We start from the raw sequence: 144179 nt of genomic DNA, 5'->3' as shown, positions 1-144179 counted from the left end.
GAAACATAGTTCCCATGGTTTCCCTTATTAGTAATATCTAGTATATGTCTGAGTCAAGTAGAAAAGTTCAGATAAGGTGATGTTAGGGAAATGAACCCTAAGATACGAATTCAAATGATTTTTTCTTTCATGGGATTGTTTCTAACACATTAATAAGATTATTTCTCTGTTGCTTTGTATGTCCCTCTCCCACAGTATACAGTATAATCCCTGCTTTCACTATATTTGATGTTGGTATATTTTTTGGAGGGGAAGGGGAAAAAGAATCGTTTAAATAGGGATACAGGTGGACCCATTGCAACAATGAGTTGTACAAGTGGTTATGTCGAAAACAAACCTCACAGCTTTGGTTCAGGGCGTGGGGGAGGATAGCATAGGGAGGACGGGGGGGGGGGAGGTGGCCGATGGGAAGGGATGGGAAGGGGAAACAAAGGAGGAGGCTACAACGCTTGTTAAGAAATGTACTCATTATCTTGCCCATGTTATTGTAACCCCTCTGTATAGAATTTTCACAATAAAAAAACTAGTCACTCTTAATCTGTTATTTTAAAAAGGCACAAGGATTATTTGAATATATCCTGTTGAAAAGGGGATGGCTTTTTCCACACATAGTGAGGATGGGGACAGAAGACACAGCACTTTCTTGTCACAGATGCAGCGTTCTTCAAAAACATTGTCTACACAGCTCTACCATCACTTCATGGAGAGAAAACAGACTCTCTTGTATTTGCCAAAACGGTGCCAGACAACCTAGTTGCATCTGCTATGAAAGCTTATATAGAAGTTCTGCATGCCTAGAGTAGGGCACCCAAAAGAAAAGCCATTACCTGTGAAGAGAGAAATGCCCTGTGTTGCCCATTGTGCACTCTTGGCTCTTCCATGTAATGAAGAAACATCTGGTGGAGGGCATGGGCCACAGCATACACAGCATTGTAGATGTTGTAACTCTCATCTGACATGGTCATGTCAAAAATGTGCCTCAGCAACCAATGCAGTGTGGCATTGTATGAACAGTGCCCCAAGTCTCTGCAGTCAGACTTAATCAGTAGGCTATAAACAGACTGAATCCATGACCTGAGAAGGGAGTTATTTGCTGAGTTCTTGGTGAAGGTCTCTGTCAGAATAAAATTGGTGAACGCAGCAGTGTTTCTATGATGGTGAGAGAAGATAAGAGGTGCATGGAAAGAGTCAATCAGAAAATGTCTTTTAGCAATAGTCACATCATCATAGGGTGAGTTCAGGACCCAGACTTTGCCTGTAATTAAAAAGTGCCTACATTTAAGAATGAAGCCTAGTAGAAATTTACTGTCCGCATAAATGATAATCACATTGGTTGATAAGTCCATTAGCTGGCGCTGCATCGATAGATCATTTGAGTAATCTGAAAGGACATTGTAAGTGATCATGTTCTCAAAGGCAAAGCAGACTCTACTCTTGCTCATCTCTTCTCTCAATTCTGAGAGGAACCACATACCATTGTTGTCTTCAGTGATGAATAGTCCCACCCAGTTCCAGCTGAAATGAAGCATCAAGGAGACCATGGCCAGGGCTAGACCTGAGTCCTTGGCAGCCATCTGATAGACAGTACCAAACTTTCCATGGTTACTCAGGAGAGGATCAAAAGACCTAAAGGTGAACTACAGGAACAAATGGAAACAGCATCAGGAAGAGGATGGTCATAGGCAAATCTCAGTCCTGATGTGAATGACACAACAACTGGTAGTACAGAGGTGGGAACAAAAGTTTGCTTATCCCATTTGCAAAGTCATCTCCCATGTTCTGAACTCTTTGTAGACATGTACAGATAAGGCTCAGAGCTTTGGGTCATCCTTTCCTCTCAATACCCCTCCTTTTATTTGCAGCAATGAAAATGTGTATGTCCCACCCACTTTTGGAGGCTTCTCCCTGTGAGATTATGCATTTGGAAGGGTTTGTGATACCACCTCCTCTTCAGCCTGTTGAGGACAGTCACTGTGGATATGGCTTCACATCTGCCCACCACTTCCAGCCTCACCTGTGGAAGTTTATAGAGGTCCAGCAGTGTCCCTATTGGGAAGAATGTGCTTGAGATTCCTGTGAGTGCCGCTATAGCTTTGCTGTCTCTTCTGCAGGTGTAATTAGGGATGTTTTTATTCTTCCCAGACAGCCAGGTGAGTGGATCCTCTAACAGATCAGTACCTGAGTAATGCACAGTGTAGATCTCAAACCCCAGAGTCATGTTGGGTAGCAGATGGGGATTCTTGTTGATCTCCTCCACAGCCAGCAGCAGGGTGAGAAGCAATTGGTATTTCTTTAAGTTGATCCTGCACAGAAATCACAAAATTTGGGTAGGTATACAAGTATTACAAATGATTAACTGCAAATCTCATGACTTTGTTGAATCAAATGTTGATTTCTACACACAGTAATATGTATAGATCCAACGGGATGGCATTCTAATTTGTAGTCTAAGAAAAGTTCTTAGAATTGGGAGAGTTCCTGAACAGGCTTGATCAGCATACATGAGATGACTATTCTTCTGAGTTGCAGAGAGAGAGAGGGTGGGGGGAGTGATCCAGCTGGCTTTTCCTCTCTGCACCTTATGGATATGTGAAAAACACTGCTGTCTGCTGTGACATAGGAACAGGCCCAGCTCACATACCAAATCATTTAGTACCTTATATTAGCTGTGCATATGGAAAAACTCTTAAGAAATACAATTCCAGTTGGGAATAGATTGTCCACCTGAGTTCAACCAGTATGAGCAGAGAGGCAGGGCCTGCTGTGTTAGGAGTAAATAGGAAAGCAGGCTGCTTTGTGTCTGTGCTCGCTTGCCACACATTTGCCAATGGTGCATCCTTCTGCAAAGAAGTGAATCTTGTCTTGTGAGGAAAGTAAAGAAATCACAGAACTACAATCAATGGCATGTGATAGAGGCACACTAAGCTGACTCAGAGAATGTCATCATTCTAGGGGATTCCCCAGAACAGAGCAAGATGGCATCCCAGAAAGCTAGAACATAAAGATTGCCTCAGCCAACAAAGAGCAGACGAGAGTCAGGGAGTGTGGACTGGAGGATACTTCTCTAGTAGAACAAACAACAGAAAAGGATGTGTGAAAAAAGGGGGAAGAAGCCATCTCCATGTTTTTCCCCATTATCAGCATTAGTTGCTCATTATGCACAGAAACCCTCCAACATTGCAGGGAGGGAGAGAATTAAAGTTAAATCTCAGCACCATCCCAATACACTCAGACCAGTGCTGGGGAAGTGCTTATAGTTTCTACTTTTGGGTCCAGACCTTAAATTGTGCTTCTGGAACTGGTTTAGGGCAGAGAAGGAAGACGCTGCCACAACCTCCCTCCTCCAATCTTGTGAATGACAGCAGGTATGGGATACAACCTCTTAGTGATCAGGGCAGAAGATTGGGTCAGAGTTTTTCTTAGAACCCTTTGTCAAGCATGTCATGGTTGCACCCATAATCCAGAATAAACTAGAAGCATTGTTTGGTGCAAGCACCACAGCTTCCATTAGAATCTTTCAGGAGGATTTGGAAGGTCACTGAGGCAGAACCAAATGCCATTTCCATCAGTTTTCACCATGGGTGGAGTAGGCTGACACCTGTCTTCTTGCTTAGCCTTGTGAAGCCACTGTGGCTATGTGACTCTGTTGTTATCTGGCTCAGTCCAGTCTCATTGCACAGTGAATTATTTCAGGACCACTGCCCTAGAAGGACAGTGCTCAAGATGGCACCAGGCAGAAACTGAAGTTTCTCTAGGAATCCTGTGTGCATTGGTCTACAGCAGCATAAGCTAGATTGTGGCTTAAGTGTATCCACATGACAGTTTGGGCTTTGGGGATGCTAGATAGCCTGAGTAGATGGTGGTGTTCACCAAGATGGTCCTGGGGCTTGCTTTATTGTTTTTGTTGATTGTGTGGCTTGAACTCTAGGCCTGGGATCTGACCCTAAAATCTTCAGCTTAAGACTAGCTCTCTAGCACTTGAGGCACAGCGCCACTTCTGGCTTTCTTTTGTTTTACTGGAGATAAAAGTCTCACAGACTTTTCTGCCTGGGCTGGCATTGAACCCCGGTCCTCAGATCTCAGCCTCCTAAGTAGCTAGAATTCTAGGTATCAGCCACCCATGCCCAGCTTGTGGCTTCCTTTACAAACCTTACCATGCTTCTGTAGCATTGCATGGTTTTCCATCCCAATTATAATAGGTAAGACAGGGAAGTAAGATGGTGATATTGTCCTACAGCTTAGTGTGGGCTAGATAATAGCAGTAGAACTGTATCATGACCATATTGCCAGGACAGCCTTTGGTAGACTCTGTAATCACCTCAATACCTGAGAAAGTCATCTACCACCAGACAATCTGAATTTTATATTAGCTATCCCTAATTGTATATGGTTGTGGGCATCTTGGCTCATGAGCACACCTCTACCATATTCAACCTGAGTCAATCTTAGTACTCACCCAGTACTGTATTGGTCTTGATCGCAGTAGACTGAGGATGATGTACTCAGGCAGGATAGGAAAATGAGGCCTGGTTAATGCATGCCAGGAATTCAAAAACTCAAGCTTAAAACTTGTCCATCTACTTCCCTTAATGTTAAGGGAATGACGTCATTTAGGGGGAAATGGAGTAGAATAGATTAGTAAAATATGATGTATGGGAAGCTCACAGCAAACAGAGAGCTATTCATCCATCTACATATCTTGAGATTGAGGGACCAGGGCTGGGAAGGTGGCTCAGTGGTAGAGCGCTTGCCCTGCATGCCTGAGGTCCTGGGTTCGACCCCTCAGCACCACATAAGCAAAAAGAAAAAAAGCCAGAAGTGGCGCTGTGGCTCAAGTGGTAGAGCTCTAGCCTTGAGCTGAAGAGCTGAGGGACAGCGCCCAGGCCCAGAGTTCAGGCCCCACGACCGCACCCAAAAAAAAAAAAAAAAAGATTAAGGGACCAAAGTCATTGAACACAAAAAGAAGCTGGATCAATTAAGGAAAAAAATGAGTCCTAGAGAAGGCAACTCAGAAACATGTGATTTCGAAACACAGGGCTACCATCTTTACTTCAAAGAGAGGAAACAGGTTGAATTGCTTCCTGAGAGATGAATTCATCATATGAATTAGCAGTTGTCTTGTAGGGCAAATGCCTTCCCCACAAGACACTCCCCAAAACGTAAGCAACATCCTATGCCAAATATAGACAACAGCACACCTTCCTTCCCTCAAGGATAATCATCTGGAAAGAATGGCCAAAACATACAGAAACTCAGAAAGTGTAACACCAGGAATGATTAGAGCAAAGATGACAAACCTATGTTTGTGTAACTTTTAAGTCAGACCTCCTGCCTTTACCATCTGAATACCCCTGGAAGCCCAAGAGCTGAGTGTCTCTTCTCAATTACAGTGTGTCTTTGCCTTTCTGTTTCTTGTTTGTCTACCTGCTTGTTTCATTGCTTCCTTACTGAGAAAAGCTCTGCCACATTTCCATCCTGTTGTGACTTGTCTAGAATTTCTTCTTCTGGGATCAGAGTCCAGGATCCCAAGTGAAGAGTCCCTACTTTTAGAGTGAAACTTCATTAACCTTCATCTGTTTTGGTGACCCTGCTGTTTGGTATTCCAAGTGTAATAGAGTTCTGGTGGCACAGCTGTGTCTAACGCCAGTTCCAGCACACAGATCTTGCTATTGCTAGGCAGAATCGACGCACAAGGCCATTCCCTGTGGATGAGGCATATGGGACCCCTGTGCACCCAGAAGAAGGCATATTTGGACCCATGACTCATTGGGGTTCTCGTGAGGTTTTTAGAACCACAGAGTATTTGTCACCAAATTAGCCTTTAGTTTTCTCTGGTACTGAAATGGTTTATCACCTCACAGCTGACTTCTCACAGGATCTGGGCTCCATCTAGTGTTGACATTGTGGAAGTCACGACAGACTCAGGAACACTGAAGCCTGCCTGGGATTTCTGGAAAGACAGGCACAAAGCCAGACCAGTCAGACTGGTATAATTTGGAGACATTTCAAAGGCCAGATGGTATCACATGCCAATATGAATGAAGAATGTTCCAGAATGATGAATTCTCCTAGCATTCAATATAATCATTTTAGGGAAATTCTCATAGAGAGAATCTCAACTCTCATGGATGCTTGCTGATGTCATTGTGTACAATGTAACTGAGGCTTTGACATCTAGAATGACAGTAATACTAAATATGAATTGGGAACTGGTGGCTCAGGCCTGCAATTATAACTACTCTGGAGGATGATATAGGAGAATTATGTTTTGTAGTCACTTTGTGCAGGAATGTCTGTGACACTCTTTATGTGCAAGCAACTCCACAGAAACTGGTACAGAGCTGTAGGTCAAGTGGTAGAGTGCCAGCCATGAGAGAAAAAATGCTAAGGGACAGCCATCAAGACTTGAGATGATGCATGTGTACCAGAATGTATGTGAACATGCACACACACACACACACGCACACACACACACACACACACACACACACAGCTCATTAGAGTTTCCAATGCTGGGTTTACACATGAGCCCTATCTTTCTCACTCACTTCCTCACCACATTGATTTGGCTTAAATATCTCTCATAAATCTATCATGGAATAAAGTATTCTTCTCCTGAACAAACCCTATACAGGGTGTTTCCACACAACTTGTCTGAGAAGATTCATCCATGACTTATCTAGTTTACAGAGAATTCTATAGATCTGAAAGTAATGAGCTCACCTGGGTCAAATGCATGAATGAAACTGTGTATAAAAATTATGAAAAAGCCAGGCACCTTTGCTCACGCCTATTATCCTATCTACTCAGGAGGCTGAGATCTGAGGATCAGGGTTCAAAGCCAGCCAGGGCAGAAGTGTCCATCAGACTCTTATCTCCAATAAACCACTAGAAAATTGGAAATGGCACTGTGGCACCAGCAATCGAGCGCTTGTCGTAAGCTGAATAGCACAGGGACAGCATCCAAGCCTAGAGTTCAAGACCCATTACTGACAATATATATGGAAAACACATTAAAATCTAGTTTAGGAAGTTATGAGCAGGGAAAAATAAATAAGCCTGGAAACATTTGGAGAACAAGGAATGGAAACAGAGTTTCTGGGAATGACATAGGAGACAGGCCAAGACATGGATAGCAGGACAGAAGCTTACTTACATTAGTTAAGGGGAAAAAAAATAAAATGTGTCATGCATTTCCCATTACTGATCTGTCCAGCAGCTCCCCATTTCCAGAGTTTTGCTGACATGAATTAACCCCAGAAGCAGAAATTGCATGTCTATCCTAAGAAACATTGCCCTGAAGGCGGTCCAAACATTGGCCCTGTTTTGAAAAGTATAAAAAACAGAATGGATTGAAGGAGACAGGCCAAGACATGGATAGCAGGACAGAAGCTTACTTACATTAGTTAAGGGGAAAAAAAATAAAATGTGTCATGCATTTCCCATTACTGATCTGTCCAGCAGCTCCCCATTTCCAGAGTTTTGCTGACATGAATTAACCCCAGAAGCAGAAACTGCATGTCTATCCTAAGAAACATTGCCCTGAAGGCGGTCCAAACATTGGCCCTGTTTTGAAAAGTATAAAAAACAGAATGGATTGAAGATTCCCTGGCCTTTGCCCTATAGATGGGGACATTGCACTTTAGTGTCTTTGTATGGACTCTTGGTCACCCCAGTAACCCTAACAGTGATGAATGGAGGAGTCACAGTGATGGTGGGGTGGTCCGGACATCTCTGGAAAGGGGAGTAGAATGGAAGACAGACAGAAAACTCTGTACCCTTGGAAGAAAGAAAAATATTCATTAGGAAAACTTGAAATGAAGTAGAGCTGTTGTAGTGAGGGCAGTGTAGAAGATGCAGAGCACATCAGTGATTGTGTCCAAACTTCCCCCACATCTGACTGTAACACAAAGAGAAAATTCAAAATTTAAGAAAATCCAAGAAATCACTTACTGAATGTTCTGTTGCTGCACAATAGGGTCATTCAAGCCTTGACCGACCAATTCCCAAGAATAGAGGGGGTAAAATCCAGCAATGACCACATCTCCCTTGCTGCATGCCACAGATTTCTCTGTCCAAATGCATCTTCCATCTTCAGAGAAAGTGATCAGGAGAGGATGCTGGAGGAGAAGCAGTGTCAGAGCCACAGGGAACATTGCTGCTGCTTTGACATGGAGCTGTGTTTCTGGATGCAGACTGTGCCTGCAGCGTCAGGCAGTTGTCTAAATGGATCTTCAGTTTTTGTGGCTTCTTGTTTCCTGGATGTCCTCCACTGTCCTCGAGGAATACAGAGCCCGTTCTGCCCTCTGGCTCTGCATCTGGCGCCCAGCTTCAAGGTCAAAACAGAAGTTAGAAAACATGTGTACCATCTTCCTCTCCACACCCTCAGGACCATGATTTCATCCAAGACTGTAGGTAATGAAACTCCAGGGATGGATTCCTCTCTTGTTGAGTTGTTCACAAATTTGTGTGAAAGCAAAAAGTTGAAAACAAAAAAGCACAACCAATCAAGGGTCACTAAGGATGATGGGAATGGATGACAGCAGTGGATGCCATGTGAAGGTCAAATGATCATAGAGCACCATGGCCAGCAAAGGCTCAGTCAGAGTTATTGGAGCACCGTCAAAGATGAGGATGGGCAGGCTCACAACCTAGGGAAAAGGGAGACACAGAAGTTTGGTGAAATGACCCATTCAGGTTTTTATACCAACTGCACATGCACAAGAATCCAGAAGAGCTCAATATATTTATTTACTGTTGCAGGTGTTACCAACAGTGTCCTGGAATCCTACCATTACAGATCAATACTTCAAGTTCAATGCATTTATCCAATTAGACATTTGCACTCTGAATCTTGAACTTCTTCAGTGCTTGCATGTTGTTGACCATCAGACTGCACTTATCAATATATGGACAGTCCATTGTTAGACAGAGGTGTTCTATGATCTATGACTATCTGGGAACATAGCAGGCCTGCACACTGAGGATCCTGGTAGCTGTGGGTGTATGGATGGGTCTTGCTCTGCTGTGTCCACATCATGTCCTGAGTGCTCCGGGAATTCTTTTTCCCACTTGGACAGCTGTATGGTGCCAGCTCTGTCCATGTCTCCCTAGCTGTCTTCTCTACTAGTTTCTCATACTAGAAGTGAAACCAAGGTCACAGCATAGGTTCCTGCTCTGCACAGAGTTCACCATGGTGGCTGGTTCTGTGAACTGGCTGCATATATTTATGAGGAAGGGCTTGGCAAATGTAAGTTGGAAAAGTAAGGATGCAAATGCTATTTGGTGATGGTAGCCGGCAAGACCTTGCAAGAGCATCAGTGCTGGTCCTAGCCTGACTTGGGTTTGGAGGTAGAAATCTTTGTTGCTTCTATACCCAGGATTATCGGTATGAGCCAGCTGTGCCTGGCTCAGAGGACAAACTTTTATCCCATTCTCCTCATCTATTACTCTAACTATTTCTGTTCAGTCTGCCCAAGAGAACAGGCCCTCCCCACTTCTTCTTCACTTGCCTGAAACCAGTAGTCACCTGTTAATCACCTGACTTGGAGTCAGCAAAGGACCCCACAATCTGAGGTCACTTCCTCATCCACGGAGGTCACTTCCTGGACCATCCTGGTCACACCTCTGTAGGACAGTGATAAGTTCCCCAGACTCTGTGGTCACTTCCACATCCGCTGTGGTCCCCTTCTCTCTTTTTATTTTCTTCTTATTCCTTTTCCTCTGTCTTCTCCAGGGGCTTCCATCTCCTGAGGGTGGCCAGTTTGCCTTTTCTGCCTGAACCGTGTATCAGGTTTCCTTGCTGGAGAAGCTAACAATTTCTACTTCATTATCATTGATATCTACTCTAGTACTCTATGCCTTCTTCTCCCTACATTTCAAAAATAAGAGAAAACTTGGGGATCTCTGTTGCCTCTATGGGTGTGCTTTCTTTCTGGTATGTCTGTTTGTTTGTCTGTGTGTATTGTAAATGTGTTGTACAAAAGAGTTACCATTATGTAAATCAGGTAGTGAGTACATTTCTGTTTTTAAAATGTTACCCAGTTTTTCCCTCCCTGCCCCACCGAAAGGTTGTATGCTTCATTGTTCACACGGTGTCCAGTATATACCACTGCTGCATTTGCCAGGGTGATTAACTGAACACGATGTTCTCCACTTCCACCCATATTCTTGACTCAAACATATAATTGCATGCTCAAGACTCCTTGTGTCTGTGTGATTCAATTTACTTTTTCCATTCATGTGTTGATTGGAACAGAGCCTGGTTCTGCAACTCAGCTTCTAAGTAGTGTCATGATAAACACTCACCATATGTAAACATAGACATAACAAACACCAATATTTGTGTGTGTGTAATATGCATGTAATATTATATCTTTTGTCCTATTATGTTACCAAAGGAGTTATAATATTCCTTTTGGCCATATCTCCATTAGTGTCTGTTATTATTAATTTTCTGAATAATCAATCAACTTATTTATTGCTAATTATTTTATAATGAGTTATATTTTATGAAACTTAAGATGTACTCCTCTGCTACTTACTTGAACATTTTGTGGGTATAAAAATTGAATATGGGAAGTGGTGCTGTGACTGAAGTGGTAGAGTGCTAGCCTTGAGCTGAAGAGCTGAGGGACAGTGCCAAGGCCCAGAGTTCAAGCCCCACAACACACCAAAAAAAAAATGAAGACTGTTTTTGCTTCTGAAATCATTTTGTATCCAAATGAAACCAATTTGTTTCATCAATTCCCTTTCTCAAGACTTTCATTTATTAACTTCCCTTGGTCATGAGATTTGAACTCTGGGTCTAGGTGCTGTCCCTCAGTTTTCAGCTCAAGGAGAATGCTCTATCCCTTGAGCCACAGCACTGCTTTTGGTTTTCTGGTGGTTAATTGGAGATAAGTGTTGTATGAAGTTTCATGCCTGGGCTGGCTTTGTACCCTGATCCTCAGATCTCAACCTCCTGAGTAGCTAGGATTACAGGTGTGAATCACTGGCACCTGGATTCCTTACTGAGTTTTTAAAAATTACATGTTTAATTAACTCTTTGAAAACATTTGATCTCAAAATGACATTTTTAAAGATGTAAAGTAGTAATCCTTAGACAAACTGGTTGTAAATTGATATTTCCCATTTGGTTTTAAAGCAGGGAGAACAGGAGAATCACATGTAGACTGACATTGCATGAAGAGTCCAAACTTAACAAACTTGAGGGATCTCAGACCATCTCTTGGTGTTTTCAAAATGCAGCTGATTGCATCACTTTACATATCACTCTTGTAACTTTCTTCAGGTAATATTTGAAGGAAAGCAACTTTTAGTTAAAAACACTCATATATTGGCATTTTGGTGTGTAAAGAATTGAGCAATAATAATAATAATAAAAGAATTGAGCTATAGCTGAGAGCCCATGGCTCAAACCCATAATCCTAGCTACTCAGGAGGCAGAGATTTGAGGATCACGGTTCAAAGCTAGCAGTGGCAAAAAACTTCCTGAGACTCTTATCTCCAATAAACCACTCAGAAAACTAGGAGTGGTGCTGTGGCTCAAGTGGTAGATTGCTTGCCTTGAGCTGAAGAACTGAGGGACAGAGCCTAGGCTCAGAGTTCAAGCCCTATGACCGACCAAAAAAAAAAAAAAAAAAAAGGATCGAGTAACGTAAATTAGGTTTTACATTGAAGTAAATATCTAACCAAAGCCAGGAAAATTTAAATGTAATTTCTACTTTTTTTCTTTGTCCCTTAAAGGAAACCACAATGGGAAAATACGTATGTAGAGCAAACTGCACATTATCTATCTGGCCCATATCTATAAGAAAATAGAAAATCTGAACACACACTGCATGATTGTTTTATCAAAAGAATCCTGGGGGGATGGGGAAAGAAGGCAAATATGAGTTTGGATGAGTTAATTTTGGCAAGAAGTGGCAAAATAAGAGAAGAAAAATAAGAAAACCATAAAACTCAAGGCAATATTCTAAGCTTTGGATGGTCTCAAAGCCAGTTAGAAAATTTCTACCTTCTATCCCTTTGGCTGGTGGAAGCTACCAGTACATTGCCAGAACCTCCTGGGAACATACGCAGAGACTTCCAGATCACAGTACCCAGTCTGGTTGGTCCATGAGCTGTTCACCACCTGTTAGTGCAGGAGTGCGGCTTCTGCCTCTGGGAGTTTCCAGATCCACCCCTACCAGGCCAACCGACCTAGGGTGCAGTCCCCACGGGGTGCATCAAGCGGTCTCCAGACATGACAAGCAGCATGTCTGAGCTGCTTAGCCCCTGCACATGGTTTGGCGCCTCTGGGGAAGATGGGGCTCAGGATCCTGTTCTGGAAGGGGAAGGATACTCCCAGCATGCCCTGGGGCATGGGGCAGTGAGCATCATAGGAAGGAGACCTTGGCCTTGAGCATGAGGGGCTGCATGTGGCTAGGGCCTTGTTCATGTCTGAGGGTTTGTTCAGCAACACCAACTCGAGGCAGATCTGAGCAGCAAGTCTAGGGAGCACGGGTGGGATCCATAGCCTATTCCTGCTATTCTGGCCCCTCTCCGGGTTGAGATGACTCACCTGCAATGTATGGGCATCTCCTTTCATTTTTTTCCTGCTCAGGCAGATTTGGTTGGTTTTCTTTTTTAAAAAAAAATTATGTTTTTTTTTATTGTGAAAATACCGTACAGAGGAGTTGCAATTACATGAGCAAGGTAATGAGTACATTTCTTATCAAGCATTTTTGCCTCCTCCTTTTTATCCCCTTCCCATCCCTGCCCTCCCATCTTCCCACCCTTCATGTCCCTCCTTTGATTGGTTTTTATTTAATATATTGGGTATTTTTTGCTCTCCCCCTTTTTATTTCCTGGTATCTGCTGAGCCTTTGGCATCATTGGCACTGCCCACAGTGGCATCCACAGACCATTGTGAAAAAAGACATCACTTGCTTTAAAAAAATTAAAGACAGGATTGATGGTTTTCAGAGTTGGTTGGTGAGAAGATAAGGGAAAAAATTAATTTATGGAAAAAATCGTGTGTGTGTGTGTGTGTGTGTATGTGTGTGCCAGCCATGGAAATCAGGACCCAAACTCCCTTTCTTGGCTTTGTAATTCACAAGTGGCATTTTACCATTTGAGAAATACCACGCGTCCTGTATTCTTACTTGTAAGTTAAAGATGGAGTCTCATACACTTTGTTGTCCAGGCTAATTTTGAATTGTGATCCTCAGATCCAAGCCTTCTAAAGTAGCCATTGATGTCTGACTTGAAAAAATTGCGTTTATAATATTGAAATTAATAATGAATTTACTAATAGACTTCCAAAAGAATGTGAAAAGTTAATACATATGACTCAATGTTTTAGTGAGTACTTTAAAACAGTAACACTTTTTCTTTATTGAGAGTAATTACATAAATTTCACAGTATTGTGGCATAGTGATACTTAGCTAAAGTCACTAACACACTTTAACCTTCACAATGCATCTTGTCATTGTCTTCATCTACAAAGCTTATGAACTCTACAGAGTTTAACAATAAAATGGTTTCTCCCAAATCGCGTGATATGTACATTTCTTTCCTTTTGCTCAGTATCAGCTGTTTCCTCTTTCTCTCTCTTTCCCTCCCTCCCATCACCAGCCTTGAGTTGCTTAGTTCACTTTCATCAATGACCAATGCCGCTGATGGGCCCCTCTGCTGTATTTTTTCACCCATTTTCCTATAGTTCTTTGCCCTCCTCTTAGTTTCCCTTAGATGTGCATGCTTATACACCATATATGCGGCCAGGATATAGAGTCATTTAGAAACTATATAACAAATTAAGAAGCCAAGCTTTGTTTCTTGTGTCTTGTTTATTTTGTCATATTTCATTGTAAAACAGTAACACATTTATGATGTGTAATTTAGTCCACTTAAGAGGTGATTGAACACCACTGGATCTGAAAAATGTAAGTAGAAAATAAAGCAGTGGAAGAAAGGACACACTATCTTTTGCCAGCATGGCTAAAGAGATCCCCTCAAAAATCTAGTGTTTCTGTTGTTCTCTTTTCTCTTCTTCTTCCATTTCTATTTGGGTGTCCTTAGAGATTTGGACCGATATGATGCACAAATTGACTCATTGTGAGCTCTGGGAATTGATTTTACCAAGGTCCCATGGAAGTCAATGATGAGCCCATCCTTTCTCTCCTTTACTTGAGTGTCTCCTGGAGAGGTATATGTTCCACGCTTCTATCCTCTGAGACAGAGGCTGGCAATGGCCAGCTCCTGGTATGTCAGTCCTGAGGATTGAGGCTGAGCTTTCCTTGGGCTCCAAGCTTGAAAAGATCTTTGGTTCTTTACCCCTTAGTTGTGTCTAACGGTAGATGCAGCTCTACGTAGTAAGTAATGATGTTAATTAAAAGCCTTGGAAATATCACCTCTTAAAACATAAAAACATAATTGCCTTGGGTAGCCAGTAAAAATTATTTCACACTTGTGTTCACAGTTCACTAAGTTTTAAACCTCCTTAGTTGTGTTTGGTTAGCAGAATGGGTAACCAATGTTTTTTTTTCTACCTACACTGTACTGGCTCTGTTTCCTGTTGAAGTCTTCCCCTAACTACAATACATGTATTATTTTAAACTCTTTCTGAGTACTTAAAAGGAACTATTGCAACAGTATTAAAGGCCTGGACCTCAGTTATCAAAACAGCATCAATGGTGGGATACTCGTGGCTTTCGCCTGTAATCCTAGCTACTCACAGGCTGAGATCTGAGGATTGTGATTCAGTGCCAGTCCAGGCAGGAAAGTCTCTGAAACTATTATCTCCAAATAATCACCATAAAACCAGAATTGGTGCTATGGCTTAAGTAGTAGAGCACTCTCCTTGAGCTGAAGAGCTCATGGACAGCACCCAGGCCCAGAGTTCAAGTCCTGAGACTGACAAAACAATACCAGCATCAATGATACTATTCAGAATTTCCTATTTTTGCCAAGCTATGATCTCTTTCTTCTGTGTTGTTCTTTTAATTTCATATGCTTCACCTTTCTGTACTTCACAGTGAATTTCCATCTTGGCCACCTAAAGAAATGAAAATGAGCTGATGTTCTTATGGGTTTTGTTTTTTTGGTGCTGGTTCTGATAGTTGAAGCCAGGGTCTGGGTGTTGTTTCTGAGCATTGTTTTTGTGTAAAGTGAGTGCTCTGCCACTTCAACCATGTATACATTCTGACTTTTGTTGGTACTGGAGATAAAAGACTCATGAACTTTCCTTCCCAGGATGGTTTAGAACCATGAACCTCATATATCAGCTCTCTGAGGAGCTAAGTTTACAGGCCTAAGGCACTGGAACTCAGCTAAGTGTGAGCAATTTTAATGTAACTTGTGACTGTTTAAACACAAACTGTTACAACTGTGTTTGCATTGGGCTCACTGTTTATGGGCAAAAGACATGAGATCAGAATCATTCTGGTACATTGTCCTCTTTGACAAGGTAAACAGTCATTTTATCTTGCTGAGAATCCAGCAACAGGTCCCTTGTACCTTAGCCTCTTTGCTTAGAAATGACTTAATACTAACTTCCTTTACTATTGGAGTATGATGAATGTATAAGGGCAACTACCTATTAATTATTAGCCCCAAAATGTAAGTTTATACTTAATAAAGGGCAAAAAGTTATTGGTTTTGAAGTTTCCTTTTCTCTAGTGGGCACGTGATCAGAGACTTCATAAAGTGTGATGTAGACATTTGACATGGTAGTCTAACACCCATTCACTTTATTTAGTTAGGCTGTTTGGTTCTCCATGAAGCTTTGTAGTACTAAAATTCATCAACTCCCCTGTGTTGAATACATAGTTGTCCAACAAAAACAGCCATTACATAAGCACCTACAGAACAGTGAGCACTCTTTTCTTTGAGTCATTGTAAATGGAATAATCTGTTGGGCTTCCAGACATTTCTATCTCTGTGCAGATACTTTGTGCAGATACTTCCTTGTCACGGATGCAGCGATCCTCAAGAGATTGTCTTCATAGCTCTACAGTCATTTCATGGTCAGCACTATAGGCCCAGTGTCTCTTGTATTTCCCAAAATGGAGCCGGATGACTTAGTACTATCTGCTATGAAACCTTCAATAGAAAGTCTACATGCCAAGAGCAGATCACCCAAAAGCAATACCATTACCTGTGAAGAGAGAAATGCCCTTGGTTGTGCATTGTCCTCTCGTGGCTCTTCCATGTGATGAAGAAATATCTGGTGGACAGCGTGGGCCATGGCATACACAGCATTATAGATGTTGTAACTCTCTTCTGACATGGTCATGTCAAAAATATGCCTCAGAAACCAATGCAGTGTGGCATTGTATGAACAGTGCCCCAAGTCTCTTCAGTCTCTTAATCAGTAGGCTATAAACAGACTGAATCCATGATGTGGGAAGGGAATTATCTCATGAGTTCTTGCACAAGGTCTCTGTCAGAATAAAATTGGTGAACCCAGAGGAGTTTATATGATGGTGAGAGAAGAAGAGAGGAGCAAGGAAAGAATAAAATTTGCATATGAAGAAACTCTCAAGAAACAGAATTTAGTTTGAGAGCAGATTGTCTACCTGAGTTCAACCAATATCAGCAGGGATGCAGGGCCTGCTGTGTTAGGAGTAAATAGGAAAGCAGGCTGCCTTGTGTCTGTGCTTACTTGCCACACTTTTGCCGATGAGGCACGCTTCTGCAAAGAAGTAAATCTTCCCTTCTGAGCAAAGTAAAGAAAACAAAGAAGGTGGCTCACTGGTAAAATGCTTGCCTTGTATGAGGTCCTGGGTTTTATTCTTCAGCACACATAATCAGAAAAAGATGGAATTGGTGCTGTGGCTCAAGTGGTAGAGTGCTATCCTTGAGCTGAAGAGCTGAGAGACAGCAACCAGGCCCAGAGTTCAGGCCCCACAACTAGCAAAAAAAGAAAACAAAGAAATACAATTCATGTCATGTAGTAGAGGCACACTAAGCTGACTCAGAGAATGTCATCATTCAAGAGGATTCCCCAGAAGCAGAGCAAGATGGCAGCTGACAAAGAGAGAATATAAAGATTGCACCACCCAACAAAGAACATATGAGAGTCAAGTGGTGTGGACCGGAGATTATTCTCTATTAGAACAAAACAACAGGAAAGGATGAATGAGAAATGGTGGAAGAAGCCATCTCCATGTTCCTCCCATACAACAGCATTAGTAGCTCATTATGGACAGAAACCCTCCAACATTGCAGGGAGGGAGAGAATTAAAGTTAAATCTCAGCACCATCCCCATACACTGAGACCAGTGCTGGGGAAGTGGTTATAGTCTCTACTCTTGTGTCCCTACCTTTAGATTGTGCCTCTGGAACTGGTTTAGGACAGACAAGGAAGACAGTGCCACAACCTCCCTCCTCCAATCTTGTGAACGACAGCAGGTATGAGGTACAACCTCCTAGTGAAGAGAGCATAAGAGTGGGCCAGGGTTTTTCTTTGAACCCTGTGTCAGGCATGTCATGGTTGGACCAATCATCCAGAATAAACTAGAGGCACTCTTTGGTTCTGGCATCCAAGCTTCCATTGGAATCTTTCAGGAGGTGTTGGAAGGTCGCTGAGGCAGAACCAAATGCCATTTGCATCAGTTTCCACCATGGGTGGAGTAGGCTGACACCTGTCTTCCTGCTTAGCCTTGTAAAATCACTATTTCTGTGTGACTCTGTTAACACCTGGCTCAGTCCCAGTCTTGTTGGGCAGTGAATCATCTCAGGGACCATTGCCCTAGAAGGACTGTGCTCAAGATGGAATCAGTATGAAACTTAGGTTGCTCTAGGAATCCAGTGTGCATTGGTCTACAACAGCACAAGCTAGAGTGAGGCCTCAGTGTATCCACATGACTGTTTGGGCTTTCTGGATGGGATATTAAGCCTGAGTGCATGGCAGTATTCACTAAAAATGCCCTGTGGCTTTTTTGTTGTTGGTTATGTGGCTTGAACTCTAGGCCTGGGCTCTGACCCTGAATCCTTCAGGTGAAGACTAGCTCTTTAACACTTGAGCCACAGTTCCACCACCAGTTTTCTTATGTTTTTGTGGAGATAAAAGACTCACAGACTTTTCTGCCTGGGCTGGCTTTCAACCATAATCCACTGATCTCCGCCTTGTAAGTAGGTAGGATTACAGGTGTCTGCCACCGGTGCAAAGATTGTGGCTTACCTGACAAAACTTTCTATGCAGCTGTGACTCATCCTTGTTCTCCTACGCACTTTTCATGGGTAGGACAGGGAAGCAAGATGGTGATATTGTCCCACAGCTTAGTGTGGCCCAGGTGATAGCACCAGAATTGTGACATGACCCCATAGCCAGAACAGCCCCTGGCAGAGCTCTGTAATCACCTCAGTACCTGGGAAAGTAATCTACCACCAGAGAATCTGAGATCTACTCTAGCTATCACTAATTGCATATGGTTGGGGCAATCTTGGCCCATGAGGCCACCTCTACCACATACACCCTGGGAGGATGGTACTGCTCACCCAGTGCGGTCTGGTCTTTTTTTTATTGTGAAAACACTGTACAGAGTGGTTACAATTACATGGGCAAGATAATGAGTACATTTCTTATCAAGCATTGTAGCCTCCTCTGTTGTTTTCCCTTCCCATCCCTTCCTATCCTCCACCCGATCCCCCAATCCTCCCCCCCCCCCACCAAAGTTGTAAAGTTCGTTTTGGACATAATGAATTGTACCTCTCATTGTTGCAATTGGTCCACCTGTATCCCTATATAAACGATTTGTTTTTCCCCCTTCCCTCCACAAATTATACCAACATCAAATACAGTGAAAGCAGGGGTTATAGCAAGGGGGAGGAGCATACAAAGCAACAAAGAAATAATCTTATAAATGCCTTAGAAACAATCACATGAAAGAAAAAAAGCATTTTAAATACATATCTTAGGGTTCATTTCCCTGACATCAACTTATCTGACCTTTTCTGCTTGACTCAGGCAAATACTGATTATTGCAAATAAGGGAAACCAGGGACATATGTTTCTTTGGCCTGGCTTACTTCTATTAATATAATTTTTTCCAAATCTTTCAATTTCCTAACAAATGGGCAATGTCATTTTTTCTGGTGGATGCATAGAATTCCATTGTGTATATATACCAAATTTTCTTGATCCATTCATCTACTAAGTGGTATCTAGGTTGGTTCCATATGTTAGCTATGGTAAATAATGCTGCAATAAACATAGTTGTGCTGGTAGCTTTAGTGTGGTCTTGTTTGTGAACATTTGGGTTAATGCCCCAAAGTGGGATTGCTGGGTCATAGTGGACCTCTATGTGGAGTCTTTTGAGGAACCTCCATACTGCTTTCCAAAGTGGTTGAACAAGTTTACAGTTCCACCAATAATGCAGTAAGTTTTCCTTCTGTCCACCTTCCCTCTAGCATCTGTTGTAATTAGAGTTCTTGACTGTAGCCATTCTAACTGGGGTGAAGTGGTATCTCAATGATGTTTTGATTTGCATTAGTTGTTTGGTCTTGATTGCAATAGACTGAGGATGCCGTACTGAGGCATGCTAGACTAGGGGGAAATGAGGCCTGGTTAATGGATGCCAGCAATTCAAAAACTCAAGCTTAAAGTTTGTCCATCTACTTCCCTAATTGAAAGGGAATGAAGTCATTTAGGGGAAAATGGAGTAGCATAGATTAGGAAAAAATGGTAAGCTACAGCAAATACAGAGTTATTCATTCATCTACATCCCTTAAGATTATTATTGCTTTTTTATACAGAGATCATGTCATTCTAGTCAGAAATAACCAACTCTGGGCGAGAAATTAGGATGCTGTGACATTGTCAACAATCATTGTACTCACAGTCTGATTTAGGGAACTGTAAGCTTTTTCTATACCTACTCAATAATAACAAAAACTTCAAAAGAAGACAGCGAAACAAATGGACATTCCCACTTTGGTAATGCCTATGGGTCACTCTATCAGAATTTCAAACAAAATCAATCACTGAACATGTGGCTTTGATGGAGAAAACTTGTCAACTTTCACCCTTTGTCCTAGACCTTCTGGAAAATTCCAAAACCTCAGAATGTCACACTCTGCCCCCAATTTCCCTTCCCCCAAAACCAAAACCACTGGTTCTCTGACAGGATTGGTAAATTGGATCTGCTTCAAAAAGGATGCAGCTAAAAGACACACATTACCCTATGTTGAAGTGCTTTCCAGATTGACCACAGTAATGCAATATCATGGACAAGTTCTGATTAGCTTTCATTCCCACCACACAGTTCACACACACATAGGAATCTAATCAAGTGGAGCAGATGCAAGCCTGTAGAAGACTAAAGTGCTGGGGGCAGGGAAGGTGGCTCAGTGGTAGAGTGCTTGTCTTGCATTCATGAGGCCTTGGGTCGATTCCTCACAACACATAAACAGAAAAAGCCGGAAGTGGCACTGTGATCCAAGTAAGTGGTAGAGCGCTAGTCTACAGCTGAAGAGCTGAGGAAAAGCACCCAGGCCCTGAGTTCAGGCCCCTCGACCAACAACAAAAAAATTAAAACTCCAGCTACATCTGCCTAAATAATGAATTATGATAAGTTAGACCTTAACTGCCTCTCTTCAATGAACCATACATAACCTGAATCAGAGATTCAGTCTGAAAATAGATAAACAATAAACTAAGTAGAATCAGAACATTTATGACACCTAGGAATGATTATCTCAAGCAAGACTAAGTTTATTGTGTGTGCCTGTCATGGGGCTTGAACTGAGGGCCTGGGTACTTCCTTTAATTTTATTCCTTCTCTAGGCTAGCACTTTTCCATAGGAGTCACAGCTCCACTTCTGGCTTTTTAGTGCTTAACTGGAGATAAGTGTCACATACACTTCCCTGTCTGGCTTGGCTTTGAACTGAAATCTTCAGATCCCAGCCTCCTAAGTACTTAGCCTTGAGTGATCCACAGGTATGGGACAGTTGTGCTCAGATAATCTTAGGTTTTCAAGCAAGTAGTCCACCTTGACCTATTATTATAATGAGTAACAAGGAGATTTTGAATTTTTTAAATAGGTTTTTTTAATTGTGAAAATACTGGTCAGAGGGGTAACAGTCACATGAGGAAGGTAATGAACACATTTCTTATCAAGTATTTTTGCCTCCTCCTTTGTTTTTCCCCTATCATCCCTTTCCTCCCATCTCCACAACTGTACCCCTCTACTCCCAACGCCCCATAAATTGTAACGTTTGCTTTTCACCATAGTGTTCTACATCTCATTACTGCAAAGGGTCAACCTACATCCCTATTTAAACATTTTGTTTTTACCCTTCCCCTCCGTGAATTATACCAAGTTCAAATACAGTGAAAAAAGGGGTTATAGTGTGGGGGAGGAACACAGAAAGCAACAAAAAAATCACATGATACCTTATAAATATGTTAGAAACAATAGGAAGAAAGAAAAAACCACTTTTGTCCCTATCCTGGAGTTCATTTTGCTTAACATCATCTTATCTTGTCATATGTACATAGCTTTTGATATTTTCTACTTGTCCAAGACCTATACTAGTTATTGCAAATAAGGGAAACTATGGGACATATGTTTCTTTGGGCCTGGTTTACTTCAATTGATATAATTTTTTCCAAGTCTTTCCATTTCCTAAACAAATGGGGCAATGTCATTCTTTCTGATGGAGGCATAGACTTCCATTGTGTATATATACCACATTTTCTTGTTCTATTCATCTACTGAGAGGCATGTGGGTTTGTTCCATGTCTTAGCTATGGTAAATAATGCTGCAAAAAACATACTTGTGCTGGTAGCTTTAGTATTGTCTTGTATGTGATCATTCAGGTAAATGCCCGACAGTAGGATTGCTGGGTCATAGAGGAGCTCTATGTGGAGTCTTTTGAGGAGCCGCTGTACTACTTTCCAAAGTGGTTGAACCAATTTACACTCCCACCAACAATGTAGTAGGGTTCCTTTATATCCACATCCCCTCCAGAATCTGTTGTTATTAGAGTTCTTGATTATAGCCATTCTAACTGTGGTGAGGTAGAATCTCAATGTTGTTTGGATTTGTATTTCTTTTATGGCTAGAGAGGTTGAGCATTTCTTCCTGTGTCTATTGGCATTCTTATTTCCTCTTCAGAGAAGTTTCTCTTTAAGTCTTTGGCCAACTTATTTATCAGGAAGTTGTTTCTTTGAGCATTTGTTGTGGGGAGATGCAGGTTTTGAGTTCCAAGTATATTTTAGATATGATACCCTTGTCCATTGTATGGCTAGTGAAGATATTCTCCCAATCCCTGGGCTTTCTATTGACCTTGCTAGCTATGTCCTTTGCCACGCAGAATTTCATGGGATCCCATTTGTCCAACCTTTCTTTGATTTGTTGTATTTCTGGGTCTCTATTATGAAAATTTCAGCTTGTGCTAAGGAGACCTAGGGTTTCTCCTATTCCATCCTGTAATGTTTTCAGGGTGTCTGCTTTGACTTCGAGTTCTTTGATCCATTTGGAGTTGATTCTGATGCAGGGTGATATATAAGAATATAGCTTTAGTTTTCTGTAGTTGATTAACCAATTTTGCCAGCACCATTTACTTAAGAGGGTGTCTTTCTTCCATTCTATTTTTTTAGCTAACTTATCGAAGTTTAGGTGGCTATAGGTTTGTGAGTTGGTTTCTGAGTTTTCAATTCGATTCCATTGTTCCTCTGGTCATTTCTTGTGCCAGTACCAAGCTGCTTTGATATTATGGATTTGGAGTAGAGTTTGAAATTTGGTATTGATATTCCTCCAGCACTGTTCTTTCTGTTCAGGATCGTTTGTGCTATTCGGGGTCTTTTATTGTTCCATATGAATATTTGGATTGCTTCTTCTATATCCTTGAAGAATGAGGTTGGAATATTGATAGGTATCACAATGAATTTGTAAATAGCCTTGGGAAGTATTGCCTTTTTCAAGATGGTGATCCTTCCAATATCGGAGCATGGGAGGTTTATCCACTTTCTAAGTTCTGCTTTGAATCCTTTTTCAGGTTTTTAGTTTTCATCATAGAGGTCCTTCACTTCTTTAATTAATTCCTAGTCATTTCTTGTGTGTAGGGATATTACAAACGAGTTTCTTTCCTGATTTCAGCCCTACGCTTCTCATTGTTGGCATACAGAAAAGCCATTGATTTTTGAGGGTTAAGTATGTACCCTGCTAGTTTGTCAAAGTTTCAAATCAGCTTGAGTAATTTGGGATTGGAGTCCATGGGATTCTTTAAATACAAGATCATGTCATGTTTTACTTCTTCTTTCCTATTTGGATCCCTTTTATGATTGCATCTTGTCTCATTGCTGTAGCTAGGCATTCTAATACTAAAGTGAAGAGAAATGGAGAGAGTGGCCATCTTTGTCTCCTTCCTAAGTTAAGAGAAAAAGGCTTTAGTTTTTCAGCATTAAGTATAATTCTGGCTGTAGATTTGTTATATACAGCCTTTATTGTATTGAGGAATGTTCCCTGGATTCGTAGTCTTTCCAGAGCCTTCATCATAAAGGGGTATTGGATCTTGTTAAATGCTATTTCTGCGTCTATTGAAATAGCCATGTGGATCTTATCCTTGCTGTTTTTTGTGTGATAGATTACATTAGTTGATTTGCATATATTGAACCATCTTTGCATCCCTGAAATTGATCCTGTTCGATCTCGGTTTATGATCTTATGGATGAATTGTTGAAGTTGATTGGCCAAGTTTTTTTTTTTATTGTGAAAATATTATACAGAGGGTTTACAATTACATGGGTGAGATAATGAGTACATTTCTTATCAATCATTGTAGCCTCCTCCTTTGTTTCCCCTTCCCATCCCTTCCCATCGACCACCCCCCTGTCCTCCCTATCCTATTCTCCTCCCCCCAACCAAAGCTGTGAAGTTCCTTTTCGACATAATGACTTGTATATCTCATTGTTGCAATGGGTCCAACTGTATCTCTATTTAAACGATTGTTTTTCCTTTTCCTCTCCAAAAAATATACCGACATCAAATACAGTGAAAGCAGGGGTTATACTGTGGGGGAGGGACATACAAAGCAACTAAGAAATAATCTTATAAATGCCTTAGAAACAATCACATGAAAAAAAAAACATTTCAATACATATCGTAGGGTTCATTTCCCTAACATCATCTTATCTGACCTTTTCTGCTTGACTCAGATATATACTAGATATTGCAAATAAGGGAAACCATGGAACCAATGTTTCTTTGAGCTTGGCTTACTTCACTTAACATACTTTTATCCAAGACTTTGCATTTCCTAACAAATTGTGCAATGTCATTCTTTCTGATGGAGGCGTAGAATGCCATTGTGTATATATACCACATTTTCTTGATTAATTCATCTACTGAGGGGCATCTGGGTTGGTTCCATATCTTAGCTATAGTAAAAAATGCTGCGATAAACATAGTTGTGCTGGTAGCTTTAGTGTGGTCTTGTTTGTAAACATTTGGGTAAATGCCCCCAAGTGGGATTGCTGGGTCATAGGGGAGCTCTATGTGGAGTCTTTTGAGGAACCTCCATACTATTTTCCAAAGTGGTTGAACAAATTTACACTCCCACCAACAATGCAGTAAGGTTCCCTTCTGTCCACATGCCCTCTAGCATCTGTTGTTATTAGAGTTCTTGATTTTTGCCATTCTCAGTGGGGTGAGGTGGTATCTTAATCTTGTTTTGATTTGCATTTCTTTTATGGCTAGGTAGGTTTAGCATTTCTTCATGTGTCTATTGGCCATCCTTTCCTCTTCAGAGACGTTTCTCTTTAAGTCTTTACCCCCTTATTTATTGGATAGTTGTTTGTTTGAGGATTTGTTGTTGGGGGATTTAATTTTTTGAGTTCGAAGTATATTTTAGATATGAGACACTTGTCGGTTGTATGGCTAGTGAAGATCTCCCAATCCGTGGGCTTTCTATTGATCTTGATAGCTGTGTCGTTTGCCAGGCAGAAGCTCTGCAACTTCATGCAATCCCATTTGTCCAACCCCTCTTTGATTTGTTGTGTTTTTGGGTCTCTATTAAGAATATTTCGTTTGGCCAAGATTTTGTGGAGAAGTTTTGCATCGACGTTCATCAAAAAACGCTTCAATAGTTCTCTTTTTATGATGAGTACCTGCCTGGTTTTGAGATGAGGGTTATGGCTTCATAGAATGTGTTCTGTAGTGAACTTTCTCTTTCAATTTCATTGGAGATTTGAAGGAATATTGGTGTCAGTTCTGCTTTGAAAGCCTTGTATAATTCTGCTGTAAATTTTCCAGTCCTGGGTTTTTCTTTGATGGGAGGTCTCTTATTGCTCTATTTCAAGGCTTGATTTGTGTCTTTTTAGTTGGTTTAACTCATGTTGGTTTGTTTTTGGGCATATCGCGTTTTGCTAAGAAATTGTCCATTTCTTCCAGATTCTCAAAATTATTATCTTAAGGGTTTGAGAAATATTCCCTTATAATGTTCTGAATCTTGGTGGTTTCTGTGGTGATGCTTCCATCCTCATATCTGAGTTTGTTTATTTGGGTGTGTTCTTTTTCTGATAAGATTTCTCAGGGTCTGTCAATTTCTTTTTATTTGTTCAAGGATCGAACTCATTGTTTGTTGATTCCTTCTATGTTTTTCTTGGAATCTAATTAGTTTAATTTGATTTAATTGTAATTATTTCTTCCTGTCTATTGGATTGGGGTTTATCTTGCTGCTCTTTCTCAAGGAAGTTCAGATGTCTCATTAAATTGTTGGTTTCAGATGTCTCCAATTTGTTGATGTAGGAAATCAGAGCTATAAACTTGCTTATGAGTACTTCTTTTGCTGTGTCCCAGAGGAACTATTTGTGTGTTCATTTTTGTTGAATATCATGAACATTTGACTTTCCTTTCTAATCTCTTCAATGATCCACTGGTGATTAAACAGTGTGTTGTTCAGCCTCCATGTGTTACAGGACCTTCTATGGTGGCTTTTGGTGTTGAGTTGTGATTTTATTCCCTTGTCTGAGAGCATGCAGGCCATAACTTCAATGTTTCTGAATTTGTACCAGTTTGTTTTGTGACCTAAAATGTGGTGTATTTTGGAAAATCTTCTGTGTGCTGCTGAGAAGAATGTATAATCTGATGCTGCAGGGTGAAGTATTTGGTAGAAATCTGTTAAATCTAGTTGATCTATGCAGCTGTTTAGATTTGCGGATTCACTTTTGAGATTTGCTGAGTTGATCTAACTAGTGAGGATAGTGGTGTGTTAAAGACCTCAACACTTAATGCCTTTGTATCTATGTGAGATTTGAGAGAAAGTAGTGTTTCTTGGATAAATTAGGGTGCTCTGTTGTTTGGTGAATAGATATTTAGAATTGCTATATCCTCCTGAAGGAGAGATTCTTTAATTAGTATGTAGTGAACTACTTTTTCTCTTCTCACTAATTTTAATTTGAAGTCTATTTTATGTGATATTAGGATCGCTACTCCCACATGTTTATGGGGGCCTTTGCTTGGTAGATTTTATTCCAGCCTTTCACTTTCATAATATGTTTGTTTTAGTTGGGACAGTGTGACACCTGAAAGCAGTATATAGAAGGATCTTCCTTTTTAATCCAAGTAGGCAGTCTATGCTGCTTAATTGAAGAGTTAAGTCCATTAGTGTTGAGACTTAGGACTGAGAGCTGTTTGGTGGTTCTGCCATGTTATCTACCTTCTTAGCATCTGCGACAACTTGGTTCTTCACATAGTTCTTGGATTCTCAGTTTGGGTGCAGTTTCTTGGCCTTTATTGTGGTCTTGTTGGTTTTCTATGTGTAGGACATCTTTAAGTATCTTTTGTAGGGCTGGTTTGGTGGGGATCAATTGTCTGAGTTTTTCTTTGCTATGGAAGGTTTTCATTTGACCTTCATTATGAAGGAGAGTTTAGCTGGGTACAGCATTCTTGGTTGATAGTTGTTTGTCTCTAGGGTGCGGTATACATCATTCTAGCCTCTTCTTGCTTCAATTGTCTCTGCTGAAAAATTTGAGGTGATTCTAATTGTTTTCCCTTTATATGTGATTGATCTTTTCACCTTGAAAGCTTTAAAAATCCTTTCCTTGAGCTGAATCGATCCTGTGCAGATTATAATGTGATGGTGGGATGTCCTGTTCAGGTCTGGTATATTTGGGGTTCTAAAAGCTTCTTGTATCTGAACAGGCCTATCTTTTTGCATGTTTGGGAAGTTCCCGGATGGGATCCTGTTAAATAAATTTCCTAGATCTTTAACTTCTGTCTCTAGTTGCTCCTCTACATCTATTATTCTCAGATTAAGACTTCTGATGGTGTCTACAAATATTGAATCAATCTATCACATTTCTTGAATTTGTCTTGGATAATTGTATGCTCTCTCTCTATAATATCTTGGCTGTCTCCAATCTCTGAGATTCCAACTTCTGCATGGTCTAACCTACTGTCAAGACTTTCTACTTGGTTTTTTAATTTTCTTTCCTTCTAATTGTTTGGCTTTGATGGCTTCAAATTCCTTGTGGGAGCTTTGTTTTAGATATTGTATGAACTTCTTTACTTCCTTAATTTAGTGTTCAGTGTTTATTCTCAAATCACTTAGTTGATTCCTTCTGTCGGGCTCCATTTAGCATTCCCTTTGTGGTCTGTCTGGATTCCTTCAGCTGTCTGTTTATGGATTCCATGTATACCTCTATTGATCTTTGTCTATTCTCATCCTGCTCACACAATTCCTGTCTTACTCTTTGATTAGCTTCCTCATGCTCATACAATTCATGTATTTTTCTTTGACTGTTCTCAGCCTGCTCATGCAATTCCTGTCTTTCTCTTTGGTTGTTCTCAGCCTGCCATCCAATTCCTATAGTAATCTTTGATTAGCTTCCTTATGCTCATGAGATTTCTGTATTAATTTTTGGTTAACCTTATCATGCTCGTGAAGTTCCCATATTAATCTTTGGTTGCCCTCACCTTGCTTCCTATAATGGTCACACTGAATCCTCTACACATTTTCATACCTTTCATTCACCATGTTTACCAGTAGTGTTTGTAGAGCTTTTTGGGAACTCTCTTCTGGATTTTTCATTAAATGTTCTGTCACCTCATTATCATGAATGGGAGTTGAGATACCCGGACTTGCCATTTTTCTTGTCTTTCTCCGGCTTGTTCTGTCCATTTGGTAAGAAAGTAACACCAATTTTGTGCTAGAACACTATTTTAAGGCAAGCATCAACCAGAGTCCTGTAGTTACACATTAAAACGGCTGCCGATACAATCTAGTTCAACAGATACAATCTATTCATCATCAAACAACAATGGATTAATGGGCTTAGGACATCAAAGAAAGATTCAGATGACCAGACCTTAATAGGTTTAGGGAGAATTGTGAGGAAAAATAGGATTAGAAGAATATGGTGAGGTAAAAGGAAAGAGTAAATTTTACCAAATCCTAATCTCAGAGAGGGAATGGATAGGACTTAATGAAAGGAGAGAGAAAAAAAAAGAAATAAGAAAAACAAAAATTTAAATATTGAAATACTTAAAATTATGGAAGAATAAAGAAATGATATTGTTGAAGAAAGGGATAGGATGAGAGGAGGAGAGAGATGAGAAGGAAAAATGAAAAAATAAAAATTTGAAAAATGGAACACCTAAATATTTTATAATTCTAAAGGAATAATACAAGTATTAAAGAAGTTAAGCCTAAGAGATTGTAAATTGATTAGTAAATTCCTGGATTAATTCTGTACACAATGAGGAATAAGGTCTAAGAATAGATGACAGCTATATATTGGGGAATCAGCAGACTAGCAATTAATCACTCAAAACAAGAAAGGAAAAAGGGCTAAATGGTTAAAAGAGATTTCACACACACACCTGAAATAAAAATTATGAAAGAAAAAAATGATAAAAAAACAAACTTTTTCGAAAATTAAAAAAATTAAGTAGAAAAAAGAGTTGTTTGATTTTTTTTTTTGGTGGAGGGGGAGATCTTTTATTTCCCCTCTGTCTGTAACCAGTCTCTTGGTGGAGTCTCTGGTCGGCTTGTGGTGTTTGGTTTTCCTGTGGCTTGATTGGTTTCTTAAGCTTGTTAGAGCAAGCAGAAAGAAGGTGTTCCTCCCCCAGGACTTTGTGATCCTCCTCCCAGTGTAGTTGAGTGGGAGGGAGTTCTGCTTTGAGTATCAGAAAAGCTGGAGATGTCTGTTTCCTCTAACTTGGAGTTGCTGTGCTGAGGCTAGGTTCTGGGTAGGGTTGAGGCCTACAGCAATCAGTAGCTTTTCCCTGAGGGGCTAGCTCCTAAGACACTCTTAAAGCCCAGCCTGGAGCCATTCTCAAGGTTTATGTTTACTGAGTTTTAATTCTTTGTGTTTTACCCCTTCTGCTGACTAGGCTGCAGTGGGAGGGGCAGCCTCTGCCTCTGTTTATCCAGTGAAGAAAGTCACTTCTCCCGAAGTGGAGCTTCCCCTCTCTGAATGGAGCTGAACCTGGCAAGTCAGGTCAGGTTCTTGTGACCTGTTGAATGGCTCCTATGGTTTTCTTTCAATGCCTGAGTTGGAGCTAGCTGCTCTGGCAGGGCATTTGTCAGTAACAAAGATGGAGATATTATCCGGTGGTGGGGGAGGGCCTACCTTCCCACTGCTGCTCCATTAGAAGGATTGAGGTTATCTTGCTTCTACTCATGCCAGACTCTGTTCCTGGGCTGTCTCTGGTCTGCGAATAGCAGGATGAAAATTTCTGCCCTTGTCAGTTCTTACTGTTGGTGAATAGGATCTGCTCACACACCGTGTCTGGTACCTTTGTCCTGGATCGTCTCTGTTGATATGGTGGCAGTGGTAACTGCCGCCACCATTGCCACCGCTACCCCTGATGTGCCTACTGTCAAGTGATCAGATCTGTCTTCTTGATCAAGCTACCTGGATTTTTCCTCTCTGACCAAACTCTCTGTACTGTGATGGCACACTTGGTATGATTCTCCAGCCTAGGACTGTTCACTGGAACAACACTAAAACTGCTTTCAATGAAAGACCTTCTTCAGCCTCCAGCTTCTCCTCAGCCATCTTACTCCAGAGTGATATTTTGGATTTAGACTATTGAAAAGTTGAGAGCTTATATCACACAAAGTGAGCATGAGGACAGGAGACATAGCACTTCCTTATCACAGATGCTGTGTTCTTCAAGTCACATCATGGAGAGAATGGCAGGGCGAGTTTATCTTGTATTTTCCCTAAAGGAGGCAGACTACCTAATTCCATCAGCTATGAAAGATTCTAGAAAGTCACTATGCCTGGAACATATCACCTAACATAAAAGTCATTACTTGTGAGGACAGAAATGCCCCTGGTGGCTCATGGTGTGCTGGTGGCTCTTCTATGTGATGAAGAAGCACCTCGTGGAGGGCGTGGGCCACGGCATACATGGTGTTGTAGATGTTGTAACTTTCTTGTGACACGACCATATCAAAAGTGTGTCCCTGCACCAAGCCACAGTGGCATTGGATGAAGACTGCCCCAATTTTCTATAATCAGACTTAATCAGTATGCACTGAACAGCCCAAATCCATAACCTAGGAAGAGAAATATCTCCTGAGTCCTTGGAATAGTTATCTCTTGGGTCAAAATTGGTGAACCCAGAAATGTCTGTATGGTGGTGAGAGAAGATGAGAGTTGCGTGGAAGGAGTCTAGCAGGAAGTATCTTTTGCTAAGGGTCATGTCATCATAGGGTGAATTCATGACCCAGACTTTCCCTGTAATTAAAAAATCCCCAATTTAAGAATAAAGCTTAGTAGCAATTCAATTTCTCTGTAAATGATTATCACATTTGGTTGAGCATTCCATGATCTGGCGATGTCTTGGTTGATCAGTTGATAAATCTGATGGGCTGTTTGTCAGGATCATATTCGCAAAGGTAAGACAGACTCCATTCTTGTCCATCTCCTCTCTCAATTCTGAGAGGAACCACACACCATAGTTGTCTTTGGTTATGAGCAGTCCCACCCAGGTCCAGCCAAATTGAAGTATCAAGGAGACTATGGCCAGGGCTAGAGCTGAGTCCTTGGCAGCTATCTGATTGACAGCACCAAACTGTCCATGGTCACTCAGGAGAGGATCAAAAGACCCATAGGTTAACTAAAGGGGGAAAAATAATCACAACAGCAGGAAGAGGATGGTCATTGTCAGGGTCACAGTCCTGATGAGCAGCCAACAACCGCTTGCAGTGGTGGGAGTGAAGGTTTGCTTATCCCACTTGTTTTTTTGTCAGTTGTGGGGCTTGAACTCTGGGCCTGGGCACTGTCCTTCACCTCTTAAGCTCAAGGCAAGCGCTCTACCACTTGAGCTTCAGCACCATGTCCAGTTTTCTAGTTGTTTCTTGGAGATATGGGTCTCACTGTCTTTCCTGCCCTGGCTGGCTTTGAACCGCGATCCTCAGATTTCAGCCTCCTGAGTAGCTAGGATTACAGGCATGAGCCACCAGTGCCTGGCTTGCTTAATCCACTTGTAATATCACCTCTCATGCTCCAAGATTTTTGTAAAATTGTATGGATCAGGATCAGAGCCTGGGCTCACTCTTTGCTCTCTTATAAAGTCTCCTTTTATCTCTTCCAACAAACATAATGTGGATGCCCCATCCAATGTGGGGATTTTTTCCTTTGAGGCCGTTCAGTATGTGAGGCTCATAATACCACCTCTTTTTTCCACTTCTTCAAACTATTGAGGACAGGTTCAAGGTGGACTTAGCTTCACATCTGCCCTCCCCTTCCATACTCACCTGTGGAAGCTTGTAGAGGTCCAGAAGTGTCAAGATTGGGTCAGATGTGCTTGAAGTTCTTGTGAGTACTGCTAAATCTTTGCTGTCTCTCCTGCAGGTGCAATTAGGACGATTTTTATTTTTCCCAGACAGCAAGGTTAATGGATTCTCTAACACACCAGTTTCTACATAATGTGAAATATAGATCTCAAACCCTAGTGTCATGTTGGGTAGCAGATTGGGATTGTGTTGATTTCCTCAACTGTGAGGGTCAGGGACAGAACTAATTGGCATTTCCTTAGTTGAACCTGCACAGAGGCCACAGAGATTCAGGTATGTAAACATGTATTACAAAGGATTAAGTTGAAATCTCAATACTTTGTTGAATTGAATGGTTTTCTGTACACACAGTAATATGTTTGGAGCCTGTCTTCAAAGAGGATGGAATTAGAATTTGGATCATTAGGAAGATAATGAGAATTGGGAGAGTTCCTGAACCAGAATTTGATCAAAGAACACTAGATTGCTGTTCTGAGATAGAGAGGGAGTGAGCTGGCTTCTCCTGTCTGTCATTTGTGGATACATGAGAAGCACTTATATCTAGGCCATAGAGCTTCTCTAGTTCCCACACCAAGTTATTGGTTACCTTGAAGTAGGTCTGTGTATGAAATATATGAAGATTAGGTCTGTATCTGAAGTAAATGGAATGTTTGAGATACTAGTTGGCAAAAACAGCAATTAGAGCCGGATGCCTATGGCTAACACTTGTAATTCTAGGTACTCAGGAGGCTGCGATCTAGGGATCATGGTTCAAAGTCAGCTGGAGCAGAAAAGCCCATGAGACTCTAATGTCCAAGAAACCACTAGAGAACCGTAAGTGGCGCTGTGGGTCAAGTGGTAAAGAGCTTGCCTTGAGCTGAAGAGCACAGGGACAGTGCCCAGGACCAGAGTTTAAGCCCCACTACTGACAATAATAATAATAATAATATCATCATTATCATCATCACCAATAAGGACATTATCTGAGGAAAAAGACAGTCTCCCGGAACAAAATGTCTGTCCTGGTGTGGAGGGATCCTGGGGATAAGTGGTCATCCCGATGCCAGTGGAAAACTGCATCCATAAGAGGGATGGTGTCAGATCATAAAGGGAGTCACTTTGTGCTTGTCCTTTCAAAACTAAGCACAGCTGGGAGGTCAAAAGAAAATAGTTGAAAAGTATGTCTATTTGATGCCCATATCTGTTTACCTTCTAACTGGGCAGGAATTTATATGTATTACCTATTATTTTTATGTAAGGTAAGTTTTTGTTTTTAAGGCTATGGTTGTGAAATTGGGGATAGCTTAAAAGTATCCAGAAGGGCAGACTCTACTCTTTGCTCAAGGCTATGTTTGTAGTAAATTTTTGATATGGAAGCAGATACATATATTCAGCCAGTCTGATAAAGAGGGTAAGGCTGGGGTGTTAGTAAATCAAAAGCCTCTTCTCACAAGCCCAAAATAGGATATCTGGTCATTTGGCTCTAATAGAGCTCAAACACAGACGTAAAGCAGTGTTCATATACATTCTAAATATTCTTTCTTGGTATTGTAAAACCCCAATTAATCATGGATCTAAGATCTTGTCCCCATTGAAAGATGTCTGGGAAGCTTCACAGAAAGCTGATATGCACTGTAATGGTCACCACAGTTGAGGTTCTCCAGTCAACCAGGGACATGCTTTTGCACACCAGAGTGCTAAGCAGGCTGTAGTGCTCTGCTCTAGGAAAATGGCTTGACTACCAGCACAACTATGTTTATAGAAGCATTATTCAGCACAGCTAAGATATAGAACCTATCCAGATGCCCCTCAGTAGATGAATGGATCAAGAAAATGTGACACACACACACACACACACACACACACACACGCACACACTGGAATTCTATGCCTCCATCAGGAAGAATGAAGCTGCCCAATTTTCTAGAAAATGGAAAGAACTGGAAAAAATCATATTAAGTAATGTATGCCAGACCCAAAGAAATATAGGTCCCATGGTTTCCCTTAATTGTAATTTTGGTATATGTCTAGGCTAATCTTATCAGATGATCTGAAAAGCTCAAAAGTTATGTACATATGACCATATAAAATGATGCTCAGCAAAATGAACCCCAATGTACAGACACATGAGGTTTTTCTTTGTTGTTGTTTTTAATGTACTATGTGATTTTTTTGTTTCTTATGTATGTTCTTTCTCCTATGGCATATCCCTGTTGTCACTGTATTTGATTTAGGTACCTTGAATCTTGTATATACATTTATCTAATTTGGGGAGGGGAAGTGGGAATAACAAAATTCTGAAAGAAGGACACAGGATGATCCATTGCAACAATGATATTCACAAGACACTATGTTGGAAATGCTCTTTATGTATTTGGGGGAGAGAGGAGTGAGAGAGGTGGGAGAGGGAAGGGATGGTAGGAGAAAAACAAAGGAGGGGTAACAATGTTGGACTAGAAATGTACTCATTACCTTACTGATGTTTCTGTAACCCCTCTGTACAGCATCTTTACAATAAAATAAAAAGATTTAACCACCACCCAAGAATGGCTTGGATCCCTTCTATGCTCAAATTTCTTCAGATCAACTTTTACCTAAATGGAAGTAACCCTGTTCAGTTCTTCTCAGTATTCCCACAGCTGTGAAATTGTCTGTTGTTAACTCTTGGATACACATTTCTAGAATAAAAACTTTATATCTTTATCCCCAATCTCAGGTTTCAGGTTCATGTAGACACGAGGTCTCACAGGACTTCTCTACCTGTAAACCTCTAAAAGACTTGAGATTCCTCTTCAAGATTAATAAAAGGAGAGTTAACCACATTGCCTGAATGTTGTGATCAAGTTTCCAATTTTAAATTTCTGTGGACTCAATTATAAATAGCATTCTTTAGTCTCAGAACAATTGTTAAAGCTCCTTCATTAAGCTTAGGATGTATAAGAAGTCACCTTTTCTAATGACTATTTCCTGGGCTGAATTGGAAAGTAACCCATTTTGACAGTGGGCCCAATTTTATATAAGGGAGGTTATTTCTGGCTAACTTCCACTCTTGGGCAATTGAGCTCAAAGACTTCTCTCTTCTGGAAATAGCACTGTCATACTTATAGTCAATGGGATGGGAAAACCTCTCCTGCAGAACAGGAAGATGTTAGCTATCACTCCTGCAGCCTAAGGAGGAACCTGCCGAACTGTAAAGGTTAAATGCTGTGTGTATATTCCAGACAACTCAAATATCTCCCCAGCCCCTCTGGTTCTACACACTCAAAATGATACTAAGTCTGACTCTGCTCTTAGTTTTAACAAATGCCTTGCTTAATGGTTCTCTGGAACGACTTGTGGGGAAATTTGTTATTTATCTTTATGGCATTAATAGGTGGGGGTGTATTGATCTACTGCACCTTATATAGCTTCTGAGGGTTATTATGATTCAGAATTTCTTGTTTGACTTCCTTTCCAGTTTTTTGTTAAAGAATGCTCCTAATGTTGTCCCAAACTGACAATTGAACAACAGAACTTCCCATGTCACCCATTGATAAGATAGGACAAGACTTGAACTGTCAATGTCCCTGCTCAGCCTGATGCAGTGACAGAAACAGATCTTCACCAATCAATGTCCTTTAAGATTAAGGGACCAAAATCATTTGAGGGGAGTGAGGCAGGATAACCTCGGAAAACTGTGGCAGGGTAAATGATTGACAGTAATTAAAACGCTAGTTGCTAATACAGAAGATTTTTGCCCATCTACATCTTTTATGATTAAGGGAACAAAGTCATTTCAGAGGAAAATGAAAGATAATCCAGGGAAAATGAGGCATGGGTAATGGTTGCCAGACATGACCAAAAACCCCTCAAGCTTAAAGGTAATCCATCCAATTCCCTTAATATTAAAGTAAGAAAGTCATTTTAGGGGAAAATGAGGCAGGAGAAATTGAGGAAACATGGTACATAGAAATACAGAAGCACTATCTTTGCTTCAAAGAGAGACAGCAGGGTGCATTCCTTCCTGTGAGGTGCATATCTTACCCCAAGAATTAATATTTGTCTGGCAGGAAATATTTCTTCCTGAGAAAATGCTCCCCCAAACTTAAGCAACATGACTCCTTTTTTCTTTTCTTTTTTTTATTTTAATGGCTTCCTTTCTTTTTCTTTTCTTTCTTTTTGGTGAAAATATCATACAGAGGGCTTACAATTACATAGGTAAGATAATGAGTACATTTTGTACCAAGAATTGTAGCCTCCTGCTTTGTTTCCCCTACCCATCCCTTCCCATGTCCCGCCTCCCCCCTGTCCCCACCCCTCCCCTGGCAAATTTGTAAAGTTCGTTTTTCTTTTCTTTTTTTTTTATTGTGAAATAATGTCTAGAGGGTTTACAATTACCTGGGCAAGATAATGAGTACATTTCATTTCAAGCATTGTAGCCTCCTTTGTTTCCCCTCCCCATCCCTTGCCATCTTCCCCCGGTCCCTAACCCAACCCTACTCCCCCGCCATTAAAGTTGTAAAGTTAGTTTTTGACATAGCGACATGTGCATCTCATTGTTGCAATGGGTCCACCTGTATCCCTATTTAAATGATTTGTTTTTTCCCTTCTCCTCCACAAATTATACAAACATGAAATACAGTGAAAGCAGGGGTTATACTGTAGGGGAGGGACATACAAAGCTACAAAGAAATAATCTTATAAATATGTAAGAAACAATTGCATGAAAGCAAAAACATTTGAATACTTATCTTCGGGTTCATTTCACCTAACATAAAGTTGTCTGCCCTTTCCGCTTTTCTCAGACATATACTAGTTATTGCACATAAGGGAAACCATGGGACCTATGTTTCTTTGGGCCTGGCTTACTTCACTTAATATAATTTTTACCAAGTCTTTCCATTTCCTAACAAATGGGGCAATGTTATTCTTTCTGATGGAGGCATAGAATTCCATTGTGTATATATACCACATTTTCTTGATCCATTCTTCAACTGAGGGGCATGTAGGTTGGTTCCATGTCTTTGCTATGGTAAATAATGCTGCATTAAACATTGTTGTACTGGTAACTTTAGTATGGTATTGTTTGTGATCATTTGGGTAAATGACCCAAAGTGTGATTGCTGGGTCATAAGGGAGCTCTATGTGGAGTCTTTTGAGGAACCTCCATACTACTTTCCAATGGTTGAACAAGATTACACTCCCACCAACAATGCAGTAAGGTTCCCTTCTGTTCACAATCCCTCCAGCATCTGTTGTTATTAGAATTCTTGATTTTTGTCATTCTAACTGGGGTGAGGTGGTATCTCAATGTTGTTTTGTTTTGCATTTCTTTTATGGCTAGAGAGGGTGAGCATTTCTTCATGTATCTATTGGCCATCCTTCTTTCCTCTGCAGAGAAGTTTCTCTTTAAGTCTTTAGCCCACTTATTTATTGGGCAGTTGTTTCTTTGAGGATTTGTTGTTGGGGGATTTAATTTTTTGAGTTCCAGTTATACTTTTTATATGAGACCTTTGTCTGTTGTGTGGCTAGTGAAGATCCTCTCCCAATCTGTTGGCTTTCTATTGATCTTGGTAGCTTTGCCATCCTTTGCCATACAGAAGCTCTACAATTTCATGCAATCCCATTTGTCCAACCTTTCTTTGATTTGTTGTGTTTCTGGGTTTCTATTACGAAAATTTCGGTCTGTGCCAAGCAGACCTTGGGTTTCTCATATTCCATCCTGTAATATTTTCAGAGTGTCTGCTGTGACTCCGAGGTCTTTGATCCATTTGGAGTTGATTCTGGTGCAGGGTGACATATAAGGATTTACCTTCAGTTTTCTATGTGTAGTTTACCAATTTTGCTATGACCATTTACTGAAGAGGCTGTCTTTCTTCCCTTCTATTTTTTTTTTTAGCTCCCTTATTGAAGATTAGATCGCTATAAGTCTGTAGGTTCATTTCTTGGTTTTCAATTCTATTCCATTGGTCCTGAGGTCTGTTCTTGTGAACGTACCAAGCTGTTTTGATTACTATGGCTTTGTAGTAGAGTTTGAAATTTGGCATTAATATTCCTCCAGCACAGTTCATTCTGTTAAGGACTGTGTTTGCTATTTGGGGTCTTTTATTGTTCCATATGAATGTTTGGATTGCCTCTTCTATTTCCTTGAAGAATGAGGTTGGAATATTTATAGGTATCACATTGAATTTGTAGATAGCTTTGGGAAGTATTGATTTTTTTCTTTTTTGGGGGGAGAAAGGTCCAGTTTGGGGAAATGGACTCTGGGCCTGGGCGCTGTCCCTCAGCTCTTCAGCTCAAGGCTAGTGCTCTACCACTTGAGCCACAGCACCACTTCCGGCTTTTTTCTTTTTGCTTATGTGGTGCTGAGGGGTCGAACCCAGGGCCCCATGGATGCAAGGCAAGCGCTCTACGACTGAGCCACCTTCCCAGCCCCAGTATTTCCATTTTCAGATGTTGATCCTTCCAATCCAGGAACACGGAAGGTGTTTCCACTTTCTAAATTCTGTTTTGATTTCCTTTTTCAGATTTTTAAAGTTTTCATCATAGAGATCCTTCACTTCTTTGGTGAATTCCTAGTTATTTTATTTTTTTGTGGGGCTATTACAAATGAGTTGCTTTCCTGATTTCAGCCATGCTTTTCTGACTGTTGGCATACAGAAAAGCCATTGATTTTTGAGGGTTAATTTTATACCCTGCTACTATCCAATGTTTAAAGTCAGCTCAAATAAATTAGGATTGGAGTCGTTAGATTCTTTTTTTTTATTGTGAAAATACTGTACAGATGGGCAAGATAATTAGTACATTTCTTATCTAACATTGTAGCCTCCTCCTTTGTTTCCCCTTCCCATCCCTTCACCTACCCCATGCCCCCTCTACCAAATCTCTCCCCACCCCTCATGGGATTCTTTAAATAGAAGATAATTTCATCTCCAAAGAGGGAGAGTTTTACTTCATCTTTCCCTATTTGGATCCCTTGTATGTTTGCATCTTGTCTTATTGCTCTAGCTAGGCATTCTAATATTCAATTGAAGAGCAGTGGAGAGTGGACATCTTTGTCTCATTCCTGAATTAAGAGAAAATGGCTTTAGTTTTTCACCATTAATTATAATGCTGGCTGTAGGTTGGTCATATATAGCCTTTATTGTAGTGAGGAATGTTCCCTGGATTCCTAGATTTTCCAGAGCCTTCATCATAAATGGGTGTTGGATCTTATCAAATGCTTTTTCTGCATCTATTGAGATAACCATGTGGATCTTATCCTTGCTCTTGTTGAGATTCCCAATGCTCTTCCTCTGTTTTTTCCCTACAGTATAGACTTTCCTGTTTTTTCTTGTGTTTTTTTATTTTATTTTTGAGCTTGTTCTGGGGCTTGAACTGGGGGCTGGGGTCTGTCCCTGAATTTTTCTGCTCAATACATTCTAACACTTGAACCACAGCTCTACTTTCTTTCCTGTGTATATTGATTCTTCACATTCATATTTTCCAAGTCTTTCCATTTCTTAACAAACAGGGCAATGACATTCGTTCTAATGGAGGCACAGAATTCCATTGTATATATATAATTATTTGTATGTTTATAGTTTAGACTTAAATTCCCAAAACTAGCAAAATCTGTCATACTGTTATATATATAAAACATATTGTTTGTAATAGATATGCAAAGATACAAAATCTCTACTTCAATTTAATTATTCTTCAGTTTGTTCTAATTTCATTCTCCCCTTCAGCATTACAGTGTTAAATCAATCTTTCTAAAGCATTGCTTTGATTTTTGTTATCACCTGATTTTGAAAAGGTAATGATTTTCTACCACCTGAACTTTTCTTTCTTCAGATCTACAGCTTTTCCTCCAGCTTTTTCCTTGCTGTGGTTTGAATGTGTCTTCCCCAATATGACAGTATTAAGAGGTGAGGCCTTTCCAATTTGATTAGGAAATGGAGGGACAAAGTGAACAAATGCAGCAGTAGTGGCAAAGGAACTATATAACTTGTGTGTGGTAAAAGAGGGAGAAACTGGGAAAGAGCAAGGAGAGAGGTGACATTGTCCAAAAAGAAATGTATTTTTACCTGACTTATGTAACTGTAACCCCCCGTATATCCCCTTTATAATAACCATACACATTTTTTAAGTTGACCAAAAGTTATAAATACCTTTTTAGAATTAGTATCAAAGTAAATACCAAACATTCCACTCACCTTCTTAAGCTCTTGCTTCTTGGGGCTACAGAGCCTTGAAAGACTTGGCTCAGTTGTGCCAGATGTTAGTCACACCTAGGGTTCATTATTTCTCATCAGGGATGAGCTATACCTCCCTGCAGAATTCAGGACCTCCTCAATTACCACCTGTCTCTGCCGAACTAAGATCATCTGGCCCTTCTTGGTCTTCTTTAGCTTCTTTCGCCTCTGGATTCCCATTTTTTCCCTTATAGACTTTCCCTTGCACTCTGTCACTAAACGGGCCCTTTTCATTCAGCATGATTGCCAGTAGTGTTTCTAGAGTATTTTGAGAACTATCCTCTAGGTTTTTCATTGAATACTCTGCTGCCAATTCCAAGTGGGATAGAACAAGCCATAGAAACACAAGATAAATGACAAGTGAAGGAGCCTCAACTCCAAACAAGCACGCAACAGATTCTGATTTCTTCAAGGAGTCTTCTGAATGGTTGAACTGTTCCTTCTCTTGTACTGTTTAAAGAACATGGCCATATATTGAGTCTGAGCATGATCTAATGTATTTCCCCTCTTTTGGGATCCTTTTCTTTTCACTATCTATTAATATTGAGGATCCTTAGAGACTGAGGTGACAAGGCTCAGCTCAGACCATAATGCACTCTGTACCTTCAACTTCCCTTGAGGAATAATGACCAATAATCAAACTATTCCTCCAGTGGTTCATCTTAAGTCACGTTGATGCCCTGGCCCTTTTTGCCAGAAAAAAGTACTCATAGAGATTCCCATGGGATACTAGTGCTGCTTAATACCCTGAACTAAATTTCTGAAGTAGATGAAAGAGAGTGAGAGTGAGAGAGAGACAGAGAGACAGAGAGAGAGACAGAGACAGAGACAGAGGTATGGAGGAGGAGAGGGGGAGAGAGAAAGGTACGGAGGGGTGAAGGAGAGAGGGGAGGTATTTCCTAGGAAAATACACTCAGTAATATTGCAGAACAGTAAATATTTGAACAGAAATACACAACTACCTCAGAAAATATACAAAAGTAACTGTAATCAAAGCATGGAAACTTTCACCAAAATGAATGTTCATATATCAGTGAACTGAGCAATATAATAATATTCAAGCAGTGTTATAGCCTGCATATAGGGCAAAGAAGAATCACAGTAGATTTGTAATCAAAAGGACGATTGATAGCATAAAAGGAAGATTACATTGGAGGAAGCAAAGGATATCCAGGAGGAAATACAAATTTAGACAGTCTAGTTGGAATCTTGCTCTAACTCTAACACAACCCGCAAAATGAATGAGTTAAATGGTTCTTAACTGCCCAAATTGTATAGATTTGTCTCAGAACCTCCAAGCATTCTAGACAAAATTTATGTCCATCTTAAGATTTATTTCTTTCAGTCGGTCTCTCCCTAAACCTGTGCAGTGAATTTCTCTCAGGTCTTATCAAGAGGATGTAACACTTGGGGGCAAAGATGCAGCTCAGGAGGCCTCTACTGGAGGCCAAGATGGAGAAGACCTCCACGGCCACCATGACCTTCCCCTTGGTGCTGTGGTAGACAGGCAGGAAGGTGAACCACACACTGCAGAACACCAGCATGCTGAAGGTCAGGAACTTGGCCTCAGTGAAGGTGTCAGGCAGGTTCCTGACCAGAAAAGCCACAGTGAAGCTGGCCAGGGCCAGGGCACCCAGGTATCCCAGGACAGAGTAGAAAGCGGTGAGGGAGCCCATGTTGCACAGGATGATGATGTGGCCATGTTCAGAGTGTGCATCTATGTCCACAAAAGGAGGGGAGATTCCCAGCAAGAGACCACAGAGAGTCACTTGGATGAGGGTGCAGATGGGGATGATGAGGTTAGGAGCCCCGAACAACAGCCACAGTCTCACGCTTCTCCCTGGATCAGTGAGCGTGAAGACCAGAACCACAGTGATGGTCTTGGCCAGGACCGTGGAGACAGCCACGGTGAAGACCACTGCGAATGTGGTGTGCTGCAGGATGCAGGTGGCTGTGTTGGGATGGCCAAGGAAGAGCAAGGAGCAGAGGAAGCAGCAGGTGAGGGAGATGAGCAGGATATAGCTGAGGGCCCGGTTATTGGCCTTGACAATAGGGATGTCTTGATAAATACCCCGAGGACAGCGGCTGTTAGTGCAGAGCAGCAGAGAGCCATTCAGACCAGAGCCAGGCCCAAGGAGTCTTCATAAGCCAGGAAGCTCTCATTTTTCCTGAGGCAGTGGTTTCTCTGGGTGTTGGCAAATTGATGATCTGCACACCTGACACAATGCTCCATGTCTGGTGAGGAGTGAGAATCACTATTTGTCTGGGTTCCATGTTTCTCTTTTCTCACATCCTCCTCTACTCAAGATGCTCATTTTCCCTGATTCACCAGTTGACCTGTATTACTCTCAATACCAACTAGTATAACTCTCTGTATCAAAATATGTTCACGTGAATTCTCTTTCTTTCACACATTTCTTCTTTCCTTCTTCCCTTTCTCTTTTTTCTGTTTATCTCCCTTCCTTCCTTCCCTCCCTCACTCCCTCACATCCCCCCTCGTCTCTCTCTTTCTTTCCTTCTTTCTTTCTTTCTATCTTTCTTTTTTTTCTTTTTCTGTCTGCGTGTCTGTCTGTCTTTCATCCAGTGCTTGAACTCTGCCCCTAGGAATTTTTCCTGAGTATTCATTCTCAAAACTACCACTCTACCACTTGACTCACAGCTCGAATTCCAGCTCTTTTGGTGCTTAATTTTGGAAAAGATTTTTACTGAGTTTCCTGCTCATCATTGCATCGTAGCTCCATCCTCAAATCCCAATTGCCTGAGTCACTTGGATTACAGGTGTAATATATAATTACCTAGCCATCCTGCTACGTTCTTGACAGGTCCTACCACTCTGGCTCTCTGCTACTCATTCAAGAAATAATGGAAAATATAGAATCAGCCCAAGCACTTCAATTTAAAAAGAAGGTTTAATCCTCAACTCAACCTACTACTTACCCCAAACATAAACTTCCTGAGCATTTGGTCTATGGGAGGAGGAATTGGGGAGGTTGGAAGGAAGGGATGGTAAGAGAAAAACAAAGGAGGAGGCAACAATACTCAATAAGAAATGTACTCATTTCCTTACCTATGTAAGTGTAACCCCTCTGTACAGGATTTTAACAATAAAAATGTATTAAAAACAGAACAATGCTCCTCCACTGATATGAGAGGATCTCAGAAAGCTCAGCTTGAGAAGGGAGAAGAGACACGAAATGGAGATGGTGAACTACTTCTGAATCAATGATAATTGAGTAATTGCTAGTCAACCTAGTGCCAGTGTCAGATATGGAGTGATCATAACAAAAAAAACCCAAAAAAGCCCCAAAGCCCCTTGTATTATTAGGTGTGCTAAATAGAAAATAACATTCAATTAGGAAAGAGTTGCAATGAGAATTCACAAATGAAAGTCTGTGTTACATCCACAATTACATTTAGATTTGCATGTCATTTCAAAGATCAACAACTAATCCTTGATATTTTCTTTTTATATACTTTCTTTTAATACAAAAACATATGACTGAGGAGATGGGAACAGGGTCTTGTAATGGAGGGGCAGTGGGTTGTTTCTTCTAAGGAGAAGTATGGTTAACGGTAGTCATAGAAATTTGGGTGAAGGTGCATGTGTGTTCCTGCTGTTTTAGTGTATATCACTCCACTGGTTTGGATGGACTGAAGGTTAACAAGGAGAGATGGGGAATTTCTCTATAAGTCAGAGACTCACCTGTCCCATTAGAAATCTCATTCTCTGGGCAAAGAATGCAGTCAAAACAACAGGTAGCATTTCCCTCCAGAGAGGCCTTCCTGAATCCAGGACCACAGTTCTCAGTGCAGACAGACTGAGGAGTCTGGGAACATTCAGATGAAGGGTAGTGACTATTCATCCTTTTACCTGACATCCCAGACACTCCAGTACTTTAAGGGAAAAGATCATCAAAACACAAAATCTTTAAATACATACAACCAATGAATTGACTGAGCCTTCTTACAGTTTCATGTAACATGACCTGAAGAATATATGGGGCCTAGACATCCAGCCCTTCAGTCTATCAGGAAGTCATGGAGCCTTGAAGAAGTGGATGTTAATTCTAGGAAATTAGGAAATGGGAGTTAACCCTGCATCCCATTCTTGTATCAGGTGATGATGTGTTTTCTCTCATGAGAAGAACATCATTCAGGGAAATTTTAAATCCACACTCTAAAGCACGGCTAAGTTCTTTGAAGGTGCTGCTGTACCAAGGGTTATTCACATCTTACTCTCTTGACTTCCCAGGGTTATTCACATCTTACTCTCTTGACTTCCCAGCTGCCATGAGGTGGGCGAACTTCACTGGCAGATGTTCCTCTCATTACAACCTGTGTCAACACAGATCCAAAAGCAACAATCTACCCAAGCATGGTCTGAAATCTCCAGGCAGAAGCAAAGCAAGCCCTTCTGCCTTCTCATTTGATTCCCTCAGGTATTTGGTCACAGTGTTGGAAAGATGATTCACAGGTGGCATTTAGCTTTTTTGATATTCAATATGCAAACATAGAACAACATATTGATAATGAAATGTTCCCCTATTCCCTCCATGAATCTGTTAGTAAGAAACTTCCAGAAGCAGGAAGGTGAAATGTACACGACTGAACCATAGTTTTATTGAACAACCTTTAAAGAAAGGGTAAGCTTATTGCTTATTTATACATAGATTATGACATTATGCTTAGAAACAACCAACTCTGGGGGAGAAATAGGATGTGGTGGCACTGATAACAAGCATTGTGATTGTAACCTGACTAAGTATATTGCAAGCTCTTTCTACAACTACTTCCTAATAACAATACTTTTTTTTTTTTTAAAGGAGAGAGTACCAAATGTACTAATGACCCACCTTGGTAATTCCTATGGGCCACTCTATCAGATTTTCAAACAAAATCAGTTGTTTACCATGTGGCCTAGATGGAGAAAACTCGCCAACTTTCATCCTTTGTCCCAGACCTTCTGGAAAATTCCAAAAGCTCTTAATGTCATACTCTGCCTCCAATTTCTTTCCTCATTCAAAACCACTTGGTCTCCAACAGGATTGGTAAATTGGATCTTCTTCAAAAAGGGATGCAGCTAAAAGGGAAACATTATAGTATGGTGAAGTGCTTCCCAGTGTTATCACAGAACCCCAGAACAATGGATTACTCTTCATTCCCATCCCCTGATTCAGGCACACCACAGGAATCCAACCAACTGTATCAAATGCAGGCCCACAGCAGACTAAAGTTTTACCAAGCTCTAAAACCTGGGTATCCAGGATGGGATGCAGAAACTCAATTTCAAGGGAATGCAACTCCAGCTACATCTAACAAAATAATGAATTTATCATATGACAGACCTCAAAGACTCTCAATTGCATTCCAATCACTCATTTTATGATTGTGATCAGAGAGTCAGTCTGAAATAAGGTGAATAATATACTAAGTAGGATAGTAAAATATTTATGACAAGTATGAAAGACTACCGTAAGCAAGACAGAGTTCATTGTGGTGTGTGTGTGTGTGTGTCTATCCTGTGACTCAAACTCAGGGCTTAGGCACTCAAATTGAGGTGGTTTTATTTTCTTTTCAAAGTATGCATTCTATCCATTGAGCCACAGCTCCTCTTCTGGCTTTTTGATAGTTAACTGTAGTCAGGAGTGAGCCACAGGTGTGAGCCACTTGTGTCCAGACAATATTAGGTTTTCAAGAATTAGTCACCTTGATCTGTTATTTTAAAAAGTTACAAGGACAATTTGGATATATTGAAAAGGGGATGGCTTTTTCCACACATAGTGAGGATGGGGACAGAAGACACAGCACTTCCTTTTCATGGATGCAGCATTCTTCAAGAACATTGTCTTCACAGCTCTACATTCACTCATGTAGAGTATGACAGGCCCAATGTTTCTTGTATTTTGCAAAATAAAGCCAGATGACCTAGTTGCATCTGCTATGAAAGCTTCTGTAGAAAGACTATGCCTAGAGTAGGTCACCCAAAACCCAAGCCATTACCTGTGAAGAGAGAAATGCCCTTGGTTGACCATTGTGCACTGGTGGCTCTTCCATGTGATGAAAAACATCTGGTGGAGGGCGTGGGCCAAGGCATACACAGCAGTATAGATGTTGTAACTCTCTTCTGATATAGTCATGTCAAAAATATGCCTCAGCAACCAATGGAGTGTGGCATTGTATGAACACTGCCCCAAGTCTCTGCAGTCAGACTTCATCAGTGGGTTATAAACAGACTGAATCCATGACGTGGGAAGGGAATTATTTCCTAAGTTATTTGACAACGTATCTGTCAGAATAAAATTGGTGAAGAGAGAAGTGTTTCTATGATGATGAGAGAAGGTGAGAAATGCATGAAAGGAGTGGATCAGAAAATATCTTTTACCAATGGTGGCGTCATCATAGGGTGAGTTCATGACCCAGGCTTTCCTTGTAATGAAAATGTGCCCAAATTTAACAATAAAGCTTAGTAGAAATTTACTGTCCCCATAAATGATAATCACATTGGTTGATGAGTCCATTAGCTGGCGATACTTCGATAGATCATCTGAGTAATCTGTAAAGGCATTGTAAGGGATCATGTTCTCAAAGGCAAAACAGACTCTACTCTTGCCCATCTCTTCTCTCAATTCTGAGAGGAACCACACACCATAGTTGTCTTCAGTGATGAACAGTCCCACCCAGGTGCAGCCGAAATGAAGCATCAAAGAGACCATGGCCAGGGCTAGATCTGAGTCTTTGGCTGCCATCTGATAGACAGTCCCAAACTTTCCATGATCACTCAGGAGAGGATCAAAATCCCCATAAGTGAACTACAGGGAAAAAATGAACACAACACCAGGAAGAGGATGGTAATAGGCAAGTCTCAGTCCTGATGTGAGCTAACCAACAACTGGCAAATGTGGGAGCAAAAGTTTGCTTATCCCATTTGCAAAGTCATCTCCCATGTTTCAAGCACGCTGCATCCCTGTATGGATAAGGCTCAGATCTTTGGGTCATCCTTTCCTCTCTTAAAACTTCTCCTTTTATTTAGAGCAAAGAAAATGTGTATGTTCCACCCACTTGTGGAGTCTTTTCTCTGTGAGATTATGCATTTGGAAGGGTTGGTGATAATACCTCTTCAGCCTGTCCAGGACAGAGTCCATGTGGACATAGTTTCACATCTGCCCACTTCTCCCAGCCTTACCTGTGGAAGTTTGTAGAGGTCCAGCAGTGTCCCGATTGGAACAGATGTGCTTGAGGTTCCTGTGAGTCCTGCTAAAGCTTTGCTGTCTCTTCTGCAGGTGTAATTGGGGCTGTTTTTATTTTTCCCAGACAGCCAGGTGAGTGGATCCTCTAACAGATCAGTACCTGAGTAATGTGCACTATAAATCTCAAACCCCAGAGTCATGTTGGGTAGCAGATGGGGATTCTTGTTGATCTCTTCCACAGCCAGCAGCAGGGTGAGAAGCAATTGGTATTTCTTTAAGTTGATCCTGCACAAAGGTCACAAATTTTGGGTAGGTATATGCTTATCACAAATGATTAACTGCAAATCTCATGACTTCTTTTTGAATCAAATGCTTATTGATCTAATAATCCAGAATAAACTAGAAGCACTGTTTGATGCTAGCACCCAAGCATCTGCTAGAATAGATTAGTAAAAAATGAGATTTGTGAAGCTCAGAATATATAGAGAGGTATTCATCCATCTACATATCTTAAGATTAAGGGACCATGCAGAAAAAGCATTTGACAAGATCCAACATTCCTTTATGATGAAGGTTCTGGAAAAATTAGGAATCTGTGGAACATTCTTCAATACAATAAAGGCTGTACATGACAAACCTACAGCCAGCATTATACTTAATGGTAAAAAACTAAAGCCATTTCCCCTTAACTCAGGAACAAGGCTGTCCACTCTCTCCACTTCGCTTCAATCTAGTATTAGAATGCCTAGCTACAGCAATAAGACAAGATGCAAAATAAAGGGGATCTAAATAGGGAAAGAAGAAGAAAAACTCTCCCTCTTTGCATATGACATGGTCTTGTATTTAAAGAATCCCATAGACTCCATTCCCAAATTACTCAATCTGATTCACAACTTTGGCAAAGTAGCAGGGTATAAAATTAACCCTCAAAAATCAATGGATTTTCTGTATGCCAACAATGAGAAAAGTGTGGCTGAAACTAGGAAAGCAACTCCACCTGTAATAGCCCCACAAACAATAAAATACCTAGCAATTAACCAAAGAAGTGAAGGACCTCTATGATGAAAACATTAAAAACTAGAAAAAGGAAATCAAAACAGAACTTAGAAAATGGCAAAAACTTTCATGTTACTGGATTTGAAAGATCAACATCATGAAAATGGTAATACTTCCCAAGGCTATCTACAAATTCAATGCGATCCTATCAGAATTTCAACCTCATTCTTCAAGGAAATAGAAGAGGCAATCCAAAAATTCATATGGAACAATAAAAGACCCTGAATAGTAAAAATGATCCTTAACAGAAAGAACACTGCTGGAGGAATATCAATACAAAATTTCAAACTCTACTATAAAGCCATAGTAATCAAAACAGCTAGGTACTCTAACAAGAACAGATCTCAGGACTAATGAAATAGAACTGAAAACCCAGAAATGAACCTACAGATCTATAGCCATCTAATCTTCAATAAGGGAGCTAAAAAGTAGAATGGAAGAAAGACAGCCTCTTCAGTAAATGATGCTGGCAAAATTGGTTAACTACTTGTAGAAAACTAAAGCTAGATCCCTATATATCACCCTGCACCAGAATCTACTCCAAATGAATCAAAGACCTCGGAGTCAAAGCAGACACTCTGAAAACATTACAGGATGGAATATGAGAAACCCTAGGTCTCCTTGGCACAGGCCAAAATTTTTTAGTAGAGGCCCAGAAACACAAAAAATCAAAGAAAGGTTGGACAAATGGGATTGCATGAAATTGCAGAGCTTCTGCATGGCAAAGGACACAGCTAGAAAGATCAATAGAAAGCTCAAGGATTGGGAGAAGATCATCACTAGCCACACAACAGACAAGGGTCTCATATCTAAATTATACCTTGAACTCAAAAAATTAAATCCCCCAACAACAAATCTTTAAAGAAACAACTGCCAAAGAAACAAGTGGGCTAAAGACTCAAAGAGAAACTTCTCTGAAGAGGAAAGAAGGATGGTCAATAGAAACATGAAGACATGCACAACCTCTCTCGCCATAAAAGAAATGTAAATCAAAACAACAATGAGATACCACCTCACTCCAGATAGAATGGGTATAATCAAGAACTCTAATAACAACAGATACTGGAAGGGATGTGGACAGAAGGGAACCTTACTGCATTGTTGGAGGGAGTGTAAACTTATTCAACCACTTTGGAAAGCAGTATGGAGGTTCCTCAAATGACTCCACATAGAGCTCCCCTATGACCCAGCAATTCCACTTTGGGGCATTTACCAAATGCTTACAAACAAGACCATAATAAAGCTACCAGCACGACTATGTTTATTGCAGCATTATTTATTACAGCTAAGATATGGAACCAAGCCAGATGCCCCTTAGTAGATGAATGCATCAAGAAATTGTGGTATATATACATAATGAGATTCTATGCCTCCATCAGAAAGAATGACATTGCTCCAATTTTTAGGAAGTGGAAACGCTTAGAAAAAATTATATTAAGTGAAGTAAGCCAAGCCCAAAGAAACATAGGTCCCAGGGTTTCCCTTATTTGCAATATCTAGTATATGTCTGAGTCAAGCAGAAAAGGTCAGATAAGTTGATGTGAGGGAAATGAACCCTAAGATATGGATTCATGTGTTTTTTTCTTTCATGTGATTGTTCCTAACACATTTATAAGATTATTTCTTTGTTGCTTTGTATGTCCCTCACCCACAGTACAACTCCTTCTTTCACTTTATTTCATAATTTGTGGAGGGGAAGGGGAAAAACAAATCGTTTAAGTAGGGATACAGGTGGACCCATTGCAACAATGAGATGCACAAGTCCTTATGTCGAAAATGGACTTTACAACTTCCGTGCGGGGGTGGAGGAGAATTGGGGGATGGGGGGAGCATAAGAAGGGATGGGAAGTGGAAACAAAGGAGGAGGCTACAATGCTTGATAAGAAATGTACTCATTATCTTGCCCATGTCGTTGTAACCCCTCTGTACAGTATTATCACAATAAATAAAGAAAAGTAAAAAGAAAAAGCCAGAAATAACATTAAAAAAAAAGATTACGGGACCAAAGTCATTGAGCACAAAAAGAAGCTGGATAAATTATGGGAAAAAAATGAGTCCTAGAGAAGGCAACTTAGAAACATATGATTTAGAAACACAGGGCTACTATCTTTACTTCAAAGAGAGACGACAGGTTGCATTGCTTCCTGAGAGATGCATTTCTCATCATATGAAATAGCAGTTGTCTTCTTGTATGTACGCCTTCCTCCAAGATGCTCCCCCAAACTTTAGCAACATCCTACCCCAAATATAGACAACAGCACACCTTCCCTCAAGGATAATCATCTGGAAAGAATGCCCAAAACATACAGAAACTCAGAAAGTGTAACACCAGCAGTGATTAGAACAAAAGTGAGATACCTACGTTTGCATAACTTTGAAGTCAGAACTCCTTCCTTTACCATATGAATACCCCTGGCAGCCCAAGAGCTGTGTGTCTCTCCTCAGTTAGAGTGTTTCTTTGCCTTTCTGCTTCCTATTTTTCTACCTGCTTGCTTGTTTGCTTCCTTACTCAGTAAAGCTCTGCCACATTTTCTTACTGTTGTGATTGTCTAGAATTTTTTTTCTGTGATCAAAGTCCAGGATCCCAAGTGAAGAGTCCCTACTTTTAGAGGGAAACTTCATTAACCTTCATCTGATTTGGTGACCCTGCTGGTTGGTATTCCAGGTGTAATAGAGTTCTGGTGTCCACAGCTCTGACTAAGGCACACAGATGTTGCCACTGCTAGGCAGAATCCACTCACAAGGCCATTCCCTGTGGAGGAGGCATATGTTCCCCCTGTGCACCCAAGAGGAGGCATACTTGGACCCATGACTCATTAAAGTTCTCTAGAAGTTTTTAGAACCACAGAGTATTTGTCACCAAAATTGCCTTTGGTTTTCTCTGGTACTGAAGTGGTTTATCACCTCTCAGCTGATTTCCCTCAAGGCCTGCGCTCCCTCTAGTGGTGCCATTGTGGAAGTCACTACAGACTCAGGAACACTGAAGCCTGCCTGGAATTTCTGGAAAGACAGGCACAAAGCCAGACCACTGGTGTAATTCAGAGACATTTCAAAGGCCAGATAGTATCACATGCCAATATGAATCAAGAATGTTCCAGAACAATGAGTTCTCCTAGCATTCATTGTAATCATTTTGGGGAAATTCTCATAGAATCTCAACTCTCATGGATGTTTGCTGATGTCCTTGTGTACAATTTAACTCTCGGGCTTGACAGCTAGAAGGTCAGTAATACTAAATATGAATTAGGAACTGGTGGCTAAGGCCTGTAATTATAACTACTAAGGAGGCTGATATAGGAGAACTATGTTTTGTAGTCACTTTGGCCAGGAATGTCTGTGACAGTCTTATGTGCAAGCAACTCAAGAGAAGCTGGTGCAGAGCTGTGGGTCAAGTGGTAGAGTGCCAGCCATGACAGAAAAAATGCTAAGGGACAGCCATCAGGACTTGAGATGACGCCTGAGTATCAGAGTATGTGTGAACATGCACACACACACACACACACACACGCATGCACACACACACACACACACACACACAAACCCACAGCCCAATTAGAGAATGGACAGAGAAGAGGATAGCTCTGACATCTCCCACCTCCCATGGGGTACGTTTCTAATGCTGGCTTTACACATGAGCCCCGTCTTTCTCACTCACTTCCTCACCAGGTTCAGTTGGCTTCACTATCCCTCACATATCTCTTATTTAATAAAGTATTCCTCTCCTAAACCAACCTCAAACAGGATGTTTCCACACAACTTGTCTGAGAAGATTCATCCATGACTTCTCTAGTTTACAGAGAATTCTGTAGATCTGAAAGTAGTGAGGTATCCTGGGTCAAATGCATGAATTAATGTGTGTGTAAAACATGAAAAAGTCAGGCACCTTTGCTCACGCCTGTCATTCTAGTTACTCAGGAGGGTGATATCTGAGGATCAGGGTTCAGAGCCAGCCATTAGAGTTCATGAGACTCTTAGCTCTAATAAACCACCAAAACATTGGAAGTGGCACTGTGGCGCAAGCAGTAGAGCACTTGCCTTAAGCTGGATAGCAGAGGGGCAGCATTGAAGGCCAGAGTTGAAGCCCCCCATTACTGCCAATATATATGAAAAAAACATTCAAATATAGTTTAGGAAGTTATGAGCAAGGAAAAATAAAGAAGCCTGGAAAGATGTTGGAGGACAAGGAATGGAAGCAGAGCTTCTGGGAATGACATGGGACACAGGTCAAGACATGAACATCAGGGCAGACGTTTACTTACATTAGTTAAGGGGAAAAAATCAAACATGTCTTGAATCTCTTATTACTGATATGTCCAGCAGCTCCCCACTCCCAGAGCTTTGCTGACATGAAATAATCCCAGAAGCAGAAATTGCATGTCTATCCTAACAAAGGTTACTATGAAGGAGGTCCAAACACTGGTCCTGTTTTGAAAAGTGTAAAGTAGAGAATTGATTGAAGATTCCCTGGCCTTTGCACTATGGATGGGGACATTGCTCTTTAGTGTCTGTATGGACTCTTGGTCACCCCATTGACCCTGAGTAACAGTGATGAGTGGAGGAGACACAGTGATGTGGTGGGGTGGTCGGACATCTCTGGAAAGGGGAGTGGAGAGGAAGACAGACAGAAAACTCTGTACCCTTGGATGAAAAAACGATATTCATTCAGGAAAATCTGAAATGAAGTAGAGCTGTTGTAGTGAGGGCAATGTAGAAGATGCAGAGGACATCAGTGATTGTGTCCAAACTTCCCCCACCTCTGACTGTAACCCAAAGAGAAAATTCACAATTTAAGGAAAGCCAAGAAATCACTTACTGAATGTTCTGTTGCTGCAGGGTAGGGTCATTCAAGCTTTGAATGAACAATGCCCAAGAATAGAGGGGGTAAAATCCAGCAATGACCACATGTCCCCTGCTGCATACCACAGATTTCTCTGTGCAAATCTGTCTGCTGTCTTCAGAGGAACTGACCAGGTGTGGATGCTGGAGAAGCAGTGTCAGAGCCATAGGAAACATTGTTGCTGCTTTTACCTGGAGCTGTGATTCTGGATGCAGACTGTGATTTCTGTGTCAGGCAGGTGTCTAAATGGATCTTCAGTTTTTTGTGGCTTCTTGTTACCTGGATGGCCTCCACTGTCCTAGAGGAATACAGAGCCCATTCTGCCCTCTGTCTCTGCATCTGGGGTCCGGCTTCAAGGTCAAAACAGAAGTAAGAAAACATGTGTACAATCTTCCTCTCCACTCCCTCAGGACCTTGATTTCATCCAAGACTGTAGATAATGAAACTCCAGGAATAGATTCCTTTCTTGTTGAATTGTTCACAAATTTGTTTGAAAGCAAAAAGTTGAACAGAAAAAGCACAACCAATCAAGGGTCACTAGGGATGAGGGGAATGGATAACACCAGAAAATGCCAAGTGAAGTTCAAATGGTCATAGAGCGCCTGGCCAGAAAAGGCCCAATCAGAGTTATTGGAGCACTGTCAAACTTAAGGATGGACAGCCTCACAATCCAGGGCCAAGTGATCCACAGTTTGCTGAAATGAACCATTCAGGTTTCGATACCAACTGCACAGGCATAAGTATCCAGAAGTGGTCAATGCATTTATTTACTGCTGCTGGTGTTACAAACAGTCTCCCTGAATTCAACTATTACAGATCAATACTTCAAGGTCAATACACATATCCAATTGGATATTTGCACTCTGAACTTTGAACTTCTTCAGTGCTTGCATGTCATTGACCATCAGACTGCACCTATCAATATATTGTGGTGGTCCACTGTTGGACAGAGATGTTCTATGATCTGTTACTTTCTGGGAACATAGCAGTCTTGCCCACTGAGAATCCTGGTAGCTGTGGGTGTATGGATGGGTCTTGCTCTGCTGTGTCCCCATCATGTCCAGAGTGCTCTGGTAATTCTTGTTACCACTTGTACAACTATGTGATGCCAGCTCTGTCCATGTCTCCCTACCTGTCTTCTCTATTAGTTCCTCATAATAGAATTGAAACCAAGGTCACAGCCTAGGGTCCTGCTCTGCACAGACTTCACCATGGTGGCCGGTTATGTGATTTGGCTGCATATATTTATGGGGAAGGGCTTGGCAAATGTAAGTTGGAAATGTAAGGATGCAAATGCTATTTGGTGTTGGTAGCCAGCAAGACCTTGCAAGAGCACCATTGCTGGGGCCTAGCCTGACTTGGGTTCTGAGGTAGAAATCTTTGTTGCTTCTATACCCAGGATTACCAGTATGAGCCACCTGTGGCTGGCTCAGAAGAGAAACATTTATCCTGTTCTCTTCATCTATTACTCTATTTCTGTTAAATCTGCCCAAGAGAACAGCCCCTCCCCACATCCCCTTCACCTGCCTGAAACCAGTAATCACCTGTCAGTCACCTGACTGTGATTCAGTAGAGGACCCCACACTCTGTGTTCACTTGTTCATCCACAGAAGTCACTTCCTGTACCACCCTGGTCAAGCCTCCATAGGACAGTGAGAATTTCCCCAGACTCTGTAGTCATTTCCACATCCGCTGTGGTCCTGGCTCAGCACAAGTCCCCTTCTCTCTCTTTCTCTTTTTCTCTTTTTCCTTTTCCTCTGTCTTTTCCATGCTCTTCCATCTCCTGCATGTAGGCAGTTTGCTTTTTCTGCCTGAACCATGTATCAGGTTTTCTTGGTGGCGAAGCTAACAATTTCTACTTCATTGTCACTAATATCTACTCTAGTACTGTAAGCCTTCTTCTCCCTACATTTCAAAAATGAGAGAAAACTTGGGGATCTATGTTGGGTGTTATCCATCTCTCTCTACCTGTCAGTCTCTCTGTCTGTCTGTTTGTCTGTCTGTCTGTTTGTCTGTCTGTCTGTCGGTCTGTCTGTCTGTATTGTCAATATGTTGTACAGAGGTGTTACCATTATGTAAGTCAGGAAATGAGTATGTTTATGTTTTTATAATGTTACTCAGTTTTCCCCTCTCTTCCCCATCCACAAGTTGTAAGCTTCATTTTTCACATGGTGTCCAGTATATACCACTGCTGCATTTGTCAGGGTGATTAACTGAACACGATGATCTCCACTTTCCCGTATTTCTGACTCAAACATATAATTGCATGCTCAAGACACCATTATGTCTGTATTACTCAATTCACTTTTTCCATTCATGTGTTGATTGGAATGGAGTGTGGTTCTGAAACTCAGCTTCTAAGTAGTGTCATGATAAACACTCATCATATATAAACATAAACATAACAAACACCACTATTTGTGTGTGTGTAATGTGCATATAATAAAATATATCTTTTGTCATATTATGTTACCAACGGTGTTATAACATATTTTTTGGCAACATCTTCAATAGCGTCTGCTATTATTAAATTTCTTTTCTTTTTTATATTTTATCTCATTTTTTCTATATTTTTTATTTTAAAACTTTTTTTATTTTGAAAATATCATACAGAGGGGTTACAATTACATGGGTAAGCTACTACCTTCCTTCCTTCCTTCCTTCCTTTCTTCTCTTCTGTCTTCTTCCTCTTTCTTTCTTTCTTTCTTTCTTTCCTTCTTTCCTTCTTTCCTTCTTTCTTTCTTTCTTTCTTTCTTTCTTTCTTTCTTTCTTTCTTTCTTTCTTTCTTTCTTTCTTTCTTTCTTTCTTTCTTTCTTTCTTTCTTTCTTTCTTTCTTTCTTTCTTTCTTTCTTTCCTTCTTTCTTTCCTTCTTTCTTTCTTTTATTTTTTATTGTGAAAATTCCATACAGAGGGGTTACAATTACATGGGCAAGATCTTGAGTACATTTCTTATCAAGCATTGTTGCCTCCTCCTTTGTTTCCCCTTCCCATCCCTTCCCCTTTCCACACCCCCCTACTCCACTGCCAAAGTTGCAAAGTGCGTTTTTCCACATAATGTCTTGTACATCTAATTGTTGCAATGCGTCCACCTGTAACTCTAAGCAATTTGGTTTTTCCTTTACCCTCCACAAATTATACCAACATCAAATACAGTGATATATGCAAAGTAACAAAGATATCATCTTATAAATATGTTGGAAACAATTGCAAGAAAGTAAAAAAACCATTGAATCCTTACCTTGGGGTTAATTTCACCAAACATCAACTTGTCTGACAGTTTCTGTTTGTGTCAGACATGTACTAGTTATTGCAAAGAAGGGAAACCTTGGGACCTATGTCTCTTTGGGCCTGCCTTACTTCACTTAATACAATTTTTCCAAGTCTTTCCATTTCCTAACAAAGGGGGCAATGCCATTTTTTCTGTTGGAGGAATAGAATTCCATTGTGTATGTATACCACAGTTTCTTGATCCATTCATTTACGGAGGAGCATCTGGGTTGGTTCCATATCTTAGCTATGGTAAAAATGCCTCAATAATCATTGTTGTGTTGGTAGCTTTAGTATGGACTTGTTTGTGATCACTTGGGTAAATGCCCCAAACTGGGATTGCTGAGTCTTAGAGGAGCTCTATATGAAGTCTTATGAGGAACCTCCATACTACTTTCCAAAGTGGTTGAACAAGTTTACATTCCCACCAACAATGCAGTAAACTGCCCTTCTGTCCACATCCCCTCCAGCATCTGTTGTTATTAGAGTTCTTGATTATAGCCATTCTAACTGGGGTGAGGTGGTATCTCAATGTTGTTTTGATTTGCATTTCTTTTAGGGCTAGGGAGGCTGAGCATGTGTTCATGTGTCTATTGGCCATCCTTCTTTCCTCTTCAGAGAAGTTTCTCTTTAAGTTTGTAGCCCAGTTATTTATTGGGCTGTTGTTTCTTTGAGGATTTGTTGTTGGGGGATTTAATTTTTTGAGTTCTAGGTATATTTTAGATATGAGACCCTTATCCGTTGTGTGGCTAGTTATGATCTTCTCCCAATCCTTTGGGCTGTCTATTGATCTTTCTAGCTATGTCCTTTGCCATGCAGAAGCTCTGCAATTTCATGCAATCCCAAACCTTTGTTTGATTCATTGTGTTTCTGGGTCTGTATTAAAAAAATTTTGGCCTATACCAAGGAAACCTAGGGTTTCTCCTATTCCATCTTGTAATGTTTTCAGAGTGTCTGCTTTGACTCCGAGGTCTTTGATCCATTTGGAGTTGATTCTGGTGCAGGGTGTTATATAAAGATGTAGCTTTAGTTTTCTACAAGTAGTTAACCAATTTTGCCATGACTATTTACTGAAGAGGCTGTCTTTCTTCCCTTCTATTTTTAGCTCCCTTATTGAAGATTAGATGGCTATATATCTGTAGGTTCATGTATGGGTTTTCAGTCCTATTCCATTGGTCTTGAGGTCTGTTCTTGTGCCAGTACCAAGCTCTTTTGATTACTATGGCTTTATAGTAGAGTTTGAAATTTGGTATTGATATTCCTCCAGCACTGTACTTTCTTTTGAGGATTGTTTTTTGCTATTCGGGGTCTTTTATTGTTCCATATCAATTTTTGGATTGCTTGTTCTATTTCCTTGAAGAATAAGGTTGGAATATTTATAGGTATCGCATTGAATTTGTAGATAGCCTTAGGAAGTATTGCCATTTCCACTATGTTGATCCTTCCAATCCAGGAGCATGAGAGTTTTTGCCACTTTCTAAGTTCTGTTTTGATTTCCTTTTTCAGGTTTTTCAAATTTTTCATCATAAAGGTCCTTCACTTCTTTGGTTAAGTTAATTCCTAGGTTTTTTATTTTTTGTGTGGCTATTTAACTAATGGAGTAGCTTTCCTGATTTCAGCTACACTTTTCTCATTGTTGGAATTCAGGGAAGCCATTGCTTTTTTGAGGGCTAATTTTATACCCTTCTACTTTGCCAAAGTTTTGAATCAGCTTGAGTAATTTGTGAGTGGAGTCCGGGGGTTCTTTAAATATAAAATCATGTTATCTGCAAAGAGGGAGAGTTTTACTTCATCTTTCCCTATTTGGATTCCTTTTATGCTTGCATCTTGTCTTATTGCTGTACCTAGGCATTCTAATACTAAATTTAAGAGAAGTGGAGAGAGTAGCCATCCTTATCTCACTCCTGAGCTAAGAGGAATTGGCTTTAGTTCTCCACCATTAAGTATAATGCTGGCTGTAGATTTGTCATATACAGACTTTATTGTATTGTAGAGGACTGTTCCCAGGATTCCTAATTTTTCATAATCATTATAAAGGGGCGTTGGATCTTCTCAAATGCCTTTTCTGCATCTACTGAGATAACCATGTGGTTCTTATGCTTGCTCTTATTGATGTAATGAATTATATTAACCAGCTTTGTATCCCTGAATGAATCCTGTTTAACCGTGGTGTATGGTTTTTTGGATGAATTGTTGAAGTCTATTGGTCTAAAATTTTTTGAATGTGTTCGGTAGTGAACTTTCTCTTTAAATTTCATTGAAGAGTTGGAGGAGTATAGGTGTGAACTCTGCTTTGAAGGCCTTGTAGAATTCTTCTCTAAACCCATCTGGTCCTTTTCTTTTCTTAGATGGGAGGTCTCTTATTGCTGTTTCTATTTCAATGCTTGATATGGGCCTTTTATGATGGTTTAATTCGTTTTGGTTTAGTTTTGGCATGTCGATATTTGCAAGGAAAAGGACCATTTCTGCTAAGTTCTCAAACTTATTAGCATAAAGTTTTGAGAAGTATTCCATTATAACGTTCTGAATCTTGTTTTTTTTCTGTGGTGGTTTCCATTCTCATGCCTGAGTTTACTTATTTGGTGTGTTCTCTTCTTTTTCTGATAAGATTTGCTAAGGGTTTGTCAATTTTGTTAATTTTTTCAAAGAATCAACACTTTGCTGTGTTGATTCTTTCTTTTTTTTTTAATTCTATTTCATTGAATTCTGATTTAATTTTAATTGTTTCTTTCTGTCTACTTAATTGGGGTTTATCTTGCTGCTCTTATTCAAGGAGGTTTAGATGTTTTATTAAATTGTCGGTTTCAGATCTCTGCAATTTGTTGATGTAGGAACTCAGAGCTATAAACTTGCACTGCCTTGGTTGTGTCCCCAAGGAGCTGGTAATTTATGTATTCATTTTTGTTGAACATCATGAACATTTGAATTTCCTTTCTAATCTCTTCCAATATCCACTGGTGATACAACAGTGTGTTGTTCAGCTTCTATGTGTTACAGGACTTCTTTAGTGGCTTTTGCTGTTGAGTTTTTATTTTATTCCCTTGTGGTCTGAGAGAATGCAAGGTATAACTTCAATGTTTCTGAATTTGGACAAGTTGGCTTTGTGATCTAAAATGTGGTCTATTTTGGAAAATGTTCCATGTGCTGCTGAGAAAAATGTGTATTCTGATGCTGCTGGGTGAAATATTCGGTAGATGTCTGTTAAATCTAATTAATCTATGCAGTTGTTTAGCTCTGCGGTTTCTCTGTTGAGTTTTTGAAAATTGATATTTCTAGTGGGGATAGTGATATGTTAAAGTCCCCAACAATTAAGTCTTTGGATCTATGTGATATTTGAGGGAAAGTAGTGTTTCTTGGATAAATTTGGGTGCTCTCTGTTGTTTGGTGAATAAGCATTTAGAATTGTAATATCCTCCTAAAGGAGAGATCCCTTAATTAATATGTAGCGACCTTCTTTATCTCTTCTTACTAATTTTAATTTGAAGTCTGTTTTATCTGATATTAGGATTGCAACTCCTGCCTGTTTATAGGGGCCATTTGCTTTGTAGATTTTGTTCCAGCCTTTCACCTTTAAAATGTGTCTGTTTTTATGGGCAAGGTGTGACTCCTGAAGGCAGCAGATAGAAGGATCTTGCTTTTTAATCCAGCTAGACAGTCTATGCCGCTTAATTGGAGAGTTAAGTCCTTAATGTTAAGAGATAGAACTGAGAGGTGTTTGGGAGTTCCTGCCATGTTATCCATCTTCTTGGGTGCTGCAGCAACTGGGTTCTTCCTATGGTTCTTGGATTCTCCGTTTGGGTGCCATTTCTTGGCCTTTATTGTGGTCTTGTTGGTTTTCTGTGTGTAGGACATGTTTAAGTATCTTTTGTAGGGCTGGTTTGGTGGAGATACATTGTTTCAGTTTTTCTTTGCTTTGGAAGGTTTTTATTTGATCTTTGGTTATGAAGGAGAGTTTAGCTGGGTACAGTATTCTTGGTTGATAATTGTCTGTCTTTAGGGAGTGGTATATGACATTTTAGGGTCTTCTTGCTTTAGTTGTCTCTGCTGAGAAATCTGAGGTGGTTCTAATTATTTTCCCTATATATGTGATTGTTCTTTTCTCCTTGACTGCTTGAAGGACCTTTTCTTTGGTCTCAATTGATCCTTTGCAGATTATAATGTGACAGGGGTATGTCCTGTTCTGGTGTGGTCTATTTGGGGTTCTAAAAGCTTCTTGTATCTGAATAGGCCTATCTTTTTGCATGTTTGGGAAATTTTCTACTAGGATCCTGTTATCCAAATTTCCTAGACTAGGTGCCTCTAGGTGCTCCTCTACATCCATTATGCTTAGATTAGGCCTTCTGATGGTGTCTTCCAAATGTTGAATAGATCTGTCCTATTGCTTGGATTTGTCTTGGATAGGTGTATGCTCTTTCTCTATAATATGTAGGCTGTCTTCAATCCCCGAGATTCAATTTTCTGCATGGTCTTACCAATTGTCAAGGCTTCATACATTTTTTAAATTTATTTTCGTTCTAATTGATTGGTTTTGATGGCTTCAAATTCTTAGTTGGAAATTTGTTTTAGATCTTGTATGAACTTCTTTACTTTCTTAATTTGGTGTTCAGTGTTTATTCTCAAATCACTTAGTTGAATGGTTATGGTTTCCTTGGACTCCCATTCTCTCTGTTGGGCTCCATTCAGCATTCCCTTTGTGGTCTCCCTGACTTCTTTCAGCTGTCTGTTTATGGATTCCATGAATGTCTCTATTGATCTTTGTCTATTCTCATCCCACTCTTGCAATTCCTGAATTACTCTTTGATTAGCTTCCTCGCGTTCACCCAATGCCTGTAGTTTTCTTTGTTCTCAGCCTGCTCACACAAATCCTTTATTTCTCTTTGAGTGTTCTCAACCTGATCATGCAATTCCTGTATTAATCTTTGAATAGCTTCTTCACACTCATAAGATTCCTCTATTGACCTTTTGTTTGCCTCCTCTTGCTCCCTATCATGCTCACACTGTCTTTTGTAGGTTTTCAATCTTTTCATTCATCATGTTAGCAGTAGTGTTTGTAGAGCTTTTTGGGAACTCTCCTCTGGATTATTCATTATCTGTTCTGTCACCTGATTATCATGAGTGGGATCTGTGATACCTAGACTTGCCGTTTTCCTTGTGTTTGTCTGACTTTTTCTGCCCATTTGGTATGAAAGTAACGCCAATTTTGTGCTAGAACACTATTTTAAGTCAAGCACCACCAACGTCCTGTACTTGCACAGTCAAAAGGCTGCAGATATAATATAGTACAACCGATACAATCTATTCATCATCAAACAACTATGGATAAATGAGCTAAGAACAGCAAAGAAGAATTTTGCTAACCAGAAATTATTAGCTTTAGGGAAAAATGTGGGAAAAATAGGGTTAGAGTGATGTGGAGCGGTAAAGGGAGAGTGAAATTAACCAAGTCCTACTCTCAAAGAGGGAAATGGGTTGGACAGAGTAATAGAAGAGAGAGAGAGAAAAAAGAGAGACAAGAAAAACTGGAAAACAAAATGTCAATTTAAAAAGTGAAACTTAAAATTTATCTAAGTGAAATTGTGAGAAGAAAGGGATAGAATGAGAGGAGTGGAGGGATAGAAAGGAGATATGAACAAGTAAACAATAAAAATTCTTATAAAATTATATAGGGTTAAAGAGATAATACTGCTATTAAAGAATTTAAGGCTAGGAAGTATTGAATTGAGTAATAAATTTCTGGATTAAATATGTACACAATGGGGGATAAGGTCTAATAATCGATGATGGGTATATATCTGAGGATGACCAGAACAACAATTAAGTCACAAAAAAAAATAAGGGAAAAAAAGGAATTATGAAGAAAAAAAAGGACCAAAAGATCAAAAGAGATGAAAAAAAGCACACACACACATATATACCTAACATAAAAATTATAAGAGGAAAAAAGATATTAAAAATATTGTTTATTTTTTAAAAATTAAAAATTTAATAAAAGTTCTGAGAAAGAATTCCTGATTTTTTGGGGGGTGGGGTAATGGGAAGATCCTCTATCTCCTTTGTGTCTGTAACCAGTTTCTTGGTGGAATCTCTGGTCTGCTTGTGGTGTTTGTTTTTCCTATGACTTGATTTTTTTCTTGTCAGTTTGTTTGAGCAGGCAGAAAAATGCTCTGCTTTACCCTGGATTGTGTGATCCTCCTCTCAGTCTAGTTCAGTGGGAGGGAGATCTGCTTTGAGTATCACAAAAGAGGTAGGTGGCTGTTTCCTCTAGTTTGGAGATGCTGTGTTGAGCCTAGGTTCTGGGTAGGGTTGAAGCCTTTGAGCAAACAGTAGCTTTTCCCTGAGGGGAAAACTCACAGAGAAACTCACTGAGCCCATCCTGGAGCCATTCTCATGGTTTATATTTACTGAGTTTCAATTGCTTGTCTAGGCTGCTGTATGGAGGAGCATCCCCTGGCTCTGTTTACTCAGTGAAGAAAGTCACTCCTCTGGGGGTGGAGCGACTTCTGCCTGGGCTGGGTGACTTTTCCCTGGGTGGAGCTGAGCCTGGCAGGTCAGGTCAGTGTTCTGGCACCTGCTAATTGCTCCAATTATTTCCTTCCAAGGCCTGTGTTGAAGCTAGCTGCTCAGCCAGGCCTTTGTCAGTATCAAAGATGGAGAACTCCGGTGGGGTAGGGGAGGGGTGGCCTTCCTGCCTCTGCTCCCTGAGAAGGAATGAGGATGTCAGGATACTACTCACGCCGGAGTGTTGGTTCCTGAGTCGTCTCTGGTTTGCGATCTGCAGGATGAAGATCTGCTCCTTGACAGATCTTGCTGGTGTTGAGTAGAATCCACTCGCCTGCTGCATCTGGCGCCTTTGTCCCGGATGCTGTCTGTTGTAGGTATGGTGGCTGCGGCTAGTGCCGCTTGCTGCAGCTATCAGAAAGTGCTCAGATGTGTCTCCTTGCCTGGATTTTCCCTCTCTGGCCAAACTCTCTGTACTGTGATGGCACACTTGGTGTGATTCTCTGGCCTAGGACTGTTTACTGGAACACTAACACTGCTTTATATGTGAGAGCTTGTTTATCCTCCAGTTTCTCCTCTGCCATCTTCTGTTATTATTAATTTTCTTGATAATCAATCAGCTTACTTATTGCCAATTATTTTATAATAAGATGTATATTATGACACTCAAGATGTACTCATGCCATTTGCTAGTTACTTGAACATCTTGTGGGTATAAAAATTGAAGACAATTTTTGCTGAAATCATTTTTTATACAAATGAAACCAATTTCTTTCATCAATTCCCTTTCTCAAGGCTTTCATTTACTAACTTTCCTCAGTCATGGGACTTGAACTCTGGGCCTGGGTGCTGTCCCTCAGTCTTCAGCTCAAAAAGAGTGCTCTACCACTTGAGCCACAGTACCACTTTTTGTTTTCTGGTGGTTAATTAGAGATAAGAGTCTCATGGAGTTCCTGCATGGGCTGGCTTTGAACCCTTATCCTAAGATCTCAGCCATCAGAGTAGCTAAGATTACAGGTGTGTAATCACTGTCACCTGGATTCCTTATTGAGTTTTTAAAAACTACATGTTTAATTAACTCTTTGAAAACATTCAATCTCAAAATGACATTTTAAAAGATGTAAAGTAGCAATCCTTAGACAAACTGGCTGTAAATTGATATTTCCCATTTGGTTTTAAAGCAGAGAGGACAGGAGAATCACATGTAGACTGACATTGCATGAAGAGTCCAAACTTAACAAACTTGAGGGATCTCAGACCATCTCTTGGTGTTTTCAAAATGCAGCTGATTGCATGACTTTACATATCACTCTTGTAACTTTCTTCAGGTAATATTTGAAGGAAAACAACTTTTAGGTACAAAAACTCATACATTGGATTTTAGTGTGTAAAGAATTGAGCAACAATAATAAAAAATGAATTGAGCAATAGCTGGGAGCTGGTGGCTCAAACTCGTAATCTTAGCAACTCAGGAAGCTGAAATATGAGGATGATTGAAAACCACCTTGTGCAAAAAATTCTGTGAGACTCTTATCTCCAATAAACCACTCAGAAAAACTGAGAATGGTGCTGTGGCTCAAGTGGTAAAGTGCCTGCCTTGAGCTGAAGAACAGAGGGACCGAGCCTAGGCTCAGATTTTAAGTACTGTGACCAACAAAAAAAGAATTGAGTAACATAAATTAGGTTTTACATTGAAGTAAATATCTAACCAAAGCCAGGAAAACTTAAATTAGGTGCTATTTTTTTCTTTGTCCTTTAAAGGAAACCACAATGGTTAAAATATGTATGCAAATTAAATTGCACATTATGCACATCATCTATCTGAAAGATGTCTATAGGAAAATAGAAAATCTGAACACACACTCCACGATTGTTTTATCAAAGGAATCCTGTGGGGAAAAAAGAAGGCAAATATAAGTTTGGATGGGTTAGTATTGCCAAGAAGTTGCAAAATAGAAGAAGAAAAATAAGAAAACTGTAAAACACAAGCCAATATTCTTACCATTGGCTGTTCTCACAGCCAGTTCGAGAATTTCTACCTCCTATCCCTTTGGCTGGTGGAAGCTACCAGTGCATTGCCAAGAGACTTCCGGATCGCATTATCCCAGTCTAGTTGGTTCATGAGCCATTCACCACCTGTTAGAGCAGGAGTCTGGCTTCTGCCTCTGGGAACTTCCTGAACCACCCCTACCAGGCCAACCAACCTAGGGTACAAGCTTCACCGCGACCATCAAGTGGTCCCCACACATGACAAGCAGCATGTCTGAGCTGCCCAGCTCCTGCGCATGATTTGGCGCCTCTGGGGGAAGATGGGGCTCAGGGTCCTAGAAGGTGAAGGATACTCTCAGCATGCCCTGGGGCATGGGGCAATGAGCATCATAGGAAGGAGACCTGGGCCTTGAGCATGAGGGACTGCATGTGGTTCTGGAATACCGCAGGGCCTTGCCCGTATCTGGGCGCAGATTCAGCAACAACAACACGGGGCAGATCCTGAGCAGCAGGCCCAGGGGACAAGGGTGGGATCCATAGTCTATTGCTGCTATTCTGCCCCCTCTCTGGGTTGAGGTGTCTCACCTGCCACGCGTGGGCTTCTCCTTTCTTTTGTTCTCCTGCTCTCACAGTTTGGGATGATTTTCATTTAAGGATTGTGTGGTTTTAATATATTGGCTATTCTGTCTGTCTGTCTGTCTTCACCCTTTCTTTTCTCCATGTTTCTGTTGAGCCTTTGCCATCATTGGCACTGCTCACTATGGCATCCACAGACCCTCGTGAGAAATGATACCACTTGCATTTTCTTTAAAAAATTTAAATACAGGATTGATGTTTATTGGAGTTGGATGGCAAAAGTAAAGGGAATTAAAGATGAATTTATGTTTTCAATATGAAAAACGTCTGTGTGTGTGTGTGTGTGTGTGTGTGTGTGTGTGTGTGTGTTTGTCTGTGTGTATGTGTGTGTATCAGCCCTGGAAGTCAGGGCCCCAAGCTCCCTCTCTTGGCTTTGTAATACACATGTGGCATTTTAACATTTGACAAATACCTCCTGTCCTATATTTTTACTTGTAAGTTAGAGATGGAGTCTCATAGATGTTTCTGTCCAGGCTAATTTTGAACTGTAATCCTCAGATCCAAGTCTTTTAAGAGAGCCACTGGTGTCTGGCTCGCAAAAAATTATGTGTCTAATATAGAAATTCAAAATGAATTTAATAATAGATTTCCACAAGAATGTGAAAATTTAATACACATTACCTAAGGTTTTAGTCCAAATTTTAAGAGTAACACTTTTTCTTTTTTGAGATTATGTAATTACATAAATTTCACACTATTGTGGCATAATGATACTTAGCTAAAGTCACTAACACATTTTAACCTTCACAATGCATCTTGTCATCCTCTTGATCTACAAAGCTTATGAACTCTACAGACTTTAACAATAAAACTGTTTTTCCCAAATTGGGTGATATGTACATTTCTTTCCTTTTGCTCAGTATCAGCTGTTTCCTCTTTCTCTCTCATTCCCTCCCTCCCATCATCACTATTGAGTTGCTTAGTTCACTTTCATCAATGATCAGTGCCGCTGATGGGCCCTCTGCTGTATTTTTTTCACCCATTTCCCTCTACTTCTTTGCCCTCCTCCTAGCTTCCCTCAGATGTGCATGCCTATTCAGCGTATATGGGGTCAAGAACACAGAGTGATTTAGAAATTATATGAAAAGTAAGAAGAGGTCCTTTATTTCTTGGGTCTTGTTTAATTGTTTACTTCGTTTACTTGTTTACGTTTGTGATATGTAATTTAGTCCAATCAAATGGAGATTGAACATCACTGGATCTTAAAAAAAATAAGCAGAAAATGAAGCAACGGAAGAAAGGACACATTACCTTTTACCAGCATAGCTAACGAGATCTCCTCCAAAAATGGAGTGTGACTATTCATCTCTTTTCTCTTCTTCCATTTCTGTTTGGAAGTCCTTAGTAATTTGGTCCAATAAAATACACAAGTTTGCTAACTGTGAGCTCTAGAGATTGATTTTCCTAAGATTAATGATGAGTCCATCCTTTCCCACCTTCACTTGAGCATCTCCTGGACATTTGTGGTCCTCTGGAACAGAGGCTGGCACTAGCCCGCTCCTGGTCTGTCAGTCCTGAGGATGGAGGCTGAGCTTTCCCTATGCACCAGACTTGAAGAGATCCTTGGTTGTGTCTAAAGACAGAAGCATCTCTACCGAGTAAGTACTGATGTATTTGATACATGAAGAGTCTTGGAAATACCACCTCTTACTCATGAATATCAACATAATTGTTTTGGGTAGCCAGATGGTAGGATAGTGCAGTAAAAATTATTTCACCACTTGTGTGAATGCTTCAGTTCCCTATGTTTTGTACTTTCTTATAGTTATGTTTTGTTACCAGAATGGGTAACCAAAATTTTTTTTCTTTCTACCTATACTGTACTGGCTCTGATCCTGTTAATGTCTTCCCCAAACTACATTACCTGTATTATTCTAAACTCTTTCTGAGTACTGCAGAGGGACTATCACAATCATATTGAAAGTCTGGAACTCAGTTATCAAAACAGCATCAATGGCAGGGTGCTGGTGCCTCATGCCTATGATCCCAGTTACTCGGGATGCTGAGATCTTAGGATTGCAGTTCAAAGCCATCCCAAGCAGGGAATTCCTTGAAACTCTTCTCTCCAATGGACCACTGAAAACCAGAAGTGGCAATCATTAAATGAGCACCTATACAGAACAGTGAGCACTCTCTTCTTTGAGTCATTGTAAGTGGGATAATCTGTTTGGCTTCCAGAGATTTCTGTCTCTGTGCAGATGCTTTTCTGTTTTCCATCCATGGTCCAGCAGAATTAGAGACAGCACTATGTGTATCTCTGTCATGCATGTGTGGGTGATGTCACTTCACTGAGCCACAGCTACAGCATGGAATGACATCAAGATCTCTGGACTCAGAGACATGCGCTTGTTTGTCCATTGGACTCCTCCTGGCTGTACAATGTGGTGGTGGCCTGACAATATTCCTACTTCAAGCTCCTCAACACTTTGATTTCTTAGGGAGTCTTCTGAATCATTCTTGTTCTCATGGAATTGTAAAGATCATTGAGAGTTTTGAAATCTGAGCCTATCTGATGTTTTGTCCTCTCTTAGGGAGTTTTTTCTCTTCTTATAAAGGATTCCCATTCTCCATCCATTACTATTGAGGATTCTTAGGGACTGGGATGACAAGGCTCTGCTTGGCCAATTGTATACTCTGTATTTTTGGATTTCAATAAGAAATAATGACCAATAAGCAAACTATTGCTGCAGCTGCTCATTTGGACAACTGTAGTTATTTTGGTACACTCACATTTCTTCCCCCAAAAATACATTCATAGATTCCTGTTGGAAACTGCAACAGATTAACATCGTGCTCTTAAATTCTTAAACAAAGAAGAGAGAATGAGAGATTTTCTAGTAAAATACACTCAGTTATATAGAAAAATAGAAAATATGTGAACAGAAATGTGGAGAGCTGCGGGAGCCGACCAAAGATGGCGCGGCAGCATGGCACGGCCAAGCCAAAGATGGCGCTGGCTTCCACCTTCCGCCTTCCCGATGGCGAGTGCTCTCTGTGAAAAACAACTCTTTATATGGCTATGGCTTGGCTGCTGGCTTGCTTCCGTGTTTGCGACCCTATTGGTATATGCCACGTGGCACCTCGGGATTGGCCATCCAGGAGGCTTATAACCAGAGTGCAGGTGCGGGGCGAGAGAGAAGCTAATAATCAAGGTTCCTGAATAAACTGCTTTGAGAAGAATCCCGGGTCGTGTCTTCCTTGCTGGTCGAGGTGGATGCGACAAGTGGTGGCCCGTAAGGGGTCCTAACTCCACAAGGGATCCAGAACTCTTGGCCGTCAGGGCGGTGCACCGGTAAGTTCCCAGGTAAGTGGGAATCTGCGATTAAAGCAGGCATAATACGGGGCTCTTCTCTGTAGATAAAGAGAGAGCGGAAACCCGGGAAAAAATAAAGACCTAAAGTGAAAGTAAGAATATAAATATAAAAAATAAAAAAGGGAGTAAAAAAAGATAAAATTTTTATAACGAAGATGGGCGCCGCGACGTCTCATCCAATTTTTCTGGCCCTGAATGAGCTCCTACGCTCAAAAGGACTAAAGTTTAAGAAGGGTGTTTTACAGAGTTTCCTTGAAGAATGCAACATTGTAGCTCCTTGGTTCATAGTGTCCGGGAGCCTTACAGTAGCCTCGTGGGAAAAATTAGGGAGGGATTTGGACTTTGCCTATGAACAGGGCACATTAAAGGCAGGAGTCCGCACCATTTGGAAACTGATAAGGGGCTGCCTGGAGGACCAGCGCTGCTGTGAGGTTATAGAAAATGGACAGTCAGCACTGGAGCAGTTACAGGAGGAGAGGTCAGAGAAGGCAATCAGTGAAAAGGGAGACAGTAAACAGGGCAAAAGGGGGCAACTATACCCAGATCTGTCTGAGCTGAAATGGGAAAGAGAAAGTTCCAGCGAGCTAGAGGAGGAAGAAGTGAGAGCACTTATTCAACAGATGAAAAGGAGTCGTATAAAAAAGGGAAAACATAAGCTAAGCCAACCTGTGCTTAATGAGGATGTGGAAAGAACTTTTGGTCAGGCCCCTTTAGATGACGTAAAAGGAACTTCCGGTCAAGTCCCCTTAGGTCCTCCTCCATATCAACATGGAGCCAATGGGCATACCTTTTGCCCGGATACTTGGCGGACTGCCCGAGCAGAACTTGCCTTCCCAGTTTTTCAAGACGGTAATCAACAGAGATTTCATGAGCCTCTAGAATTTAAAGTAATTAAGTCCCTGGCTGAATCTGTTCGGACGCATGGGATTACAGCCTCTTTTACCATAGCTCAAGTGGAGGCTATAAAGAGATACTGCATGACTCCCTCTGATTGGGCAAGCCTAGCACGGGCATGTTTGAGTCCAGGCCAGTACTTGGATTGGAGGGCATTTATGCTGGAATTTTGTAGTGAACAGGCAGCCATCAATCAAGTAAACGTTAACCCGGCTTGAGACAGAGATATGCTCTTGGGACAAGGTCGCTTTGCTAATGCTCAGATAGGATATCCCCCTGAAGTGTATCAACAGATAAATGATGTTTGCATTAGGGCGTGGAAATCACTACCAAATAAAGGGGAAGTTAGTGGCAATCTCACCAAGATCCTGCAGGGGGCTACGGAGCCTTTTTCAGATTTTGTGGCCAGAATGGTGGAAGCAGCAGGCAAAATTTTTGGGGACCCTGACATGGCCATGCCTCTTATAAAACAATTAGTCTATGAGCAATGTACCAAAGAATGTAAAGCCACCATTACCCCACATAAACATAGAGGGTTGGAGGCCTGGATGAAAGTGTGCAGAGAGCTGGGAGGACCTCTAACTAATGCAGGCCTTGCCGCTGCAGTACTACAGTATTCAAATAGGCGGGGGAGAAACTCTGGAGCGACATCTGGAGTATGCTTCAGGTGTGGCAAGGCTGGTCATCTCAAAAGAGATTGCCCAGAGAGAAAAGGACCTGAAAGAGTTGGAGGAGTTACAACAGGTAAACAGCCAGGGCTGTGCCCCAGATGTAAAAAAGGAAAGCATTGGGCCAATGAATGTAGATCAGTCAAAGATGCTAATGGCCAGCCCTTGGGCCTCATCACGCAGCCAAAAAACGGGCAGAGGGGCCCCCGTCCCCAGGGCCCGCAAATGTATGGGGCAATGGAGAGCTCAAACGAGGAAATTCCCCAAGAAGGATGGCCCACCCTGAGGCATCCCAAGAACCGCGGAGAGCCACTACAGGCTCAGCGGGACTGGACCTCCGTGCCACCACCAGACTCGTACTGACCCCACAAATGGGTGTTCAGTTAATAGAGTCAGATTTTCAAGGTCCTTTAGAACGGGTCACGGTGGGGTTACTAATTGGCCAGTCTTCTGTTGCCCTTAGAGGGCTTAAAATTCACCCAGGAGTTATTGACCCAGATTATACAGGTATAGTTAAAATTATGGTAGAAGCCCCAAAAGGCATTGTAGCAATTTCCCCTGGAGATAGAATTGCCCAATTGTTACTCTTACCTAGCCTACATGAAAAATTTCCTGCCATACGGTCTGAGAGAGGTGAAAAGGGTTTTGGCTCCTCCGGAATTTAGTCAGTGTACCTAGCTCTGGATTTAGATCAGAGACCCATGCTTGAGCTGGAGATTGAAGGAAAAAAGATTATAGGACTGTTAGACACAGGGGCCGATTGTAGCATTATTGCAAAAAAGGATTGGCCAAAAGGGTGGCCATTACAGGCCTCAGAACAAACCCTGAGAGGGCTAGGCTATGCCAAAGCTCCTGACTTAAGTGCAAGACCCCTCAACTGGAAGGATGGAGAAGGACACTCTGGAAACATCCAGCCTTATGTTTTAGAATTGCCTGTCTCCCTGTGGGGTAGAGATTTACTAAAAGAGATGGGGTTTTGCCTTAGTAATGAATATTCTCCTACCTCAAAGGAAATGATGTTACGAATGGGCTACTGCCCAGGGCAAGAACTGGGAAAAAACTTGCAAGGCTGTAAAGAGCCTATTGATGTCCACCAAAAACTTGATAGACATGGGCTGGGTTTTTCATAGGGGCCACTGAGGATCAAATTCCCATTACCTGGAAGATGGAGGAACCTGTATGGGTAGCTCAGTGGCCTCTATCCTCCGAAAAGCTTTTAGCCGCTCATAAACTGGTAGAAGAACAAGTAGCCCTGGGTCATGTGAGACCCTCAGTTTCACCATGGAATACTCCAATATTTGTGATAAAGAAAAAGTCAGGTAAATGGCGATTACTTCATGATTTGCGTGCCATAAACGCACAAATGCAAATTATGGGCCCTGTACAAAGAGGGTTACCTTTGCTTTCTGCACTTCCTGCCCATTGGCCTATTATGGTAATAGACATAAAAGATTGTTTCTTTTCTATCCCCTTGCATTCGGCTGATTGTGAGCGCTTTGCTTTTACTGTGCCCTCTTGTAACCATGAGGAACCTGACCAAAGATATGAGTGGGTCGTGCTGCCTCAGGGTATGGCCAACAGCCCCACTATGTGTCAGTTGTTTGTCGGCAGGGCTATAGCTCCTGTTAAAAAAAGGCATCCAAAACTCAGGGTGGTCCATTATATGGATGACATTTTGTTAGCTCATAAGGAGGAGGCTGGATTACAAAAGGCCTATGCAGAATTGGTTTTTGCCTTAAGAAAACAGGGTCTTTATCTGGCGCCAGAAAAAACACAAACAGGCAGAGTGGTGGAGTATCTGGGAGCTAAGATACATCCCAGGTCGATTGTGCCTCAAAAATTGACCCTGAGAAAAGATAACTTAAAGACTTTAAATGATTTTCAAAAATTGTTGGGGGATATTAATTGGATAAGGGGGTATTTAAAATTGCCAAATTATGAATTAAAACCCTTATTTGACATGCTAAAAGGAGATATAGATTTAAACTCCCCACGAGACCTGACTGAGAGTGCCCGATTTGCTCTCAAAAGGGTGGAGGAGGCTTTAAGTGCCGCCTGTTTAAACAGGCTACAAGATGGCCAACTTTTTGATTTATGCATTCTTCCTACTGAAGCCCAACCAACTGGGGTACTTTGGCAAAAGGGGCCGTTGATGTGGTTACATTCTCATGTTTCCCCCGGAAAGGCGCTGGAATATTACCCTGAGGCAGTAGCGGGCTTAGCTCTACAAGGAATTCAACAGAGTTTACAATTTTTTGGAGTTTATCCACACTCCATCATTGTTCCTTACAATGCCTACCAAGTTCAGACTTTATGTGCCACTATTGATAATTGGTCCATTTTGAGATGCATGTTTCCAGGAGTTATTGATAATCATTTGCCCAAAGACCCCCTACTAAGATTTGTAAAGGAACATCCAGTGATTTTTCCAAAGGTAACTGCCCAAAAGCCTATTAGAGGGGCTATAAACATATTTACGGATGGCTCCAAAACAGGATGAGGGGGAATATGTTGCAGGTAACCAAGACCCCGTGCAGCATCAATTTGTCCCCGGTAACCCACAGATTGTTGAGTTGATGATTGTAATTGAAGTATTTAAAGCTTTCCCCTGTCCTTTTAATTTAATATCAGATTCAGCCTATGTAATAAATGCTTTAAAAATATTGGAAGCGGTTGGTACAATAAAGGCTACCAGTTCTGTTCTAGCTCCCTTTACCTTGTTACAATCCCTTATATGGAAACGCAAGGAACCCTTTTTTCCAATGCATATTCGAGCACATATGGGCCTCCCAGGGCCACTGACAAAAGGTAATGCCTTGGCTGATGCGTACACTCGTGCTGAGTGGGCGCTCCATGCTTCTTCTGTTGACTTAGCAAAAGATTTTCATGCCAAATTTCATGTAAATGCCAGGACTTTACAAAGCCGCTTTTCCCTTTCTAGAGCGGATGCACGTCAAGTGATAAAGGAGTGCCCCCAATGTATTATTTACCATCAATCCCCTATGTTTGGAGTTAATCCACGTGGTTTAAGACCCTTACAAGTATGGCAGATGGATGTAACTCATGTATCTGAATTTGGCCGTTTAAAATATCTACATGTTTCTGTTGACACTTTTTCGGGTGTTGTATTTGCCACCCCCTGTCAGGAGAAAAGGCTACTGATGTAATATCTCACTGCTTGGAAGCGTGGGCAGCCTGGGGAATGCCAAAACAGCTAAAAACTGATAATGGTCCAGCCTATACTGGGCAGCGCTTTGCTTCTTTTTGCACTCAAATGGGTGTTTCCCTGGTGCATGGACTGCCCTATAACCCTCAAGGGCAAGGAATTGTGGAAAGAGCTCATCGCAATATCAAGGAAATGTTACAAAAACAAAAAGGGGGAGCTGGACCCCTGATGGCTACGGCAAGACAAAGAATAGCCATGACACTATTCACCCTAAATTTTCTGAATTTGGATAACGCTGGTCGCTCAGCGGCGGATAGGCACAACAGTTCCACTCCTTCGGCCTTAGGATCGGCTTTGTGGAAGGATGTGCTCACCGGGCTCTGGAACGGGCCTGACCCCGTGCTGGTATGGGCACGAGGATCTGTTTGTGTTTTTCCTCAGAATCGTTCAGATCCAGTGTGGGTGCCTGAACGACTTGTGCGGCGAGTCCAAGATGAACGAAACCCGGAAGAAACAAAAGATTGCGTTGCTGATCATACAGCTCCTGATGATCCAACAGGGACAGGCGGTACTGAGGTGGGGGATACTGTCTGCATTCCCGGGGCCCATGCCCGTGAGACATGACGCCTCTCTTTTCCCTAAGTTTTTCACCACAAATAAGACTCTTAACCTTCCCTTTTACCCAGAGGATAAAGAAATGGCAGGGGTTGGTGAAGCTAGAAAAATTAACTTGATGGGCACGTTATGCTTTCGCTTAAGTGATGTGACCCTTAATGGTAGTTGCATAGCCTTGACTCATTCCCCAGCTGCTTATGTTAGATATTGGTATGGAAATCCGAGATCAACTGAGGCTTGGACAAATGCTACTGGATTCGTTGGTACTGTTTTAGGCAGATATTATGAAAGTTTAAAGTTAAGCAGAGACCCGTGGCCTGTAAAACAACCTAAATGGGCCCCTTTTTGCCTGCCTGACCGTATGGGGGAGGCTTGGCCCTGGACAGGTTGCCAATCACGACAGGTTATTTGGGCTGATGAGTCTGAGCATTTTTCATTTTCCCCTAGTGTCTTGTCTGATGCTAGTGTACAATTTAGGGCTGGAATTAATCCCTTTAATAATTGGCTGTTATGTGGTCTTAATGGAAGTTGCTTGCAGGCTGAACCTATAGTTATGCTGCAAGGGGGTCACTTTTTTATAGCAAACATGACTTGTAATTTGATTAGTACTGCCCATACTATAGGTGCCAATTGTCGTTTCAGTAAAAATTATACGGTAATCAGCTATCAGCCTACCCCCGTGTGTGTGGTTTCCCCTTTTGTGTTTTTGGTAATTAACAACATCTCTATATGCTCAGATGATGTGTGTGCTTGTACTAATGAAACCTGCTATTATGCTACCTGCTGGAGTTCTCAGTATCCGTTAGCCATAGTTACACGCATTCCGCGTTGGGTGCCTGTGCCAGTAGATGCTTCTCAAGCTGTAACCTTGTTTAGACATAAGAGAGATTTTGGCATCACAGTGGCCATTGTAACTGCTATAGCTGTGGCTGCTGCGGGTGCGACGGCTGCCGCTGTCGCCATGTCACATACTGTGCAGACGGCTCAAACTTTAAATAACTTGTCGGCTACTACAGCCAGAGCTCTGGATTTACAACAAGTGGCCTTTGCACAATTAAAAGGAGGACTGATGCTGTTAAATCAAAGGATTGATCTTGTGCAGGAACAGGTTGATATCATGTGGCAGTTGGCTCAGCTGGGATGTATTCAAAAATATGAAGGGCTTTGTTTCACTGCTATTCAGTACTATAACTATACTCAGGCAGCAAATTTGTCTAAACAACTGTCAAGTTATCTTTTAGGCAACTGGACGGGAGAATTCGACCAATTGATGTTGCAGCTACGATCGGCCATTGTCGTGGTAAACTCCACCCGGATGGATGATGCCCTGTTACAAGATGTTTCCTCCTGGATTTTGACAGCTGTGGATCATTTGAAGGAGTGGGCGGGATTAGGCTCCCTTATCGGTATCCTGGCATTGGTGATCTTGCTGTGCCTGTGGTGCATATGCCGGATTAGGAGCTCGCAGCGCAGGAGTATGGCTATGGTGGTCCAGGCTTTCACTGCCATTGAGGCCGGACAGTCCCCCCACGCGTGGCTTGCCACGTTAACGGAATAGCACAGGGTGTAAGGCAAACGCACTGCACTTGGGCAAACGCACTGCACATGGGAATCACTTCCTGGCGTGAGCCCAAGAAGAGCATGTTGGGCTGCAAGTGGGTTGATGCCCAAGGTCCCACCTCTGCAAAAAAGGCATCGGACGGGCCTGGTCGTCACTGGGGAAGGCGCCCCTCAGGCGAAGACCAGTGCAAGGTCCTTTCATTAATGTTTTAGACAGAGGCCCAACCTCTACTCTTACCTGTCGCTTAATAAAACAAAAAGGGGGAGCTGTGGAGAGCTGCGGGAGCCGACCAAAGATGGCGCGGCCGCATGGCACGGCCAAGCCAAAGATGGCGCTGGCTTCCGCCTTCCGCCTTCCCGATGGCGAGTGCTCTCTGTGAAAAACAACTCCTTATATGGCTATGGCTTGGCTGCTGGCTTGCTTCCGTGTTTGCGACCCTATTGGTATATGCCACGTGGCACCTCGGGATTGGCCATCCAGGAGGCTTATAACCGGAGTGCGGGTGCGGGGAGAGAGAGAAGCTAATAATCAAGGTTCCTGAATAAACTGCTTTGAGAAGAATCCCGGGTCGTGTCTTCCTTGCTGGTCGAGATGGACGCGACACAGTTAGGTCAGAGAATGGACTTGAGTTACCATAATGAAAACATGGGAATGTTCAACTTCCTATACTAGTAGCTTAGCAATATAGTGATATTCAAGCAGTGATATATGATAGGTAGAAAGAATAATTGAGACAGGAAAGAGAAAGGAAAAAGCACAGTAGATAATGTACTCATTAGGAAGTATGATAGTATAAAGGACAGATTACTCTGGAGGAATCACAAAATATCCGTTAGAATGCAAATGTAGGAGGACTTGTTGGGAATGTGCTATGTCTCTAACATAACCAGAGAAATGAATAAGAGAAACTTGTTTGTTCAAAGAAGTCCTCACATTAAACTAAGATGTGATACAGATTGCTCTCAGAGCTTCTAAACATTCTAGGCAACATCTATGTTTATCTTAACATTTGTTTCTTCCAGAACCTGATCTCTCCCTGAACCTGGAGAAAGAATTTCTCTCAGGTCTTATCAGGATGATGTAGCACTTGGGGGCAAAGATGCAACCTAGGAGACCTGCACTGGAGGCCAAAATGGAGAAGACCTCCATGGCCACCATGGCCTTCCCCTTGGTGCTGTGGTAGACAGGCAGGAAGGTGAGCCACACACTGCAGAACACCAGCATGCTGAAGGTCAGGAACTTGGCCTCATTAAAGGTGTCAGGCAGGTTTCTGGCCAGAAAAGCCACGGTGAAGCTGGCCAGGGCCAGAGAGCCCAGGTATCCCAGGACACAGTAGAAGGCAGTGAGGGAGCCCATGTTGCATAAGATGATGATGTACCCATGTTCAGATTGTGCATCTTTGTCCACAAAGGGAGGAGCGATTTGCAGCCAGAGGCCACAGAGGGTCACCTGGATGAGAGTGCAGATGGGGATGAGGAGGTTAGGAAGCCAGAACAGCAGCCACTGTCGCGTGCTTCTCCCTGGAGCAGTGAGTGTGAAGGCCAGAACTACAGTGATGGTCTTGGCCAGGACCGTGGAGACAGCCACAGTGAAGACCACTGCGAATATGGTGTGCTGCAGGATGCAGGAGGCTGTGTGGGGACGGCCAAGGAAGAGTAAGGAGCAGAGGAAGCAGCAGATGAGGGAGATGAGCAGGATGTAGCTGAGGGCCCAGTTATTGGCCTTGACAATGGGGGTGTCTTGGTGCTTGATAAACACCCCAAGAACAGCTGCTGTGAGTGCAGAGCAGCAAAGAGCTGTGCAAGCCAGAGCCATACCCAAGGGGTCTTCATAAGCCAGGAAGCCCTCAGTTTTCATCAGGCAGTGATTTCTCTGCATGTTGGCAAACTGATGATCTGCACACTTGACACACTGCTCCATGTCTGGTGAGGTGTGAGAATCACTATTAGTTTGTGGTCAGTATTTGTCTTTCTTCTCAACCCCCTTCATTCAAATAGCTAGCTCATTTTCCCTGATTCACCAGTTGACCTGTATTGACTTCAATATCAATAGAGTAACTCTCTATATCAAAATGCTTTAGCATCTAATCTCTTTCTCACATTTATTCTTCTTTCCCTCCTCTCTTTCCGTTTTTATGTTTTTCTTTTTTCTTTTCTTTTCTTTCCTTCCTTCCTTCCTTCCTTTCTTTCTCTCTTTCTTCCTCTCCTTCCTTCCTCCTTCCTTCCCTCCTTCCTATCCTCTCTCCCTCCATCCCTCCCGCCCTCCTTCACTTCTTCCTTCTCTAGTTCCTTCCTTCCTTACATCTGTCTATCTTTCGTCCAGTGCTTGAACTTTGGCCATGGGATGTTTTCCAGAGTATTCATGCTCAAAACTACCACTCTACCACTTGAGCCAAAGCTCCAATTACAGCTTTTTGGGTGCTTATTGGTGACAAAGAATCTTACTGAGTTTCCTGTACATCATTACATTGAAGCTCCATCTTCAAATCTCAACTGCCTGAATCACTTGGATTACAGGTGTAATATATAATTACCAGCATTATGTGCTGCATTCTTGACAGGTCATATCACTCTGGCTCTCTGCTACTCATTCAAGACATAATGGAGAATAGAGAATCAGCCCAACCACTTCACTTTGTACAAGAGGGTCTAATCCAAACCTCAATCTCCTCATTACACCAAACACAAACTTCTTGAGCATTTGATCTGTGTCAAGAACAGTGCTCCTCCACTGATATGATAAGGTCTGGGAAAGATCAGCTGGAGGAGGGAGAAGAGAAATGAAATGGAGATGATAAACTACTTCTGAATCTTTTATATTTGAAGAACTGCTAGTCAGCCTAGCGCCAGTGTCAGACATGGAGTGACCATAACAAAGCCCCTTGTATTATTAGTGCATGCTAAATAGAAAATAAAATTTAATTAGAAATGAGCAGCAATAGGCACTTAGAAATGAAAGGCTGTGTTACATCCACAATTCCATGATGATTTGCATATCATTTCATAGATCAACAACTGGTCCTTGATATTTTCTTTTTTTCAGTGTTTAGCTCTTATTTTCTCCATTTCTCCCTTGTTTATTAAATATGTTTTTATTGTAAAGATACTGTACAAAGTGGTTACAGTTATATGATTAAGGTAATGAGTACTTTTCCTATCGAGCATTGTTCTCCCTTTTTTGTTTTTCTATTGTAAAAATACTGTACAGAGTAGTTACAGTTACATGAGTAAGGTAAAGTGTACATTTCTTATCTAGCATTGTTGCCTCCTCCTTTGTTTTTCCCTTACCATCCCCTCCTTGTCCACCTCCCCAAGAACTCCCCCGACAATGCCAAAGTTGTAAAGTTCTTTTTCAATATAGTGTCTTGTACATCTACTGGTTAAAATGGGTCAAGCTGTATCCATATTTAAGCAGTTTGTTTTTTCCTTGCCCTCCCCAAATTAGGAAAATATATATACAACATTCAGGGCACCAGAATCCAATACATTGAAAACAGGGGTTTAACAATGGGGGTGGAACATACCAAAGAAACAAAAAATCACATGGTCATTATAAATACATTAAAAAAGAAAGAAAAAACCACTAGTGTTCCTATCTTGGTGTTCATTTCGCTTAACATCAACTTATATGGTCATAAGTACATAACTTTCGACCTTGTCTGCTTCCCCTAGACATATAGTAGTTATTACAAATAATGGAAACCATGGGTTCTTTAAATAGAAAAAATGCGATTGAGGAGAGGGGAATATGGGTATTCTCAAGATGAAGCCTGTAATAGATTAGAAAATACAATCAGAGACATAATGGAGGTGCAGTGGGTGTTTCTTCTAAGGAGAAGTATGGTTAACGGTAGCCCTGGAACTCTGCATGAGGGTGCATGTGTGTTTCTGCCATGTTACTGTAGATCACTCCACTGGCTTGCATGGACTGAAGATTAGGAAGGACAGATGGGGAATTTCTCTAACTAACAGACTCACCTGTCACATTAGAAATCTCATTCTCTGGGCAAGGAGTGCAATCAAAACAACAGGTAGCATTTCCCTCCAGAGAGGTCTTTCTGAATCCAGGACCACAGCTCTCACTGCACACAGACTGAGGAGTCTGAGAATATTCAGATGAAAGTTAGTGACCATTTATCCTTTTACCTGACATCTGAGATACTCCAGTGATTTAGGGGAAATGATCATCAAAACACATAATATTTATATGCATACAGAAAATGAATTTACTGAATCTTCTTACAGTTTCATCTGACATGAGCTGAAGAACATGTAGGGCCTGAACACCCAGCACTCATACTATCGGGAAGTCATGGAGCCTTGAAGTGTTGGAGTTAATTCTAGGAAATTAGGAAATGGAAGTTAATCCTGCATCCTATTCTTGAATTCAGGTGATCTGTTTACAGATGAATAAGAGCATGAGAAGAAAATCACTCTGGGAAATTTCAAACCCACGCTCTAAAGCATGGCTAATTGCTTTGGAGGTGCTGCTGTACCCAGGGCCATTCACATCTCTCTTGGCTTCCTAACTGTCATGAAGTGGGTGAATTTTTCTGGCAGATGCTCCTTTCATTACATCCTGTCTCACTATACGAAGAAGCAACAATCTATCCAACCATGGTCTGAAATCTCCAGGCAAAAGCAAAGCAAGCCCTTCTGCCTTCTCATTTGATTCCCTCAGATATTTTGTCACAGTGCTGGAATGATGATTCACAGGGGTCATTTCACTTTTATGATATTCACTATGCAAACATAGAACAACATATTGGTCCTGATATGTTCCCCTGTTCCCTCCATGAATCTGTTAGTAAGAAACTTCCAGAAACAGAAAGTTTTGAAATGTACACCACTGAGCCATAGTTTCATTGAAGAAACTTTAAAACAGGATAAGCTTATTGCTCATTTATATATAGATCATGCCATTATGGTTAGAAACGACTGACCCTGGGGGAGAAATAAGGATGTGGTGACATTGCCTACAAGCATTGTGATCATAACCTGACTTAGGGAATTGTAAGCTCTTCCTACAACTACTTCCTAATAACAATACATTTTTTTTAAAGGAGAGAGTACCAAAAGTAGATATGACCCACCTTGGTAATTCCTATGGGCCACTCTATCAGATTTTCAAACAAAATCAGTTGTTGATCATGTGGCCTAGATGGAGAAAACTTGCCAACTTTCACCTTTTGTCCCAGACCTTCTGGAAAATTCCAAAAGCTCTTAATGTCATACTCTGCCTCCAATTTCCTTTCCTCATTCAAAACCACTTGATCTCCAACAGGATTGGTAAATTGGATCTTCTTCAAAAAGGGATGCAGCTAAAAGGGACACATTACAGTATGGTGAAGTGCTTCCCAGTGTTATCACAGAACCCCAGAACAATGTATTACTCTTCATTCCCTTCCCCTTATTCACACACCACAGGAATCCAACCAACTGTATCAAATGCAGGCCCACAGCAGACTAAAGTGTTACCAAGTTCTAAAACCTGAGTATCCAGAATGGGATGCAGAAACTCAATTTCAAGGGAATGAAACTGCAGCCATAACTAACCAAATAATGAATTATCATATGATAGACCTCAACGGACTCTCTAAATTGCATTCCAATCACTTATTTTGTGATTCTGATAAGAGAATCAGTCTGAAATATGGGTATATAATAAACTAAGTAGTATCATAGAATATTTGTGACAACTATGAAAGATTACCTTAATCAAGACTTAGTTCACTGCATGTGCGTGTATATGTGTGTGTGTGTGTGTGTGTGTGTGTGTGTCTGTGTCTGTGTGTCTGTGTGTGTCTGTGTCTATGTGTGTATGCCTTCCCTGTGGTGGGACCTCACAGCTTAGGCACTCAACTCTTTTTTTTTTTCTGTTCTTTCCAAAGTAATCATTCTGTCCATTGAGCCACAGCTCTCCCTCTGTCTTTTTGGTAGTTAATTGTAGTCATGAGTGAGCCACAGGTGTGAGCCGCTTGTGTCTCGGCAATATTAGGTTTCCAAGAACCAGTCACCGTTAGAGAAGATCTTCACTAGCCATACAATGGACAAGTATATCTAAAATATACTTGGAACTCAAAAATTAAATACCTCAACAACAAATCCTCAAAGAAACAACTGCCCAATAAATAAGTGGGCTAAAGATTTAAAGAGAAGCTTCTCTGAAGAGGAAAGAAGGATGGCCAATAGACACATGAAGAAATGCTCACCTCCCTATCACTAAAATGAATGTAAATCAAAACAACGTTGAGATACCACTTCACTCCAGTTAAAATGGCTAAAATAAAGAACTCTAATAACAACAGATGCTGGAGGCGATGTGGACAGTAGGGAACCTTACTGTATTGTTGGTGGGAGTGCAAACATGTTTAACCACTTTGGAAAGTAGAATGGAGGTTCCTCAAAAGACTCTACATAGATCTCCCCTATGACCCAGCAATCCCACTTTTGGGCATTAACCCAAATGTTTACAAACAAGATCACTCTAAAGCTACTAGCATGACTATGTTTATTGCAGCATTATTTACTATAGCTAAGATGTGGAACCAACCCAGATGCCCCTCAGTAGATGAATGGATCAAGAAAATGTGTTATATATACAAAACGGAACTCTATGCCTCCATCAGAAAGAATGACATTGCCCAATTTGTTAGGAAATGGAAAGGCTTGGTAAAAATTATATTAAGTGAAATAAGCCAGGCCCAAAGATACATGGGTTCCATGGTTTCCCTAATTAGCAATACCTAATATATGTATGAGTCAAGCAGAAAAGGTCAGATAAGGTGATGTTAGGGAAATGAACACTAAGATATGTATTCAAACGTTTTTTTCTTTCATGTGATTGTTTCTATCACATTTTTAAGATTATTTCTTTGTTGCTTTGTATGTCCCTCCCCCACAGTATAACCCCTGCTTTCACTGTATTTGATGTTAGTATATTTTTTGGAGAGGAAGGGGAAAAACAATCATTTAAATAGGGATACAGGTGGACCCATTGCAACAATGAGATGTACAAGTCGTTATGTCGAAAACGAACTTCACAGCTTTGGTTTGGGGGCGGGAAGGATAGGATAGGGAAGACAGGGGGGTGGTCGATGGGAAGGGATGGGAAGGGGAAACAAAGGAGGAGGCTACAATGATTGGTAATAAATGTACTCATTATCTTGCCCATGTTATTGTAACCCCTCTGTACAGTATTTTCACAATAAAAAAAACTAGTCACCCTTCATCGGTTATTATAAAAAGGTGAAAGGAGAATTTGAATATATCCTATTGAAAAGGGGATGGCTTTTTCCACACATAGTGAGGATGGGGACAGAAGACACAGCACTTCCTTGTCATGGATGCAGTGTTCTTCAAGAATATTGTCTTCACAGCTCTACTGTCACTTCATGGAGAGCACAACAGACTTTCTTGTATTTGCCAAAATTGTGCCAGACAACCTAGTAGCATCTGCTATGAAAGCTTATATAGAAGTTCTGCATGCCTAGAGTAGGTCACCTAAAAGCAAAGCCATTACCTGTGAAGACAGAAATGCTGTGAGTTGCCCATTGTGCACTCTTGGCTCTTCCATGAAATGAAGAAACATCTGGTGGAGGGCATGAGCCACAGCATACACAGCATTGTAGATGTTGTAACTCTCATCTGACATGGTCATGTCAAAAATGTGCCTCAGCAACCAATGCAGTGTGGCATTGTATGAACAGTGCCCCAAGTCTCTGCAGTCAGACTTAATCAGTAGGCTATAAACAGACTGAATCCATGACCTGAGAAGGGAGTTATTTGCTGAGTTCTTGGAGAAGGCCTCTGTCAGAATAAAATTGGTGAACTCAGCAGTGTTTCTATGATGGTGAGAGAAGATAAGAGGTGCATGGAAAGAGTCAATCAGAAAATGCCTTTTAGCAATAGTCACATCATCATAGGGTGAGTTCATGACCCAGACTTTGCCTGTAATTACAAAGTGCCTAAATTTAAGAATGAAGCCCAGTAGAAATTTACTGTCCGCATAAATGATAATCACATTGGTTGATAAGTCCATTAGCTGTCGCTGCATCGATAGATCATTTGAGTAATCTGAAAGGACACTGTAAGTGATCATGTTCTCAAAGGCAAAGCAGACTCTACTCTTGCCCATCTCTTCTCTCAATTCTGAGAGGAACCACACATTATAGTTTTCTTCAGTGATGAATAGTCCCACCCAGTTCCAGCTGAAATGAAGCATCAAGGAGACCATGGCCAGGGCTAGACCTGAGTCCTTGGCAGCCATCTGATACACAGTCCCAAACTTTCCATGGTCACTCAGGAGAGGATCAAAAGCCCCAAAGGTGAACTACAGGGAACAAATGGAAACAGCATCAGGAAGAGGATGGTCATAGGCAAATCTCAGTCCTGATGTGAAAGACACAACTGGTAGTACAGTGGTGGGAAAAAAGCTTGCTTTTCCCATTTGCAGGTCATCTCCCATGTTCTGAACTCTTTGTAGACATGTACAGATAAGGCTCAGAACTTTGGGTCATCCTTTCCTCTCTTAACAACCCTCCTTTTATTTGCAGCAATGAAAACGTGTATGTCCCACCCACTTTTGGAGGCTTCTCCCTGTGAGATTATGCATTTGGAAGGGTTTGTGATACCACTTCCTCTTCAGCCTGTTGAGGACAGAGTCACTGTGGATATGGCTTCACATCTGCCCACCCCTCCCAGCCTCACCTGTGGAAGTTTGTAGAGGTCTAGCAGTGTCCCTATTGGGAAGAATGTGCTTGAGATACCTGTGAGTGCCGCTATAGCTTTGCTGTCTCTTCTGCAGGTGTAATTAGGGATGTTTTTATTCCTCCCAGACAGCCAGGTGAGTGGATCCTCTAACAGATCAGTACCTGAGTAATGTACAGTATAGATCTCAAACCCCAGAGTCATGTTGGGTAGCAGATGGGGATTCTTGTTGATCTCTTCCACAGCCAGCAGCAGGGTGAGAAGCAATTGGTATTTCTTTAAGTTGATCCTGCACAGAAATCACAAAATTTGGGTAGGTATACAAGTATTACAAATGATTAACTGCAAATCTCATGACTTTGTTGAATCAAATGTTGATTTCTACACACAGTAATATGTATAGATCCAACGGGATGGCATTCTAATTTGGAGTCTAAGAAAAGTTCTTAGAATTCGGAGAGTTCCTGAACAGGTCTTGATCAGCATACATGAGATGACTATTCTTTTGAGATTGTAGAAGAGAGAGGGAGGGGGGAAGGAGCAAGCTGGCTTTTCCTCTCTGCCCTGTATGGATATGTGAAAAACACTGCTGTCTGCTGTGACATAGGAGCAGGCCCAGCTCACATGCCAAATCATTTAGTACCTTAAATTAGCTGTGCATATGGAAAAACTCTTAAGAAATACAATTCCAATTGGGAGTAGATTGTTCACCTGAGTTCAAGCAGTATGAGCAGAGAGGCAGGGCCTGCTGTGTTAGGAGTAAATAGGAAAGCAGGCTGCTTTGTTTCTGTGCTCGCTTGCCACATATTTGCCAATGGTGCATCCTTCTGCAAAGAAGTGAATCTTGCCTTGTGAGGAAAGTAAAGAAATCACAGAAGTACAATTAATGGCATGTGATAGAGGCACATTAAGCTGACTCAGAGAATGTCATCATTCAAGGGTATTCCCCAGAAGCAGAGCAGGATGGCAGCCTAGAAAGCTAGAACATAAAGATTGCCTCACTCTACAAAGAACAGATGAGAGTCAGGGAGTGTGGACTGGAGGATACTTCTCTAGTCAAACAAACAACAGCAAAGGATGTGTGAGAAAAGGGGGAAGACACCATCTCCCTGTTCCTCCCCATTACCAGCCTTAGTTGCTCATTATTTGTAGAAACCCTCTGACATTGCAGGGAGGGAGAGAATTAAAGTTAAATCTCAGCACCATCCCCATACACTCAGACCAGTGGTGGGCAAGTGCTTATAGTCTCTACTTTTGGGTACAGACCTTAAATTGTGCCTCTGGAACTAGTTTAGGACAGAGAAGGAAGACACTGCCACAACCTCCCTCCTCCAATCTTGTGAACGACAACAGGTATGGGTACAACCTCCTAGTGACCAGGGCAGAAGATTGGGTCAGAGTTTTTCTTAGAACTCTTTGTCAGGCCTGTCATGAATGACCAATAATCCAGAATAAACTGGAGGCACTCTTTGGTGCTAGCACCACATCTTCCATTAGAATCTTTCAGGAGGTTTTGGAAGGTCGCTGAGGCAGAACCAAATGCCTTCTGCATCAGTTTCCACCATGGGTGGAGTAGGCTGACATCTGTCTTCCTACTTAACCTGGTGAAGGCACTGTGGCTATGTGACTCTTTTGTCATCTGGCTCAGTCCAGTCTCGTTGCACAGTGAATAATTTCAGGGAACACTGACCTAGAAGGACAGTGCTCAAGATGGCACCAGGCAGAAACTGAAGTCGCTCTAGGAATCCAGTGTGCATTTGTCTATAGCCGCATAAGCTAGAGTGTAGCTGAAGGGTAGCCACATGACAGTTTGGGCTTTGGGGATGCTAGATAGCCTGTGTAGATGGTGCTGTTCACCAAGATGGTCCTGTGGCTTGCTTTTTTTTTGTTGTTGTTGGTTGTGGGGTTTGAACTCTCGGCCTGGTGTCTGACTTCAGCTTAAGACTAGCTCTCTAGCACTTGAGGCACAGCGCCTCAAGTGGCTTTCTTTTGTTTTACTGGAGATAAAAGTCTCACAGACTTTTCTGCCTGGGCTGGCATTGAACCCCTGTCCTCAGTTCTCAGCCTCCTAAGTAGCTAGAATTCTAGGCATCAGCCACCTATGCCCAGCTGTGGCTTCCTTTACAAAACTTACCATGCTGCTGTAGCATTGCATGGTTTTCCATCCCAATTATAATAGGTAAGACAGGGAAGTAAGATGGTGATATTGTCCTACAGCTTAGTGTGGGCTAGGTAATAGCATTAGAACTGTGCCATGACCTTATAGCGAGGACAGCCTCTGGCAGACTCTGTAATCACTCAAAACCTGAGAGAGTCATCTACCACCAGACAATCTGAATTCTATATTAGCTATCACTAATTGTGTATGGTTGTGGGCATCTTGGCTCATGAGTACACCTCTACCACATTCAACCTGAGTCAATCTTAGTTCTCACCCAGCACTGTATTGGTCTTGATAGCAGTGGACTGAGGATGCTGTACTCAGGCAGGATAGACTAAGGAAAATGAGGCCTGGTTAATGCAAGCTCAAAGCTTGTCCATCTACTTCCCTTAATTTTAAGGGAATGAAGTCATTTAGGGGAAAATAGAGAAGAATAGATTAGTAAAAAATGAGGTATGGGAAACTCACAGCAAACAGAGAGCTATTCATCCATCTACATAACTTAAGATTAAGGGACCAAAGTCATTGAGCACAAAAAGAAGCTGGATAAAGTAAGGAAAAAAATGAGTCCTAGAGAAGGCAACTCAACACATGTGATTTAGAAACAGGGCCACCATCTTTACTTTAAAGAGAGGCAACAGGTTGCATTGCTTCCTGAAAGATGCATTTCTCATCATATGAATTAGCAGTTGTCTTGTAGGGCAAATGCCTTCCCCCCAAGATGCTTCCCCAAAACTTAAGCAACATCCTACCCCAAATATAGACAACAGCACACCTTCCTTCCCTCAAGGATAATTATCTGTAAAGAATGGCCAAAACATACAGAAACTCAGAAAGTGAAACACTAGGTGTGATTAGAGCAAAGATGACAAACCTATGTTTGTGTATCTTTGAAGTCAGACCTCCTGCATTTACCATCTGAATACCTATGGCAGCCCAAGAGCTGTGTGTCTCTCCTCAGAGTGTGTCTTTGCCTTTCTGTTTCCTGTTTGTCTACCTACTTGTTTGTTTGCTGCCTTACTCAAGAAAGCTCTGCCACATTTTCTTCCTGTTGTGACTTGTCTAGAATTTCTTCTACTGCAATCAAAGTCCAGGATCCCAAGTGCCTACTTTTAGAGGGAAACTTCATTAACCATTAACTGTCATCTGTTTTGGTGATCCTGCTGTTTGGTATTCCAGGTGTAGTAGAGTTCTGGTGGCCACAGATGTGTCTAACGCCTGTTCCAGCACACAGATCTTGCTATTGTAAGGCAGAATCCATGCACAAGGCCATTCCCTGTGGATGAGGCATATGGGCCCCCTGTGCACCCAGAAGAAGGCATATTTGGACCCATGACTCATTGGGGTTCTCGTGAGGTTGTTACAACCACAGACTATTTGTCACTAAAATTGCCTTTGGTTTTCTCTGGTACTGAAGTGGTTTATTGCCTCACAGCTGACTTCTCACAGGTCCTTGGCTCCCACTAGTGTTGACATTGTGGAAGTCACTACAGACTCAGGAACACTGACGCCGGCCTGGAATTTCTGGAAAGACAGGCACAAAGCCAGACCAGTCAGACTGTTATAATTTGGAGACATTTCAAAGGCCAGATGGTATCACATGCCAATATGAATCAAGAATGTTCCAGAACAATGAATTCTCCTAGCATTCAATATAATCATTTTAGGGAAATTCTCATAGAGAGAATCTCAACTCTCATGGATGTTTGCTGATGTCATTGTGTACAATGTAACTGAGGCTTGACATTTAGAATGTCAGTAATACTAAACATGAATTGGGAACTGGTGGCTCAGACCTGCAATTATAACTACTAAGGAGGATGATATAGGAGAATTATGTTTTGTAGTCACTTTGGGCAGTAATGTCTGTGACAAATTTTATGTGCAAGCAACTCCATGGAAACTGGTGCAGAGCTGTAGGTCAAGTGGTAGAGTGCAAGTCATAGCAGAAAAAATGCTAAGGGACAGCCATCAGGACTTGAGATGATGCATGAGTACCAGAGTGTATGTGAACTTGCACACACAGACACACAGACACACAGACACACAGACACAGACACACACACACACACACACACACACACACACACACACACACACACAGCTCAATTAGAGAATAGACAGAGAAGAGGATAGCTGTGACATCTCCCTCCTCACATGGGTTACCTTTCTAATGCTGGGTTTACACATGAGCCCCATCTTTCTCACTCACCTCCTCACCACATTAATTTGGATTCAATATCTCTCATAAATCTCTCATGGAATAAAGTATTCCTCTCCTGAACAAACCCCATACAGGGTGTTTCCACACAACTTGTCTGAGAAGATTCATCCATGACTTCCCTAGTTTACAGAGAATTCTATAGATCTGACAGTAGTGAGCTTACCTGGGTCAAATGCATGAATGAAAGTGTGTACAAAACATATGAAAAAGCCAGGTACCTTTGCTCATGCCTGTCATCCTATCTACTCAGGAGGCTGAGATCTGAGGATCAGGGTTCAAAGCCAGCCAGGGCAGAAGAGTCCATGAGACTCTTATCTGCAATAAACCACTAGAAAATTGGAAATGGCACTGTGACACCAGCAATCGTGCACTTGTCTTAAGCTGAATAGCACAGGGACAGCATCCAAGCCTAGAATTCAAGACCCATTACTGACAATATATATGAAAAAAAACATTCAAATCTAGTTTAGGAAGTAATGAGCAGGGAAAAATAAATAAGTCTAGAAACATGTTAGAAAACAAGGAATGGAAACAGAGTTTCTGGGAATGACATAGGAGACAGGCCAAGACATGGATAGCAGGACAGAAGCTTACTTACATTAGTTAAGGGGAAAAAATCAAATCTGTCATGCATCTCTTATTACTGATCTGTCCAGCAGCTCCCCATTCCCACAGCTTTGCTGACATGAAATAACCCCAGAAGTAGAAAGTGCATGTCTATCCTAAGAAACATTGCCCTGAAGGCGGTCCAAACATTGGTCCTGTTTTGAAAAGTATAAAGAACAGAATGGATTGAAGATTCCCTGGTCTTTGCCCTATGGATGGGGACATTGCACTTTAGTGTCTTTGTATGCACTCTTGGTCACCCCAGTGACCCTGAGTAACAGTGATGAGTGGAGGAGTCACAGTGATGGTGGGGTGGTCGGACATCTCTGGAAGGGGAGTGGAATGGAAGACAGACAGAAAACTCTGTACCCTTGGAAGAAAGAAAAATATTCATCGGAAACACCTGAAATGAAGTAGAGCTGTTGTAGTGAGGGCAGTGTAGAAGATGCAGAGCACATCAGTGATTGTGTCCAAACTTTCCCCACCTCTGACTGTAACACAAAGAGAAAATTCAAAATTTAAGACAATCCAAGAAATCACTTACTGAATATTCTGTTGCTGCAGGGTAGGGTCATCCAAGCCTTGAACGACCAATTCCCAAGAATAGAGGGAGTAAAATCCAGCAATGACCACATCTCCCCTGCTGCATGCCACAGATTTCTCTGTGCAAATGCGTCTGCCATCTTCAGAGAAAGTGATCAGGAGAGGATGCTGGAGGAGAAGCAGTGTCAGAGCCACAGGGAACATTGCTGCTGCTTTGACATGGAGCTGTGATTCTGTATGCAGACTGTGCCTGCAGCGTCAGGGTGGTGTCTAAATGGATCTTCAGTTTTTGTGGCTTCTTGTTACCTGGAAGACCTCCACTGTCCTAGAGGAATACAGAGCCCGTTCTGCCCTCTGGCTCTGCATCTGGGGCCCAGCTTCAAGGTCAAAACAGAAGTTAGAAAACATGTGAACAATCTTCCTCTCCACATCGTCAAGACCATGATTTCATCCAAGACTCTAGATAATGAAACTCCAGGGATGGATTCCTCTCTTGTTGAGTTGTTCACACACTTGTGTGAAAGCAAAACGTTGAAAAGAAAAAAAAGCACAACCAATCAAGGGTCACTAGGGATGATGGGAATTGATGACAGCAGTGGATGCCATGTGAAGATCAAATGATCATAAAGCACCATGGCCAGCAAAGGCCCAGTCAGAGTTATTGGAGCACTGTCAAAGATGATAATTGGGAGGCTCAAAACCTAGGGAAAAGGGAGACACAGAAGTTTGGTGAAATGACCCATTAGGTTTCTATACCAACTGCACATGCACCAGAATCCAGAAGAGCTTAATGTATTTATTTACTGCTGCTGGTGTTACCAACAGTGTCCTGGAATTCTACCATTACAGACCAGTACTTCAAGGTCAATGCACATATCCAATAAGAAATTTGTGCTGTGAACCTTGAACTTCTTCAGTGCTTGCATGTTGTTGACCATCATTCTGTACCTATCAATATATTGGCAGTCCATTGTTAGAGAGAGATGTTCTATGATCTATGACTTTCTGGGAATGTAGCAGGCCTGCATACTTAGGATCCTGGTAGCTGTGGGTGTATGGATGGGTCTTGCTCTGCTGTGTCCACATCATGTCCTGAGTGCTCCGGGAATTCTTGTTCCCACTTGGACAGCTGTGTGGTGCCAGCACCCAGGCCCAGAGTTCAAGACCCGAGACTGACAAAAAAATAACAGCATCAATGATATTATTCAGAACTTCCTATTTTTGTCAAGCTATGATCTCTGTCTTCTGTGTTGTTATTTCTATTTCATATCCTTCATCTTTCTGTACTTCACAGTGAATTTCCAGCTTGGCCACCTAAAGAAATGAAAATGAGCTGATGTTCTTATGGGTTTTGTTTATTTGGTGCTGGTTCTGATAATTGAAGCCAGGGTCTGGGTGTTGTTTCTGAGCATTGTTTTTGTGTAAAGTGAGTGCTCTGCCACTTGAACCACCTATACATTCTGACTTTTGTTGGTTTACTGGAGATAAAAGACTCATGAACTTTCCTTCCCAGGATGGCTTGGAACCATCATCCTCACATATCAGCTCTCTGAGGAGCTAAGCTTACAGGCCTAAGGCACTGGTACTCAGCTAAGTGTGAGCAATTTTAATGTAACTTGTGACTGTTTAAACACAAACTGTTACAACTGTGTTTGCATTGGGCTCGCTGCTCAGGGCAAAAGACATGAGATCAGAATCATTCTGGTACGTTGTCCTCTTTGACAAAGTAAACATTCATTTTATTTTGCTGAGAATCCAGGAACAGGTGCCTTATATCTTAGACTTTTTCCTTAGAAATGACTTTATACTAACTTCCTTTACTATTGGAGTATGATGATTGTATAAGGGCAACTACCTATTCATTATTAGCCCCAAATTGTAAGTTTATACTCAATAAAGGGCAAAAAGTTATTGGATTTGAAGTTTCCTTTTCTCTAGTGGGTAACTGATCAGAGACTTCATAAAGTTTGATGTAGACATTTGATATGTCAGTCTAACACCCATTCACTTTATTTATTTAGGCTGTTTTGGTTCTCCTTGAAGCTTTATTGTAGTAAAATTCATCAACTCCCCTGTGTTGAATACATAGTTGTCCAACAATAGCAGCCATTACATAAGTACCTACAGAACAGTGAGCACTCTTTTCTTTGAGTCATTGTAAATGGAATAATCTGTTGGGCTTCCAGACATTTCTATCTTTGTGCAGATACTTTTCTGTTTTTCAGGAATGGCCCAGCAGAATTAGAGACAACACTGTGTGTGTTTCTGTCATGCATGTGTGGGTGACATCACTCCACTGAGCCACAGCTACAGCATTGAATGATGTCAAGATCTCTGCACTCAGAGATATGGGCCTGCTTGTCCGTTAGACTCCTGACTGTATAACGCAGTGGTGGCCTGACAATACTCCCACTTCAGGCTCCTCAACACTTTTGATGTCTTAAGGGACTCTTCTGAATCATTCTTGTTCTCATAGAATTGTAAAGAACACTGAAAGACATGGAGTCTGGCGTATCAAATGTTTTTGTCCTCTCTTTCGGGATCTTTTTCTCTTCTTATAAGTGATTCCATTTCTCTATCCCGAACAGTACATTAAAAAAAGGAGAGAATGAAGATGTATAAATGACCCACCTTGGTAATTCCCATGGGTCACTCTATCAGATTTTCAAACAAAATCAGTTGTTGGCCATGTGGCCTAGTTGGAGAAACCTGGTGAACTTTCACCCTTTGTCCCAGACTTTCTGGAAAATTCTAAAAGCTCATAATGTCACACTCTGCCTCCAATTTCCTTTCTTCATTCAAAACCACTTGGTGTCCAACAGGATTGGTAAATTAGATCTTCTTCAAAAAGGGATGCAGCTAAAAGGGACACATTACAGTATGGTGAAGTGCTTCCCAGAGTTATCACAGAATCCCAGAACAATGGATACACAGAGATTATCCTTCATTCCCACCACATGATTCACACACACCACAGGAATCCAATCAACTCTATCAAATGCAGGTATACGGTGGAATAACTTGTTAAGAAGTTTCTAAAACCTGGTTATCCAAAATGGAATGGAGATACTCAATTTCAAGGGACTGAAACCCCAGCCACATCCAACCAAATATCATTATTTGGTTAGAATTTATATTAGAATTCATTTCTAATATGACAGACTTCTATCACCTCTTTATAATGAATTCTTATCACTTATTTTATGATTGTGATCAGAGAGTCAGTCTGAAAAATAGATAAACAATAAACTAAGTAAATTATAAAATATTTATGACAACTATGAAAGATTAAAGAAGACTTAGTTCATTGTGTGTGTGTGTGTGTGTGTGTGTGTGTGTGTGTGTGTGCCTACCTTGTGCCTCAACCACAGGGCCAAGGCACTCAACTTAAGGTGTTTTTCTTTTTCTTTCAAAATAAGCATTCTATCCATTGAGCCACAATTCCACCTCTTTCTATTTGGTTTTTAATTGTAGTCAGGAGTAAACCACAGGTGTGAGCAACTTGTGTCCAGACAATCTTAGCTTTTCAAGAACCAGTCTCCCTTGATCAGTTATTTTAAAAAGGTACAAGGAGTATTTGGATATATGCTATTGAAAGGGGATAGTTATTCCCCACAGAATGAGGATTGAGACAGAAGACACAGCATTTCCTTGTCATGGATGCAGCGATCTTCAAACCATTGTCTTCATAGTTCTACAGTCATTTCATGGTCAGCATTATAGGCCCAGTGTCTCTGGTATTTTCCAAAATGGAGCCAGATGACCTAGTGCTATCTGCGATGAAACCTTCAATAGAAAGTCTACATGCCTAGAGCAGATCACCCAAAAGCAATGCCATTACCTGTGAAGAGAGAAATGCCCTTGTTTGTGCATTGTCCACTCATGGCTCTTCCATGTGATGAAGAAATATGTGGTGGAGGGCATGGGCCATGGCATACATAGCATTATAGATGTGGTAACTCTCATCTGACATGGTTATGTCAAAAATATGCCTCAGAAATAAATGAAATGTAGCATTGTATGAACAGTGCCCCAAGTCTCTGCAGTCAGACTTAATCAGTAGGCTATAAACAGACTGAATCCATGACGAGGAAGGGAAATTATCTCCTGAGTTCTTGCACAAGGTCTCTGTCAGAATAAAATTGGTGAACCCAGAGGAGTTTCTAGGATGGTGAAAGAAGATGAGAGGAGCATGGAAAGAATTAGATTTGCATATGAAGAAACTCTCAAGAAATACAATTCAGTTTGAGAGCAGATTGTCCACCTGAGTTCAACCAATATCAGCAGAGATGCAGGGCCTGCTGTGTTAGGAGTAAATAGGAAAGCAGGCTGCCTTGTGTCTGTGTTCAATTGCCACACTTTTGCCAATGAGGTACGCATCTGCAAAGAAGTAAATCTTCCCTTTTGAGGAAAGTAAAGAAAACAAAGAAGAGCTGGGAAGGTGGCTCACGGTAGAGTGCTTGCCTTGTATGTGGTCCTGGGCTCAACTCTTCAGCACACATAAGCAGAAAAAGATGGAATTGGTGCTGTGGCTCAAGTGGTAGAGTGCTATCCTTGAGCTGAAGAGCTGAGGGACAGCAACCAGGCCCAGAGTTCAGGCCCCACAACTGGCAAATAAGGAAAACAAAGAAATACAATTCATGTCATGTAGTAGAGGCACACTAAGCTGACTCAGAGAATGTCATCATTCAAGAGGATTCCCCAGAAGCAGAGCAAGATGGCAGCTGACAACAAGAGAATATAAAGATTGCACCACCCAACAAAGAACATATGAGAGTCAAGTGGTGTGGACCAGAGAGTACTTCTCTAGTAGAACAAAACAACAGGAAAGGATGTATGAGAAAAGGTGGAAGAAGTTATCACCATGTCCTCCCCATCAACAGCATTAGTAGCTCTTTATGGACAGAAACCCTCCAACATTGTAGGGAGGGAGAGAATTAAAGTTCAATCTCAGCACCATCCCTGTATCCTGGGACTAGTGCTGGGGAAGTGGTTGTAGTCTCTACCCTTGTGTCCAGACCTTTAGATTGTGCCTCTGGAACTGGTTTAGGACAGAGAAGGAAGACACTGCCACAACTTCCTTCCTCCAATCTTGTGAACAACAGCAGGTATGGGATACAACCTCCTAGTGAAGAGGGCATAAGAGTGGGTCAGGGTTTTTCTTAGAACCCTGTGTCAGGCATGTCATGTTTGGACCGAATAATCCAGAATAAACTAGAGGCATTGTTTGGTCATGGCACCCCAGCTTCCATTGGAATCTTTCAGGAGGTGTTGGAAGGTCCCTGAGGCAGAACCAAATGCCATCTGCATCAGTTTCCACCATGGGTGGAGTAGGCTGACACCTGCCTTCATGCTTAGCCTTGTAAAACCACTATTTCTGTGTGACTCTGTTAACACCTGGCTCAGTTCCAGTCTTGTTGGGCAGTGAATCATCTCAGGCACCATTGCCCTAGAAGGACTGTGCTCAAGATGGAATCAGGATGAAACTTAGGTTGCTCTAGGAATCCAGTGTGCATTGGTCTACAACAGCACAAGCTAGAGTGAGGCCTCAGTGTATCCACATGACTGTTTGGGCTTTCTGGATGGGATATTAAGCCTGAGTGCATGGCAGTATTCACTAAAGTGGTCCTGTGGCTTTTTTGTTGTTGGTTGTGGGGCTTGAACTCTAGGCCTGGGATCTGACCCTGAATCCTTCAGGTCTAGGCTAGCTCTTTTACACTTGAGCCACACAGTTCCACCACCAGTTTTCTTATGTTTTTGTGGAGATAAAAGTCTCTCAGCCTTTTCTGTCTGGACTGGCTTTCAACCCTAATCCTCCAATCTCCGCCTTCTAAGTAGCTAGGATTACAGGTGTCTGCCACCGGTGCAAAGATTGTGACTTACCTGACAAAACTTTCCATGCTGTTGTAACACATCCATGTTCTCCATCCCACTTGTCATGGGTAGGACAGGGAAGCAAGATGGTGATATTGTCCCACAGTTTAGTGTGCCCCAGGAGATAGCACCAGACTTGTGCCATGACCTCATAGCAAGGACAGCCTCTGGCAGAGCTCTGTAATCATCTCAGAACCTGGGAAAGTCATCTACCACCAGAGAATCGGAGTTCTACTCTAGCTATCACTAATTGCATATGGTTGGGGAAATCTTGGCCCATGAGCCCACCTCTACCACATACAACCTGGGAATATCTTAGGGCTCACCCAGGGCTGTCCGGTCTTTTTTTTATTGTGAAAATACTGTACAGAGGGGTTACAATTACATGGGCAAGATAATGAGTACAATTCTTATCACCCCCTGACCTCTCCCCACCAAAGTTGTAGTTTGTTTTTGACATAACGACTTGTACATCTAATTGTTGCAATTGGTCCACCTGTATCCCTAGTTAAACGATTTGTTTTTCCCCCTTCCCCTCCACAAATTATATGGACATCAAATACAGTGAAAGCAGGGGTTATACTGTGCGGGAGGGACATACAAAGCAACAAAGAAATAATCTTATAAATGTGTTAGAAACAATCGCATGAAAGAAAAAAACATTTGAATACATATCTTAGGGTTCATTTCCCCGACATCAACTTATCTGACCTTTTCTGCTTGACTCAGACATATACTAGTTATTGTAAATAAGGGAAACCATGGGACATAGGTTTGTTTGGACCTGGCTTACTTCAATTAATATAATTTTTTCCAAGCCTTTCCATTTCCTAACAAATGGGCAATGTCATTCTTTCTGGTGGATGCATAGAATTCCATTGTGTATATATACCACATTTTCTTGATCCATTCATCTACTGAAGGGCATCTGGGTTGGTTCCATATCTTAGCTATGATAAATAATGCTGCAATAAACAGAGTCGTGCTGGTTGCTTTAGTGTGGTCTTGTTTGTGAACATTTGGGTAAATGCCTAAAAGTGGGATTGCTGGGTCATAGGGGAGCTCTATGTGGAGTCTTTTGAGGAACCTCCATACTGCTTTCCAAAGTGGTTGAACAAGCTTACACTCCCACCAACAATGCAGTAAGGTTCCCTTCTGTCCACATCCCCTCCAGCATCTGTTGTTATTAGAGTTCTTGATTGTAGCCATTCTAACTGGGGTGAGGTGGGATCTTAATGTTGTTTTGATTTGCATTTCTTTTATGGCTAATGAGGTTGAGCATTTCTTCATGAGTCTATTGGCCATTCTTCTTTTCTATTCAGAGAAGTTTCTCTTTAAGTCTTTAGCCCACTTTTTTTACTGGACAGTTGTTTGTTTGAGGATTTGTTGTTGGAGGATTTAGTTTTTTGAGTTCCAAGTATATTTTAGATATGGGACCCTTGTCAGTTGTATGGCTAGTGAAGAGCTTCTCCCAATCCATGGGCATTCTATTGATCTTGTTAGCTATATCCTTTGCCATGCAGAACCTCTGCAACTTCATGCAATCCCATTTATCCAACCTTTCTTTGATTTGTTGTGTTTCTGGGTCTCTATTAAGAAAATTTCGTTTGGCCAAGATTTTGTGGAGAAGTTTTGCATCGATGTTCATCAAAGAAATGCTTCTATATTCTCTTTTTTTGATGAGTCCCTGCCTGGTTTTGAGGGTTATGATGGCTTCATAGAGTGAGTTCGGTAGTGAACTTTCTCTTTCAATTTAATTGACCAGTTGAAGGAGTATTGGTGTGAGTTCTGCTTTGAAATCCTTGTATAATTCTGCTGTAAATTTTCCGGTCCTGGGTTTTTCTTTGATGGGAGGTCTCTTGTTGCTCTTTCTATTTCAAGGCTTGATTTGTGTCTTTTTAGTTGGTTTAACTCATGCTGGTTTGGTTTTGGGCATATCGTTTTTTGCTAGGAAATTGTCCATTTCTTCCAGATTCTCAAACTTATTATCATAAAGGTTTGAGAAATATTCCATTACAATGTTCTGAATCTTGGTGGTTTCTGTGGTGATGCTTTCATTCTCATCTCTGAGTTTGTTTATGTGGGTGTGTTCTTTTTCTGATAAGATTTCTCAGGGTCTGTCAATTTTTTAACTTTTTTGAGGAACCAACTCATTGTTTTGTTGATTTTTTCTATGTTTTTTTTTTGGATTCTAATTAGTTTAATTTGATTTAATTTTAATTATTTCTTCCTGTCTACTGGATTGGGGTTTATCTTGCTGCTCTTTTTCAAGGAAGTTAAGATCTCTCATTAAATTGTTGGTTTCAGATGTCTCCAATTTGTTGATGTAGGAACTCAGAGCTATAAACTTGCCTATGAGTGCTGCTTTTGCTGTGTCCAGAGTAGTTGGTAATTTGTGGGTTCATTTTTGTTGAATATCATGAACATTTGAATTTCCTTTCTAATCTATTCCATGATCCAATGGTGATTCAACAGTGTGTTGTTCAGCCTCGATGTGTTATAGGACCTTCTTTGGTGGCTTTTGGTGTTGACTTGTAATTTTAATTCCCTTGTCTGAGAGCATGCAGGCCATAACTTCAATGTTTCTGAATTTGGATCAGTTTGCTTTTTGACCTAAAATGTAGTGTATTTTGAAAAATGTTCTGTGTGTTGCTGAGAAGAACGTTTAATCTGATGCTGCAGGGTGAAATATTCGTAGATATCTGTTAAATCTAGTTGATCTATGCAGCTGTTTAGATTTGCAGTTTCACTTTTGAGTTTTTGCTGAGTTGATCTAACTAGTGAGGAAAGTGGTGTGTTAAAGACCTCAACACTTAATGCCTTTGGATCTATGTGAGATTTGAGGGAAGGAAGTGTTTCTTGGATAAATTAGGGTGCTCTATTGTTTGGTGAATAGATATTTAGAATTGTGATATCTTCCTGAAGGAGAGATCCCTTAATTAGTATGTAGTGATCTACTTTTTCTCTTCTCACTAATTTAATTTGAAGTCTATTTTATGTGATATTAGGATTGCAACTCCCGCATGTGTATGGAGTCCTTTGCTTGGTAGATTTTATTCCAGCCTTTCACTTTCATACTATGTTTGTTTTAATCGGGAAGGTGTGACACCTGAAAGCAGTATAGAGAAGGATCTTGCTTTTTAATCCAAGTCGGCAGTCTATGTTGCTTAATTGTAGAGTTAAGTCTGTTAATGGTGAGAGTTAGGACTGAGAACTGTTTGGTAGTTCCTGCCATGTTATCCACCTTCTTAGGTGCTGTGACAACTTGGTTCTTCACATGGTTCTTGGATTCTCAGTTTGGGTGAAGTTTCTTGGCCTTTATTGTGGTCTTGTTGGTTTTCTATATGTAGGACATCTTTAAGTATCTTTTGTAGAGCTGGTTTGGTGAGGATCTGTTGTTTGAGTTTTTCTTTGCTATGGAAGGTTTTCATTTGACCTTCATTATGAAGGAGAGTTTAGCTGGGTACGGTATTCTTGGTTGATAGTTGTTTGTCTCTAGGTTGTGGTATACATCATTCTAGCCTCTTCTTGCTTTAATTGTCTCTGCTGAGAAATCTGAGGTGATTCAAATTGGTTTCCCTTTGTTTGTGATTGATCTATTCACCTTGACAGCTTTAAGAATCCTTTCCTTGAGCTGAATTGATCCTGTGCAGATTATAATGTGATGGTGGGATGTCCTGTTCAAGTCTCCTGTATTTGGGGATCTAAAAGCTTCTTGTATCTGAACAGGCCTACCTTTTTGTGTATTTGTGAAGTTCCCTGATGGGATACTGTTAAATAAATTTCCTAGACCATTAACTTCTGTCTCTAGTTGCTCCTCTACATCTATTATTCTCAGATTAAGACTTCCGATGGTGTCTACCAAATACTGAATCGATGTATCACATTTCTTGGATTTGTCTTGGATAATTGTATGCTCTCTCTCTATAATATCTTGGCTGTCTCCAATCTCTGAGATTCCATCTTCTGTATGGTCTAACCTACTGTCAAGACTTTCTACTTTTTATTTATTTCATTCCTTCTAATGGTTTGGCTTTGATGGCTTCAAATTCCTTGTTGGAGCTTTGTTTTAGATATTGTATGAACTTCTTTACTTCCTTAATTTGGTGTTCAGTGTTTATTCTCAAATCACTTAGTTGATTGTTTATGGTTTCCTTGGACTCCCATTCCTTCTGTCCAGCTCCCATTGAGCGTTCCCTTTGTGGTCTGTTTGGATTCCTTCAGCTGTCTGTTTATGGATTCCAATATACCTCTATTGATCTTTATCCATTCTTATCCTGCTCACACAATTCCTGTCTTACTCTTTGATTAGCTTCCTCATGCTCATAAGATTCATGTATTTTTCTTTGACTGTTCTCAGCCTGCTCATGCAATTCCTGTCTTTCTCTTTGGTTGTTCTCAACCTGCCATGCAATTCCTGTAGTAATCTTTGATTAGCTTCCTCATGCTCATGAAATTCCTGTATGAAATTTTGGTTAACCTGATCATGCTCGTGAAGTTCCCATATTAATCTTTGGTTGCCCTCATCTTGCTTCCTATCATGGTCACACTGAATCCTCTACACATTTCATACCTTTCATTCACCATGTTTACCAGTAGTGTTTGTAGAGCTTTTTGGGAACTCTCTTCTGGATTTTTCATTAAATGTACTGTCACCTCATTATCATGAGTGGGAGTTGAGATACCCGGACTTGCCATTTTTCTTGTCTTTCTCCGGCTTGTTCTGTCCATTTGGTAGGAAAGTAACACCAATTTTGTGCTAGAACACTATTTTAAGGCAAGCATCAACCAGAGTCCTGTAGTTTCACATTAAAATGGCTGCAGATAAAATCTAGTTCAACAGATACAATCTATTCATCATCAAACAACAATGGAATAATGGGCTAAGGATATCAAAGAAGGATTCAGATGACCAGAACTTAATAGGTTTAGGGAGAATTGTGAGGAAAAATAGGATTAGAGGAATGTGGTGAGGTAAAAGGAAAGAGTGAATTTAACCAAATCCTAATCTCAGAGAGGGAATGGATAGGACTTAATGAAATGAAAGAGATAAAAAAAAAAACAAGAAATAAGAAAAACAAACATTTAAATTTAAAAATTTAAATACTTAAAATTATGGAAGAATAAAGAAATGATAATGGTGAAGAAAGGGATAGGATGAGAGAAGGAGAGAGATAAGAAGGAAAAATGAAAAAATAAAAAATTTTAAAAATGGAATACCTAAAAATTATATTATTATAAAGAAATAATACTAGTATTAAAGAAGTTAAGCCTATGATGTTGTGAATTAAGTAATAAATTCCTGGATTAAATACGTACACAATGAGGGAAACGGTGTAAGAACCAATGACGGGTATATATTTGGGGATCAGCAGAATAGCAATTAAACACTCAAAAAAAGAAAGAATAAAGGACTAAATGGCTAAAAGAGATTTCACACACACACACCTGAAATAAAAATTATGAAAGAAAAAAATGATAAAAAACATTTTTTTCAAAAATTTATAAATTAAGTAGAAAAAAGAGTTCTTTGATTTTTTTTTGGTGGAGGGAGATCTTTTATTTCCCCCCTGTCTGTAACCAGTCTCTTGGTGGAATCTCTGGTCTGCTTGTGGTGCTTTGTTTTCCTATGGCTTGATTGGTTTCTTAAGTTTGTTAGAGCAAGCAGAAAGAAGGTGTGCCTGTCCCAGGACTTTGTCATTCTCCTCCCATTCTAGTTGAGTGGGAGGGAGTTCTGCTTTGAGTATCAGAAAAGCTGGAGATGTCTGTTTCCTCTAACTTGGAGTTGCTGTGCTGAGGCTAGGTTCTGGGTAGGATTGAGGCCTATCAGCAATCAGTAGCTTTTCTCTGAGGGGCTAGCTCCTAAGACACACATAGAGCCCAGCCTGGAGCCATTCTCAAGGTTTATGTTTACTGAGTTTCAATTCTTTGTGTTTTACACCTTCTACTGTGTAGGCTGCAGTTTGAGGGGCGGCCTCTGCCTCTGTTTACCCAGTGAAGGAAGTCACTCTTCCCGAAGTGTAGCTTCCTCTCTCTGAGTGGAGCTGAACCTGGCAAGTCAGGTCAGGTTCTTGTGACTTGTTGAATGGCTCCTATGGTTTTCTTTTAAGGCCTGCGTTGGAGCTAGCTGCTCTGGCAGGGCAGTTGTCATTAAAAAAGATGCAGATATTCTCCAGTGGTGGGGGAGGGCCTAACTTCCCACTGCTGCTCCATGAGAAGGATTGAGGTTATCTTGCTTCTACTCATGCCAGACTCCGTTCCTGGGCTGTCCCTGGTCTGCGAATAGCATGATGAACATTTCTGCTCCTTGTCAGTGCTTGCTGCTGGTGAATAGAAGCTGTTCACACACCGTGTCTGGCGCCTTTGTCCTGGATCGTCTCTGTTGATATGGTGGCAGTGGTAACTGCCGCCGTCATCGCCACTGCCACCCCTGCTGTGGCTACAGTCAAGTGCTCAGATCTGTCTTCTTGACCAGGCTGCCTGGATTTTTCCTCTCTGACCAAACTCTCTGTAATGTGATGGCACTTTTGGTATGATTCTCTAGTCTAGGACTGTTCAGTGGAACACTAAAACTGCTTTCTATGAAAGACCTTCTTTAGCCTCCAGCATCTCCTCAGCCATCTTACTCCAGAGTGATATTTTGGATTTGTACTATTGAAAAGTTGAGAGCTTATATCACACAAAGTGAGGATGAGGACAGGAGACAGAGCAATTCCTTATCACAGATGCTGTGTTCTTCAAGTCACGTCATGGAGAGCATGACGTGGTAAGTGTATCTTGTATTTTCCCTAAAGGCGGCAGACTACCTAATTCCATCTGCTATGAAAGATTCTAGAAAATCACTGGGCCTGGAATATATCACCTAAAATAAAAGTCATTACTTGTGAGGACAGAAATGCCCTTGGTTGCTCACGGTGTGCTGGTAGCTCTTCCCTGTGATGAAGAAGCACCTCGTGGAGGGCGTGGGCCACGGCATACATGGTGGTGTAGATATTGAAACTTTCTTGTGACACGACCATATCAAAAGTGTGTCCCTGCAACCAAGCCACAGTGGCATTGGATGAAGACTGCCCCAATTTTCTATAATCAGACTTAATCAGTATGCAATGAACAGCCCAAATCCATAACCTAAGAAGTGAAATATCTCATGAGTCCTTGGAATAGTTATCTCTTGGGACAAAATTGGTGAACCCAGAAATGTCTGTATGGTGGTGAGAGAAGATGAGAGGTGTGTGGAAGGAGTCTAGCAGGAAGTATCTTTTGCTAAGGGTCAATGTCATCATAGGGTGGGCTCATGACCCAGACTTTCTCTGTAATTAAAAAATCCCCAATTTAAGAATAGAGCTTAGTAGCAATTCAGTTTCTCCGTAAATGATTATCACATTGGTTGAGGATTCCATGATCTGGCGATATCTTGGTTGATCAGTTGATAAATCTGATGGGCTGTTTGTCAGGATCATATTCTCAGAGGCAAGACAGACTCCATTCTTGTCCATCTCCTCTCTCAATTCTGAAAGGAACCACACACCATAGTTGTCTTTGGTTATGAGCAGTCCCACCCAGGTCCAGCCAAATTGAAGCATCAAGGAGACTTTGACCAGGGCTAGAGCTGAGTCCTTGGCAGCTATCTGATTGACAGCACCGAACTGTCCATGGTCACTCAGGAGAGGATCAAAAGATCCATAGGGTAACTAAAAGGGGAAAATAATCACAACAGCAGGAAGAGGATGGTCATTGTCAGGGTCACAGTCCTGATGAGCAGCCAACAACCGCTTGCAGTGGTGGGAGTGAAGGTTCGCTTATCCCACTTGTTTTTGGTCAGTTGTGGGGCTTGAACTCTGGGCCTGGGCACTGTCCCTCAGCTCTTAAGCTCAAGGGAAATGCTCTACCACTTGAGCTACAGCACCATGTCCAGTTTTCTAGTGGTTTCTTTGATATAGGAGTCTCACAGTCTTTCCTGCCCTGGGTGGCTTTGAACCGCGATCCTCAGATCTCAGCCTCCTGAGTAGCTAGGATTACAGGCATGAGCCACCAGTGCTTGGCTTGCTTATCCCACTTGTAATATGATCTCTCATGCTCCAAGATTTTGGTAAAATTATATGAATCAGAATCAGAGCCTGGGCTCATTCTTTGCTCTCTTATAAACTCTCCCTTGATCTCTTCCAACAAAGATAATGTGGATGCCATACCCAATGTGGGGATTTTTTTCCTTTGAGGCCATTCAGTATGTGAGGCTTATAATACCACCTCTTTTCTCCACTTCTTCAAACTATTGAAGACAGGTTCAAGGTGGACTTAGCTTCACATCTGCCCTCCCCTTCCATACTCACCTGTGGAAGCTTGTAGAGGTCCTGAAGTGTCAAGATTGGGACAGATGTGCTTGAAGTTCCTGTGAGTACTGCTAAAACTTTGCTGTCTCTCCTGAAGGTGAAATTAGGGCTGTTTATATTTTTCCCAAACAGCAAGGTCAATGGATTCTCTAACACATCAGTTTCTACATAATGTGAAATATAGATCTCAAACTCCAGGGTCATGTTGGGTAGCAGATGGGGATTGTGTTGATTTCCTGAATGGCGAGGGTCAGGGACTGAACTAATTGGCATTTGCTTAGTTGAACCTGCACAGATGTCACAGAGATTCAGGTATGTAAACATGTATTACAAAGGATTAAGTTGAAATCTCAATACTTTGTTGAATTGAATGGTTTTCTGTACACAAAGTAATATGTCTGGACCCTGTCTTCAAAGAGGATGGAATTAGAATTTGGGTCATTAGGAAGATAATGAAAATTGGGACAGTTCCTGAACCAGGATTTGATCAATGAACATTAGATTGCTGTTCTGAGATAGAGAGGGAGTGAGCTGGCTTTTCCTGTCTGTCATTTGTTGATACATGAGAAGCACTGATATCTGGGCCATAGAGCTTGTCTCGTTCCCACACCAAGTCATTGAGTACCTTGAGGTAGGACTGTGTATGAAATATATGAAGATTAGGTCTGTATCTGAAGTAAATGAAGTAATTTTTGAGATACTAGTTGGCAAAAACAGCAATTAGAGTCGGGTGCCAGTGGCTCATGCCTGTAATTCTAGGTAGTCAGGAGGCTGCGATCTAAGGATCACGGTTCAAAGTCAGCTGGAGCAGAAAAACCCACCAGGCTCTAATCTCCAATAAACCACTAGAGAACTGGAAGTGGTGCTGTCTGTCAAGTGGTAAAGTGCTTGAGTTGAGCTGAAGAGTACAAGGACAGTGCTCCGGACCAGAGTTTAAGCTCCACTACCGACAATAATAATAAAAATTATAATTATAATTATAATAATATCATCATCATTATCATCATCACCAATAAGGACATTATCTGAGGAAAAAGACAGTCTCCTGGAACAAAATGTCTGTCCTGGTGGGGAGGGATCCTGGGGATGAGTGATCATCCCGATGCCAGTGGAAAACTTTATCCATAAGAGTGATGGTGTCAGATCCTAAAGGGAGTCACTTTGTGCTTGTCCTTTCAAAACTAAGCACAGCTGGGAGGTCAAAACAAAATAGTTGAAAAGTATGTCTATTTGATGCCCATATCTGCTTTCCTTCTAACTGGGCAGGAATTTATATGTATTACCTATTATTTTTATATAAGGTAAGTTTTTGTTTTTTAGGCTATGGTTGTGAAATTGGGGATAGCTTAAAATTATCCAAAAGGGCAGCCTCTACTCTCTGCTCAAGGCTATGATTGGAAGTAAATTTTTGATATGGAAGCAGATACATATATTCAGCTGGTCTGATAAAGAGTGTAAGGCTGTAGTGTTAGTAAATCAAAAGCCTCTTCTCACAAGCCCCAAATAGGACATCTGGCCATTTGGCTCTAATAGAGCTCACACAGAGATGTAAAGCAGTATTCATATACATTCTAAATATTCTTTCTTGGTATTGTAAAACCCCAATTAATCATGGATCTAAGATCTTGTCCCCATTGAAAGATATCTGGGAAGCTTCACAGAAAGCTGATATGCACTGTAATGGTCACCACAGTTGAGGTTCTCCAGTCAACCAGGGACATGCTTTTGCACACCAGAGTGCTAAGCAGGCTGTAGTGCTCTGTTTTAGGAAAATGGCTTGACTACCAGCACACCTATGTTTATAGAAGCATTATTCACCACAGCTAAGATATGGAACCTATCCAGATGCCCCTCAGTAGGAGAATGGATCAAGAAAATGTGACACACACACACACACACACGCACACACACTCACATGCACACACACACACACACACACACACACACACACACACACACAGACTCACTGGAATTCTATGCCTCCAACAGGAAGAACGAAGCTGCCCAATTTGCTAGAAAATGGAAAGACTTGGAAAAAATCATATTAAGTAAAGTATGCCAGACCCAAAGAAATATAGGTCCCATGGTTTCCCTTAATTGTAATTTTGGTATATGTCTAGGCTAATCTTATCAGATGATCTGAAAAGCTCAAAAGTTATGTACATATGACCATATAAAATGATGCTCAGCAAAATGAACCCCAAGGTACAGACACATGAGGTTTTTCTTTATTGTTTTTAATGTACTATGTGACATTTTGTTTCTTATGTTTGTTCTTTCTCCTATGGCATATCCCTGTTGTCACTGTATTTGATTTAGGTACCTTGAATCTTGTATATACATTTATCTAATTTGGGGAGGGGAAGTGGGAATAACAAAACTCTGAAAGAAGGACACAGGAAGACCCATTGCAACAATGATATTCACAAGAAACTATGTTGGAAATGCACTTTATGTAATTGGGGGAGAGAGGAGTGAGGGAGGTGGGAGAGGGAAGGGATGGTAGGAGAAAAAGGAGAGGTAACAATGTTGGACTAGAAATGTACTCATTACCTTACTGATGTCACTGTAACCCCTATGTACAGCATCTTTACAATAAAATAAAAAGTTTTAGGAAGAACTCCCACCCAAGAATGGCTTGGATCCCTTCTATGCTCAAATTTCTTCAGATCAATTTTTACCTAAATGGAAGTGACCCTGTTCAGTTCTTCTCAGTATTCCCACAGCTGTGAAATTGTCTGTTGTTACCTCTTGGATACACATTTCTAGAATAAAAATTTTATATCTTTATCCCCAATCTCAGGTTTCAGATTCATGTAGACACGAGGTCTCACAGGGCTTCTCTACCTGTAAACCTCTAAAAAACTTGAGATTCCTCTTCAAGATTAATAAAAGGAGAGTTAACCACATTGCCTGAATGGTATGATCAAGTTTCCAATTTTAAATTTCTGTTGACTCAATTATAAATAGCATTCTTTAGTCTCAGAACAATTGTTAAAGCTCCTTCATTAAGCTTAGGATGTATAAGAAGTCATCTTTTCTAATGACTATTTCCTGGGCTGAATTGGAACTAACCCATTTTGACGGTGGGCCCAATTTTATACAAGGGAGGTTATTTCTGGCTAACTTCCACTCTTGGGCAATTGAGCTCAAAGACTTCTGTCTTCTGGAAATAGCATTCTCATACTTATTGTAAATGGGATGGGAAAAACTCTCCTGCAGAACAGGAAGACTTTAGCTTTCATTCCTGCAGCCCAAGGAGGAACCGGCAGAACTGTAAAGATTAAATGCTGTGTGTATATTCCAGACAACTCAAATATCTCCCCAGCCCCTCTGGTTCTACACATTCAAATTGATACTAAGTCTGACTCTGCTCTTAGTTTTAACCAATGCCTTGCTTAATGGTTCTCTGGAACGACTTGTGGGGAAATTTGTTATTTATCTTTATGGCATTAATAGGTAGGGGTGTATTGATCTACACCCCTACACCTTATATAGCTTCTGAGGATTATTACGCTTCAGAATTTCTTGTCTGACTTCTTTTCCAGTTTTTGGTTAAAGAATGCTCCTAATGTTGTCCCAAACTGACAATTCAACAACAGAACTTCCCATGTCACCCATTGATAAGATAGGACAAGACTTCAAATATCAATGTCCCTGCTCAGCCTCATGCCGTGACAGAAACAGATCTTCACCAATCATTGTCCTTTAAGATTAAGGGACCAAAGTTATTTGAGGGGAGTGAGGCAGGATAACCTCGGAAAACTGTGGCAGGGTAAATAATTGACAGTAATTTAAAAAGCTAGCAGCTAGTACAGAAGATTTTTACCCATCTACATCTTTTATGATTAAGGGAACAAAGTCATTTCAGGGGAAAATGAAAGATAATCCAGGGAAAATGGGGCATGGGAAATGATTACCAGACATGACCAAAAATACCTCAAGCTTAAAGGTAATCCATCCACTTCCTTTAATATTAAGGTAAGAAAGTCATTTTATGGGAAAACGAGGCAGGAGAAATTGAGGAAACATGGTACATAGAAATACAGAAGCACTATCTTTGCTTCAAAGAGAGGCCACAGGGTGCATTCCTTCCAGTGAGGTGCATATCTTACCCCAAGAATTAATATTTGTCTGGCAGGAAATATATCTACCTGAGAAAATGCTCCCTCAAAACGTAAGCAACATTACTCCTTTCTTTCTTTTTTTTCATTGTAATGGCTTCCTTTCTTTTTCTTTTCTTTCCTTTTGGTGAAAATATCATACAGGGGGTTTACAATTACATAGGTAAGATAATGAGTACATTTCGTATCAAGAATTGTAGCCTCCTCCTTTGCTTCCCCTACCCATGCCTTCCTATGTCCCACCTCCCCCCGTACCCACCCCTCCCCTGGGAATGTTGCAAAGTTTGTTTTTCTTTTTCTTTTTTTTTTATTGTGAAAATAAAGTACAGAGTGTTTACAATTACCTGGGCAAGAGAATGATTACAATTATTTTCAAGCATTGTAGCCTGTCTCTTCCTTTGTTACCCCTCCCCATCCCTTGTCATCCTCCCCCTCTCCCCTACCCAACCCTTCCCCCTCCATTAAAGTTGTAAAGTTCGTTTTTGACATAGCGACATGTACATCTCATTGTTGCAATGGGTCCACCTGTATCCCTATTTAAACGATTTGTTTTTTCCCTTCCCCTCCACAAATTATACCAACATGAAATACAGTGAAAGCAGGGGTTAAACTGTGGGGGAGGGACATACAAAGCAACACAGAAACAATCTTATAAATATGTAAGAAACAATTGCATGAAAGCAAAAACATTTGAACATTATCTTGGGGTTCATTTCACCTAACATAATCTTATCTGACCTTTCTGCTTGTCTCAGACATATATTAGTTATTGCAAATAAGGTAAACCATGGAACCTGTTTCTTTGGGACTGGCTTACCTCACTTAATATAATTTTTTCCAAGTCTTTCCATTTCCTAACAAATGGGGCAATGTTATTCTTTCTGATGGAGGCTTAGAATTCCATTGTGTATATATACCACATTTTCTTGATCCATTCAGCAACTGAGGAGCATGTTGGTTGGTTCCATGTCTTAGCTATGGTAAATAATGCTGCAGTAAACATAGTTGTACTGGTAACTTTAGTATGGTATTGTTTGTGATCATTTGGGTAAATGCCCAAAAGTGGGATTGCTGGGTCATAGGGGAGCTCTATGTGGAGTCTTTTGAGGAACCTCCACACTACTTTCCAAAGTGGTTGAATAAGATTACACTCCCACCAACAATGCAGTGAGGTTCCCTTCTGTCCACATCCCCTCCAGCATCTGTTGTTATTAGAGTTCTTGATTCTAACTGTGGTGAGGTGGTATCTCAATGTTGTTTTGATTTGCATTTCTTTAATGTTTAGAGAGGGTGAGCATTTCTTCTTGTGTCTATTGGCCATCCTGCTTTCCTCTTCAGAGAAGTTTCTCTTTAAATCTTTAGCACATTTATTTATTGGGAAGTTGTTTCTTTGAGGATTTGTTGTTGGGGGATTTAATTTTTTGAGTTTCAGGTATATTTTAGATATGAGACCCTTGTCCGTTGTGTGGCTAGTGAAGATCTCCCAATCCGTAGTCTTTCTATTGATCTTGGTAGCTTTGCCATACTTTGCCATGCAGAAGCTCTGCAACTTCATGCAATCCTATTTGTCCAACCTTTCTTTGATTTGTTGTGTTTTTGGGTCTCTATTAAGAAAATTTCGGTCTGTGCCAAGGAGACCTAGGGTTTCTCCTATTCCATCCTGTAATGTTTTCAGAGTGTCTGCTTTGACTCTGAGGTCTTTGATCCATTTGGAGTTGATTCTGGTGCAGGGTGACATATAAGGATTTACCTTTAGTTTTCTACAAGTAGTTTACCAATTTTGCCATCACCATTTACTGAAGAGGCTGTCTTTCTTCCCTTCTATATTTTTTAGCTCCCTTATTGAAGATTAGATCGCTATATGTCTGTAGGTCCATTTCAATTCTATTCCATTGTTCCTGAGGTCTGTTCTTGTGAATGTATCAAGCTGTTTTTATTATTATGGCTTTGTAGTAGAGTTTGAAATTTGGTATTGAAATTCCTCCAGCACAGTTCTTTCTGTAAAGGATCGGTTTGGTATTTGGAGTCTTTTGTTGTTCCATATGAATTTTTGGATTGCCTCTTCTATTTCCTTGAAGAATGAGGTTGTAATATTTATATGTATTGCATTGAATTTGTAGATAGCTTGGGAAGCATTGCCATTTTCTTTTTTTGGGGAGGAAGGGTCCGGTTTGGGGCCTGAACTCTGGGCCTGAGCGCTGTCCCTCAGCTCTTCAACTCAAGGCTAGGACTCTACCACTTGAGTCACAGCGCCACTTCTGGCTTTTTTCTTTTTGCTTATGTGGTGCTGAGGAAACGAACCCAGGGCCTCATGCATGCAAGGCAAGCACTCTACCACTGAGCTACCTTCCCAGCCCCAATATTGCCATTTTCAGATGTTGATCCTGCCAATCCAGGAACACGGGAGGTGTTTCCACTTTCTAAGTTCTGTTTTGATTTCCTTTTTCAGATTTTTAAGGTTTTCATCCTAGAGGTCCTTCACATCTTTGGAGAATTCCTAGTTATTTTATTTTTTGTGGGTCTATTACAAATGGAGTTGCTTTCCTGATTTCAGCCATTCTTTTCTGAATGTTAGCATACAGAAAAGCCATTGATTTTTGAGGGTTAATTTTTTTGGGGGTCCGGTCATGGGGCCTGAACTCGGGGCCTGGGCGCTGTCCCTCAGCTCTTCAGCTCAAGGCTAGCGCACTACCACTTGAGCCACAGCGCAACTTCCGGCTTTTTTTTTTTTTTTGCTTATGTGGTGCTGAGGAATCGAACCCAGGGCCTCGAGCATGCAAGGCAAGCACTCTACCACTGAGCCACCTTCCCAGCCCTTGAGGGTTAATTTTATACCCTGATACTATCCAATGTTTAAAGTCAGCTTGAGTAAATTGGGATTGGAGTCGTTAGATTCTTTTTTTTTTATTGTGAAAATACTGTACAGATGGGCAAGATAATTAGTACATTTCTTATCAAGCATTGTAGCCTCCTCCTTTGTTTCCCCTTCCCATCCCTTCCCATCCCCCCTTTGCCCCGTCTACCAAATCTCTCCCCCCCTCGTGGGATTCGTTAAATAGAAATAATTTCATCTCCAAAGTGGGAGAGTTTTAATTCATCTCTCCCTATTTGGATCCTTTGTATGTTTGCATCTTGTCTTATTGCTGTAGCTAGGAATTCTAATACTCAATTGAAATGCAGTGGAGAATGGACATCTTTGTCTCATTCCTGAATTAAGAGAAAATGGCTTTAGTTTTTCACCATTAATTATAATGCTGACTGTAGGTTTGTCATATATAGCCTTTATTGTGATGAGGAATGTTCCCTGGATTCCTAGTTTTTCCAGAGCCGTCATCATAAATGGGTGTTGGATCTTGTCAAATGCTTTTTCTGCATCTATTGAGATAACCATGTGGATCTTAAGCTTGCTCTTGTTGAGATTGCCAATGCTCTTCCTCTATTTATTCCCTACAGTATAGACTTTCCTGTTTTTCTTGTCTTTTTTTATTTTTGAGCTGGTTCTGGGGCTTGAACTGTGGCTTGGGGTCTGTCCCTGAACCTTTCTGCTCAATACATTCTAACACTTGAACCACAGCTCTACTTTCTTTCCTGTGTATATTGATCCTTCACATTCATGGGGACAAAGTGTTGGTGCAGCTGGGCATCGGTGGCTCACACCTGTAATCCTAGCTACTCAGGAGAAAACCACATTTGGCTCTGTGGTTCAAGCGGTACAGCCCTCGCCTTGAGCTGAAGAGTGCAGGGACTGCGCCAAAGCCCAGAGTTTAAGACCCGCGACCAATTCCCCCCCCCAAAAAAAAAGTGTTGGTGCTTCTAATCTGTTATCTTCTCCTGACTCCTCCTTCAAAAGACAATATGCTGAGGATTCAGAGGAAGATGGGAGAGGGGAAGCTAGAGGCTAAACAAGCTCTCACATAGAAAGCAGTTTTAGTGTTCCAGTGAACAGTCCTTGGCTAGAGAATCACACCAAGTGTGCCATTACAGTACAGAGAATTTGGCAGAGTGGGAAAATCCAGGCCAGGAGACATATCTGGGCACTTGCTTGTATCTGTGGCTGCTGCGGCAGCGGTCGCAGCGGTGACAGCAGCAGTAGCTATCATACCAACAGAGAGATTTTGGGACAAAGGCTCCAGATGCGATGGGTGAGCGGATTCTACTCACCACCAATAAGAAGTGACAAGGAACAGATATCTTCATCCTACAGATCACAGACCAGAGAAAACACAGGAACCAGGACTCTGGCGTGAGTAGAACCCTCACATTCTCACTCCTTCTCAGGGAACAGAGGAGGGAAGGCCACCCCTCCCCCACCACCTGAGATCTCCATCTTTGATACTGACAAAGGCCTGGCTGAGTAGCTAGCTTCAACACAGGCCTTGGAAGGAAACAATTGGAGCCATTAGCAGGTTCCAGGACACTGACCTGACCTGCCAGACTCAGCTCCAACCAAGGGAAAGTCATACTGCCCAAGCAGAGAGAGCTCTGACCCCAGAAGAGTGACTTTCTTCACTGGGTAAACAGAGCCAGAGGCTGTCCCTCCCTACAGCAGCTGAGACAAACAATTGAAACTGAGTAAACATAAACCCTGAGAATGGCTCCAGGCTGGGCTCTGTGAGTGTCTCAGGAGCTAGCCCCTCAGGGAAAAGCGACTGTTTGCTGAAAGGCCTCAACTCTACCCAGAACCTAGCCTCATCACAGCATCTCCAAACTAGAGGAAACAGCCATCTCCCTCTTTTGTGACAGTCAAAGTAGATCTCCTTCCCTCTGAACTAGACTGGGAGGAGGATCACAAATCCTGGGTAAAGCAGAGCATTTTTCTGCCTGTTCAAACAAACTGACTTATGAAAGTAATCAAGACATAGGAAAATCAAACACCACAAGCACACCAGAGATTCCACCAAGAGACTGGTTATGGACACAGGGGAGATACAGGATCTTCTCATTCCTCCCCGCCCCCCCCCAAAAAAAGAATTCTTTTTTCTACCTAATTTTTAATTTTTATAATGTTTTCTATTAATCTTTTTTCTCATAATTTTTATTTTAGGTGTGTGTGTGTGTGTGTGTGTGTGTGTGTGTGTGTGTGTGTGTGCTTTCCTAAAATCTCTTTTAGCCTTTGGGTCCTTTTTAAAATTCTTTTTTAACTCTCTTTCTTTCTTTTTTCTGTGACTTAATTGCTGTTCTGCTAACCCCCAGATATTTACCTGTCATCAATTATTAGACCTTATTCCCCATTGTGTACATACTTAATCCAGAAATTTATTGCTCATTTCACAACCTCTTAGGCTTAACTCCAGCTTATACAGCTTACAGCAGTTTTATCTCTTTAACCTATATAATTTTCAAGTAACCAATTTTAAGCAGTTTATTTTTTAGTTTTTCATGTTTCCTTTCTATCCCTCCCTTCCTTTCATCTTATCCTTTTCTTCTCAAACATCATTTCTTTACACTTAAATAATTTTAAGTGTTTCACTTTTTAAATTTAAATTTTTGTTTTTCCACTTTTTCCTTCTTTTTTTAAATCTCTCTCCTATGATCTGTCAAATCCATTTCCCTCTCTGAGATTAGGATTTGGTTAAACTCACTCTCCTTTTACCTCTCCACATCCTATTTTTGCACATATTTCTCCCTAAATCTAATAATTTCTAGTTTGCCAAATCCTTCTGTGCTGTTCTTAGCCCATTTATCCGTAGTTGTTTGATGTTGAATAGATTGTATCTGTTGAACTAGATTGTATCTGCAGCTTTTTGACTGTGCAACTACAGGATTCTGGTTGATGCTTGCCTTAAAATTGTGTTCTAGCATAAAATTGGAGTTACTTTCATACCAAATAGGCAGAACTAGCCAGAGAAACACAAGAAGGAGGCAAACCAAAGATTAACAGTAATCTCATGAGCATGAGGAAGCTACTCAAAGATTAGTACAGGAATTGCGTTATCAGGTTGAGAACAGTCAAACAGAAATACAGGAATTGCCTGAGCTGGCTGAGAACAGTCAAAGAGAAAGACAGGAATTACCTGAGTAGGCTGAGAACAGTCAAGGAGAAACAAAGGAATTGTGTGAGCAAGCCGAGAGCAGTCAGAGAATTACAGGAATTGTGTGAACGTGAGGAAGTTATTCAAAGTGTAATACAGAAAGATCTTCACTAGACATGCAATGGACAAGGGTCTCATACCTAAAATATACCTGAACTTAAAACATTAAAGCCCACAACAACAAATCCTCAAAGAAACAATGCCCCAATAAATAAGTGAGCTAGAGTCTTACAGAGAAGCTTCTCTGAAGAGGAAAGAAGGATGGCTAGTAGACACATGAAGAAATGCTCAACCTCCCTAGCCTTAAAATGCAAATCAAAACCACATTACGTTTCCACCTCACCCTAGTTAGAATGGCTATAATCACGAACTCTAATAACAACAGATGCTGGATGGGATGTGGACAGAAGGGGACCCTACTTCATTATTGGTGGGAGTGTAAACTTATTCAACCTCTTTGGAAAGTAGTATGGAGGTTCCTCAAAAGACTCCACATAGAGCTCCCCTATGACACAGCGATCCCACTTTTGGGTATTTACCTGAATGATCACAAACAAGACCACACTAAAGCTACTAGCACAACAATGTATATTGCAGCATTATTTACCATAGCTAAAATACGGAACCAACCCAGATGCCCCTCAGTAGATGAATGGATCAAGAAAATGTAGTATATATATGTACATATATACACACATATATACATACATATATACACATACATATATACATATATATGTATGTATATATGTATATGTATATATATATACACACGATGGAATTCTAGGCTTCCATTAGAATGAATGACATTGCCCTGTTTGTTAGCAAATGGAAAGACTTGGAAAAAATTATATTAATTGATGTAAGGTAGGCCCAGAAACATAGGTCCCATGGTTTCCCTTATTTGCAATAACTGGTATATGTCTGAGAAAAGCAGAAACGGTAAGGTAAGTTGATGTTAGGAGAAATGAACCCAATTCTCTGCTCCCCCAAGTCCCCTACTAGAAGTAAATCCCCTTAGTTTGGGACATTTCAAGAACCTCCTCCCCATTCCCTCCCACGATGACCAAGTTTTTATTTCCCTTAAAGCTTCTCACATCCCTTTTTTTAAACCCCAAATGAATATCTCCTTTTTCCTGCTACCTGCTGAGAGCTAAAGTCCATTATCCTTCAGCTTCTTTCTGCCTCCCTCCTGATTCCCAATCACTTTCCCACAAACCCCCATTTTAGGAATAAAAAAACCCTAATGGCTCCTACTGCTTGCTTCAGGACCCTGAAAAATTAATCAGAGTCATCTCAACTGTTCTCATTTATCCAACCCTTGGGTCCCACATCTTCTCCAACTCCCCAGTGTTTTCAGTTTTTGATTTAAATGACACTTTCTTTATTATCCCCTTACACATCACCTCAAGGCCCATCTTTGCCTTCACCTAGGAAAGACCCAGATACTCTCCAGGCTCAGCAAATAACCCAGACAGTATTGCCTCAAGGATTTAGAGACCACCACCATTATTTTGAACAAACCCTTCAATAGGAGTTGACCAATCACAACCTGTCCCTTAGTTTTCTTCTTCAATATGACCTCCTTCTCTTCAGCCTTTCAGCTGAGACAAATACCAAACAACCTGATCAGTAGTTGTTCAAAGGGTCTATATCCTCAGAATCCTCCCCTAAGTGTACCATTTTTAGTTAATTATTTGTATGTTTATTGTTTAGACTTAAATTCCATAAACTAGCAAAATCTGCCATACTGTTACATATATAACACATATTGTTTGTAATAAATATGCAAAGATACAAAATCTCTACTTGAATTTAATTATTCTTCAGTTTGTTCTCATTTCATTCTTCCCTTCAGCATTACAGTGTTAAATCAGTCTTTCTAAAGCATTGCTTTGATTTTTGTTATCACCTGATTTTAAAAAAGTGATGATTTTCTACCACCTGAACTTTTCTTTCTTCAGATCTACAGTTTTTCCTACAGCTCTTTTTGCTGTGGTTTGAATGTGTCTTCTCCAATATGACAGTATTAAGAAGTGAGGCCTTTCCCATTTGATTAGGAAATGGAGGGACAAAGTGAACAAATGCAGCAGTTGTGGCAAAGGAATTATATAACTTGTGTGTGGGAAAAGAGGGAGAATCTGGGAAAGAGCAAAGAAAGAGGTGACATTGTCCAAAATGAAATGTATTCTTTACCTGACTTATGTAACTCTAACCCCCTCCTCCCCACATATATCCCCTTTATAATAACATAAACAGGAGAAGTGAAAAGATGGCAGAGGAGAAGCTGGAGGCTAAACAAGCTCTCGCATAGAAAGCAGTTTTAGAGTTCCAGTGAACAATCCTAAGCCAGAGAATCACACCAAGTGTGCCTTCACAGAACAGAGAGTTAGACCAGAGAGAGAAAATACAGGCAAGGAGACAGCCCTGAGCACTTGCCAGCAGTGGCGACCACAGGTGCCATACTTGAATCACAGAGAGTCCAGGATGAAGGAGCCAGATGAGGCGGGGCGAGCGGATTCCACTCAACACCAGCAAGAACCGACAAGGAGCAGACGTCTTCATCCTGCAGTTCCCAGACCAGTGATGACCCAGGAACCAAGACTCGGCGTGAGTAGAAGCCTGACATCCTCACTCCTTCTCAAGGAGCAGAGGAGGGAAGACCACCCCCCCCCCCCCCCCCCCCGGTACCGGAGATCTACATCTTGGATACCGACAAAGCTTGGCAGAGCTGCTAGCTCCAACTCAGGGCTTGGGAGTAAACTAGAGTCATTTAGCAGGTCACAGGAGCCTAACCTGACCTGCCAGACTCAGCTCTACCCAGGGAAAAGGCTTTCTTCACTGGGTAATCAGAGCCAGAGGCTGCCCCTCCCTTTAGTAGCCTCGACAATCAACTGAAATTCAGTAAACAGAAACCCTGAGAGTGGCTCCAGGCTGGGCTCTGTGAGTTTCTCACAAACCAGCCCCAGGGAAAAGCTACTGTTTGCTGAAAGGCCTCAACTCTACCCAGAACCTAGCCTCATCACAGCATCTCCAAACTCGAGGAAAAAGCCATCTCCTCCCATTGAACTAACCTGGGAGGAGGATCGCAGAGCATTTTTCTGCCTGTTCAAAGAAACTGACTTAAGTAACCAACCAAGCCACAGGAACACAAGCAGGACAGAGACTCCAACAAGAGGCTGGTTAGGGACACAAGGGAGACACAGGATTTTCCCCAACCCTTCCAAAAAAAATCAAAGAATTTTTTTTTTGTTGTACCTTTTATAAAAAAAATTTTTTTCTCTAAAATTTTTTTTGAATCTTTAACTTTTACCTTTTTCGAAAAAAAATGATTTCTAGTAACTTTTTTTTTCCTCTTAGAATTATATTTTAGGGGTATAAGTGTATGTGCGTTTTTCTTCCTTTTTTGTTTTGTTTTGTTTTTTGTTTAGATCTACTGAACTTCTGATCTTTTTTCTTTCTTTCTTATCCTTTTCACCTGTTCTTCTCTTTCATTCTTTATGTGACTTAATTGCTGTTCTGCACATCCTCAGATAAACCCATAGTCGATTATTAGGCCTTATCTCCTATTGTGTACACACTTATTCCACAAATTTATTACTCAATTCAAAACCTCTTAGACTTAAAATCCTTAATAGCAGTACTACTCCTTTATACCTATATACTATTTTAAGTATTTTTATTTTTAAGTTTTTCACATCTCCTTTATATCCCTTCCCTTCTCTCATTATATTCATGTTCTTCTCTGAATAGTTTGTTTTCGAATTTGTATAATATTTTTAATTTTTACCTTTCTATTTTTTCTGGTCTCTTTTTGTTCCCTTTCTCTTTCTAATTCTTTTTCTCTCTCTCTCTCATCTATTTTCATCCTATCCAACCTATTTCCTGCTTTGAGATTAGGACTCCCTGTGCCTTCCCACATCATTCTATTCCTATTTTTTACCCACATCTCTTCCTAAACATAATAATTTCTGGTTTACCAAATTCTTCTTTGGGGTTCATAGTCAATTAATATACGGTTGTTTGATGTTGAATAGATGTATCTGTTGAACTAGATTGTATCTGCCGACTATTGACTGTGCAAATACAGACTTTGGTTGATGCTTGCCTTAAGATAGTTTTCTAGCACAAAACTGGTGCTAATTTCATCAGATATGGGCAGAGTAAGCCGGAAAAACACAAGAAAAATGGCAAGTCTGGGTATCTCAACTCCCACTCATGATAACCAGGGAACACAACAGATAATGAATAATCCAGAGGAGAGTTCCCAAATAGCTCTACAAATACTGCTGGCAAACATGATAAATGAAAAGATTGAAAACATACAAAGGACTCTGTATGAGCGTGAGAGGGAGAGAGAGGAGGCAATGTAAAGGTTTATACAGGAATATCATAAGTGTGAGGAAGCTACTCAATACTGATACAGGATTTGCGTGAGCAGCTTGAGAATACTCAAAGAGAAAGGCAAGAATGGAGTGAGCAGGCTGAGAACACTCAAAAAGAACTACAGGAATGGCATGAACAGGAGGACGCTAATCAAAGACTAATACAGGAATTGAGAGAGCAGGATGAGAATACACAAAGATCACTAAAGGCATTCATGGAATCCATTAACAAAGAGCTGAAGGAAGTCAGGGAGACCACAAGGGAATGCTGAATGGAACCCAACAGAAGGAATGGGAGTCCAAGGAAACCATAACTAATCAACTAAGTGATTTGAGAATAAACACTGAACATCAAATTAAGGAAGTAAAGAAGTTCATACAAGATCTAAAACAAAGCTTCAACAAAGAATTTGAAGCCATCAAAGCTGACCAACATGAAGGAAAAGAAATAAAAAATAAAGTAGAAAGTCTTGACAGCAGGTTAAACCATGCAGAAGATCGAATCTCGGGGATTGAAGACAGCCTAGACATTATAGAGAAAGAACATACAACCATCCAAGAGAAATAAAAGAAATATGAGAGATCTATCCAACACTTGGAAGACACCATCAGAAGGCCTAATCTAAGGATAATGGGTGTAGAGGAGCACCTAGAAACAGAAGTTAATGGTCTAGGAAATTTGTTTAACTGGATTCTAGCAGAGAACTTCCCAAACATGAAAAAGATAGGCCTATTCAAATACAAGAAGCTTTTAGAACTCCAAATAGACCAGACCAGAATAGGACATCCCACCGTCACAGTCTAATCCACACAAGATCAATTCAGACCAAGGAAAAGATGTTTAAAGCTGTCAAGGGGAAAAGATCAATCACCTTTAAAGGGACACCAATTAGAATCACGTCAGATTTCTCAGCAGACACAATCAAAGTAAGAAGAGCCTGGAATGATGTATGCCATGCCCTATAAACAAGCAACTATCAACCAAGAATACTGTACCCAGCTAAGCTCTCCTTCATAACTGAAGGCCAAATAAAAACCTTCCATAGCAAAGAAAAATTGAAACAATACATCTCCACCAAACCAGCCCTACAAAAGATTCTTAAAGAAGACCTACATATAGAAAACCAACAAGACCACAATAAAGGCCAAGAAACTGCACCCAAACTGAGAATCCAAGAACCACAGGAAGAACCCAGTTTCCGCAGCCCCTAAGAAGGTGGATATCATGGCAGGAACTTCCAAATACCTCTCAGTCCTATCTCTTAACATTAACGGACTTAACTCTCCAATTAAGCGACATAGACTGTCTAGTTGGATTAAAAAGCAAGATCCTTCTATCTGCTGCCTTCAGGAGTCACATCTTGCCCATAAAAACAAACACATTTTCAATGTTAAAGGCTGGAACAAAATCTTCCAAGCAAAAGGCACATATGAACAGGCGGGAGTTGCAATCCTAATATCAGATAAAATATACTTCAAATTAAAATTTGTGAGAAGAGATAAAGAAGGTCGCTACATACAAATTAAGGGATCTCTCCTTCAGGAGGATATTACAATTCTAAATATCTATTCGCCAAACAACGGAGCACCAAATTTGTCCAAGAAACACTACTTTCCCTCAAATCCCACATAGATCCAAAGACATTAATTATTGGGGATTTTAACACACCACTCTCCCCACTAGATAGATCAACTCGGCAAAAACTCAACAGAGAAACCGCAGATCTAAACAACTGCATAGATCAACTAGATTTAACAGACATCTACCAAATATTTCACCCAGCAGCATCAGAATACACGTTTTTCTCAGCAGCACATGGAACATTTTCTAAAATAGACCACATTTTAGGCCACAAAGCAAACTTTTCCAAATTCAAAAACATTGAAGTTATACCTTGCATTCTCTCAGACCACAAGGCAATAAAATTAGAACTCAACACCAAAAGCCACCAAAGAAAGTCCGGTATCATATGGAGGCTGAACAACACACTGCTGAATCATGAGTGCGTCAAGGAAGAGATCAGAAAGGAAATTCAAATGTTCATGCTATTCAACAAAAATGAGCACACAAATTATCAGCTCCTCTGGGACACAGCAAAGGCAGTACTCAGAGGCAAGTTTATAGCTATGAGTTCCTACCTCAACAAATTGGAGACATGTGAAACCAACAATTTAATGAGACATCTGAACCTCCTTGGAAAACAGCAGCAAGATAAACCCTAATCCAGTAGATGGAAAGAAATAATTAAAATTAAATCAGAATTAAATGAATTAGAATCCAAAAAACTATAGAAAGAATCAACAAAACAAAGAGTTGGTTCTTCGAAAAAATTAACAAAATTGACAGGCCCTTAGCAAATCTTATCAGAAGAAGAAGAGAACACACCCAAATAAATAAACTCAGAGAGGAAAATGGAAACATCACCACGGAAACAACCAAGATTCAGAATATTTTAAGGGAACACTTCTCAAAATTTTATGCTATTAAGTTTGAGAACTTGGCAGAAATGGACCTTTTTCTAGCAAATATTGACATGCCAAAACTAAACCAAGATGAGTTAAACCATCCTAACAGGCCCATATCAAGCATTAAAATAGAAACAGCAATAAGATACCTCCCAGCTAAGAAAAGTCCAGGAGCAGATGGTTTTACAGCAGAATTCTACAAGGCCTTCAAAGCAGAGCTCCCACCAATACTTCTCCAACTCTTCAATGAAATTGAAAGAGAAAGTTCACTACCGAACACATTCTATGAAGCCATCATAACCCTCATCCCAAAACCAGGCAGGGACTCATCAAAGAAAGAGAACTATAGACCCATTTCTTTGAACATTGATGCAAAACTTCTCGACAAAATTTTGGCCAATCGACTTCAACAATTCATTCAAAAAATCATACACCACGATCAAACAGGAGTCATTCCAGGGATGCAAAGCTGGTTCAATATACGCAAATCAATTAATATTATTCATCACATCAACAGGAGCAAGAATAAGAACCACATGGTTATCTCAATAGATGCAGAAAAAGTATTCGACAAGATCCAACACCCCTTTATGATGAAGGTTTTGGAAAAAGTTAGGAATCCATGGAATATTACTCAATACAATAAAGGCTGTATATGACAAACCTACAGCCAGCATTATACTTAATGCTGAAAAATTAAAGCCATTTCCTCTTAACTCAGGAATGAGACAAGGATGTCCACTCTCTCCACTTCTCTTCCATCTAGTATTAGAATGCCTAACTACAGCAATAAGACAAGATGCAGACATAAAGAGGATCCAAATAGGGAAAGAAGAAATAAAACTCTCCCTCTTTGCAGATGACATGATCTTGTACTTAAAAAATCCCATAGACTCCACTCCCAAATTACTCAAGCTGATTCAAAACTTTGGCAAAGTAGCAGGGTATAAAATTAACCCTTGAAAATCAATGGCTTTTCTGTATGCCATCAATGAGAAATGTGTGGCTGAAATTAGAAAAGCAACTCCATTTGTAATAGCCCCACAAAAAATAAAATGTCTAGGAATTAACTTAACCAAAGAAGTGAAGGACCTCTATGATGAAAACTTTAAAAACTTAAAAAAGAAAATTAAACAGATCTTAGAAAATGGGAAAAAACTCCCATGCTCCTGGATTGGAAAGATTAACATCGTGAAAATGCCAATATTCCCAAGGCTGTCTACAAATTTAATGTGATACCTATCAAAATTCCAACCTCATTCTTCAATGAAATAGAAGAGGCAATCCAAAAATTCATATGGAACAATAAAAGACCCTGAATAGCAAAAATGCTCCTCAACGGAAAGAACACTGTTGGAGGAATATCAATACCAAATTTCAAACTCTATTATAAAATCAAAACAGCTTGGTACTGGCACAAGAACAGATCTCAGGACCAATGGAATAGAATTGAAAACCCAGAAATGAACATACAGACCTATAGCCATCTAATCTTTGATAAGGGAGCTAAAACAATAGAATGGAAGAAAGACAGCCTCTTCAGTAAATGAGGCTGGCAAAACTGGTTAACTACTTGTAGAAAACTAACTTCTGTTTCTAGGTGCTCCTCTACACCCATTATCCTTAGATTAGGCCTTCTGATGGTGTCTTCCAGGTGTTGGATAGATCTATCATATTTCTTGGACTTGTCTTGGATGGTTGTATGTTCTTTCTCTATAATATCTAGGCTGTCTTCAATCCCTGAGATTCGATCTTCTGCATGGTCTAACCTGCTGTCAAGACTGTCTAATTTGTTTTTTATCTCTTTTCCTTCTAATTGGTCAGCTTTGATGCCTTCAAGTTCTTTGTTGAAGCTCTGTTTTAGGTCTTGTATGAATTTCTTTACTTCCTTAATTTGGTGTTCAGTGTTTGTCCTCAAATCACTTAGTTGATTGGTTATGGTTTCTTTGGACTCCCATTCCTTCTGTTGGGTTCCATTCAGCATTCCCTTTGTGGTCTCCCTGACTTCCTTCAGCTCTTTGTTAATGGTTTCCATGAATGCCTTTAGTGATCTTTGTGTGTTCTCTACCTGGTCTCTCAATTCCTGTATTACTCTTTGATTAGCTTCCTCCCGTTCGTGGGATTCCTGCAGATCTCTTTGAGTGTTCTCAGCCTGCTCACGCCATTCCTCCCTTTCTCTTTGAGTATTCTCAAGTTGTTCACGCAAATCCTGTATCAGTTTTTGAGTAGCTTCCTCACGCTTATGATATTCCTGTATAAACTTCTGGGATGCCTCCTCTCTCTCCCTATCACGCTCATACAGAGTCCTTTGTATGTTTTCAAACTTCTCATTTATCATGTTTGCCAGCAGTGTTTGTAGAGCTATTTGGGAACTCTCCTCTGGATTATTCATTATCTGTTCTAACCCCTGATTATCAAGATTGGGAATTGAGATACCCGAATTTGCCATTTTTCTTGTGTTTTTCCGGCTTACTCTGCCCATTTGAGATGAAGATAGCACCAGTTTTGTGCTAGAACACTATCGTAAGGCAACCATCAACCAAAGTTTGCATTTGTACAATCAATAGTCTACAGTTACAATCTAGTTCAAGAGATACATCTATTCAACATCAAACAACTATATGTTAAAGGACTTCGAACCGCAGAGAAGAATTTGGAAAACCAGAAATTATTAGGGTTAGGGAGAGATGTGGGTAAAAAATAGGAATAGATTGGTGTGGGGAGGCACAGGGAGAGTTAACTATGTCCTAATCACAATGCAGGAAATAGGTTGGGTAGGATGCAAGTAGAGAGAGAGAGAAAAAGAAGAAAGGGAAAGGGGAATGAGAAGAGACCAGAAAAAAAATAGAAACGTAAAAATTAGTGTTATTATAGAAATTAAAAGACCATCTATTTAGAGAGGAATGTGAATATGTTGAGAGAAAGGGAGGGACATAGAGGAGATGTGAAAAACTTTAAAAAAATGCTTAAAATATTATATAGGTATAAAGAGGTAATACTGCTGTTAATGAATTTAAGTCTCAGAGTTTTTGAATTGAGTAGTAAGTTTGTGGATTAAGTGTGTACACAGTGGGGGATAGGGTCTACTAGTTAACTACGGGTTTATCTGAGGATGTGTAGGACAAGAGTTAAGTCACATAAAGAAGAACAAAAGAGGAAAAGGTGGAAAGGATAGGAAAGTGAGAAGAAAAGATCAGAAGTTCAGTAGAGCTAGACAAAAAACAAAAAGATAATTAAGAATGAAAGAAAAAGAGAAAGAAGACGAGAAAAGAAAGGAAAACATACATTCACGTATTCCTAAAATAAAAATTATAAGAGGAGAAAAAAAAAAGTTACTGGAAAACAATTATTTTTTCAGAAGAGGCAAAAATTAAAGATTAATAAAAGTTTTAGAAAAGGAAAAAATTTTTTTTGTATATATAAGGTAACAAAAAACACAAAAAAAAACAAAAAAAAAGAAAAGAAGAAGAAAAAAAAAGTTCTTTGATTTTTTTTTTTCTTTTTTTTTTTTTTTTTTTTGTCGGTCGTGGGGCTTGAACTCTGGGCCTGGGCGTTGTCCCTCAGCTCTTCAACTCAAGGCGAGCGCTCTACCACTTGAGCTACAGCGCCACTTTGATTTTTTTTTTTTTCTTGGGAGGGGTGGGAAGAATACTGTATCTCCCTTTTGTCTGTAACCAGAGTCTTGTTGGAGTCTCTGGTCAGCTTGAGGTCCTGTGGCTTGATTGGTTTCTTAAGTCAGTTTGTTGGAACAGGCAGAAAAATGCTCTGCTTTACCCAAGATTTTGAGATCCCCCTCCCAGGTTAGTTTACTGGGAGGGTGATCTGCTTTGCGAATCACAAAAGAGGGGGATGCAGTGATGAGGCTAGGTTCTGCGTAGAGTTGAGGCCTTTCAACAAACAGTTGCTTTTCCCTGGGGCTATTTTGTGAAAAAAACTCACAGCACCCAGCCTGGAGCCATTCTCAGGGTTTCTGTTTTTCAATTGATTGTGGTGGCTGCTAGAGGGAGGGGCAGCCTCTGGCTCTGGTTACCCAGTGAGGAGAGCCACTCCAATGGCTGGCGTCTGAGCTGGGTGACTTTTCCCTGGATGGAGCTGAGTCTGGCAGGTCACTTCGCCGTTAAGTTCTTGTGACCTGCTAAATGACTCATTTTATTCCAAGGCCTGAGCTGGAGCTAGCCGCTCCTCCGAGTTTTGTCGGTATCCAAGATGGAGATCACCAGTGCTGGGGGGGAGGGGTGGCCTTCCCCCCTCTGTTCCCTGAGAAGGAGTGAGGAAGTGGGGCTTCTACTCACGCCGAGTCTTGGATCCTGGTTCATCTCTGGTCTGCAAAGTGCAGGATGAAGTTGTCCGCTCCTTGACGGTTCTTGCTGGTGTTGAGTAGAATCCGCTCGTCCGCTGCGTCTGGCTCCTTCGTCCCGGACTGTGTCTCAGGTATCCCATGGGGTACGTTTCTAATGCTGGGTTTACACATGAGCCCCATCTTTCTCACTCAAATCCTCATTTGACTTCAATATCCCTCACATACCTCTTATTTAATAAAGTATTTCTCTCCTAAACCAATCCAAAACAGGGTGTTTCCACACAACTTCTCTGAAAAGATTCATCCATGACTTCTCTAGTTTACAGAGAATTCTGTAGATCTGAAAGTATTGAGCTCATCTGGGTCAAATGCATGAATGAAAGTGTGTATAAAACCTATGAAAAAGCCTGGCACTTTTGCTCATGCCTGTCATTCTAGTTACTCAGGAGGGTGATATCTGAGGATCAGGGTTCAGAGCTAGCCAAGGCAGAAGAGTTCATGAGACTCTTATCTCTAATAAAGCACCAAAAAATTGGAAGTGGCACTGTGGCACAAACAGTAGAGCACTTGCCTTAAGCGGAATAGCACAGGGGCAGCATCGAAGCCCAGAGTTGAAGCCCCATTACTGACAATATATGTGAAAAAAACATTCAAATCAAGTTTAGGAAGTTATGAGCAGGGAAAAATAAATAAGCCTGGAAAGATACTGGAGGACAAGTAATGAAAACAGAACTTCTGGGAATGACATGGGACACAGCCCAAGACATGGACATCAGGGAAGATGTTTACTTACATTAGTTAAAGGGAAAAAAATCAAACATGTCTTGAATCTCTTATTACTGATCTGACCAGCAGCTCCCCATTCCCAGAGCTCTGCTGACATGAAATAGCCCCAGAAGCAGACACTGCATGTGTATCTTAACAAAGGTTGCTATGAAGGAGGTCCAAACATTGGTCCTGTTTTGAAAAGTGTAAAGTACAGAATTTATTGAAGATTCCCTAGCCTTTGCACTATGGATGGGGACATTGCTCTTTAGTGTCCGTATGGACTCTTGGTCACCCCAATGACCCTGAGTAACAGTGATGAGTGGAGGAGTCACAGTGATGGTGGGGTGGTCGGGACATCTCTGGAAAGGGGAGTGGAATGGAAGACAGACAGAAAACTCTGTACACTTGGAAGAAAGAATAATATTCATCAGGAAAATCTGAAATGAAGTAGAGCTGTTGTAGTGAGGGCAATGTAGAAGATGCAGAGCACATCAGTGATTGTGTGTGGAGAGCTGCGGGAGCCGACCAAAGATGGCGCGGCCGCATGGCACGTCCAAGCCAAAGATGGCGCTGGCTTCCGCCTTCCGCCTTCCCGATGGCGAGTGCTCTCTGTGAAAAACAACTCCTTATATGGCTATGGCTTGGCTCCTAGTTTGCTTCCGTGTTTGCGACCCTATTGGTATATGCCACGTGGCACCTCGGGATTGGCCATCCAGGAGGCTTATAACCGGAGTGCGGGTGCAGGGCGAGGAGAAGCTAATAATCAAGGTTCCTGAATAAACTGCTTTGAGAAGAATCCCGGGTCGTGTCTTCCTTGCTGGTCGAGGTGGATGCGACAATTGTTTCCAAACTTCCCCCACCTCTGACTATAACCCAAAGAGAATATTCACAATTTAAGGAAACCCAGGAAATCATTTACTGAATGTTCTGTTGCTGCAGGGTAAAGTCACTCAAACTTTGAATGAAGAATTCCCAAGAATACAGGGGGTAAAATCCAGCAATGACCACATCTCCCCTGCTGCATACTACAGATTTCCCTGTGCAAATCCTTCTGCTGTCTTCAGAGAAACTGACCAGGTGTGGATGCTGGAGGAGAAGCAGTGTCAGAGCCACAGGGAACATTGTTGCTGCTTTGACCTGGAGCTGTGATTCTGGATGCAGATTGTGATTTCTGTGTCAGGCAGGTGTCTAAATGGATCTTCAGTTTTTGTGGCTTCTTGTTACCTGGATGGCCTCCACTGTCCTAGAGGAATACAGAGCCCATTCTGCCCCCTGGCTCTGCATCTGGGTTCCAGCTTCAAGGTCAAAGCAGAAGTTAGAAAACATGTGTACAATCTTCTTCTCCACTCCCTCATCACCGTGTTTTCATCCAATTCTGTAGATAATGAAACTCCAGGGATGGGTTCCTTTCTTGTTGAGTTGTTCACAAATTTGTTTGAAAGCAAAAAGTTGAAGAAAAAAAAGCGCACAAAATCAAGTGTCACTAGGGATAATGGGAATGGATGACACCAGAAGATTCCATGTGAAGGTCAAATAGTCATAGAGTGCCATGGCCAGAAAAGGCCCAATCAGAGTTATTGGAGCACCGTCAAACATAAGGATGGGCAGGCTCACAATCCAGGGCCAAGTGAGCCACAAAAGTTTGCTAAATGTACCTATCAATATATTGTGGTGGTCCACTGTTAGATAGATATGTTTTATGATCTGTGACTTTCTGGGAACATAACAGGCTTGCCTACTGAGGATCTTGTTAGGTGTGGGTGTATGGATGGGTCTTGCTCTTCTCTGCCCCCATCATGTCCAGAGTGCTCTGGGAATTCTTGTTACCACTTGTACAACTGTGTGGTGCCAGCTCTGTCCATGTCTCCCTACCTGTCTTCTCTATTAATTCCTCATAATAGAAGTGAAACCAAGGTCACAACATAGGGTCCTGCTCTGCACAGAGTTCACTATGGTGGCTGGTTCGGTGAACTGGCTGCATGTATTTATGAGAAAGGGCTTGGCAAATGTAAGTTGGAAAAGTAAGGATGAAAATGCTATTTGGTATCTTAGCCAGCAAGACCTTGCAAGAACATCAGTGCTGGGGCCTAGCCTGACTTGGGTTCTGAGGTATAAATCTTTGTTGCTTCTATACCCAGGATTACCAGTATGAGCCACCTGTGGCTGGCTCAGAAGAGAAACATTTATCTTGTTCTCTTCATCTATTACTCTATTTCTGTTAAATCTGCCCAAGAGAACAGGCCCTCCCCACTTTCTCTTCACCTGCCTGAAACCAGTGATCAGCTGTCAGTCACCTGACTGTGATTCAGCAACGGACCACACACTCTGTGGTCACTTCATCCACAGAGGTCACTTCATGAACCACCCTGGTCAGGCCTCCGTAGGTCAATAATAAGTTCCCCAGACTCTGTGGTCATTTCCACATTCGCTGTGGTCCTGGCTAAGCACAATTCCCCTTCTCTCTCTCTCTTTTTCTCTTTTTCCTTTTCCTCTGTCTTTTCCATGCTTTTCTATCTCCTGCATGTAGGCTGTTTGCCTTTTCTGCCTGAACCATGTGTCAGGTTTCCTTGATGTTGAAGCTAACAATATCTACTTCATTGTCATTTATATCTACTCTATTCCTCTAAGTCTTCTTCACCCTACATTTCAAAAATGAGAGAAAACTTGGGGATCTGTGTTGGGTGTTAATGCATCTCTCTCTATCTTTCTGTCTGTCTGTCTGTCTGTCTGTCTGTCTGTCTGTCTGTGTGTAGCAAATGTGTTGTGCAGAGGAGTTACCATTATGTAAGTCAGGTAATGAGTACATTTATGTTTTTATAATGTTACTCCGTTTGTCCCTCTCTTCCCCATCCACAAGTTGTATGCTTCATTTTTCACATGGTGTCCAGTATATACCACTGCTGCATTTGTCAGGGTGATTAACTGAACACGATGATCTCCACTTTCTCCCCTATTTCTGACTCAAACATATAATTGCATGCTCAAGACTCCATTATGTCTGTATTACTCACCTCACTTTTTCCATTCATGTGTTGATTGGAATGGAGCCTGGTTCTGAAACTCAGCTTCTAAGTAGGGACATGATAAACACTCATTATATGTAAACACAAACATAACAAACACCAATATTTGTGTATGTGTAATGTGCATATAATATTATATCTTTTGTCATAGTATGTTACCAACGGTGTTATAACATTTCTTTTGGCAACAGCTTTAATAGCGTCTGTTATTATTAAATTTCTTTTTTTTTATATTTTATCTCATTTTTTCTATTTTTTTATTTTAAAACTTTTTATTGTGAAAATACCATACTGAGGGGTTATAATTACATGGGTAAACTACTCTGTACCTACATGCCTTCCTTCCTTCCTTCCTTTCTTCCTTCCTTCCTTCCTTCCTTCCTTTCTTCCTTCCTTCCTTCCAAGTTCCTTTCTTTCTTTCTTTCTTTCCTTCCTTCCTTTCTTCCTTCCTTCCTTCCTTCCAAGTTCCTTTCTTTCTTTCTTTCTTTCCTTCCTTCCTTCCTTCCTTCCTTCTTTCTTCTTTCTTTCTCTCTTTCTTTCTTTCTCTCTTTCTTTCTCTCTTTCTTTCTTTCTCTCTTTCTTTCTCTCTCTCTTTCTCTTTCTCTCTCTCTTTCTCTGTCTTTCTCTCTCTCTCTCTCCCTCTCTTTCTTTCTTTCATTTTTGATTGTGAAAATACCATACAGAGGGTTTACAATTACTTGGGAAAGATAGTGAGTACATTTCTTATCAAGCATTGTTGCCTCCTCCTTTGTTTCCCTTCCCATCCCTTCCCCTTTCCACCCCCACTACACTGCCAAAGTTGCAGTTTTTTTTTCCCACATAACGTCTTGTACATCTCATTGTTTCAATGCGCCCACCTGTAACTCTATTTAAGCAATTTGGTTTTTCCTTTACCCTCCACAAATTATACCAACAACAAATACAGTGAAAGCAGGGCTATACCATGGGGGATGTATGTTCAAAGTATCAAAGAAATCATCTTATAAATATGTTGGAAACAATCGCAAGAAAGAAAAAAAGACATTGAATCTTTATCTTGGGGTTAATTTCGCCTAACATCAACTTGTCTGATTGTCTGTTTGTCTCAGACGTATACTAGTTATTGCAAAGCAGGGAAACCTTGAGACTGATGTCTCTTTGGGCCTGCCTTACTTCACTTAATATAATTTTTTCAAATCTTTCCATTTCCTAACATAGAGGGCAATGCCATTCTTTCTGTTGGAGGAATAGAATTCCATTGTGTATGTATACCACAGTTTCTTGATCCATTCATCTACGGAGGGGCATCTGGGTTGGTTCCATATCTTAGCTATGGTAAATAATGCTGCAATAATCATAGTTGTGTTGGTAGCTTTAGTATGGTCTTGTTTGTGATCATTTGGGTAAATGACCAAAAGTAGGATTGCTGAGTCATAGAGGAGCTCTATACGGAGTCTTATGAGGAACCTCCATACTACTTTCCAAAGTAGTTGAACAAGTTTACACTCCCACCAACGATGCAGTAAACTGCCCTTCTGTCCACATCCCCTCCAGCATCTGTTGTTATTAGAGTTCTTGATTATAGTCATTCTAATGGGGTGAGGTGGTATCTCAATGTTGTTTTGTGTTGCATTTCTTTTATGGCGAGAGAGGTTGAGCATGTGTTCATGTGTCTATTGGCCATCCTTCTTTCCTCTTCAGAGAGTCTCTTTAAGTTTTTAGCCCACTTATTTATTGGGCAGTTGTTTCTTTGAGGATTTGTTGTTGGGGGGATTTAATTTTTTGAGTTCCATGTATATTTTAGATATGAGACCCTTGTCAGTTGTGTGGCTAGTTATGATCTTCTCCCAATGCTTGGGCTTTCTATTAATCTTTCTAGCTATGTCCTTTGCCATGCAGAAGCTCTGCAATTTCATGCAATCCCATTTGTCCAACCTTTCTTTGATTTGTTGTGTTTCTGGGTCTCTATTAAGAAAATTTTGGCCTGTGCCAAGGAGACTTAAGGTTTCTCCTATTCCATCCTAATGTTTTCAGAGTGTCTTTTTTGGCTCCGAGTTCTTTGATCCATTTGGAGTTGATTCTGGTGCAGGGTGATAAATAGGGATCTAGCTTTAGTTTTCTACAAGTCGTTAACCAATTTTTCCAGTACCATTTACTGAAGAGTCTGTCTTTCTTCCCTTCTATTTTTACCTCCCTTATTGAAGATTAGATGCCTATGTGTCTGTAGGTTCAGGTCTGGGTTTTCAATTCTATTCCATTGGTCCTGAGGTCTGTTATTGTGCCAGTACAAAGTTATTTTGATATTATTACTTTGCAGTAGAGTTTGAAATTTGGTATTGATATTCCTCCTGCACTGTTCTTTATGTTGAGGATCGTTTTGGCTATTCGGGTCTTTATTGTTCTATAGGAATGCTTGGATTGCCTCTTCTATTTCCTTGACAAATGAGGTTGGAATATTGATAGGTATCACATTGAATTTGTAGATAGCCTTGGAAGTATTGCCATTTTCACTATGTTGATCCTTCCAATCCAGGAGCATGAAAGTTTTTCCACTTTCTAAGTTCTGTTTTGATTTCCTTTTTCAGGTTTTTCAAATTTTTCATCATAGAGGTCCTTCACTTCTTTGGTTAAGTTAATTCCTAGGTTTTTTATTTTTTGTGTGGCTATTACTAATGAAGTTGCTTCCCTGATTTCAGGTATGCTTTTCTCATTGTTGGAATACAGAGAAGCCATTGATTTTTTGAGGGCTAATTTTATACCCTTCTACTTTGCCAAAGTTTTGAATCAGCTTCAGTAATTTGGGAGTGGAGTCCCCGGGGATTCTTTAAATACAAAATCATGTCATCTGCAAAGAGGGAGAGTTTTACTTCATCTTTCCCTATTTGGATTCCTTTTATGTTTGCATCTTGTCTTATAGCTGTAGCTAGGCATTCTAATACTAAATTTAAGAGAAGTGGAGAGAGTAGACATCCTTAGCTCACTCCTGACCTAAGAGGAAATGCCTTTAGTTTTCCACCATTAAGTATAATGCTGGCTGTAGGTTTGTCATATACAAACTTTATTGTATTGTGGAGGACTGTTCCAGGAATTCTTAGTTTTTCCAGAATCTTCATCATAAAGGGGTGTTGGATCTTCTCACATGCCTTTTCTGCACCTATTGAGATAACCATGTGGTTCTTATCCTTGCTCTTGTTGATGTGATGAATTATATTAACCAGCTTTGTATCCCTGAATGAATCCTGTTTGATCATGGTGTATGATTTTTGGATGAATTGTTGATGACTGTTGGTCAAAAATTTTTTGAATGTGTTCGGTAGTGAACTTTCTGTTTAAATTTCATTGAAGAGTTGGAGGAGTATTGGTGTGAACTCTGCATTGAAGGCCTTGTAGAATTCCTCTCTAAAGCCATCTGTTCCTGGTCTTTTCTTAGATGGGACGTTTCTTCTTGCTGTTTCTATTTCAATGCCTGATATGGACCTGTTAACATCGTTTAAGATGTTTTGGTTTACTTTCCTCATGTCGATATTTGTGAGGAAAAGGACCATTTCTGCTAAGTTCTCAAACTTATTAGCATAAAGTTTTGAGAGGTATTCCATTATAACGTTCTGAATCTTGTTTTTGTCTGTGGTGGTTTCCATTCTCATGCCTGAGTTTACTTATTTGGGTGTGTTCTCTTCTTTTTCTGATAAGATTTGCTAAGGGTATGTCAATTTTGTTAATTTTTTCAAAGAACCAACCCTTTGTTGTATTGATTCTTTGTATGGTTTTTCAAATTCTAATTCGTTGAATTTTGATTTAATTTTAATTATTTCTTTCTGTCTACTCAATTGGGGTTTATCTTGCTGCTCTTTTTCAAGGAGGTTTAGATGTCTTATTAAATTGTCGTTTCACATCTCTCCAATTTATTGATGTAGGAACTCAAAGCTGTAAACTTGCTTCTGAGTGCTGCCTTGTTGTGTCCCAGAGGAGCTGGTAATTTGTGTATTCATTTTTGTGGAATATCATGAACATTTGTATTTCCTTTCTAATCTCTTCCAATATCCACTGGTGATTCAACAGTGTGTTGTTCAGCTTTCATGTGTTACTGTTGAGCTCTTATTTTATTCCCTTGTGGTCTGAGAGAATGCAAGGTATAACTTCAATATTTCTGAATATAGACAAGTTTGCTTTGTGGCCTAAAATGTGGTCTATTTTTGAAAATGTTCAGTGTGCTGCTGAGAAAAATGTGTATTCTGATTCTACTAGGTAAAATATTGGGTAAATGTCTGTTATATCCAGTTGATCTATGCAGTTGTTTAGATCTGCAGTTTCTCTGTTGAGTTTTTGCAGAATTGATCTTTCTAGTGGGGATAGTGGTATGTTAAAGTCCCCAACAATTAAGTCTTTGGATCTATGTGACATTTGAGGGAAAGTAGTGTTTCTTGGATAAATTTGATTGCTGTCTGTTGTTTGGTGAATAGGTATTTAGAATTGTAATATCCTCCTGAAGGAGAGCTCTCTTAATTAATATGTAGCGACCTTCTTTATCTCTTCTCACTAATTTTTATTTGAAGTCTGTTTTATCTGATATTAGGATTGCAACTCCTGCCTGTTTATAGGAGCCATTTGCTTGGTAGATTTTGTTCCAGCCTTTCACCTTTAAAATGTGTCTGTTTTTATGGGCAAGATGTGACTCCTGAAGTCAGCAGATAGAAGGATCTTGCTTTTTAATCCAGCTAGACAGTCTATGTCGCTGAATTGGAGAGTTAAGTCCGTTAATGTTGAAAGATAGAACTGAGAGGTGTTTGGGGGTTCCTGCCATGTTATCCATCTTCTTGGGTGCTGCGGCAACTGGGTTCTTCCTGTGGTTCTTGGATTCTCCGTTTGGGTGCAGTTTCTTGGTCTTTATTGTGGTCTTGTTGGTTTTCTATGTGTAGGACATCTTTAAGTATTTTTTGTAGGGCTGGTTTGGTGGAGATGTATTGTTTCAGTTTTTCTTTGCTTTGGAAGGTTTTTATTTGATCTTTGGTTATGAAGGAGAGTTTAGCTGGGTACAGTATTCTTGCTTGATTGTTGTCTGTCTTTAGGGAGTGGTATATGACATTCTAGGCTCTTCTTGTTTTTATTGTCTCTGCTGAGAAATATGAGGTGATTCTAATTGTTTTCCCTTTATATGTGATTGATCTTTTCTCCTTGACTGCTTTAAGGACCTTTTCCTTGGTCTCAACTGATCCTGTGCAGATTATAATGTGACAGTGTGATATCCTGTTCTGGTGCTATACATTTGGGGTTCTAAAAGCTTCTTGTATCTGAATAGGCCTATCTTTTTGCATGTTTGGGAAATTTTCTACTAGGATCCTGTTAACCAAATTTCCTAGACTATGTGCCTCTAAGTGCTCCTCTACATCCATTATGCTTAGATTAGGCTTTCTGATGGTGTCTTCCAAATGTTGAATAGATTTGTCATATTTCTTGGATTTGTCTTGAATAGGTGTATGTTCTTTCTTTATAATATGTAGGCTGTCTTCAATCCTCGAAATTCAATCTTCTGCATGGTCTTACCAACTGTCAAGGCTTCCTACTTTGTTTTTATTTTTATTTCTTATCCTTGTAATTGATTGGCTTTGGTGGATTCAAATTCTTAGTTGGAGCTTTGTTTTAGATCTTGTATGAACTTCTTTACTTCCTTAATTTGGTGTTCAGTGTTTATTCTCAAATCATTAGTTGATTGGTTATGGTTTCCTTGGACTTCCATTCCTTCTGTTGGGTTCCATTCAGCATTCCCTTTGTGGTCTCCCTGACTTCTTTCAGCTGTTTGTTTATGGATTCCATGAATGTCGCTATTGATCTTTGTCTATTGTCATCCCACTCTTGCAATTCCTAATTACTCTTTGATTAGCTTCCTCGCATTCATCCAATTCCTGTAGTTTTCTGTGACTGTTCTCAGCCTGCTCACACAATTACTTTATTTCTCTTTGAGTGTTCTCAACCTGGTCATGTAATTTCTGTATTACTCTTTGAGTAGCTTCTTCACACTCATAAGATTCTTCTATTGATCTTTGGTTTGCCTCCTCTTGCTCCCTATCATGCTCACACTGTGTCCTTTGCAGGTTTTCAATCTTTTCATTCATCATGTTAGCAGTAGTGTTTGTAGAGCTTTTTGGGAACTCTCCTCTGGATTTTTCATTATCTGTTCTGTCACCTGATTATCATGAGTGGGATTTGAGATACCCAGACTTGCCATTTTCCTTGTGCTTGTCTGGCTTTTTCTGCCCATTTGGTATGAAAGTAACACCAATTTTGTGCTAGAACACTATTTTAAGTCAAGCACCAACAACGTCCTCTACTTGCACAGTCAAAAGTTTGCAGATACAATCTAGCTGAACAGATACAATCTATTCATCTTCAAACAACTATGGATAAATGAGCTAAGAACAGCAAAGAAGAATTTGGCTAACCAGAAATTATTAGCTTTAGGGAGAAATGTGGGGAAAATAGGATTAGAGGGATGTGGAGAGGTAAAGGGAGAGTGAAATTAACCAAGTCCTAATCTCAAAGAGGGACATGGGTTGGGCAGAGTAATAGAAGAGAGAGAAAAAACAAAAGAGAGACAAGTAAAACTGGAAAAACAAAAATGTAAATTTAAAAAGTGAAAGTTAAAAATTATCCAAGTGAAATTGTGAGAAGAAAGGGATAGAATGAGAGGAGTGGAGGGCTAGAATAGAGACATGAAAAACTAAACAATAAAAATTCTTATAAAATTATATAGATTTAAAGAGATAATACTGTTATTAAAGAATTTAAGGCTAACAAGTGTTAAATTGAGTAATAAATTCCTGGATTAAATATGTACACAATGGGGGAAAAGGTCTAATAATCGATGATGGGTATATATCTGAAGATGACGAGAACAGCAGTTAAGTTACACAAAATAGAAAGAGAAAAAAAAGAAAATATGAAGAATAAAAAGGACCAAAAGGTCAAAAGAGATTTAAAAAAGCACACACAGACACACATATATATATATAATAAAAATTATAAGAGGAAAAAAGATATTAAAAATATTGTTTATTTTTTAAAAATTAAAAATTTAATAAAAAGTCCAAGACATAGTTCCTGCTTTTTTTTTGGGGGGGGGGGTCATGAGAAGGTCCTGTATCTCCCTTGTGTCTGTAACCAATCTCTTGATGGAATCTCTGGTCTGCTTGTGGTGTTTTTTTTTTTCTCCTGTGACTTGATTTGTTTCTTAAGTCAGTTTGTTTGAGCAGACAGAAAAATGCTCTGCTTTATGCTGGATTGTGTGATCTTCCTCTCAGTCTAGTTCAGTGGGAGGGAGATCTGCTTTGAGTATCACAAAAGAGGGAGGTGACTGTTTCCTCTATTTTGGAGATGCTGTGTTGAGTCTAGGTTCTGGGTAGGGTTGAATGAAGCCTTTGAGCAAACAGTAGCTTTTCCCCGAGGGGAAAACTCACAGAGAAACTCACTGAGCCCAGCAAAGAGCCATTCTCATGGTTTATATTTACAGAGTTTCAATTGCTTGTCTAGGCTGCTGTAAGGGGGCGCATCCCCTGGCTCTGTTTACTCAGTGAAGAAAGTCACTCCTCAGGCGGTGGAGCGACTTCTGCCTGGGCTGGGTTACTTTCCCATGGGTGGAGCTGAGCCTGGCAGGTCAGGTCAGTGTTCTGGGACCTACTATTGGCTCCAATTGTTTCCTTCCAAGGCCTGTGTGGAAGCTAGCTGCTCAGCCAGGCCTTTGTCAGTATCAGAGATGGAGAATTCCGGTGGGGTAGGGGAGGGGTGGCCTTCCCTCCTCTGTTCCCTGAGTACTGAGCAACAATAATAAAAAATGCATTGAGCAATAGCTGGGAGCTGGTGGCTCAAAAACGTCATCCTAGCTACTCAGGAGGCTGAAATATGAGGATGGTTCAAATCCAGCTTGTGCAAAAAATTCAGTGAGACTCTTATCTCCAATAAACCACTCAGAAAAACTGAGAATGGTGCTTTGGCTCAAGTGGTAAAGTGCCTGCCTTGAGCTGAAGAACAGAGGGACCAAGCCTAGGCTCAGATTTTAAGCACTGTGACCAACAAAAAAAAGAATTGAGAAACATAAATTAGGTTTTACATTGAAGTAAATATCTAACCAAAGCCACGAAAACTTAAATTAGTTGCTATTTTTTTCTTTGTCTTTTAAAGGAAACCACAATGGGAAAAATATGTATGCAAATTAAATTGCACATTATGCACATTATCTATCTGAAATATGTCTATGAGAAAATAGAAAATCTAAACACACACTCCATAATTGTTTTATCAAAGGAATCCTGTGGGATAAAAGAAGGCAAATATGAGTTTAGATGGGTTAGTATTGCCAAGAAGTTGCAAAATAGGAGAAGAAAAATAAAAAAACTGTAAAACACAAGCCAATATTCTTACCATTGTATGTTCGCACAGCCAGTTAGAGAATTTCTACCTCCTATCCCTTTGGCTGGTGGAAGCTTCCAGTGCATTGCCAAGGGACTTCCGGATCGCAGTATCCCAGTCTAGTTGGTTTTGAGCCATTCACCACCTGTTAGAGCAGGAGTCTGGTTTTTGCCTCTGGGAGCTTCCTGATCCACCCCTACCAGGCCAACCAACCTAGGGCACAAGCCTCACCACGTGCATCAAGCTGTCCCCAGACATGACAAGCAGCTTGTCTGAGCTGCCAGCTCCTGCGCATGGTTTGGCGCCTCTGGGGGAAGATGGGGCTCAGGGTCCTGCTCTAGAAGGGGGAGGATACTCTCTACATGCCCTGGGGCATGGGGCAGTGATCATCATAGGAAGGAGAGCTGGGCCTTGAGCATGAGGGACTGCATGTGGTTCTGGAATACCGCAGGGTCTTGCCCATGTCTGGGCACAGATTTAGCGACAACAACACGGGGTGGATCCTGAGCAGCAGGCCCAGGGAACACGGGTGGGATCCATAGTCTATTCCTGCTATTCTGCTGCCTCTCTGGGTGGAGGTGTCTCACCTGCCACACGTGGGATTCTCTTTTCTTTTCTTCTGCTTTCAGAGTTTGGGATGATTTTCATTTAATGATTGTGTGGCTTTAATATATTGGCTATTCTGTCTGTTTGTCTGTCTGTCTGTCTTACCCTTTATTTTTGTACGTGTTTCTGTTGAGCCTTTGCCATCATTGGCACTGCTCACTGTGGCATCCACAGACCCTAGTGAGAAATGACACCACTTGCTTTTTCTTTAAAAAAATTTAAATACAGGATTGACGTTTATTGGAATTGGGTGGCAAAAATAAAGGGAATTAAATATGAATTTATGTTTTCAATATGAAAAACGTCTCTCTCTGTGTGTGTGTGTTTGTGTGTGTGTGTGTGTATCAGCCCTGGAAGTCAGGGCCCCAAGCTCCCTCTCTTGGCTTTGTAATACACATGTGGAATTTTAGCATTTGACAAATACCTCCTGTCCCATATTTTTACTTGTAAGTTAGAGATGGAGTCTCAGACTTTTCTGTCCAGGCTAATTTTGAACTGTAATCCTCAGATCCAAGCCTTTTAAGAGAGCCACTGTTGTCTGGCTCACAAAAATTACGTGTCTACTATTGAAATTCAAAATGAATTTAATAATAGATTTCCACAAGAATGTGAAAATTTAATACATATTACCCAAGGTTTTAGTCCATATTTTAAGAGTAACACTTTTTCTTTTTTGAGATTATGTAATTACATAAATTTCACACTATTGTGGCATAATGATACTTAGCTAAAGTCACTAACAAATTTTCACCTTCACAATGCATCTTGTCATCGTCTTGATCTACTAAGCTTATGAACTATACAGACTTTAACAATAAAACTGTTTCTTCCAAATTGGATGGTATGTACATTTCTTTCCTTTTGATAGTATCAGCTGTTTCCTCTTTCTCTCTCCTTCCCTCCCTCTCATCATCACTCTTGAGATGCTTAGTTCACTTTCATCAATGACCAGTGCCGCTGATGGGCCCTCTGCTGTATTTTTTTCACCCATTTTCCTCCACTTCTTTGCCCTCCTCCTGGCTTCCCTCAGATGTGCATGCCTATGCAGCATATATGGTGTCAAGGGCATAGAGTGATTTAGAAGTTATGTGAAAAGTAAGAAGAGGTCCTTTATTTCTTGGGTCTTACTTATTTTGTCATATCTCAATGTAAAACATGTTTATTACATGTAATTTAGTCCATTCAAATGGAGATTGAACATCACTGGATTTTAAAAATATAAGCAGAAATTGAAGCAATGGAAGAAGGACACACTATCTTTTGCCAGCATAGCTAACAAGATCTCCAAAAATCGAGTGTGGCTATTCTTCTCTTTTCTCTTCTTCCATTTCTGTTTGGAAGTCCTTAATGATTTGGTACAATAAGATGCACAAATTGGTTAATTGTGAGCTCTGGAGATTGATTTTCCTAAGATTAATGATGAGTCCATCCTTTCCCACCTTCACTTGAGTATCTCCTGGACAGCTGCGGTCCTCTGGAACAGAGGCTGGCACTAGCCCGCTCTTGGTCTGTCAGTCCTGAGGATGGAGGCTGAGCTTTCCTAATGCACCAGGCTTGAAGAGATCCTTGGTTCTTTACCCCTTGGTTGTGTCTAAAGACAGAAGCATCTCTACCGAGTAAGTACTGATGTATTAGATACATGAAGAGTCTTGGAAATGCCACCACTTACTCATAAATATCAACATAATGGTTTTGGGTAGCCAGATGGTAGGACAGCACAGTAAAAATTATTTCACCACTTGTGTGAATGCTTCAGTTCCCTATGTTTTATACGTTCTTATAGTTGTGTTTTGTTACCAGAATGGGTAACCAAATTTTTTTTTCTTTCTACCTATATGGTACTGGCTCTGATCCTGTTAAGGTCTTCCCCAAACTACAATACCTGTATTATTCTAAACTCTTTCTGAGTACTGCAGAGGGACTATCACAATCATATTGAAGGTCTGGGACTCAGTTATCAAAACAGCATCAATGGCAGGGTGCTTGTGCCTCATGCCTGTGATCCTAGCTACTCAGGATCCTGAGATCAGAGGACTGCAGTTCAAAGCCATCCCAGGCAGGGAATTCCAAGAAACTCTTTTCTCCAATGGACCACTGAAAACCAGAAGTTGCAATCATTAAATGAGCACCTATACAGAACAGTGAGCACTCTATTCCTTGAGTCATTGTAAGTGGTACAATCTGTGAGGCTTCCAGACTTTTCTGTCTCTGTGCAGATGCTTTTCTGTTTTCCATCCATGGCTCAGCAGAATTAGAGACAGCACTATGTGTATTTCTGTCATGCATGTGGGGGTGACGTCACTCCACTGAGTCACCGCTACAGTATTGAAAAACATCAAGATCTCTGGACTCAGAGACATGTGCTTGTTTGTCCATTGGACTCCTCCTGGCTGTAAAATATGGTGATGGCCTGACAATATTCCTATTTCAAGCTCCTCAACACTTTGCTTTCTTAGAGACTCTTCAGAATCATTCTTGTTCTCATAGAATTGTAAAGATCATTGAGAGTTTTGAAGTCTGAGCCTATTTGATGTTTTTATCCTCTCTTGGGGAGCTATTTCTCTTCTTATAAGTGATTCCATTTCTCCATCCATTAATATTGAGAATTCTTACAGACTGGGATGACAATGTTCTGCTTGGCCAATTGTGTATCCTGTATTTTTGGATTTCACTAAGAAATAATTACCAATAAGCAAACTATTGCTGCAGCTGCTCATTTGGACAACTGTAGTTATTTTGGTGCACTCGCATTTCATCTGGGAAAAATACATTCATAGATTCCTGCTGGAAATTGAAACAGATTAACATCCTGCTCTAAAATTCTTAAAGAAAGAAGAGAGAGGATGAGATATTTTCTAGTAAATTATACTCAGTAAAATAGCAAAAAATAAAATATGTGCACAGAAATATACAGCTAAGTCAGAGTTACCATACTTGAGTTACCATAAAGAAAGCATGGAAATATTCAACAACGTAACTTCCTATACTAGTAGCTTAGCAATGTAGTGATATTGAAGCTGTGATATAGGATAGGTAGGAAGAATAATTGAGACAGGAAAGAGAAAGGAAAAAGCACAGTAGATAATGTACTCATTAGGAAGTATGATAGCATAAAGGACAGATTACACTGGAGGAATCATAAAATATCCAAGTTAGAGTGCAAATTTAGGAGGACTTGTTGGGAATGTGCTATGTCTCTAACATAACCAGAGAAATAAATAGGAGTAACTTGTTTGTTCAAAGAAGTCCTCACATTAAACTAAGATGTGGTACAGATTGCTGTCAGAGCCTCTAAACATTCTAGGCAACATCTATGTTTATCTTAATGTTTGTTTCTTCCAGAACGTGATCTCTCCCTGAACCTGGAGAAAGAATTTCTCTCAGGTCTTATCAGGATGATGTAGCACTTGGGGGCAAAGATGCAGCCTAGGAGACCTGCACTGGAGGCCAAAATGCAGAAGATCTCAACGGCCACCATGGCCTTCCCCTTGGTGCTGTGGTAGACAGGCAGGAAGGTGAGCCACACACTGCAGAACACCAGCATGCTGAAGGTCAGGAACTTGGCCTCATTAAAGGTGTCAGGCAGATTTCTGGCCAGAAAAGCCACAATGAAGCTGGCCAGGGCCAGAGAGCCAAGGTATCCCAGGACACAGTAGAAAGCAGTGAGAGAGCCCATGTTGCACAGGATGATGATGTAGCCATGTTCAGAGTGTGCATCTTTGTCCACAAAGGGAGGAGAGATTCGCAGCCAGAGTCCACAGAGGGTCACCTGGATGAGAGTGCAGATGGGGATGAGGAGGTTAGGAACCCAGAACAGCAGCCACTGCCTCGTGCTTCTCCCTGGAGCAGTGAGCATGAAGGCCAGAACCACAGTGATGGTCTTGGCCAGGACCGTGGAGACAGCCACAGTGAAGACCACTGAGAATATGGTGTGCTGAAGGATGCAGGCGGCTGTGTGGGGACGGCCAAGGAAGAGCAATGAGCAGAGGAAGCAGCAGGTGAGGGAGAATAGAAGGATGTAGCTGAGGGCCCAGTTATTGGCCTTGACAATAGGGGTGTCTTGGTGCTTGATAAACACCCCAAGAACAGCAGCTGTGAGTGCAGAGCAGCAAAGAGCTGTGCAAGTCAGAGCCATACCCAAGGGGTCTTCATAAGCCAGGAAGCCCTCAGTTTTCCTCAGGCAGTGATTTCTCTGCATGTTGGCAAACTGATGATCTGCACATCTGACACACTGCTCCATGTCTGGTGAGGTGGGAGAATCACTGTTAGTTTGTGGTCAGTATTTGTCTTTCCTCTCAACCCCCTTCATTCAAGTAGCTAGCTCATTTTCCCTGATTCACCAGTTGACCTGTATTGTGTTCAATACAAATAGAGTAATTCTCTATATCAAAATGCTTTCACATCAAATCTCTTTCTCACATTTCTTCTTCTTTCCCTCCTCCCTTTCCGTTTTTATGTTTTTCTTTTCCTTTCTTTCTCTTTCTTTGTTTCTTTGTTTCTTTCTTTCTTTCTTTTTACTTTCTTTCTCTCTTTCTTTCTTTCTCTCTTTTCTTCCTTCCTTCCTTCCTTCCTTCCTTTCCTCTCTTCCTCCGTCCCTCCCTCCCTCCTTCCTTCCTTCCTTCTCTAGCTCCTTCCTTCCTTCCATCCATCTATATTTCCTCTAGTGCTTGAACTCTGGCCATGGGACGGTTTCCAGATTATTCATGCTCAAAACTACCACTCTGCCACTTGAGCCCCAGCTCCAATTACAGCTTTTTGGGTGCTTAATGGTGAGAAAGAATCTTACTGAGTTTCCTGTACATCATTACATTGATGCTCCATCATCAAATCTCAAATGCTTGAATCGCTTGGATTACAGGTGTGATATATAATTACCAGCATTATGTGCTGCATTCTTGACAGGTCATATCACTCTGGCTCTCTGCTACTCATTCAAGACATAATGGAGAATAGAGAATCAGCCCAACCACTTCACTTTGTACAAGAGGGTCTAATCCAAACCTCAATCTCCTCATTACACCAAACACAAACTTCTTGAGCATTTGCTCTGTGTCAAGAACAGTGCTCCTCCACTGATATGATAAGGTCTGGGAAAGATCAGCTGGAGGAGGGAGAAAAGAAATGAAATGGAGATGATAAACTACTTCTGAATCTTTTATATTTGAAGAACTGCTAGTCAGCCTAGTGCCAGTGTCAGGCATGGAGTGACCATAACAAAGCCCCTTGTATTATTAGTGCATGCTAAGTAGAAAATAAAATTTATTTTGAAATAACCAGCAGTAGGCACTCAGAAATGAAAGGTTGTGTTAGATCCACAATTCCATGATGATTTGGATATCATTTCAAAGATCAACAGCTGGTCCTTGATATTTTCTTTTTTTCAGTCTTTAGCTCTTATTTTCTCCATTTCTCCCTTGTTTATTAAATATATGTTTTATTGTTAAGATACTGTACAAAGTGGTTGCAGTTACATGATTGAGGTAATGAGTACTTTTCCTAAGGAGTATATTTCCCTTTTTTATGTTTTTTATTGTAAAAATACTGTACAGAGTAGTTACAGTTGCATGAGTAAGGTAAAGTGTACATTTCCCGTCTAGGATTGTTGCCTCCTCCTTTGTTTTTGCCTTACCATCCCTTCCTTGTCCACCTCCCCAAGTACACCCGCGACAATGCCAAAGTTGTAAAGTTCTTTTTTCAATATAGTGTTTTGTACATCTCCTGGTTAAAATGGGTCAACCTGTATCCCTATTTAAGCAGATGATTTTTTTCTTTGCCCTCCCCAAATTAGGAAAATGTATATACAAGATGCAGGGCACCAGAATCCAGTAAATTGAAAACAGGGGTTATACCATGTGGGTGGAACATACCAAAGAAACAAAAAAAATCACATGGACATTATAAATACATTAAAATCAAAGAAAAAATCACTTGTGTCCCTATCTTGGTGTTCATTTTGCTTAACATGAACTTATATGGTCATAAGTACATAGCTTTTGACCTTTTCTTCTTGTCCTAGACATAT

The 144179-nt window shown here is 40.9% G+C and overlaps 3 protein-coding genes, 2 non-coding genes and 1 pseudogene across 5 annotated transcripts in view; all 6 read right to left on the bottom strand.

Annotated features, from left to right (window-relative positions):
• LOC122119608 (vomeronasal type-2 receptor 116-like) overlaps positions 1 to 16280 on the bottom strand; it is a 22071-nt gene extending 5791 nt beyond the window's left edge. The window contains exons 1-6 of the mRNA XM_042693617.1: positions 16143 to 16280; positions 8554 to 8651; positions 8203 to 8329; positions 7954 to 8120; positions 2015 to 2303; positions 828 to 1637 (exon numbers count right to left, since the gene is read on the bottom strand). Of these exons, the coding sequence (XP_042549551.1) occupies positions 828 to 1637; positions 2015 to 2303; positions 7954 to 8120; positions 8203 to 8329; positions 8554 to 8651; positions 16143 to 16280 (1629 nt within the window). The remainder of the gene's footprint in view (positions 1 to 827; positions 1638 to 2014; positions 2304 to 7953; positions 8121 to 8202; positions 8330 to 8553; positions 8652 to 16142) is intronic.
• Positions 12849 to 12934, bottom strand: LOC122120004. The gene has a single exon (XR_006149626.1). It is a non-coding gene; the product is annotated as a small nucleolar RNA SNORD35 (small nucleolar RNA).
• A 24986-nt stretch (positions 16281 to 41266) lies between the features above and the next one.
• LOC122119607 lies at positions 41267 to 54076 on the bottom strand (annotated as a pseudogene).
• An 11414-nt stretch (positions 54077 to 65490) lies between these two features.
• On the bottom strand, positions 65491 to 65576 carry LOC122120024. Its single transcript, XR_006149646.1, has one exon. It is a non-coding gene; the product is annotated as a small nucleolar RNA SNORD35 (small nucleolar RNA).
• Positions 65577 to 76630: 11054 nt separating this feature from the next.
• Positions 76631 to 102160, bottom strand: LOC122119606 (vomeronasal type-2 receptor 116-like). The gene is made up of 8 exons (XM_042693616.1): positions 102094 to 102160; positions 90177 to 90247; positions 89697 to 89818; positions 84337 to 84625; positions 83150 to 83959; positions 80721 to 80948; positions 79606 to 79729; positions 76631 to 77550 (listed from the first exon to the last, which is right to left on the bottom strand). Exons 1-8 carry the CDS (start codon positions 102158 to 102160, stop codon positions 76631 to 76633), a joined length of 2631 nt encoding a protein of 876 aa, XP_042549550.1.
• Positions 102161 to 141479: 39319 nt separating this feature from the next.
• Positions 141480 to 144179, bottom strand: part of LOC122119605 (vomeronasal type-2 receptor 116-like) — a 13116-nt gene continuing 10416 nt past the window's right edge. Inside the window, exon 6 of the mRNA XM_042693615.1 lies at positions 141480 to 142399. Coding sequence (XP_042549549.1) covers positions 141480 to 142399 — 920 coding nt within the window. The remainder of the gene's footprint in view (positions 142400 to 144179) is intronic.

The sequence above is a fragment of the Dipodomys spectabilis genome, unplaced genomic scaffold (genome assembly GCF_019054845.1).
Source record: "Dipodomys spectabilis isolate Male_0828 unplaced genomic scaffold, ASM1905484v1 ptg000173l, whole genome shotgun sequence".
Taxonomy (NCBI): Eukaryota; Metazoa; Chordata; class Mammalia; order Rodentia; family Heteromyidae; genus Dipodomys; species Dipodomys spectabilis.
This window is presented reverse-complemented; position numbering and strand designations above follow the sequence as displayed.

Excerpts from the sequence above, each read along its gene's own strand:
- LOC122119606 (XM_042693616.1), bottom strand. The coding sequence starts at position 102,160 with ATGACGGCGGCAGTTACCACTGCCACCATATCAACAGAGACGATCCAG. Across the intron at positions 90,248-102,093 it reads GGACAAAGGCGCCAGACACG|CTGGGCCCCAGATGCAGAGC; the intron begins GTGTGTGAACAG and ends TTGACCTTGAAG. Across the intron at positions 84,626-89,696 it reads TATTTTTCTTTCTTCCAAGG|GATCAACTTAAAGAAATACC; the intron begins GTACAGAGTTTT and ends ATTTCTGTGCAG.